Raw genomic sequence first — 144,179 nt, forward strand, 5'->3', positions numbered from 1 at the left:
TTGCCTTGCATCCAGCTTGTAAAAGAAAGGCAGGCTATATAAGTCTTAAATTGGAAAGTTAAAAGTTTGGACAAAACCTGCCCTGGTGGCACATTGGTTAAGTGCTAGTACTGCAGCTACAATATTGTGAGTTCAATCCTGAGGGACTCCAAGGTCCACTCAGCCTTCCATCTGTTCACAGATTGGTAAAATGCGTACCCAGTTTGTTGGGGGCAATTGGCTTGCACATTGTGAACTGCTTAGAGACTGCTTAGTTCAGAGTGAAGTGGTATAGAAATGTAAATGCTGTTACTATTCTTAAAGCTATTGCAGCTCTGGAATCAAGCCAGGTTTAAAAACATATTTTGAGGACAAAAGGAAATTTTTAGGCAAAGGGAAAGAGTAAAAACCAGAGCTTGAAACCTTTTACTTTCTGTTTGCTACAGCATTGTTGATTCCCTGCTGTCTTGAATGTTATGAAGATTTTCAGGAAGTTTGCTATTTATGTTGCTTGGTCTCTTTCATTTTTCAATCTCATATTATGTGTGCAATCCATTCATTGGATAGCTGACAGTTTGAGAGTAAATTACTCCAGTCAAGAGCTGCCCTTGTCCTGGAAGCAGCATTTTACATTGGGAGGGGGTAGTGAAGGGACAAACACTCTTGTCATTGTGATACAAGAGGGCCTGTTTGTGTTGTCATTCTCCTGAGGCCCAGAAGAGGCATACTGAAACTTGCTTTTTACCACATTAACAAAGACTGGAAACAGATTTCACTGATATTATTTATCCATCCATCCCCTCCAAGAGGTTCACCACAAAGTTCCAGAATAGCAGTAGGCAATATGAAGCCCCTGGGCTGCAGCCACCCTGTGACTTGTTCTGCTCACATATCAGCTCCATGTGGCCAAATCTGTGGCTTTTACGGTATCAAAAAAGAAAAAAACCTATGGTGGCCACAGGATACCTTAGATCCCCAGACACTACTGGCCTTAGCCTTCTGGGAGGAAGGGCCTACAGACAGGCCCAATGGCCGTCGCGTGAGCAGAGTTACGGTGCATGATGGATGCTGTAATCCCACCCCTAGGGTGCCATTTTGGTGCACATCAGTCTACATGGCATGCACCAAGATGACGCCCCCTGGTGCTGCATCCACATGATGCAGCACCGAAGGGGCGTCATAAAGCCGTGCTGCCATGACTATGTCACCTCTTGGAGGGCGCAAAAAGCAGCAGCTTTCTGTGGTTCCTTTTTGTGCTCTCTGGAGGTCGGATCAGGGCAGCAGCATGTGGTGGCCATGGCTGTGGCCCCGATCCAGCCAGTACAGGAGCAGCTGCATGCCACCCATCTCTACAGACTCTAAATCATCACTTGCTTCCTCCTATCTGTCCCGTTCTCATCAACTCGTCTTCATTTTAATCAAATGTGGCGAGAGGTATTTGTTGCTACAATTTTGTGTTTGTTTGTCTGTTTTAAATAGGCAGATGGAGTTTCTATTGTCCCAGAATCTTTTCTGGCGATTCTCAGCATGAGCTGCAACATTTCATTCCCACTCACAAGTGAGTTTCTTTTTAATTCTATTTTGGAGCAATATTTTCCCTTCTGTTCTCTTCCTGTCTTCTTTTCTTAGGGAGACATATAGTACTATAGTGTATTAGTGAAAGATCACTTTTCCACTATAACTCTTTGAATATATTTTTTAAAATAAATTAAAGAGGACAAAATTTGCCCTTCTTATCAAGGGAAGTCTCTTTGTCTCAACCTGTTGGATATGAATATGGCTCTTCCAAATGTTTTTGGTTTTTCTTTTAAAGAAAAACACTCAGGTGTGGTTTACACTAAACTGAGATTGTTGTGTTTTGGACATATCATGAACAGACATGCTATTGTTGTTAACTGCCGTCAAGTTGACTTTGACTTATGGGGACCCTATGAATGAGAGAACTCCAAGTCACCTTGTCATCAACAGCTCTGCTCAGGTCTTGCAGATTGGTTCTATGGACCAAGGAGTTTATCAGAAAAGGGAAATTGGAAGTATAATCCAATGGCAATCCGAGCGCAATCATGGGGTTTAACGTTATTGCGTGATAGACTATCACACACAAATTTGGGCAATGGCATACTATTTTCAGGCAATGGGAAGCCAGTTCGAATGCAATTTGCATTCACATAAATTCGCTGAACTAGTGAATTCATGTAAATGCGTTCTGGACCCACTTTCTTTTCATTTGAAATTAAGAGAAATTCCTCATGTGTGATAAAGTCCTATGTAGAGGCACATGCAAGAACAACTGGCAAACCCCAGGAAACTATATAGCAAGAAGAAATGTCATTTCTTGAGACCAGTCTAGAAGAGAGAAGAGTACTCCTAGACCATATGATTTGTGAAAACAAGTCATTTTCACAAAAACCAAATGAAAAAGTGAGTCGAAACATAAATACATATCCAGAAATATAACAAAGCAGATGGACATATTATAAAATGGCAAGTTACACATTCTGTGAGAAAGTTCTAAGCAATGTAAGAGTGAATGTACCAAGCTCTTTCATTTATTGTCAAAGGAAAAAAAAAACCTTGAAAAGTGTTAGGGTTAAAATAAATAAATGTCTGCCTCTAGCTTCTCAAATTAGAATCTTATTTCTTGCCTTGCATTTCTTGCTTACTTGTAGTTCATTTGCCTTGTGATGTGCAGACTTTGTACTTGCTTGCAATACATTAGTGATCACTTACAGTTTGACTCTAGCCAAGTTTTGGTGTTGAAATGAATTACTTATATTTGTATTTAAATTCAATTATTGTGAGAAATTTATTAAGAGAGACTCATAATTGGAAATGCTCAGTTTCATTTTGCTACATGAATAAATTCATTGCATTATTTATTTAATGAATTTGTTTATATTAGAATCAATAGTAGGACAGCTTAGAAGTGAAGGGAGTGACACTGAAATTGAGACATATTTGGTTTTGTGGAAGCATTACCTTTTAAAACAAATGTGGAGTGTGTTGCCCAAGGCCAATGTACCTAATAATATACGGTTCTGCACCGCATGAGGAAGTTGCAGGTAAAGAGAGAGGCTGTTCATTAACATGTCCTCAGTTTTTTGTTGCTCAAGGTTGAGGAAAAATACAACACAGGGGAGCTGTGGTTTGTTGTAACCACAGAACAGTTAAACTACTTTTCTACACATATGCTTGAGTAACTATAAGATAGCAATGGAATTATTTCCACAGTTTCCCATTTCTACACATTGTTACCCCAGACCACCAACACTCAAATATTGTCTTTTGGATGAGAAACCATTTTTTAATTGGCCATTTCAATTAACTGGTCAAAATCTGAACTGATGCCATTGCCTGGGATAATGTGGTCCAAAACACACTGCAGAAATAATCCAGTTTGAGATCCTTTAACTGCCTTGGCTCAGTACTAGGGAATATTTGGAATTGTGGTTTATTGTGGGACCAGAGCTCTCTGACAGAGAAAGCTAAATGTCTCACAAAATTACAGCTCCCAGAATTCCCTTGCATTGAGCAAGGGAAGTTAAAATGGTCTCAAACTGGATTATTTCTGCAGTGTGTTTTGAGATCTACCACAACATGTATTCATGAAATTTTGATGGTGCTCAGACAATAAAGATTATCAAATCAGCGCTTACAGTGGGGTGAGAGCTGGTAAATCGCCTGTCAAACATTGAGAAAGTGTGTGTGTGTGAAAGCCTGGAATGCTTCCTCAACGTCAGGGAATTGTCGGCTCCCTTCTAGTGTCACTGAATCATTCGGGGAGAGGGAATTTTTTGTGTTCAGAGGAAATTCCCTCTAATCGGAACAATTCAGTGATGCTAGAGGGGTGCCGATGATTCCATGACATGGAGGAAGCATGCGAGGCTTTCACACATGTGTGCTTTTTCAACGTTTGAGAGGCGATTTACCAGCATCAGAGCTCTTTGACAGAGAAGGCTAAATATCTCACAAAACTACAAATACCAGAATTCCATTGCACTGAGCCATAACAGTTAATGCTGTGACAAACTGCATTATTTCTGCATTTCAGATTTAGCTCTCTCTCTCAAAATTACTATATACTTGGTATCAACTGAGATAGTGGCACCTTTCTGATCTGCCAGAACTTTGAATAAACCCACAGTTTAGCAATTAGTTGAGTAACATTGGTATCTTTTCTATTGGCTAGCTCTGAGTTGAGTTCTGCCTGAGAGGCAGAAAACACCTCTTTTTTGGCACACAAAATGCTGTTTTCTAAACAAAAAGATTATACATGAATTTTGCACAGAATAAGTTGTGAACTATGAATAGTCTTCAAAACGTATACAGTTTTCAAATACCTTCTTGCAGCAGGAAAAACATTGCTAAAATTATTCATTGCTCTTTCAAGAATTAAAATAGCAAATATTTACTTCCTTACTAAGCACCCAATAAGCATCTGTGAAGATCAAACACTTTTATTCAAATGTCTCTACTCTTTCAGATGCATTTTTATTTTGTATTGGTAACTTGTTGTTTATTCTTCATGCCAAATATTTTTATCCAATTTCTACATGTCTCCTACTCTGTATTCATTACCTTAGTTGCTTAAATTCATGTTGCTTAAGTTTGCAATATCTCCACTTTTAATTCCTAACATTCTGATGCAGTGGGAAGGAGAAAATCTAAAGGTTTGTCTTCTTGGATCCCACCGGAAGCATCTAAAATTCAGCATCCATACATGTGTAATAATCCCAATCTCCTAATCATGTAAGGAATATTGGGAACACTGTGTATGGTCATGGAGTAGTCCTCTGCTCCTTCTTCCCCTTCCCATGTGAATTTCCTTCTACAGATTGGGAAGACTCAGCTTTGGATGTGGCTTCAGTCATGACCTTGCTTGGTGGCCTTAGATCTTTACACATGGCACTGACCTAAGCATTATGAGTGAAGATACAACCTTACACTATGATGAACTTCAAAGAGGACAATTTGTACTGAGTTGGAATGTGCATATCTATAAAGTCTGAATTCATGAATATCCTTTCTTTCTCATACAGTGTGCCCACATTATATGTGGGTGAGGCTTATGCAGCTTCCTGCATATGCTGGAAGCCTGCACAAGAAGAAGCCTCAGTGCACCAGGAAGAGGTAATGGGGCACGCATGCACAGTGTGCATCCCATGGCATGCCACTAGCACAAACCCCATTACTTCTAAAGGGGCTTGCGCATATGCATTTTTCCCTTACGTGGGGGGTGGGGTGGGGGTCCAGAACGGATCCTCACGTAAGGGAAGGGGGCATTGTATTTACATCCACTCTTCTCCTCACCTTTTTTATATAGGGCAAAATTCATGCCTTCTTAACTTTTTTTTAATATTACAAAATTAGTGTGTGTAGGTATGAGAACCAGCATGGTTTTAGTGGTCTGAATGCTGGATCTGGGAGATCAGGGATTAAATTCCTCTTCAGCCATGGAAACCCACTGGTTGATCTTGTCCAGTCACACTTTCTCAGCCACAGGAGTATACAGTGTCAAACCCCTTCTAAACAAATCTGGCCAAGACATTCCAAATAATTCCAAAATGTCCTCAGTATTGAGCATGACTAATATACATATTGAGTAACATTACTTTTGCTGTTCCCCTTAGATAAATGTTTCTACTTGGCAGCTTGTCTTTGGTGCAAATATGGGGAGAGGATGGTTTTTCTAGCATTCTTTTTTCTGAAGAATACCAGCAGACAAGACTTGCAACCAGAGCTCAAGAAACATTTATTTGTTGGAGGGGGAAAGGACAGCTAACGTGTTAGGCAATGGGCTGCTTGAGGACACAATACAAGACTGGCACTTTGTGCTGGCTTATAGGCACAGTGAGGGCTGAGCATCCAGACGCTCAGGCCATCTTGGCACATGCCCATCTACACGGCGCATGCCATGATGATGCACATCATGCACGGCGCCTAAATGGCACTGCACGGAAGGGTGTCATCATGGTGCCCCTTCCAGAAAGCTGCCTAGAGTGGATTGGTGCTGCTGCGTACGGCTGCTGTGGCACCGATCTGGCCAATACAGGAGCAGCTGCATGCCACCCATCTGTATAGGCCCATAAACACTTTTATTAATGCAGCAAGACCCTGTGGTCACTGCATTTATTGTGAGTACCCACTTCAGCACATGTAACAGCAGTTTTGTTGTCTATGCAGTTCAATATAAGTGCAAAAAATGTTTGTGAGTAAAATATTAAGACTCCTAAAAAGGCATTATAGGGGAACATTTGTCTAAAATAAACAGTTGAAGAGTGGGTGCACCACTGATAAGTCATTTTGGGGAATTTGACCACTCTGCCACTGATATTAAGTTCTAGACATTGGAAAAGATAGAAAATCATAATTAAAAAACATTGCTAAGAAAAGAAGCAGATTAGATCTGAAAACTGAATTCTTTGATGCCAGAAGATGAAGACCTAGATTTCCTCCCTTTATTATAGTAAAGTTACCCTGCATTACTAATGATTTTGCTTTCTAACTATATTACATCAGACATCCTTGATCGTTTTTTTAACCACAGTCTCTTTACCCTTCTTCCTCCTTTTTCGGATCATCTGTTGAAATGTTGAAATGTATAAAATGTATAAAAGCCTTGTCCCCCTTTTTATTGTTTAATAGTTCAGCTATATGGAGGAAGATTTTTAGCAAACTCCGGAAATTTCTGCGGTTGATAGATTGAGTGGTATGTATATGAGTTTTCTTTAAAAATATATTAAATAGAATTTATGTTGACTGTTGGGATTTTATATCTATTTAATTAGAAATATATGTTTTTCCTCTCTAAATTTTGAGATCTATTTTATTATTAATATTGATGTTTATTTGTAGTGTAGCCCTTGAAGAAGTCCACTCCATAATATAGGGGCCAAAATGCATTGGGCTTTTTATAAAACAGGATAATCATAAAACCTTTCTAAAGAATAAAATATAACCATCAATAGCACATGAAGGCTTGTTATTTGCGTGTGGATCCTAGACATGCCTTCCAGTACTGCAAAAGGATCTTGTAGCATCTTTGAGATTAACTGTGTCTCGAGTACAGGTTTTTACTGGTTTGTGATAAAGATTATATCATGCATGTATGCATGATATAATAGAGACCACAAGAGGATGCCCTAAGCTGGAACCTCTGGGCAGCATTCTGTTCCCTGGTTCTTTCTGAAGTTAAAATAGATCATATTGCCTCATTCCATTTGCAATCAGTAACAGCTTGCAACTTCCATGTTAAGTAAGATGGTAAGTTTACTCTGGATTTCAATTTGAACATTAAAGGAGCTCTGTCTCCCAGATAGGTTCAACAATTTACATAGCTCATTTGAAATTCATGCTAAAGCCCAGAGCAGAATCACCATTCTGCAGACATGCATTCAGGGAGCTGCCACTAGTTTTGAGTTTATACTGAGGTTTTATCACTTAGTAATAATAATAATAATTTGTTTTATTTATATACTGCTATTCCAAAGATCATAGCGGTGAACAGCAAGTAAGCTAATTAGCAAGTAAGCTAATTTGCCCCCAACAATCTGGGTACTCATTTTAGCGACCTCGGAAGGATGCAAGCCTGAGTCGAGCTTGGGCCCTTTTGCTGGTATTGAACTCGCAACCTTGTGGTTTTGAGTGAATGGCTGCAGTACAGGCATTTAACCACTGCGCCACCAGGTCCCCAAACCTTTTCCAACTACTGGACCCTTTCATCTTGGGTAACAACCTTCACACCCCTGCCCCATGTGTATTTCTTGGTATTAGGTCTACTGTTTACTGCAAATAACAACCCAATCTAGGTCGCTGCTCCCTTTGCATCCAATCACCTTGGGAGAAGAAACAGAGCAGCTGCCAAAGCAGTGACTGAAAAGCTTTTCGCCTGTGCTGGTCCTGTGGTAAAGGCCGGCTGGGCAAGAGGCTTCTTGGGTGTTGTTCAACTGGCTGATCAGTCTTTGCTCCCTTTGTACCCAGTTACCTTGAGTGTAGCATATGAGCAACTGGCAGATCAACAACTGAGAAGCTTCTTACCCATGCTGTTCTTCCAGCAAAGGCCAGAGCATGCAAGAGGTTTCTCAGATGCTGCTTAGTCAGTTGCTTGGTTGCTGCTCCCAAAGTGAACAGGTGCAAACAGAGAAGATTCTCTCTATTTAGCAAGCATGGGTGGTTTACAGACCGCCCTTTTGGGGTGGCCTGTTCCTGCCCCTTATCCCACCGGATTGGAGCCTCAGCTGCCATAGCGGCAGCCTCTGAGGCCCCGATCCGCTGCTTTCCAGGCCGCGGGGAAGCGGCAAAAGGCCGCTTCCCCGTGGCCTGGAAAGGAGTGTCCTTGGGACTTCATGCCCCAAGGACACCCGACAGTGGTGGGGACGAAGAGAAAGGCCCTTTTCTCATTTGTGTCGCTGGCGCAGTCGTGTAAAGGCTGCACCAGTGACACAAACCTGGAAGGAGCTCCGTTTCAGAGTTCCTTCTGGCGCTGTGAAAAGGGCGCCCCAGGCGCCCTCGCACGGCACCAGGACGTCACTTCTGTGCCGCTCTATTTGGAGGCGGCGCAGTTGTGACGTCCCAATGGCAGTGCCCATGTAGAATGGGTGCCACCATTTTGTACGTATTAGGTACATACTAGGGTTAGGGCATCCGGAAAGGATGCCCTTTCCTAACCCTAGGTACCTAGTATGTACTTTTTGCCCGTCTGTAATGGGCCATGCTTAATCTTTCTTTGTCAGTGTGTAAAGGGGAGCAGCCAGTGTGTCCATAGGTGGTTTACAGAAGCCACACGCTCTAAACTTGAGACTGGCGTGAACAGGGAAAGGGAGCTATTTTAACTACAGGAGTGCCTCCAAGACAAATGACTCTTTCCAAGAATTGACCCTAAATACTCCTTCCCCTTCTTCCCCAGAGACATGTCTTCCCCACAGAGCTTCGAGTGCCCTCCCCCACATACAGCAACATTGTTTCTTCTGTTATCTCTTCTCTCATGTTGTCTGATGAAACAAAGCTGGAACAGCAATGCCAGCTAAGTCCCATCAAAGCTCACAAAGCTTAAGCAAGCTCCCAAATTTGAAAGCTCATTTTTTTGCTGCCACTTCTTCTCTGCCACCACATGTTCTAAGTTCTTGCTCCAGTCCATCATTCTGTCCCAAAATGGGGCCACTTGGGGCCACAAAAACAATGTCCGTCTTCCAAGCCTTGCAAGTTTCCCAACTGCCACCACCAATACTAGTGAAAGATGTGGCTAAGGGAATGAGCTTGCACAGGTAGGTGAAGAGTGGAAGACATCACCCCACAAAGTGATCAATGAGGATGTGCTGTGGTTTTGAGGGACCCTGAAAAGAAGTTTCATGCAATCCTCAGCCCTACCATGGCCTTAAAGGCTGATGGTTCCCTTTGTCCTTCTTGTGCACCAATACTTTGGCTGAAGGTCCCCCTGCTGCCCTCCTTTCCCTCACTGCCTCCTTGGATCTCTCCACCAGCCCCTGTGGGAGGTGTACTGCCCACATTGGGATTCACTGGTTTAGTATAAAGCCCTAATTTCTTTACCCTTTCTTCACAGGAAAGAAATCGTACCTCTCCAGACACACCATTGATCTGGAATTCCTTTGATAAATCTGACAACTCAAGATCCCAATTAGACATGAACTGCAATTTGCTCTGGCTCCTGATGATTGCCTTGGTATTAGGATTAGGCAGCTTGGCAGATGCCCAGAAGCAAAGACCAAATTATCCACCAGGTAAATCCCCAGTTTTATTTTTAAATCCATTACACAGATCGTGATAGTTTATTCTTCATCTGTATTTGCTACAAATACAGATGCTGTGCACACCGGTGGGAAAGACTGGGTTGGGGATGGAGTCAGGGCATAGCGTCCATATGATGCATGCCCCAGCTCCATCCCCAGGGCAGTGTGATGCCCTGTGCTGCACCACATGGCACAAGGCTTCACGGCACTTCTCTGGCACTGCATCGACACAACACAGCACTGAAGGAGCACTGTAAAGCCAAGGTGCCATGGTGCCTAGGCTATCGTTCCCTATGCAGGACACAAAAAGGAGCCACTTTTTGTGCCCTGCAAGGGCCAGACTGCGGCTGTGGCATGTGGTTGCCACCAGGTAAATCCCCTATTTTATTTTTAAATCTATTACACAGCTTATTTTTCAGCTGTGCTTGCTATAAATATAGAGGCTGTGCACACCGGTGGGAAAGGCTGGGTTGGGGATGGACTCAGGGCATAGGGGCAGTCTGCATATCCCCATAATCTTCCTTCTACATTGCTGTGGGGAAAAGAAAAATAGCAGGGCAGTCCCACAACATGACCTATGATGGTGGCATTTTGTAATCCTGGAAGAGCCTCCATCAATTCAGTGTTTGGTCCACTGACCAACTTAGTTATGAATTAAAGATTTCAATGGTCACTACAGTTCTCTTTTCAGGTTTCGCTGGTGAAGGAACTGAGCATGTTGTTCAAGGCTGAGCATGTTAAACAGGCCACCCATTTAGCCCTCACCCCATGCTGCACAATTCCTTTTGCCATCCGTCCATTAACATGATTGTCTGAAGCAGGGTAGCTTTCAACACAGATCTCTATGTGCAGAGGCTGCTCATAGGTCCTCAAACCCTCATCTTGCATGGCAGGGAGTTGGTCTGGATGGTCCGTGCAGTCTCTTCCAACTCTATGATTCTATGATTCTATGATCAGGTAAGTTTCTAGGAGCCAAGGATACTTGCATACACAGAGGTCTCCCTCAGATGTCTCGACAAAGATCTGAATGATAAGGGTTTGTAGAGCCACATGATATAAAATGCAGGTCAAAGGTGCATTCCCTACAGTTACTATGTTCCCCTTTGTTATATATTGTGATTGTTGCTAATGCTATTATCTTATATTTGGTGCATTCTGCTTAGGATTCCCTTTGTGTTCTGGGTCTGAAAATGTTTCAAAGGTTTCTTATAGTTCAAGGCCAGAAGATTCTTTAGCTGGAAACTGGATATTTATATTAGTATTTTACAGTAATGTATTCAGGTCTTTTACTCCAAGTCTCAAGTATTTACCTTCAAGATGAGTATCAAGTCAAGCCTCAAGTCTCAAGTCAGGGAGCTAATTTTAACATGGAAAAAAGAGGAGGAGGTGGGGTGTGGAGGTGGAGTTTCAGTAACTAGAAAATCAATGATGTGCACAAAGTTAGATTAAAATAAAATAAAAATAAAATTATACTCAGACCTGATATATTAGATGTGTGGTCCACTCTCTTGACCATGTGTGAAATTAACAGTGTCCAATTATAATTTAAAATGGTCAAAAGAGCAGATGAATATTATATCTGTATTCTATGAGGTGATTTGGTGTTGGTCACACAAATGCTTGGAGGGATGGGTTTATTACCAGTGGCTGCTGAGGGGAGCAACATGGTCCAGAGAGCTGTTTGGATCTTGACAGCTGATCTCACCACTGCAAGCAAATTCTGTGACATCATTCACTTCAAGAACAACAGGCAAGATTTGCCCCTGAGAGTGCAGGACGTATTTCTCAGAGGGGAACAGCAAATGCATTAGGCATGAGCCCTGCACTCTGGGGGTGAGTCTTGTCTGTTGCTCCTAAGAAAAGCTTTAGAATGATCCTCCTACCTCAAGCCCATTGCTTAATGCATTTGCTGTTCCCATGCTATGGGGGCAGGTCATGCCTGCTAGTTTTAGGAAAAGTTTTTTTAAAATCCTCTAATGTACAGCAGGGAGAAGCTACTGAGCAAACCTCAACCCCTGCCTCAAGCTGATTGCCTAATGATGTTCCCCTCTAAAAAAAATGCACATTGCACTCTGGGTTTATGCTAGGGGTTGACATCTACTCAGCAGCTTGTTTCTGCTGCAAATCAGAGGAGCCTCCTAAAGCCTTTGAAAAGCTTTAGAAGGATCCTTCTGGCTCAAGCCGGTTGCCTAACACACTTGCTGTTCTCTGAAAAATGTTATGAATTTGTTATGTCACTGAACCAAGACCAGCAAGTCAGGACCCAAACAGACAGGCCAAAATAAAGCTGCTGCTTTGGGTTACTTTGGAGGTATGCTGTTTAAATGATACACACATCTTAAGATGCCAGAAGCTGCGCCAAAGCTGCACTCCAGTCCTTAGGACTGGAGCATGGCATTTGTGCAGCTTCCCAGCATACCACCAAAGTGACCCCAAGCAGCTTTATTTTGGCCTGTTTGTTCGGGCCCTCAGTTTCTAAAAATAACCTGCCAGTTAGAAACATAGACTTATAGAAATGGAAGAGACCTGAAGGGTCATCCAGTCCAACCCCCAGTTAAGTCAAGTCAGTGTATCATTTACTGAGGAACTGAGCTGTTAAAAATGCCTTCTGCTGTACTGCCTGGCATGTCCACCACTGTTAACTTGTTGTTCACTCTGAGATCAGAAAGATGTGCCCAGCCATGTGATTGTCACTGGGTGACAGGCAGCACAGTGGACTTATGTGCAAATAGCTGCCTGGCATTGGAATTGAGGGTCTGCAGTAACGGGAAAAGGCCAGGGTCCACAATGCTCCAGGCTGCCCCCAGAGTATCCTGGTCAGTGCAGAAAGGACCTCAGATATGCTTCCAAGAAACACAACATGTCATATGTGCAATCGTGCATCCCATACCATCCTCATAAACTCTCTGTGAGTGCAAAGTTTTCATAGAGAAATGAAACTGATATAGTGTCATCTTCATGGATGCCATTAAGCTGAGCACAAATGAAACATTTTTTTCATGAGTTCTGAATTCTGCTTTAATATTTTTTTTTAAAAAAAATAGACCAAAGACGTTCCTGTAATGTACCTCCAGCAAGGAGAACAGAGTGTGGATATGCAGGGATATCTAGAAGAACATGTGAACAGAGAAACTGCTGTTTTAGCAACAAGATCCGTCATGCAAAATGGTGTTTCCACCGTGGGTTAGTCCATATTTTCACTCACTTTTAAACATCAGACTTCTTTGTCTTCTCCGTTAGTGGGGACAAAAGGAAATTGCAAAAGCCAAGCAATTAGTAAGTAAGATGGAGTGTGTGTGTGTGTGTGTGTGTGTGTGTGTGTGTGTGTGTGTGTTTGTGTGTGTGTTTGTGTGTGTGTGTGTGTGTGTGTGTGTGAGAGAGAGAGAGAGAGAGAGAATAATGACATTAATTCACTAATGGATCATGGATTTGAACTACAGGAATATAGTGCTATTATTCCACTTTAACTGTCATGGTTTTATTCTATGGAATTCTGATATTTGCAGTTTAGGGTGAGATCTTCAGAATTCTCAGTCAGAGAGCTCTAGTGCCTTCCCAAACTACATGCTCCATGATTCCACAAGATGGAATCATAGCAGTTAAAGTAAAATAATAGCACTACAATTCTGTATTGTGAATAGATCATAATGTCAGTCACATAGTCAATGAAATTATTTCCAGGTCCCTTCCAAGTTCCTAATTTCTATCAGAAGTTGAAAAAGTAGCAGGATCATATCATACAACACTGTTACAGCACTATTATTTCATTTTAACTGCCATGGCAACATCCTATGGAATCCTGGGATTTGCAGTTTTTTGTTGTTAACTGTCTTTGAGTCAACTTCAATCTATGATGACCCTATGAATGAGAGACCACCAAGTCACTCTATCCTCAACCACACTGCTCAGCTCCTGCAGATTAATGGCTGTGGTTTCTTTGATTGAATATATCTACCTGAAATGCGGTCTTCCTCTTTTCCTATAGCACTCGTCTTTACCAAGCATTATAGTCTTTTCTAATGAGTCCTTTCTTCTCATGATATGGCTAAAATACAGCAACCTCAGTTTAGCCATCTTTGTTTCCAGAGTGAGTTTGGGCCTGGTCTGCTCTAGGATTCATCCATTGCTCACTTTAGTGGTCCATGGTATTCACAGAACTCTCTCCCAGCACCACATCTCAAATGAATTGATTTTCTTCCTATCAGTTTTCTTCACAGTTTGGCTCTCACAACCATACATCAAAATCGGAAATACGATGACATGGACAAGCCTAGCTTTGGTATTTAATGATCTTTACAGTTCAGGATCTTGTCTAGTTCCTTCATAGCTGCTCTGCCAAGTCCTAGGCTTTTTCTGATTTCTTGGCTGCTCTGGTTGATGACTGAGCCCAAATATTGAAAATCTTGGACTATTTCATTCTCTTCATTGCCTGTTTTAATTCCCAGTCAGGAAGCTCTTGGGCTTCATTAAACTACAAAACCCAGAATTCCACAGGATCTTGCCACAACAGTTCACGTACAATATAGTGCTATAACAAGTGTAGCGAGATAAGGACTATTGTTATCTGTTTGTTTATATCCCTCTTTTTCTCCAAAATTAAAACAAATCCAGATGCAAGTGCATAGAAAGTCATAAGTAAAAACATACAGAGTTATTGCTAGACAAGAATTGAAGTGGGAAAAACACAATGATGGAATGATATCAGGTAAAAGTCAAAGATTGATCAAACATTGATCAGAAGGGAGACAGCAGGCAAGAAATCAGAAGAAGACTAGGAATGGGAAGGGCAGCAATGAAAGATCCTAAAGTGTAATCCATCTTTGTCATTGGAGGCCCAGATGGGTTCTGTGTCTCAGAATGTTTTGGGCCAGCTTCAACTGGTCTATCAGCTACTCATACAGCCTTTCCTGGATAGGGATAATTTAACTACAGTAGTCCATGCACTGGTAACTACTGTAATGCACTCCACATGGGTCTGCCCTTGCAGACCACTCAGAAACTTAAGCAGGTCCCAAAATGCTACAACAAGCCTGCTGACTGGGCCTGGTTATAGGGAGCATATAACCCCCTGGTTAAAACAGCTTCATTGGTTGCCAGTCCATTTCCAGACACAATTCCAAGTGCTAGCTCTGACTTTAAAAGTCCTATACAGTTTAGGTCCAAACTATCTAAAACCCCATCTCTCTCCATTTGAGCCTGCACCAATATTACAGTCTTTGAGGGAGGTCTTTTTCTCCATCTCACCATCCTCCCAGATTTGTCTAATGAGGACACGGAAGAGATCTTTCATGGTGGTGGCCTCTCTAGGTTATGAAACTCCCTTCCAAGCTGCTTCTCCGTGGCCCCGAAAAGCACCAGGTTCGAGCCTCTAGGCTGCCATTGAGACTGCCCTGCCCCCAACCCAGCAAGAAAAGGGGCAGGTGCAGGTGACATAAACTGTGTCATAAACAACTAGCAAATTTAAAATTATACCTTCAAATTACAATATCAAAAGCACAACCTAAATGTATTTACATACACATAGTGGATATTTGGTTAAAAAGTGATGTTTTTAAATAAAATTTAAAAAGAATCAATTTTTTTAAAAAAATAAAATTTTGAAATTTGAAATTTTAATTTTAAAAAATTCTGGGCCCTCTCCTTTCTCCTCCTATTGAGCTTCACCCCACTTCCACCATCTCTTAAAGCATTTTAAAGGGAAGCAGATGAATGCCAGAGGCCATTTTTGCCAAAAGGCAGATGTTTGAAGAGCAGTGGTGTCACCTGGTGCGGTCCGTACCCCCTGCGCCCCCTAGTGATGCTGCTGACTAGGAGGTCCAATTGGCACCAATGCTGATATCATTTCTGCACCAAGTCAAAACTTGACTTTTTATTAAAGTCTTTGGGTCCAAGTGATTTCATGCAGGTTGTGCATGTGCTATGGTTGCACTGTTTTAAATTGTTTTAATTGCTTTTAGATTGTCTGATTTTTAATTGATAAATAGTATATATATTTAGTCTTCATAAATTATTGTTATTATTTATTATTTTAAAGTGATTTTACAGTAAGCTGACCTTAAATCTTTGAATATAGGGCAGAGTACAAATATTAAATAAATAAATAAATAAATAAATAAATAAATAAATAAATAAATAAATGCCATAGTGAGCTCAAAATAGCCCCGTAGCAAGAAATTATGTGGATCAAGGCCAAGCTTCCCACATACCTAACTAACTGGCAAGTCCATCTTCCCAAGTCCATCATCCTTTCAGGTTCCCTGTTCAGCCAGTTCTTCCCTGAAAAACCTGTTTTCATTTGTTTTCCTTTCAGATGATTTGAATGAAATGAAGACAGGAATCAAGAATTACAGTCAATGGCATCACTGAAAGAAAAATGATAAATGGCATGGCATCACTGTTGATTTAAACATTTCTTGTTCTCTTTTGCTACCTGACTCCTTGCTGCTTTCCTTGTGAGAAGTAAAACAGAGTAGACAACTCCATATCTGCCTGCGTGTCATTTCTGCAGATTTGAGTGCAGAAAATACTTTTAGAACACAATCTCTTCCCACCAAAGTTCTAAAAGCATCCAGTTAACTACCCTGCTAAGCTTTGCTATTGCTCTTTGGAATGTAGACATTTACTTCATTCCCCAGCTGTAAGACCTTTATGAAAATACTCCATTAAAGATAAAGCATAATTGAAATGTTGTGTGCTGTGTTTCTCTTTTTAAACCTGCTGATACGTCTAATAGTTCACTGCCAGCAAAGAATCATCCAGTTTCATTTCTGTAGCACCTTCAGTCTCATGTTGTGTGGGTCCAGCTACAGGAACAGGGCTGGAAACTTCTGACTGACACAAACACACAAATGCACACATATCTTTTCCACCAACCAGTAAATAGCAGTGCTTGGGAGGGGGGAGGTGTAGCAGCTAAAAGATGAGATTAGGGGCGAGGGAGAAGAGGAACTATACTTCTGCCTGATAGGATTTACAGTACATCTTCCTCATCCAGGCTCTGCTAACTATTATCACTGCAGGATCCCTGTCCTATATTCAGTCTGGCAACCCTGTTGTGTGTGGACCATTGTAATGTGGACCAACTCTTAAGAAAGGTTGGCTTTTGTCACAGTTTCCTCTTGAACCCTTCATGACGGGCATCACTACCATGAGTATTCCCATGGCACAGGGCTGTAACCCAGTCTTCCATATGTTTTTACTTAAGAAGGCACTGTGTTCTTAGTGACATACTTCTTGTGCTCTCTCTCTTTGTCTCCATGGTAAGCATGGGTGCATACTTACAATTCGGATATATTTCACAGTATATTCTGCAACTTGCAACAAAATATCCAGTTTATCCTCACCTCCTGATGGAAGGGTTGCTGTTCAAGATTCCACCTAGCCATTCCTTTCAAGGAGAACATTGAAGAGCATCCCCTATAAGTTTATGTTTCTCTTTCCTTTGTTGTTGTTGATAGATGCCTTCAAGTCATTTCCAACATATAGCCACCCTAAGGCTATTGCGGGGTTTTCTTGGCAAGTTTCTTCAGAGAGGGTTTGTCATCTGAGACTGAGAGAGTGTGACTTTCCCAAGGTCTTTTTTCTCTTTTCTATTGGACAGTAAATATTTTCAATGGCTATTGAATACACACAAGTTTCATCAGAAGATTTAGGAGTTCTTTTTGGCCCTTTTCTTCATTTTTTGAATGGAGATCTTCCTCTGCATTCTGCCGGCCTTCAAGGGATGATACGTTTCTTTTCTTTCTCAGATGCCCTGTTCAGTTACCACTTTGTTGGCAACGGACACCTGAGTTTACCATTCTGTAGAGATCTGTAGAGCACTAGAAGAAATCTAATGCAAATAACCTGAGCTCCCTCTAGTGGTTAAATGGGTTGAACTTAAGTTGATTATAGAAAGAAAAATGGGGAGGAATAGAGCCTGCATGGTATAGTGGTTTGATCATACGATTTGGACTTTGGGGATCGGGGTTTGATTCCCTGCTCAACCATGGAAACCCTCTGGGTAAGTCACACACACTCTCAGCCCAAGAAAACTCTATGGGTCACCAAAAGTCAGAAATGACTTAAAGGCACACAACGTTGAGAAGGAATATAGTAGCACCTAATTTATTATATAGTATATAGTATAGTATAGAATATAGTAGCACCTAATTTATTTATTTCTGCATGAGTTTTTGTAGATATCAATCCATTTTTAAGATGTATTGATAGAAGACCATTAAGTATTTAAACACAGTTGTACATAGTTGTAGGAGTGTGAATAGAATGGATGAACGATACAGAAAGAATACAGAAAAATGCAGATTGTTACCCTGACCATAAATTTTGAAAGAGTTGATATGCATTTTTTTTAAAACTAAGATAATTCAGAGACTTTATTGGAACAGAAATGAGAAAAGTAGAACTGCATGTCAATATTGTTTTGCTTTCTCTGTTTCTACTGCTTATCACTTGCTATCTCTTAATAACAACAACATGCCGGTGGGGGTGTCCATGCATCTGTGTTTCTGTGTATCCATCCCCCATCCAAATTATTATGTCCAATAGTATGTCTATAGCTTGGCAATATTACTCTTTTGGAATACAGCTTCCAGAATCTACCAGTTTCAGTGACCACAGAGATTATCACACATGTATTTTTGCCCAATCTAGCGTACTTTTTGAAGGATGGGAAAGTATCATTGATTCGAAAAGTAAGCCAGGAATCTGGATCGGGTACGCAATGCAGGTGAGTTGGGCAGAGGGGTGTGCAATAAGATCCATTTTCACCCATTCAAGCCCATGACGAGCCCATTCCCAGATTGGGCAAAAATACACATGCGATAATCTCCCATGCTGACTTGGGTATGCAGGAAGCTGCAGTCCTATCTCTCCTCCCAAAGTAACATCCCCAAGTTCTGACTATTTCAGTTTTTTATTTTATCAAACACTTTTCTGGATTTTCTCCCAGAAAGCTGTTGGGCCTGCAACTGATTCCAGGGTCAAACAACTGGCTATCCAGGAGGACAGGAGTGATTCACTAAGCAGTCTATGTTTTGAGCTTGTTGGAATGTCTCAGATACTTAATCTTGAGTTAGGGAGGATCCCTAGAGCACAGCTGAAGAAACACTGCTCTTGCCTTATCTGTGGAAAGCCTGACTCCAGAGACTTATCAGTAGATTAGCACATTTGTGCCACACTGCTGCTGAGTGATTTGGTGCTCCAATCACAGCCACTCATTCCCTCCTGCTACACCTTTGGTCAATGCATTACTCAGAGTACACATTTTATTTCCATTTATCATAATGAAAAGGAGAGAGACCCAGAGCACTGTGCACAGGCACCATCCTAACAAGAGAAGTAATAATGAAGGTATCCATGGAAAGCCTTAAAGGCCCGAAACTTCATTTTGATGCCAAATTAAAAAGGAATTTCTTTATTTATTGCTATTAAAGCCTTTTGGGAAGGGGCAGATCAAATAAATTTATACAATTTCACATTCCCATGCTTTTAAATGTCTTAATAACCCAATACTCATCACACTAGCTCTCGAGCATTCTGTTAGTCAGTTACAATATTGTAAGTTAGACGTATGACCTCATAACTGTTCCACATGCACTTTTATGATCATGATAGCAATGTCCCTGAAAAGCACCTGAAAATGCTACTAGCTGCACCAAGGGTCAGAGTTTAGAGAGCCAGCATGGCACAGTGGTTTGAGTGTTGGGCTGGTCTGAGACTATGGAGATCAGGGTTCATTTCTTGGCTTAGCCATGAAACCACTGTCTGACCTTGGACAAGTCACGCACTCTCAGCTTCAGCGGAAAGCAATGGCAAAACTTCCTGTGAACAAATCTTGCCGAGAAAATCCTGTGACAGGGTTGCCATAAGTCAGGATTAACTTAAACACAACAACAATGTTTATCTTTACACAGACTTTTCTAAGATCGCTCTAGAAATTTAGGGAGAGTGCTGGTTAGAACCAGTATAAGCATTCCAGGTGCTAGCTTGCTGCATGCCTAAGGCAGGGCCAGAAGAGAAGTGCTACTGCTCCCCATTTGTCTTGCCACTCCCACAGCCACTCATTATATTAATCTTCTCTTCCTGCAGTTGCAGTAACCCTAATCACTTCTGCATCACATACAAGAATGAGAGAGAGGGCAGAACTGCTCTGTGGAAAGCAACACTGAGGGTTTTGCTTTCTATAGAGTTGTGTTGTGTCCCAAATGCTGGTTCCTGGGACCCCTCAGAACCTGGGGCCAGGGAGAGCTGTCTTGAGAGCTTGGTGTGTCCCTTTGAAAATAGCTAGCTCTGGAGAACCACACAATGCCATTTAAGCAGTCCAAGATGGTGGGGTCCTCCCTACAGTGTGGAGGTGAGGAGAGGGACAGTTTCACACTGGTGGCAGCCTGCAGCCTGAGGCATCCATATATATTACCTAAAGTGAGAACTAGGGTTGCCAGAGAAAACAGGACACACTTCCTATCCCTTTAACGTCAGTATAGAAGCTGAAATTTCAGCAGGGGTTGTTTGTTACCTAGTTGTGTGATGAGCAGCACCAGTGAAATCCACTCTTGTACACAGCCATTATAGGGTCAGGCAGCTCTGATTTTCACTCTGGCAACCTTTGTGACAATTGTTTTTGTATGGGAGCAAAAACCTGGCCTAGACTGATTGGTCTAATTCAGGGAGGCATTTTTAAAAATATATATATTCATAAAGAAACTAACTTTTGCATAGCTTAGGAGCCACTGCTGTAGCTTGTTTATGAAACTGATCATAAACTTATCACTTATCAGCATTAGTGTATTTATTTATATCATGCTTTGTGCTTTAGTAATCAAAGCAACTGCTTTCTATCAGCTGCACCTTTTGTCAATGGATTACTCATAATGAGGTACTGATTGTACTCATTTGCACTAATGAAAACCTTAAGTTTTCTCCTTTCTCCGTACAATGGGAGAAAAATATAGACAGATGCACCACATATTATTCAAAGGGTGACAATGTGTGCACATATGTCCATGTGCACATGCTACCATTGAATATTATGGGGCATTGTAAACTGCAGATGCTTCAATCCATGAATTGCTAGTCTATTAATATAGTGGGCCCACTGTATTTGGTTCAATGTGAGAGGGGGAGTAAGGCCCTCCAGATTGTGTCAGACTGTAACTCCCATCAACCTTAACTTGCCTAGTCAGTGGTGATAAAGGCTGAGAACTGAAGTTCAGCTACGTATAGAGGCCCACTAATTGCCCACGCTCAAACCACTGGAGGCCTCTGACAAAACAACAGTGAACCACAAATAGAATTGATAAACATTATGATTTGTTGAAGAGCTATATTGACAGTACATGGATTAATTTAAGGGTGGTTTAGAATTATTCATGAGGAAAGAATCTGTGACTGATCTTTCTTTTCCACAGGATCCTCCCACTAGGTTTAACAGTCATGGCATCACTTCTTCTTCTTGATAGAGTATCTGGTGTGTGACTGTTGAAATTTTAATCAGTATCAACACAGGTGGAGTCATGAGGACACAGCAGTATGCCTCCAAGATAAAAATTATCTGAAATGACTGAACAAACAGTTTGGTATAAAAATTATTTTCTGCACATCTTTTGCTTAGATTTTATTTTACATTTTTGAGACCTGAAGATTCAGGACAGAGGAACCAACCACAAAGCTGCCATGGAACACAAGAAGTTCTTGTTAATGGTTATTGTCCTTATATTGGGACTCAGCAGCCTGACTAATGGATATGCCCTTCAACCATGTGAGTGGAATTATTTTGTTCCTTTTAGGGGATGGTGATTTGATTAAAATGAGGTTTCACATTTATGCAGCAGCCTTTTCTACCAGAGCATGGGAAAGTTACCCTTTTTTGGAGTACAGTTCTCAGAATCCTTCTGTGTATGTGGCCAAGGATTCTGGGTACTTCTTCAAGCTGTTCTTCAAAAAATAACTCTCCCAGTCTTTGTTATGCCATAGCTGTACCAGTGTACATAGGCTTTGAAGTGTAAAAGGATATTATATGTGTCTAAATCTACAAAGAGAGTGATTGTAATTTTTTCTAACATATGCCCCAGGCATGTCCCCTATATAGGATCTGAGATGCACATCTCTCTTTGATCTTTTATGGCCCTGCTTTGAAGCTGTGCATATGCAACCTCAGAGACTTGTGAGACTTGCTTATACACCTTCACATTGCCTACCCACTTATGGCAGCCCTATTAATTTCATAGGTTTTTTTTTTTAAAAAAAAGCAAAAAATAATCAGAAGCCGTTTTGCCAGTTTCTTTCTCTGAAATATAGCCTACAGCACCTGTTATTCATTCGTGGCCTCCCATCCAACAACTAACAAGGGCTAAACCTGCTTAGCTTCCAAGATCAGACAGGATGTAGTGTAATACTGGCCAACTGTTTATGGAAATGAGTGAGAATTTGATTTCAGCTCCTTTTTAAAAACAGAATATACTAAATTTTGCACTTAGAATGGAAGGAATATGATAGTTTTTTTTTTTTAAATCCCAATGAATATCAGAAAAACTAAACTAAAATTCATAGATTTGCCTGCCGAGTCCCAGGTCTTTCAGTGCTAAGCTCTTAAAAAATCTGTCTGTAAATTACAAAGTCACAGCATAGTAGCAAAGCATCAGGTAAGAACAGAACATATAGAAAAAACTGTGCTGCTTTGTTATTCACACTGGTATGCTCACATTCTTATAGATTCTTCAGCTCATCTGTTAAGCACAATGGACTTACACCTTTCTGTTGGTTTTTCACCATGCAAATTAGTCTGAAAGGAGAATGGAGACTGGTGTAGTGAGTGATGGATGTTACGAAGGATAAATGGCTCTGAAAGAGGTGAATACAGAGATACTGTATTAGCATCTGCAGTTCCTAGAAGAAGAGGACAGTCTCTTTTTCCTAGATGATTTTTTAGAAAGGTTTTCCAAATATAATTCAATCTCACTCCTTTTGTATAGGTACTTTTCTTGCTCATCACAGTCAAAATTGAAAGAGATAGCAAATATTCTAAGAAAGGTCTAGGATGCTGGCTTTCTATTAAATTATGCACATCCATATCATGCTAGTCTTTTTGCTGAGATTATTGCCTTCAAGTTACCTGTCAATTTATAGTAACCTCATGAATTTCATAGGGTTTTCTTAGGCAACAATTACTCAGAGGTGGTTTTGCTAGTTCCTTCCTTTGAAATATACCCTACAGCACCTGGTATTCATTGGCAGTATCCCATTCAAGTACTAACCAGGGTTCACCTTCTTAGCTTCCAAGATCAGGCAGGATATGGTGTCTTTTAGGTATTTAGGCAGTATTAAGGTGATGGTGGGGATTAAATAGTGTTTTCTGTCCTTCAAGACTTTATTCAGCCATGTGGAGCACCTCTGGAAGCAGGGATGGACCTGGGGCTGTTTTTGGGTGGCAAATTCAGTGGCAAAAACCTGATAAGATTAGGATGCCACCCGAATGCATGAAGATGTACTTGCTGTACAGCCTATTGTAATGCTTTGTTCATGCTTAGCTTCCTAAAGAGCTAGCAATCAACAACATTAGAGCAAATATTATGCATAAGAAGCCACAGTTAATGTGTTGTAGAAATCAATGGATTCAAAACATGTGCAACTTAAATCCCAAATTAACTCATGGAATATATTGCTTGGCTTTTAAAACTGGCTTACCACTATCTGGTTTAAAGCTTAATACAAGCGGCATCCTGATCTTACCAGATTTTTGCCACTGAATTTGCTGCCCAGATACAACCCAGATCCATCCCTGCTTCCAGGAGTGCTCCACGCGGCTCTTTTTGGATCCGGGAGTTTTCTGGCTTAAGAAAATGGCTGGCAGAGCACTCTTGGAAGTGGGGATGGACCCAGGCTGTATCTGGGCGGCAAATTCAGTGGCAAAAACCTTCTGATAAAATCAGGATGCTGCCTGAATTAAGATTTAAACCAGATAGAAGTAAACCAGTTTTAAGAGTCACGCAATAATCTCCTGTGATGCAAATTCTTGTGCAGAACATGTTTTATTCTGATTGGCAATTATTGTTGTGTGCCTTCAAGTCATTTCTGACTTAAGTTCATAAATGGTCAGACCCTAAGGTGAACCTATCACAGGGTGTTTTTGGCAGGAGTTTGCAGAGGGAATTTGCCCTTGCCCTCCCCTGAGACAGAGAGTGTGATTTGCCCAAGGTCACCCAGTAAGTTTCCATAGGTAAGAGCAGATTCAAACCCTGGTTTCTAGTGTCCTAGTCCAACACTCAAACCAATATATCATACCGGCTCTCTGACTGGAAATATAAAGTATTATATAAAGATGACACTGACTTAATAATTGTATATATGCAGAGGGGAAAAAATCAGGTTTGTAAATTAAGCAGGTAAATTGTAATATGCAGTATTTATCTTACTGCAACTAAAATTATACATTTCACATTGACTAATTAAAATAACATTTCACTACTCTTCAAAAAAATAAATAATTTGTGAATATACTTTATAAAGAAGGTATGATAAGATAGCAATAAACTAGCAAATTAAAGAGGGCACTGTGCCTATGGAATCATTTAGATTATACTTGGTATAATTCCAGCCATCCATTTTATCTGACTAATGCAATGAATCAATGCAAGCAAGTTAAATATATAATGTTGATATATGGTCATCATTCAGCACTCTAGATGTGCAAGGTAGATCTAAGCATAGAAGCAAGCTTCTACATAGAGATTACTTGCTTGGAAGAATGTGCAAGATATCCATAGTGTGGGAGGCACAGAGCAATGCACACTTGGATAACAAGTATTCTGTGCAATCCCATTCATCTAGTACATGGAAGGGAATGTACAATAATTTTATTACACAATGCTGTGGATGGAGGAAGACTACAAAGTTGGAAAACACCAGACGTCTGACTAGATTAACTGCTATCCAACATGCTCTTCCAGAAACCATCCTTCAACCATAGCCCATCCATACTGCAGTGTGCCGTAAGATAATATAGGGCCCATACAGATAGGCTAAATAAAATAAAGCTGCTTTGAGTCACTTTGGAGGTATGCTGTTTAAATGATGCATGCATCCTAAGAGATCAGAAGCCATGCCAAAGCCACAGCTTTGGCAGAGCCTCTGGCCTCTTAGGATGCATGCATCATTTAAATTGCATACCTCCAAAGTGACTCGAAGCAGCTTTATTTTGGCCTGTCTGTACAGGCCCATAAAATTGCTTCTCGGTCCAACAGGTTGAGCTTGAGGAAAACCTGTTCAGAGAGACTTTTGAAAAGAAAATCTCCCTAGTATGCCAATCAGCCCAAAAGATGGACCAGATTATAAATATTCAGTAAATAATGGACAGAGGCTCTCATAGGGAAACTATTTCTTCTCTGCAAGGCATTCACAGATTTAAAACATGAAAGCAAACCACAACTTGGTATGACCCTAAACCAAAGAAAGGGCCTACTCTCATTGAAATGAATAGCACAAATGCATGATAAGCTGAAGTCTTGTGGATTTGGGGTAAAAATGTGACTAACATCTTTTGGATCAGATCTGTGGGCTGCATCTGTAAAACAGATATGGCATGTAAAAGCTTTTAGTGGCTGTAAAAATAGCACAAGTTATGGCCCACAGCCTATAAGCAGAAAGGATCAAAATATGTCATGTCACAGAAATGTTCTGGGATGGGAAAAGATGGTGCACAATTTCAAGAAATTAAAGGATACAGTTGGCTCTCTGTATCCATGCATCCACAGATTCAATCAACCATGATTCAAAAATATTACACAATTTCCACCCAAAAAGCAAATTTTATATAAGTGATGCCATTTTACTATGCAATTGTATTGGAGTTGAGCATTCACATATTTTGGTATCCATGTAGGGTCCTGGAACCAAACCCAAGGCGACACTGAGGGCCCACTGTAATATCTTATCCACAGTCAGTTGCTGTTAGCCAATATCATGAGAAATGGGGAAGAGTATCCCTGTATTTGATAATGAAATATTCCAACATTGTAACTAGAACACAGAATCATGGTTATGCTCCTTTACAAAGTTCAGACAATAGATTAATTATGGTTTTTTAAAAAATTTGTTTAACAGCCCCAGGACAATGCAAATTGCAGCCCAAAGCCAGAGTGAATTGTGGATATCCATATATCAGTTCTCAGGAATGCAACCGGAGAGGATGCTGTTTTGACTCAAGTATTGTTGGAGTGATTTGGTGCTTCTTTCCTGAAGATACAAAAGGTGTGTTTGTGTGTGTCTGTCTATCTGTCTGTCTGTCAATCAATTTATCTATCCATCCTATCCATGCACACCAACATTTGGGCTGCTTGTTAGGACAAAGCTTTCTCAAGGTAGTATTATGCATACAGAGACAGACACATACACACAGGAGCATCACTAGGGGTGTGGGAAGGGATGCAGCCTGCACAAAGAGGCATCCTAAGGGAGGGTGATACTATTGCCCTTCAAACATTTTCTTTTGCCTGTGCCCCTTAAAATGCTGAAGAGGTGGTGTGAGTGGGGCAAGGTTTAGTGGGAAGAGAAAGGAGAGGCCCCAGGTTTTAATAAATAAATGTTCAATTTTTTAAATTAAAAAATATTTTTAATTTTTTTAATTCTTTAAAAATGTGATATCTTACCAAATATTCACTTTACCCACACAAAACTAAGTATATGTAAATGCATTTGGGCTCTGTGTATGATATTGTAATATAAAGATATCATTGTAATTTTGCTAGTTGTTTGTGTCATAACTATTACCATTACATTCAGTGATATGCAGGAATTATAATTTATGAATAAACATTAATACAAAAAATATTACTAAGGATTCTGTATTGTGTGGCATGGGAGGAAGTCAATGGGGTGGTGACACCATGAGTTACCACATCAGTTGACACCAACCCTAGTGATATCATTGCATACACATAAGGTGTATCTGCACTTCAGAGTTCATGCAGTCTGACCCTGCTTTAACTGTCATGGCTCCAACCTACAGACTCCTGGGATTTGTAATTTGGTGAGGCACTAGAACTTTTTGAATACAATTGCTCTCTATTATACTTTGTTTAACTACCGTTCTAATACGATACTTTTGGTGTTTCAATTTCTGTTTATCTTATCTTGATATGACTTGCTTTGAATTCTAGTTTGGAGGGAAAGGTGTAACAAAATTAAAATGAAATAAAGTAAATGATGGCAATACTCTCAATTTTATTTAGGTCATTGTTAAACTTGCCATTCTGCCTCTTCTGTCTGCCAAAAGGTAGTAGGATATGTTTTAATCAGACAGTAGATTTCAATCATTTCTTTTCATTTACAGGACTTGTCAAACCAGTTCAGCAACCTCAGGAACCTCAGCAACTTCCACCAGTTTAGAGGTACAAACAGTCCCACCATTGCCTGTGAATTAGAAGTTTTGTAATGCATTCCCTAGTGCATAGAAAGATACTTGCTAAGTCTTGAGCTTTCTGGTTTTATATCTATAGTAAGGCAAACATTTAGTTATGTTCATTTTCCCAAAATGTACACAGTTATTCTTAGCCAGTGGGAAGCACATGGAGTGACTGAAATTAATTGTGTTCTTATATACTCTGGTATGGCAAGCTAGAGTATATCCATCTTGAAGATACATGTTTCTTAGCTATCGAAAATATCATTTGAGACATCTTTATTTAGAATTATATGGAAATCCTGTTATGAGGGGAAATCAGTATTTCACAAAGGTTGCTAAGATCATAATTCTATACATGTCACCCCAGAAGTATGTCACATGAAGTTCAGTGGGACTTACTTCTAGGTGATCTCATATTAGGTACAAGTCTGAGTAAATTTGTTTAGGAGTGGTATGATAATCTTATTTAAGTACCTGGAAATGATCAGGGAACGAAATAAATTGTTTTCATATGACAGCTCAATCTTACATCTATATTTAGTAGGAAGTCCCATTAAGGTGAATAGGTGTTATAATGGGTCAAGTGCCATTGGAGTCTCAAACCATTTAAGTTACACCACTCATATTATTATTGTTATACCTTTTTGTTTTCAGAATGTTTTTACTAAAATAAATGTGACCCACAAATCTGTCTTTTTATTCTAGGGTTCTTCAGAAAGCTAGTTACTTTTTAAACTATACATCCACATATGCTTTCCTGCTGATGAAAATAAACATGGATTCCAACACTGTAACTTCCATGCACTACCATATTCCAAATAAAATAAAATAATAGCAAAATTAGCAATCAGAAATGTTGTGATTTCTGCAGTCTGTGAATGCTGATTATGTGTAAGTGTGTCTGCATAAATAGAGGGACTCTGAAAATAACACAAAACGTTTCTAAGTCTTATAAAGATATCATTTGGGGATCCAGATTTTGGTATATCGTATATAGGTGAATTACTTTTCTCTTTGTAATTTGGCAGGACAGTTAACACACTGGTTAATTATAGCAGTTTGACCACTTTAACTGCTATAATTCTGCAATTAGGATACATCACTGGAAAGCTCTGCAATAGTACTGTTCAGTACTGGTATCTGCTGGGGTTTGGGTCCAGTACCCCTTGTGGATACCAAAATCCATGGTTGTTCAAGTCTCATTAAATACAATGAGTAATAAAATGATGACCCTTATATAAAATGGCAAAATCAAGGTTTGCTTTTTTGGGGGAAAAAGTATTATTTTTTCAAGCCATGGATAGTTGAATCCATGGATAAAGAATCCATGGATAAAGGCCAACTGTAATTGCAAACCTAATGAAAAAGATCTTCCCTTTAGAAAACAGAATACAGAATAGAGTAATTATTACTAGATTAACTAGAGTTGATCTCGAGGAAAAGCGGTATAAAAATGAACAGTTTTTTATTTAAAAGCTGTGAAATTAACATTGCTAGCATTTCCGTTTTCTTCAACATGCTCAAAGCTAGCAACACATTGCTCTCACAGCCATCTTGTGTGGTAAGGCAGGATAAGAAATAAGGCCTCTAGGTTTAAATTGCTTCAATTAACACATGTTCCCCTAAGGCAGTGGTTCCCAACCTGTGGGTTGGGACCCCTTTGGGAGTCCAACGACGCTTTCACAGGGGTTGCCTAAAACTGTCGGAAACACATTTGCATGTAGCAATGAAAAGAATTTTATGGTTGGGGGGTCACGATCACCACAACATGAAAGTTATTAAAGTGTCGCGGCATTAGGAAAGTTGAAAACCACTGCCATAAGGAACCTCATAGATTTTAGTTTTATTTGGGGTTTAGAATGTCTGACAGTTTTTAAAATCATTCAGACATCAGAAGGGCTGCCAGGCCCAGGAAAACCCAGAGGAGTGAAGACAAGCAGCCACCCAAAGGGAAGGTATTTTTACCATACATCAAAGGAGTCACAGACAGAATAGGCAAAGTGGTGAGGAAGCACAACCTGCAAATGGTTTACAAACCAACGAAGAAAATCCAGCAAATGCTTCGCTCAGCCAAGGACCAGAGAGACCCTCTCACAGCCGCAGGAGTTTACCGCATACCATGCAGCTGTGGACAAGTCTACATAGGGACCACCAAACGCAGTGTGCAAACAAGAATCAAGGAACACGAGAGGCACTGCAGACTGGGCCAGCCAGAAAAATCAGCAGGAGCAGAACATGCCACAAACCGCCATAGGCAGGTTTACTCTTTTATATTTATTGTTTTTATGTATAGCGCTGTGCAAATCTACAGCGCTATAAATAAATAAATAATCAATCAATCAATCAATCAATCAATCCTGGGCATAAAATACTGTTTGAAAACACTGAGATTCTGCCAGCCTGTCCTGGTGCTTCATCAATCTACACATCCCAGGATGCTATTAAATAGAGTCAAGATAATTAAAGTAGTGTCAAATTGTGTTAATTCTGCAGTGTGGCTACACCCCTACTCCAGCATTCAGGCCACTACGGTACACTTGCTCTTGTGTTAAATGTACTCTTGCTTTTTCTAAAGAATATTTTTCAACAGATTCACAAGGGACCAAGAAGGTAATCTGAAAATAGCAATACTTTATTTTATTGTTTCATTCTTACATTCTCATAAATGTTCTCCATTTTCAGAAAACAAGAGCTCTAACCTGGAAAATAATGCACATACAAATATCCTATAGGAATCGACTATACAGAAATATACAAAGCTTTCAGTGTTAATTCATTTAAAATGCAGAGTTAGAATGTCCAACATTCTAAATCTTTTCATTAGGTACATGAACCAGGTATGTGTACTTCAATCAGTTGTAATCTCTGAACTACAAATAAATCAATCCACTTGGAAAGAATTGACAGTGTTTACATATATCTACAACAGTGCAAATGCACACAGCGTGCAAGTAGCAATAGTCTCTACGAAAGCAAGACAACAGAATCCAAAGTAATGCCAGGTGCATTACACATCCAAGAGAGAGGAGCTAGCTGATATATACAGTATATGCACGCACTAGTACGCTGAGTTTTTGACAGATTTCTTGCATTGACTCTTGCTTTTTGTTCAAAGGGCTTAAAAAAAAAACCCACATACACACAAATATTGTAGTTAACTAAATAAGATTTAAAGACACCAGCTCACCACAACCAAGAGCCAGTATTTCACAAATGATTTGAAATAAGGTTGTTGTTTCTTGTAATAAAACCCTGTCTGCAATACTGCCACACAACAACTCACATACAGAAGATTATTTCCTTGAAAAGAAAAGGAAAAGGAAACGAAGCTTGCCTCAATAATTATTCATGTCTCTTTTAAAGCTACCAGGATAAAATTATTGAGCTGTTTTCGTAAAAAAGGGGGGGGGGGGGTTAGATTTGTTAAAATTACAGTAAAACCTGAGGAAGAAAAGGATTTCAAATGACTGTTAGCTACTAGGTTTCTTAAAAAATGATAGCATGGGGAGGGGGTATTCTTAAAGAAAATATGCTTGCAGCACAGTCCTATGCAGAAGGTAAGTTTACTCAGAAGTAATTCCCTTGAGATGAATAGCTCTTATTCACCAGTAAGTGGATACAAGATAGCATCTAGGGTCACATATGATGATGTCTGTTTTCCTCAAATGCATTTCTTAAAAAGATTTCACTGGAGAACTTGCGAGGAATTCAGGATATGAAATAAGCATATTTCATGAACCTCACAATTTCTTTCTGTTGCTACCTTGTGGTGCTACTGGGCAGGATAAATTAGTAGGAAATGAATGCTTAATAATTGCTAACTTTGCATGTTGATCTATTTTCATTTTACATACAAGAAATTTCCTTCATTTATCAAGTTCAGGTGGCATATACTCATCTCCATAATCTAATGTTTGCCAAAAGGGTGGCATGGGCAGGTTGTGCCTGGAGATGTATTGGAGGTATGTGCCTGATCTATGTCTCCCAATGGAGTATCCTGCCCATTATTTCCCACTGGATCAAGTCCCAACATCATCTTTTTCCTGTAAGCAAAGCTCAATAACTCAATCCTGTCCGAGATAAGCAAGTTACAATTTGGTTTTAATAGTTAAACTCCTGCTCGTTTCAAGGAGTAAAGCAAAGTATGTCTTGAGATTAATGGCTCAAGGGTGCTTCATTTGATTGTCTGTTTTGAATAGAACAGTTGAAGTGCCAGAGATTTTTTTAACATGCCAGAATGATTTATAAAATTAGTTGCCATACACCATTGTTATAACAGACAGCTCAAGTTCTTAAGCAATTATCATCATGGGCAAGTGTTTCTACCACCATCAAAAAATTGTATAAAGTATTTTAACAGTGGGAGCCCAAAATAGCAACTATGTAGATTTGTAAACAAAAAAACAAAACATCCTCTAAAAATAAAAAAAACAGACCTTAAGTGCAATACTTAAACAAACATTGGTTTCATATAGAAGTACCTATATGATTTTTCAGTTTTGACTGTCCCAATGGGGCACAAGCACCAATGCAAACACATTTATTCCAACAAATATATTCCAATATTTAATCATAAATTTTGAAAGCCACCAGTCATGCCTGTGGTGGCATGTATAAATGACGAAAAAGCTGGTATATGCCAGCTCTATAAAGCACATACAGTCTCAAATCTATAGCCAAGAATCCAGATTGTCCATGCTACAAATTGTTTTAAATAAGCACTTACAATAGAATTTGACATTTCTCTAAATATTCTGTAAATATGTTAATACCTTCATAAAACAGCTAACTATATCTTTCTGAAAAGTAACAAAACATAAAATTACTGTTCAGAAAAGCCCATTTTTTCAAGCTTTTCCAGAAGCTGGAAAAATGACTTTGGGGGGGCACACTCCTGGACTCCACATCATCAATATGGCCCCTCTGTTACTAACTAAATAATGCTGTTTCCAGCATTTCCATTAAGTTTGTGATCAATGGAAACTTCAGTGTACATGGAAGGTAGTTTAAGATCTCATATTTGCAGTATTAAAGGAATATGTCCTTCCTTGCATTAAACAAAATTGTGACATGGAATCCTGCTTAAGAGATGTTATTAGATAAATTGTATTTTTTTCCCACCAGGAAACAAGTCCATCAAGAAATATATTCTGTAGCAGGTGTGGGCAATAAGTATTATATTATACAACATCAATTCCAAAATAACAAAGGTATTGGTCATAGGATAGGTCATCATGAAAATCATACTGAGGCCAGTTCTTCCCACCCATTCAAGGAGTCATTCCTTTACAATATATTAATGACAACTCATTCATTGCTGGGCTGCTTTAGAATGATCCTCATGGCTGTGTCCTATAATTATATAAGGACTGTTGCTTTGGGCAAGCAGATAGCTCCCAATTTTTTGCATGGGTGAACTGAATGACTTTAAAAGAATAAGGGCCCTAATTTACTATGATCTCTATTTTGGGAGAAAATATTTTAAAATGTCTTATCAGTGAATACCAAACATTTATGACTGAATTCTTTTCCTGCACACTTGTTAATGCTTGCTAGAAATAATAGCTGCAGAACAGATCAATGATTATGGTGAGTCAGTGTTATACATACTTCAACAGATACAAATCTTTTCACTTTGTTTCTGGAGGGAAAAATAAAAGTTAGCATTTGACCCTGATGGCTAATAGCTCCACAACAGTTGCACAAAAAGGAAGATACACACACATTCCAGTTTTGCTTAAAAAGATTATGCCGCTGACAAAGCATTTTCAGCTGAGAATACACAGGAAAAATAAGGACTGTTCTGCTGTACTTATGCTTGAGATGTCAAAAAATATTCTCTTAATCCCCTGATATTGTTGTGTCCCCTGCATATGCCATTGCATTGATGTCTTGAAAAGATTCAGTTCCATTTTCATTATACAAACAACATTTTTCTCTTTTTGAAAACATCTCTCAGAAGGAATGATTGGAAGAATTTACAGTAAATGTGATGACATATGGTTTAAATGAGAAAACATCAATATACATACAAATTCTATATATACCAAAACCTACAGTAAAAGACATAAATGTTATGCATTTCTTCTAGCTGCCACCTCTGAAAAATATGTGTTGTGTAATAGAACTTCTTTTTTAAAAAGTAAGAGACTGTTGCTCATCTCTTACAGTATCACATCCATTTCAATGTTTTCCTCTTTTAATGATGCTGGGTCTGCTCCAACAACAACAACAACTGCCACAAGAAAAGTGGAAGGTAGCCTTTGTGAGGCAATGTTAAAGCCACTGAAATCAAACTTAGAAATATGTAGGAATAGAATTGGTTCAAGATGGTGGGTGGTTAGTGAAGGAAAGAGAAGCAGGGGCATTTCCCTCTCTTTCTCCTTTCTACAAGTTTGTCACAAAGCCGCTAGGGGATGCTGGAGAAGCTAATGCTCTATCCCAAGAGCACCCAAGGTTCAACAAAGGCTTCTTCAAATTCGCAAATAGTCAAAGAACTGCACTGTTGTTTTGCTGAACAGAAGAAAGCTGGTGTCTGTTTCTCCTTGGCAAAGCCAAGCTGCTCCCTTTGTGAGCTCAGGGCTAGTTGCTTAAGCCTACGTGGGATTTTCCTCTACTGCATAGGATATTCCCTGGCAGCGTGAGATAAATTCAACACTCATTTGTCAGTGTTTATTCGAGGCTTGGGGAAGAAGGTTGTTTTGACTCCCTGCATCAAAAAGGTAGTCCTTTTCTTATTCTTCCTGGCCTCTTAATTTGTCATTTTCTGTATTAACACACAGAATCAAAAGGCAGCCAATAAATAACCTTTCATCAACAGAGTTATGAAAGGTAATAAAATTAAGAGGTAACAGTATCTTGTACTTATTTTATTGACAGGGACACTGAAGTATCACCTAAGTATTTTTGTCGGGATTGTCAGCAAATTTCTACAGTAGATTCTTAGGACAAGGCTCTACCAATAGACTCAAAGGGTCTCAAGTTTCAAAGCATTGTGGCAATACTAATACAGAACTATGGATCTGAAATACATAAAAAATTACAGTACCTGAGGCTATGTCATTGAAATAACAAATGGTGCCAAGCTGATTGACAAACATACATATATAGGCACAAGTGACTGTATAGTAAGTCTTAAGCTGAGCTGATACATTCCTAAAACAGGTCAAGAGGATGAAAAAGCTCGAAAATTTTGTTTTGCCTCTCTTAACAGCATCAAATACCAAGTGGAAGGTTATACATCATATTCTCTTTCCTTGTGGGATAACACATTTTTCAAAGTATAAGCATAAGACATCATATATTGAAATACCAAGTTCTACAATCATTCTTGGTGTGATCTGGATGGGATCCCACGCAATGCCAATGATAGAAACAGAAGAAACTCAGCAGCTGTAGCTGCTGAATTATGTCCCAGATCCTTTCTTTAATTAGGTGTTTGTAAAACGTTTCCATAAACAAGAAGCCTTTTCAGAAAAAACAAAAAATGAACAAAAACCCCATAGCCTCTTACATCACATTCTATTGCTGTAGGTAAATTTAGCCCTTTATGGCAATATATGAAGGGTGGGATCTATGAAAAACCTTGGAATATTTATTATAAGACATCATATCTGTTTAAACAGATGAACAAGCTGAAAAAATGGGACTGTCCTGCCACTAACCTTCTCCCGCAAAATCGATAAACTGGAAGAATGACATGAAGGGGAACTAGAACATTTGGGTGTCTATTTAGGGATGCAGTTCTTCATTAATTTGATTCTTGAAGAAACCGACACATAATTTTAGTAATACTCTTTTTTGCAGTTTTTGACATCTCTGCAGTTTGTTATTCTACACAAAATACTCATAGAAACAGTACTCCTCTTCAGGACCTTCTGCACAAAAACCATGTGTGACCTTTGTAAAAAATGTGCCCCAAACTGCAGATTCTCATCAGCCCAGGATTCTCTTCATCAGGATGTCTTGACACTGGAGAAACACAGGCCCCATACAGACAGGCCAAAATAAAGCTGCTTCGGGTCACTTTTGCAGGTACGTTGTTTAAATGATGCATACGTCCTAAGAGTCCAGAAGCTGCACAAAAGCTGCACTCCAGTCCTTAGGACTGGATAGTGGCTTTGGACGGCTTCCGGACTCTTAGGATTCATGCATCATTTAAATAGCATATCTTCAAAGTGACCTCAAGCAGCTTTATTTTGGCCTATCTGTATGGGGCTATAGATTATTATTATTATTATTATTATTATTATTATTATTATTTATTTATAAAGCGCTTGTAAATTTACACAGCGTTGTACATACAATCTTTTTAATTGGACGGTTCCCTGCCCTCGGGCTTACAATCTAAAAAGACATGACACAAAAGGAGAAGGGAAAGATGGTGGGGTTATTGTATTCTTCCTTCCCTATGTCTGTTTTATGTTTTTCTGTTAAAAAGTCTTCTAGAAGTTTCTACATTTTCACATTTTCTTCCAAAAACATACTGTTGTGTACCAGTTCTATTTTTCACCAGACCTATTGTTGAAGTTGGGTTTGGGTAAGAACAGTCTACAGTTTGAATACTCCTCTGTCCAAATCTAACAGATTTACATTTATACCAGTATTATTCTATACTCAAAGCACTTACAGCTTTGATAAATGATATACTACAGTACATCCAATATCAAAACTCTATTGCCATTGTTCTTCTAGTTCCTTCAATAATCTGGTCCATTTACAAAAATTTGAGGTGGATGATCAACTTATTGAAGTTTCTTTTAAAAAAAAACATTTATTTTTATTTATAAGATTAGATTTGAGGATATCCAACTCAACTGGATTTTTAAAAAGGCTAGTTGTTTAAAGTGTGCTCAGAATACATTGCCACCAGCGATAGCAAGTACATTTCTATACTGCTTATCAGTGAACTAGCACTTCCTTTGCGGTTTACAATGTGTAAGCCAACTGCTCCCCAACAAGCTGGGTACTCATTTTACCAACCCACAAAAGGATGGAAGACTGAGTAGACCCTGAAGCCCTGCAGGATTGAACTCACAACCTTGTGGCTGTGGGTGGTTGCAATACCAGCATTTAACCACTGTGCGGACTCCAAGAATATAAAAAGCATGTAACATTTCATTATTCCCAGCAATATAAAGGATTTCACAAAACAATTCAAGCTGAGTTAAGATATGTTATATGTCTATAAGAAAAGAGTGTGACTCACCTTCAATACTTTAGCTTCTTGGGGGGGGGGGGATCACCCCTGATTGAACTCTAACAGTTTGAGGTTAATAGTGATAAATTTTTGAATGCTAAAAATAGACTCTTTAATGATGTCTCTTGCTAGATTGCACACACAAAAAAGAGTATCTCAGCATCTACCACACTATGGTCCAATTTCCCCCTCCCCCACCTAAACATTTAATAATAAATGTGCAGCTATAACAAAGTTTCTGGTAATCAGAAAGAAAGCTTACATGAATTGGAAGTGAACTTAACATACTGTCCCAACCTGAAAATACTGGATTGAGCTAAACATCCAGGCCTTGAATGCTGTACTTCTTTTTACAAGGTTAGCTTTCAAGACAAAGATTTTAGTTAGACTGCTGTAGCAAGCCACAATGACAACACAAATTAATATGTAAGATCTTTGGATTTGCTGAAATGAGGACACAGTAACATTACAGTCCTTTAGGATCAATTTTACAAGTGTAGCTTAATTTGGAGGACAAATAAGATGTTAACTGGGTTACAAAAATGGTTAATTATTTGGAACAATTGGTTACAATCTGCCACAGAGAAAGGCAGAAGATATATGTACCTTCATTTGAATGGGCCAGTTAGTTATTCACAGGCTTGTGATATCAGTGCACCAAACAGTGTTTTGAGAAATGTATGTCAGGCAGACTGGTAAAAAACAGAAGTGACATGCTTTGGTATTTACGGTCCACACCAATTTTGCCAAGACTGGAAGAATTGCATATTCACCACTGAGACTTTTCAGAAGTATATATGCATTCAATAACATCAACTCATGGACAGCCCTATCATACTCTGTGTTATTTTAAAACATTCAAATAGGCTTTAAGATCTGATTCTATTTTGTTTTGGCTGTGTCTGACAACCAGCACTGAAGTTCTTAGCTTCTGCATTCATGGGAGGTAGTTAATATGGATAATAACTGAATTGAAAGGGTATCATAAAGGCAGAATTCTAATTATGACCAGTTTACAGATACATCTCTTACTCTTTAGAATTCTTTTAGAGCATCTACTGTACTTAGGAATTTGACATTTTATTCTAAGATTACAATTTGGGGATGTGAGACCAGCTCATGAGTATAAAGCACCAGAGTTCTGTATATAAAGGAAATCAACAAGTATCAAATTACTTCTAGCCATTTCCCAACCTCCAACTCCACCCCATGTATCTATTCACTTCAGATAGACGACATCGATAACTTGAAGACTTCTTCTTCCACAGGGTGTTTCTTGTGGGGAAAAAGACTTGCAAAGATGAAGTCTTGATGATCTAGGAAGAGATGATCCTGCATTCCACCACATTTCCAGGTCTTAGTCAATGAAACATAGACAAAAATTCTCTAGTTGTTTTTACAACAGCAAGCTTACAAGAATCAATTTCCATAAGAGAAAGTTTCTGTAATTGGTACCAGTATTTTTTAGATGTGAAATAACATTCCCATCTTCATTTTCTTCTCATATAAAGCTAGAAAGTATAACTCAAATATGACCTAACCCAACCAGAACTGTGCCTATGCATCTGCTAATCCAGTATGACATGGTTTTCTAGAGACTAGATCACAATATCATTTGCACCTGGGCACAGAAGATCTGTCTGTCACAATCAGACAAATAAAAACAGTCCACAACTGCATATTGTTGCATTAGCATTATCTCTACCTCTCTGCTCGAATTTTGTATCTGAGAACAAAGTAGGCAATGAGGCGTAAGGAGATGAAGAAAATTCCAAGCACAATAAAATCCAAATAAAGTTTAGCATTTTCTACATCCAGTTCTTTAAGAATAGCTTTTGATTTTTGGAAATGGCAAGTATCATCTTTGTCACAATGAAGATCCTCTCGATCCAAACCATAGATGGAAAGAATGACACCTTCAAATCCATACCTGAGAGGAAGAAGAGTTTACTGGATAAAGTACATATATTCTGTTCCAAAACTGCAAGTATTTTCAGCAAAAGTAAATGAACGAATTATTGCTTAAGGCAGGGGTGATCAACTCCATGGAAATAAAAGCCAATTTCCCCCTCCCAGTCCCTGTACGCTGCACCAACACACCCAGGCACACTGAAAGTGACATCATGGCACTTCTAGTCACAATTTTCACCCAATTTACAGGTGTATGAGGTGTTTAGGAGTTTGATGAGTGATGGGGATAAAAAAGATTAAATGTAAATTCTGGGAAGCTTCTGGGAGCTTTGGGGCCCACAAAAGTAGTGTTCAGGGGATACACTTTCCCTAGCCCTGGTTTAAGGAGTTGAGTATTTTGTAAATTATATTTATCAGGTTCCATAATAGTACCCAAAGTGAAGCCACAAGAGTGGTGGTGATGATACCAGTAGCATTAATTTCTATTTATGGCTGTTATCTTTTGTATAACAAGAACACAGTACCAGTTTTGAAACCTTGTTCCTTTATTAAATATCATATGGAACTTTGGGCAAATCATAACATCTGGCTAACCTACGGTAATTATGGACCCTTTATAAAAATAAATTGGGAAATAACTATGTGTTAGGGAGCATATTAGCAAACAGTCAAGAAGAGACAGCTAAGATGCTGCATTATGAGAACAAAAACCTGTATAATTATTAAATACCACAGTTCGATGAAAATGATCTACAATCTGCATACATATGCAGGCATCAATGAATTGATTGTTTTGCTAGGTGTACACAAGTACTGTGTGGTTCCATAAATGTTCATAGAAAATCAGCATGCTTGCTAAATCATGGCTATGTATGAATGCATCAAACAGATGGGCAATGTTTTCCACTTTGTCAATACCAACTACCTACTGGGGAGAAGAGTGACAGGACTAAATTCCAGGAAGATCTATACACTGTAGAAAGATCTACAAAATGGAATGTTGTTACTGATCTCTATAGAGCTTCAACAACTCTGTCAGCAGACTAATATACTTTGAAAACAAGCAAAGATAATGTCACTCTAGTAATCTGTGCTGAGTTACAGTATATTCAAGGATATTTGATCCTAGCCCAATAGATCATCTCCTTGATCAAACCAGTTCAGGTATAGGTGGTCTGTATAAACTAAATCTATAAATATTTTCCATCATTCCCTTTTGAAAATATATTTCCTATCTGCAAAGTACTAATACTTAAGAAAATCCAGAGGATCTACTGGCATCCTTCAAATTTACCTGACATAAGAGATGTAGGACATCCACTGGAGGTATGCTGGAATGGTATCAAAGCTCACAAAGAATCCTGAGAAGAGCAGAACTGGGATGGCTGTGACAGGACCTACAAATGTTGCCACCTTTTAAAAAAAAGGGAGGGGGGAGAAAAGGTGGAAAAGAAGAGTAAAAACATGGCCCAGATTTTTTGTCACAACTATCCTTATTCAGAGATTTTTCAGTGCTAGCTGTGTGTACTGGATAATATCTAGCATGATGAGACATGGCAAGCAGGGGCAATGCAAGCCAAATCATGTTGGGTATGGAATTCAGAAAAAGAAACATGACTCCTACATACTTCATGTGGGGCAGTCCCATATGCAACGTGTTGTAGGGCTGGCCAGCCCTGTCCTGATGTGCCAAGCTGGAGAGAAGGCAGTTGTATCTGCTGCTACATGTCCTCTCTTTTTGACATTAGAAAAGGAGGAGAAGGAAGGAGGGAGGGGGCAGGGACTGCGGACAGCCAATGCCACAATAGCAATGGTACCCCTACCTATACTTGACAAGGAAGTAGTAGCAGCTGTTCTACTGACAGAGCCACTTATTTAAATAATACCTAGCTCCAGTGCCAGCTTTGCTATCTGAGGTGACTGGTTCACCCATCCTTATGGAAGAGCCATGCCCAATAGCAAGTTACCTTAAAGGAAACCCAAAAGAAACAGAAGGTGTATAAAATCCCACAAAGCAAGAGTAAAAACCTGGAGAGAGTTTGATGCTGCCCCAATCAGAAGTCCCAACGACTGAGCTACAAGTGAAGTCATGGTCCCCAGTGCTGCAAACAGGACAAAGCGTAATGCATCGGAGGGCTGTGCTGTCATCCAATATACAATACTGCAATAAGCTACAGGAAACATAACCTGCAAGGCAGAATTAGGTTTTAATGAATGGGATGATATTTACATCAAAACTAAAATGTTACATTTTTTTTTCTGTTTCAGTGTGGGTTGTGGATATCAGTTATTTGGTATCTTAGCTAGATGCCATCTTTCCCTTTTCTATCCAGTGATAAATAAGAATAGAGATAGTATTATTATTTTTTTACACCTTAACAGCCAAGCCTGGTCTGCTGTTTTGGAAATATAACTTCTAACAAGGTTCAGAAACATCTTCCTGAGAATCAATGACTACCCTTTAATTTTGCTCCAAAATGCAACCATTTCATGGATGGCAGCACTTATATGGGCGGAATCAGAGCCTGGAGATGTTACTTTTAGGGGTCTGAGGGATTCTGAGAGTTGCCAAAATTAGCTTTTGAAGCTCAGGCAGATACCTTTGGATGTGCTCAGGGAATGCCTCTGAAATGGGGCTGTATATGTAGCTGGTGAATCAAAGTATTTGGAATTCTGCTCTGGTCAGATGTCACCTGGAATACTCCAAGAAGGACACTAAGTAGCTGGTATTTGTCCAGAGGAATATGACCAAGATGGTAAGAGGTCTGGAAACTAAGCCCTATGAGGAAGACCTTACAGAGCTGGATACATTTAGCTTGGAGAACTGAAGAATGAGAGGTGACATGGTAGCCATTTTTTTTAAAAAAAATTTTTTTAAGGGATGTCATGCATAAGGTGGAGCAAATTTGTTTTCTGCTGCTCCAGAGACTAGAATGAGAACCAATGAATTCAAACTGGAAGACCAAATTACTATAAGAGCTGTTCAAGAATGAAATAGAATGCCTCAGAGGGTGGAGAACTTGCTTTCTTTGCAGGTCTTTAAACAGAGGTTGTAGGGCCAACTATAGGAAGTACATGTCAGGGGAATCGAACTAAATGCCCTGCCAACTGTATGATTCTATAATGTATTTTATTCCCTCTTACTTATGTCCTGGATGTGGTTAAGTTTACTTTGCCTCACAAAATTAGTCAAGTGAAGTATCAGCATAACCCTACTCTTTTACAGAGAATATTGTGAAATAATTATTAAGCATATAGATATGCAGAAGGATTCATAGTACTGTGCTTCTCAATGATTTAAGATTCAAAATCCCCTTTTCAAAATCTCCAGTCTCCTACCCTAGAGAAACAGTTTCATGTTGTGGCATAAACTGTAGATGTGGCTTGTAATTTCTTCATGGTTGTGGTCATTATAAAGGAAAAAAAGAAATGAAGTTAGGGATTATAAAATATTATTCAATCTATGAAAATAATACATACATACATATATATATATATATATTGTTAAAATCTCTTAAATCAGCCAAAGAATACAATCATATATATATATATATATATATATATATATATATATTAAAAAAGAACCAAAGTCCCTAGAAATGCAACCATCTTCTTGAAGGCCAAAGGTGTAGCAGTTCCAAATGGTATAAGGGTCCTTCAGAAGACAAATGAATGTAGTAGGAAGCTTGATAGGAAGGAATAAAAGCCATTGGTTAATTACAGTCCACCACTACAGTCAAACGAGTTTCAACAACTGATCTTCATCAGTGGTTCAAATGTTGGTTTGAACTTCCACAAATGAGTCAATCTATATAAAGCGTAGTCCACAGTTATTGTCCTGCTTTTCTACAGGCTGAAAATAGTGATTTGGCTGTGTGAGGCTTATCAAAATATACAATATTCACAGTAAAAGAATCCATCATAAACTTATATACATATTACATTACACATTAGAAAAATGCATTTCAGAAGTACTAATATTTACTTTGTACTGCAACATACAGTGTGAAATACACAATTATATTTACCTGAAAAGGGACATCAGCCATGGTTTTAGCCAAGTAGTAAGCCTTCAGACTGTACCAGTAATTCAGATGCTCTCTAAGAAATACACCCATCTCAAGAGGAACTATGTTGAACAGTAAGGTAGAGAGGGGGATTAAGTACATTAGAACAGAGACAAGTTGATTGAAATTACACATTATATTACCTTAAAAGTGACAGATGGGGGTAAGGGGAGTGTTGACGTTTATTTCTGGCTGGCAGGAGGGTGCACTAAGAGAAAGTGCTCCCTGGGTCTTCTCATCAGACAGAAAAATTACCCAAATTTAGGTCTATCCAGAGGACGGTGGATATGTACAAGACATGTACATATATTCCTCTGCTCACTCAGGTCCCGAAATAAAGCTGCTTTGGGTCACTCTGGAGGTATGCTGTTTAAATGTCACACACATCTTAAGAGTCCAGAAGCTCCTCCAAAGCTGTGCTTTAGCATGGCTTCCGGCCTTTTAGGATGCATGCATCATGTAAACAGTATACCTCCAAAGGCATGGCCTATCTGTTTGGACCCTCAGTTACAGAGTATGGTACTCCTTCTCTTCCTATCCTAAAAGTGCTGCCCATATTTGCATCCAGGTATGGATAGGATGCTGCCCAGTCTGGTTACTGGTAGATCTGTCTGCTTCTACTGAAGCTTTGCATCTTTTGGGGTCTTCCACTTACTCTTGCAGAATCTTGCTTCTATTTAGCCAATCCACTGTAACACTCCTTTCCTTACTTTCCAACATCTAGCTACAGTGTCACCCAGTGTAAATAATTTTACATATATGTACTATTGTAACTGTGTTTTCCTTAACAGGAAAAACAAGACATATGTTTCCCCCAAAAGGTGGACCTATGTGTGTGAGAGAGAATAATCTGTTACTAGCCAAGCTTGTTAAAGTTATTTTCTTTTTATATTTTAAAAAAATAGAGGATTCTGTGAGTTAGTCCTAAATCTAACTCTTACAACCTCAGCATAAAACAGAATGCTAGGAATTGTGCACTATCAAGGTACTTTTTCCAAGGTCTGATCCTTCATCCTCCAGAACTATATAGATACCCTGTCAATCTATTACCAAATAGGTGGTGGAAACGTAGAATTGCAAAGTATGTAATATAGTTTAGCTTTGGGTTATAACAATTGGTGGGGCTTGAATTTAGACAATATTCTACCGGAGAATCTTGAAGGAGATGAGTTAAAGCAGTGCAGTAATAATCTTTAATTTTGAATGTGAAGTCGAAGGCTTTCATGGCCGGCATCCATAGTTTTTTTGGTGTTTTCAGGCTATGTGGCCATGTTCTATAAGAGTTTATTCCTGATGTTTTGCCAGCATCTGTGGCTGGCATATTCTCTTTCTCTGAAGATGCCAGCCACAGATGCTGGCGCAACATCAGGAATAAACTCTTATAGAACATGGTCACATAGCCCAAAAACCCCATAAAAAAACAATCTTTACTTTTGCTTGTCCTGTTTTAATTAATATAATAATATAATATAATATAAGTACTCCAAGGATGGCAGCCAAGTGTACTGAAGTCACTGGCAGAATTCTTACATATTTAACAGCATCAAACCCTGTGAGTTAATTATGTCCCAGAAATGTTGATGTCATTTAAGCTACCTTCTCTATAGATTGTAGACTAGCACCATCATTACTCACATGTAAGGACTGTTGGCATGAGAGCAGCAAACATAAGAAACAGCATGGAGAAAAAGAGGAAGCCAGAATTGCTGAGGACCTTCTTTGCTTCATTTCCAATTCCTAGATACAGCAGTCCGATGAGAAGTCCAATTCCAATGTGTGATGTAATCCGTAGATGTGTTAGGACCTGGTAGGAAGGCAAGATTGTGTTAGTGTTGCAACATGCATTTACAGTGGGCACTTGCTATCCACTGGGGTTTAAATACAATGGTGTTATCCTTTATATAAAATTGCAAAATTAAGGTTTGCTTTTTTGAATATACAGATGGCCATTTGGTGGTAGGTATGATAGAACATCTGTATACTGGATAACAAACTTTATAATAGCATATAAATGTTCACTACTTAAAAATGGAAGCCACAGTCCTAAGTTTACAAAACCAGAGCAGTGTTGCTAATATCAGGATCTTTTGGATACTTCTCATTCATATGATGGCACACAGCAGCAGCAGCAGCAGCAGCAACAACCACAACAACAACAACAACAACATTTTTTTTTAATTACTGGGGAGTTAATTGGGGGGGGGGGGTGTAATTTTTTATACCTGAACTTTCTAGACTTATTCGTGCTGTGTTTTAAAAGATCAATTAAAAAATTAAAACTATTTTCCTCTTCTATATTCGCAATATATGAAGAAACATCCAAAAAGCAAAGCTCAAAATGGAATTATGCAGATCTCACAAATATTGACCCAGGGACAGGATGCAGCCAAATGTGACTGAAGGGTTGTGGTGTGTCCTCCTGTAAAACTTGAAGGTTACTATTTGAGGCAACCTGGCAACCTCCCGAATCACCAAACCACCATAGTCAGTGGTCTTGCTGGCTGTGAAATTCTGGGAATTATATTTTTAAAAGTAACTTTCCCAAGCTCCATCTTTTCCAGAGAGTCTAAAGATACATTTGCATAATGGCCATTGCATTGTCAGATAAAAACCTTCATTATTCACACAGAGGTTTTAAGAGCCTTTAAGCAGGGCTGGGACCCCCTCCAGAATTTGCTGGATTGCAACTTGAAGCATTCCTTGCTGTTGGCTATCGCCACCCCTGGAGTTGCACTTTAACCACATCTAAAGGCCTGGGTGCAACCTGTCCCTCCTTTGAAGTCTGGTTTAAGATTGTCTTAAAGATCTTGTAGCATCACCAACATTTAATAATTTAATTTGCAAGCTCCTCCCTTCAGCCTGGGTTATATCTGAATAGGACTGAGGACAAGAACAAGATACATGAGCAGTAATGGACAGAGAAAGTAATGGGAAGAGGAAGCCCTCCAAGAGAGGAAAATGGAAATAAAACAGGAGCAGTGGCACTCAACAACCGCAATCCATCTTTCTGTTTATTTTCACAATATCTAATTGGCATTTTGCTCAAATTATGTGATGTTCAATAGATTTTCTCCTCTGGTTTATGTACATGGATGATATGGCTTTATGTTTGGAAAGTTCTCACATATAAAGCACTTTTGGATATTTTTAAGTATTAAGACACAACTTACTGAATCCCTCAATATGGTGAGAAATGTTCTTTTAAACAGAATGCAAAACTGTGTAAGGCAGCTCGCTGAGAAGCTATGACACCCTTCTGTGGATGAAGAATCCTGATGAAAAATACAAATGAAAATGAAATTAAATGCTACATGGTCTTTTGTTCTTCAAATTGCTGCAGAAGTACCAGTAAATGTAAGGTTGGACACATGTATTTCTCAGCACTGTATCAATGTCCCAGTTAAGCCCACAGATTCACAACATAGCACATTCACAAAATATTGGACTGAATCTACTTAGTTGTTTAGTTCCTACTGAATCTATCAGGCTTAAGACACAGTTGATTTGTCCCACTCATTTCAGTGACCAACATTACAATAACTTCATATGGATCCAACCCCTTATCTGGGAAGAAGAGCCATACTCAAAAGTTCTAAGAATATAAGAAGAGCCCTGTCCAGTGACATGAAAGGTCTATCTAGTCCGACATCCTGTTTCCAACAGAAGACCTTGAGAAAATTCCTTTTTTAGCCTGCAACTCCCAGAATTTCCCAAACAGCATGGTTAGTGGCCTTACTTGCCAGGGGATTCCATTCTGCTAGTAAACATCCCCAAAGGGGTCTTTTCCTATCTGTTACCAACAACAGCCATACAACACACAATAGCAGAATAGCAATACCTCCATCTGTCAGTTTAACTCTTTCCTAGGAAAGCAGCTCTCAGAGGTAGTCTTGCCTCTGAACCACTTAGCTATCATTGCTAACAATCACCGACAGACTTATCTATGGTGTAGTACAGACAGCACTAATGCGCCATGTTGGCGCCGTACTAGGGTTAAGGGACCGTGCAGCAACTGCATGGTCCCTAACCCTAGTTTGGTGCAGTGCCGTAACAATGGCGGCACCCTGTATACACGCCATTGTTACGTAAGCACTCTGTGGTGTTCGCACATTGCCGTGTGGCGCTTATGTAACCAGTGCACCAGTGGCGCACTTGTTACGCCACCCCTGTGGCTTTAAAAGAACCCACTTTTTGTGGGTTCTTTTTCCTCTGCATGGAAGCTGTGCGGTTTGGTGGCTGTGGCTTCCCTGCAGAGGGAAAAACGCCGCCGCCAGCCCGGACAACATGGAAGGTATGTACCAGGTCAATGAATCAATCTAATTAACCCTTTTACAACACTTAACACAAAGCCTACCATGATACCTTCTGGAATGAATTCCAGAAATTAATAGTTCCTTGTATGAAAGAGTACATATTTAGTCAGTCTGGGCCCTGTCTTAGATGAGAAGCATACATTTACAACCCTTTTGATTTTAAGAAAAAATATCAGATGATCTCAAAACTCAGAAGAATTTTAGATGTTAATTTTCATTTCCTCTAACTTTCATATTTCATTGTCAATTTGGACAGATTCTTTTAGAAATCTTCTCAAATCTTATGTCTTCTAGATTTCTTATAAGACACAAATACCAAACAATAAGTTGTCAAAGTGAATTCCTTTGCATTTTATTTAGGCTTTATACTCAACAAAAGTATGACCCCATTCAGACTGACAAAATGGCCAGGATCAGTTAAATTAAGAGAAAGCCATTTTGAATGTTTTCAGGCAAATTAATGTCAGGAGAATATGTTTAAGGCATTTCCTATTTCAATGTAGGCTATAACTCTCAAAATCCTGGTGTGCTTGTTTAACCTATTTTATTCTTATGATATTAAGCATTACACAAAATTATTTTTCCTGTTATTTTGGGTTAAAATCAGTGGACTGCAGAGGACAGTAGCTTAAGCAACTTTTCTGAACCAATCTCTCATTTCAGTAAAAGCTTTTAACTGAATTACCTCCTCAGATGGTCTGTGCCATAGGAAGGGGTTAAGTTCACTTTCTCCCCCAGAGTCTCTCTTGTAATCTGCATCACACTTTCCCTCTTGGACAGCTCTTACAAGTCGACTGTTTTGGTCTCCGTACTCCCCAGAGGCTACCTCCATCACTAAATAAAAAAAGAAAATTATTTAACACATCACTAAATAGACTATATTTATTAGTTACCTTTCTATCCTGCCTTCCCTCCAGTGATGTCAGAATGATGTACATGGATCTCCTCCTCTCTGTGAGGTTGGTCAGGCTGACAGAAGAATAGTGACTAATTTGAAGTTTACCCAGTGGATTTCATATATAAGTACCAACTTGAACCTGGAGCATTAATACTTAGCTCTCCGAGTCTGACACTCTGGCCACTATCCCACACATAGGCAGATAGAGGGAAAACATATATTAAACACATTGCCAAAATACAAAAGACAGCTTTAGCTTTCTTACTTCTCCATATTTTGAGGAAATGAGTTCTAGACTAGAAACACCAGAGAATTCATGTGACTATAGATAAGGCTTAAATTCCACTGCAATCTGGGAGTCGAGAAAATTTATTCTATATTAGAGATTAAAGTTATTATATAAACTGCATTGCGTAATTACAACATTTTGGGGCACATTCCAGTCAGTGCAGTCTAATAAATGAGACAACTCAGTGATCATCTCAGTGGATGGTCATCTGTCAGGGATGCTTTGATTGAGAGTTCCTGCATGGCAGGGGGTTGGACTGGATGGCCCTTGTGGTCTCTTCCAACTCTACGATTCTATGATTCTATGATCATGATAAAGGACTAGAAAACATTTGTAGTACCTGCCTTTACAGAAAAGCAAGCTATAGACTGCACACCTCATAAATAATCTGTAATTATTTTACAAATTCAGTAATAATGTTATATGGAAACATGCCCAGAGAGAGAGGGGCGAGGGTTAAGCGGATGGGGAAAAAGGAGTGGCCAGAGGCCGTTCTGGCCCCAATCACTCTGGGACCATGGCGACTGGACACTGCGATCCCAAAGCCAGTTGATGCCATGGTCCCAAACAGGCTGCTGTCAGGAGCAAATTGTTGCTGGTCCTTTTTGGGCTGGCTTTGAATTGCCTTAGGTGGCCTCGGAGCAACTCAACTTCCAGGTGGTTTGGGGGCATGCATCATTTGAACACCATGCCCCCAAACACCCAGAAGGAACTTTATTTGGCCTGTTTGTTTCAGACCAGAGAGAGAGAGAGAGAGAGAGAGAGAGAGAGAGAGAATGAATGAATGAATGAAAGAGAGAGAGAGAGAGAAAAAATCAAAGTAAAGTGTTTAGCAACTAAGGATGCAAGACTGAAATGAGATCAGCCTTCTCTGTTTTTAAGAGTGGCAGAAAATAAAGAATTTCAGCAAATACGATCTATTTCAATAGTGCAATTCTGTATGTGATGCGGAGGAGGAGTTTCACTTGCACAAATGCTTATGTCAATGAACTTTTATTAATAAAGCACAGGGTTTCAGTACTCTTGTGTACCACTAGAGGGTGAAAACAACCAAGAAATAATAATCTTATTTTACACACATACACACACTTCATGTTGAATTTGCAGGGAAAAACAAGTACTTCTGAGTGCAGAAACTCTTCCATTTTGCTCACCAAAATCTGCTGGATTGTGGTATGTTGGACAATTTAAACTCAAATCTCTCAAGTAGGGGACGAGATTTAACACCTTCCCACGGTAAATGCACTGCCCTTGGCTCAAAACATAGAGCTGAAATGAAGAAGAAGAAGAAAAAAACAATGAATACTGATTTCAGAATTATGCAGTGTAATCCAATCCAGAGAACTGCTTCTAAAGGGAACAGTACCATGATTGCTTGCTAAAATATATAACCAGAGAATACAGCAAAATGGATAAATCTGCCAGATTGTTGTTTTTGTTGTGTGCCTTCAAGTTGTTTCTGACTTATCTTGATCCTAAAGTGAACCTAACACAGGGGTTTCTTGGCAAGATTTGTTCAGACCATTCAAACCACTATACCGTGCTGGCTCTCAAAATGCTGTCAGAAAATTCAAAGCACTTTTTCAGGGATAAGTGTTGTCAGGCTTGAACATCTGAAAAATACTTGACAGCTGTTTGATCTCATGTCTTAGGCGCTTTACAGAGCGCCCAAAAAGGGTGCTCTGCCGGCGCCGCTCATTGCTGTGTCTGGGAACTGCAGCAGACAAACTGCGTGATTCCCAGACGTAGCAAAAAGAACCCGCAAAAAGCGGGTTCTTTTTGTGGCACGGAAATGATGCAGCAAGTCACCAATGGCGCACTCGCGGCGTCATTTCTGCTGTGCAACGTGCGGACGCTAAGCGTCCACAACGTCAAAATGGTGGCGCCCATGTAGAATGGGTGCTACCATTTTGTATGCGCTCGGCGCGTACTAGGGTTAGGGGCATCCGGAAAGGATGCCCCTTCCTAACCCTAGTACGTGCCGAGCACTTACTAGGGCAGGGGTAGGCAATCTTTTTGAGCCGGGGGCCGGGTTGCTGTCCCTCAGACAACTGGGGAGCCGAAGCCAAAAAATAAATAATTAAATAATTTTAATAAAAAATTAAATATATAAATAAACCAGGACAAATGTAGGACAAAATTTTCAAATGGAAGACACTTTTTTTTTAAATGGAGGACACGCGAAAAAATTTGCTGATTTTTTAAAAAATGTTAATATAAATGCATGTTTCTGAGGCTTCTATAGACAATTGCCCCCCAAAGGCCCCGGCGGCTGGGGCCGGTCCCAAGGCCTCGCCGGGCCGCATCCGGCCCGCGGGCCACAGGTTGCCTACCCCTGTACTAGGGTACCTGTGTGGAACGGGCCTTAGTTAAGTATTGTCCAAGTATCAAGACTAAACTTAGTTTAAACCTATCCTAACAACCTACAACCAACTATCTGTCTGTCTAACTAAGCATGCACAAATCAGTCTAAATCCAGTGTTAACATTGTTAAAGCAAAACAGTGCTTTTAAGTGTTTTTCCAATCATTCAGCCTGTTCTTCTGGCCCAAAACCCTGTTACTATTTATGCCACTGAATTGTGCTACTATTTGTGCAATTGGAAACTGGATTCTTCTTCTTGGGCAGAGTCCACAAGCTCAGTGTTATTTGTACTAGTGGAACAACACTGTCAGATACAAGCCCTACCTGCCACTGAACCTACTGTTCCTCTCACCAGTTTCTGGAACCCCATTATTGTTTCAATCCATCGTGATGTTGCTGAGTGCTCTGCAACTTCATAGCTCAGTTCTTCCCACCTGTTCACTGCTGACACATTTCATTTTTATTGGGAATGGTTTCTGTGAAACTATTCAGACATCAGAATATCTTTTCATATGGACAGGTGACACCCACGCTGATTGAGACATCTAAAATGTTTTCTGTAGAATAGAGTCCTTTTTGCTTAAGAGCTAATTAAATATTATATGTGGAATACATTTCACTAACCCCCTAATCATTGCTTTAAAAGGGGGTAACTTAATGAGGGATTGATTTAGGGTGAAATAGTGTAGGTGGGTAGGTGAGTGTTAATCCATTCCATGAGCATGCTGCTTTCCCCCCTGAATTGTTTCAAATGTGTTTATTCAGATAGAGGTGATGATGATGATGGGAGCAGAATTTGGCAGATAGGGATAGGTTAAACCCCATTCCTAGTACTCTGCTCTGAAGCATTCCCTCTTTCCTGGAGGACTTTAGTAATGATGGGATTTAACTGTGCACACAGATACCTGAAGATAAACTTGAATTAAATCATCATGGCAGGAGTACAAACTGCCCACTGTTTGGGATGTGTTCTTAGAAGCATTTTTGTGCTTGTGAAGGTGGAAGAATGTGCTGCCATAATCCCATAATCCTAGAAATCATCTCTGGGAGGCTGTGGCTAATGCATTAGATTCTTCCTTTGAATACATCACTAGGAACAGTCAGCGTGCACATCACAGAAGCAAATAGGTTAGCCCACTGCCCTCTTTTCCCTGACACATAAGGGTCAGAATCCTGTCAGTAGTGCATGTTGGAATAACTGGCACACACTAACCTATGTCATTTCTAGGATATTACAGAAGGAGATATTCACTACCTCCTCATACAATGACTTCAGGGAAGCCAACTTCTATGTGCTGGTGGAGTATGCCCCTATCGTCATTTAGGAGCTGGGAAGGTCATGGGTGTGCAAGAAGCATTGAGCTGCATTTCTGCTGCAAGAAAACACCAGCAATCATGGTTTCCAACCTCCAGCAAGTAATCATCTGGGGCTGGGGGGGCAGAGGGATAACCCTGTGGAACTGCACTGGTGGAGCATTACTCTACAAGGGTAATGTAGGATATCATTCATAGTTACCATATGAAAAGATTATTTGATAGGCAGATAATTTCAAACAAGAGCTAAGGTAGCAAAGTCCATGGAGAAGATTGTGGTTGAGTGCCTGAAGAGGTGAAGCAACATGTTCTGATAGCAATATTCTGTGACCACTCCTAAACTCTGGACTATACTACTGAAGACTGAAATGCCCCACATTTGTCATCTTAGTGAAAATGTTACAAGGCCTTTTGCAAAGCTTTTTTAAAATACATGTCTATGCTACTGTTTTCATTCATTCCCTCCCAAAGACATGTCCTTAGCATCTCACAGATATGGCTGCCAATATGGAAATTCTGCATTCAGATTTTGAAAAGAAGTTGTTTATAGAAAAAGAGGAGGACCAACACTTACTCTGAGTATGAAGTGAGACTTGAAAACATGTCATTTTGTGTGATAAAAAGAGGACATGCAGATTATAATATGACTTCAGATACAGTACATTGGCCCAGGAAAGATACTTGCAACCTATGCATGCAATATTTATCTACCAATGCATACTTAAAAACAAAATAGTACCTGGTCAAAGAGCTCAAAGAGTTTGGCACTGGGCTGGTGAATGGTGCAGATGATAGAGCGACCACCCTGTGCTAAAGCTTTCATCAGAGAGACAACTTGAAAGCAAGATGCACTGTCCAGGCCACTGAAAAAGAGTAATTTTGTCAGGTTTGCTTTTCTCACACTAATACTCCTTTGGAATCAAATTATGGGTCCTATGTAGTTAACCTGAGGCTTCAGCTGGCAACATGTCTGATAATACCATTGCCTCTCACTGTTTGCTGACATTTAGTTTGTCATTTACAATGTTGCTCTTACTATGCTCCATTACACTGACATGATTTCTATTCTCTAAAGCACTCTTCATTCGCTGGCTCTCTCCCTTTCAATCTTTCCACCTTACAGTTGTTTACCAAAGATATATGTTCTATTTTAAAAGGATCTGGTTTCCAAAGTACCTTACACATCTGAATAGATTTATGGCTGTACGCTCCCATTTCTGCCTGCTGCACTAAGAGCTGCTAAAAAGCATGGCATATATTCTAAAAGTTCCATACAAACCTTTCTAATTGCAAGGAATTTTGAATGTGTTGATGAAATGTATCAGACAATCCATGGGAGACACTTAGGAATAATTTGGGGTGTATGTGTATAGGTGTATGGCTGCCACTGGCCTCTACTGCCCTAAATCAACAATAAGTAGAATTCCATAGTACACATAGCTATCTGCACTGAACTGAATGAGAGAGACAAGACATGGATTAACACTTAGCCCGATGGCAAATCCAAATACATATTGACAACCATGATTGGCTCTAACATTTGGCAGAAAAAGGTGACTGCTTCAGGCAGCAGATGCTGACAGCAACAATGACTGGTTATCTGGAGCTGCTTTGGCCATTCTTCTCTATCAAGCACTGGGCATTGCATAGGTTGTTATAGTCTCTTAAACTGGTCTTCTGTATCTAGCTGTGTGAAGGATGTTATTGCATGGCAAGAATTCAGCTGGAAGTCCAGCCACCTCTTGTATGTGGAAATGGGATGGGCCACCATCTTGTCTGTCATCTCAGGCCATGAAATGTCTTGAGCCAGACCTCTTATAAAAACCTCAAACAAGATATGGAGTTGGTGGGAAAAACAGGCCTTTTTCTCAACTGACAAATGGCTACACTTTCATAGATCCAGTTCAGATTTTCAGGGGCCCTGCACAGCTTGTTCTATCTCTTAAATTTGTCTTCTGTTTTCAGCTGTGTAAAGGAGGTTATTCCATGGCAAAAATTCAACTGGAAGCCCAGCCAGGTCCTGTATGTGGAAATGGGAGGGCCACAATCTTGTCTGTCATCTCAGACCATGGAATATCTTGATCCATGTCTTTCATAAATACCCCAACCAAGATACCAGGGGATATGAGTGGGGAGAAGAGGAACCTTTTTCTCACCTGACAAATGGCTACACTTTCATACATCTAATTCAGACTTCAAAGTAAAGTTCACCCTTTTTGGTAAAAATATCCCATCATACACTGCCATGATAGTAATCTATCTTTATTTTTGAACACAAATTACCTGGTGGGTTCATCAAAAAACATAACAGGTGGATTGTTCACCAATTCCAAAGCAATAGCAAGACGCTTTCTCTGGCCTCCTGAAAGACTTCCAGTTCTTGTATTGGCACATGGCATCAAACCCAGAGCTGTCAAAATCTCCTTTACCTGTGGATAGGAAGAGTATGATAGGTATATGTATTTAAAACAACAACAACCTTACAGGTAGTGTCCATATTTGATTATGTACAACATAATATATGATATCTGAAACATAATAGACTTCCTGAGATCATAAACATTTGTTTTAATTCAACCTGCTAAGAAAAATTGGAAAATATGCAGGGAGGATCTCCAAATGCTATGGAATAAAATGGTATAAAAGACAAGACCATGGGTAGCTATCTTAGACTGAGTCAGACCATTGTTCTATCTAGTGCTGGGATTATCAGTACTGAATAGTAATGACTCTCCATGATTTCAGGCAGCTTTCCTTGCCCTTCCTAGACATGGTCACAGAATATAATCTGGGACTTTCTGTATGAAAGGAATGTATTTTGTCAATACAGCCCGCCCCTTTTATATCGTAAGAACTTCTGTCCCTACATGTATAGCCTAGCTTGACCATTATCATTTCCCTGAGTGCCTTTGTCTACCATAGAGAAGAACAGTGCTTTCTGTCTAGAATGAGAAGAGAAGATTAATACAGTATTTCAGGTTCTGTAATGTTACTTTTAAATTTTTGTTGAACTGGACTTTTGTCTTTCATTATGCTTTTTCTTCAAAATCCTTCATTTTGTAGACAGACCTATTCTTAAAGGGGGAAAAAATGAAATCACTGAATACTGCAGTTCCATCCTATATGTACTATCTTGAGAGCAAGTCAGGAGAGTTAGCTTAACTGGACTTATTTCCAAATAAATATACTTAAGATTGCACTGTTAAAACTGCAGTTTTGTCAAAACATATCTAGCTAATTGAAATGTTCTACTTTAAAAATCATTCCACACAACACAAGGGATCTATGACTGCATCATTGCTATGCTCTTAACCACGTTGTCTATAATTGTGTTATGACCTAATGTACTTTCGGCAGTATTCAATGTCTTTTTAACTACATATCCATAATATGCATTTATCATGCCACCTACTCAAGATCAAAACCTAACTAGAAATGTGATATGCAATTGTTCAACAAAAGGTCCTTGTCACTGTCTGAGCAATTCAGTGGACACCGTAATTAAACACATTTCCCCTTGGAATCCCCTTCATTTTGACATTCAGTGAACTTAATCCAGTAGCCATTGATTCTATAAATAACATGAAAACAAAAAAATGACATTCCTTTGAAATATGCATATCTTTAATCTGCCCCCTCCAAGACAGCATCAAAGTTCTATAATATTTTCTAACAGATATTTCCACCCCCACTTTACTTCTAAAATAATCAAGCTATGTCACATTCATCGCATGAACAAAATTATATACATACCATTTCCCTCCTGCCTTCATCTTTTTCTTGAAGTTTCAGATGAGCTGATACCTGAAATATTAGCACAAATAGGATGTTTCTTAGGAACAATCCTCTTGGTTATGCTATCAATCTACATATTTTCAGCTACCACAGCTGTTCTTTTCAAATAAAAATAAAGTCTAACTATTCTGATGCAGAAACCAGAAAACAGTACCTTGAAAAACAAACTATTAGCTACAAAGTATTGCATTGTTTGAGATAAATGTTTCTTTAACAGGAAACAAATGTTTCTTATTCATGTATGTTTCTTTGACAGGTCATCAGAACTGAAAATGTGAAGGTCCCCTTCTTAGACAACCATGGGACTCTCAAGGGCAGGGGGGGAGGGAAAAGATAGGGTTGCCAGAAATGACCTGAAGGCTTACAACACACACATATACAAATCACACTGTCTCAGCCTCAGAGGACACCAATGGCAAGTCCCTCTGAAAAACTCCAGGGTAAGGTCACCAGAAATGACCTAAAGGCTCGCAACACACACACACACACACAGAGTCTAACAGGAGGAGAAGGAAATGGCGTCCCCCAGGGTACTGATCTTCATGGGGGGCAGGACGTCTGGCCAGGATGGGGAGAACCAGCCCACAGCAAGGAGCCAAACCATCCATGCACACCTCCCCACCCATCCTTTCTGTGGCCCACTGTGTACCCTGTGACACAGCTCACGTGCCACAAATGGCACGTATGTGACAGGTTCGCCAACATGGCTCTAGACTTTCACCAGATTTTAGATGAAACATACACAAACACTCTTCATTGGTGGAAACATTTGTGGAATTCTGAGATTTGCAAAACCAATTTAAATAAGACTTCTAAGATATCTCTTAGCAATTTAAGTTTTCTCTAATTAAAAGTATTCTGCCTCTGGATGCTCTGGAAGTAACCTGTGTAACTAGAAAGTAGCTCAAAGAGAAGAACAGGTTACTATATAGTCTGTCCCTAAGAATTGAATACAAGGTAGATGTTTATAAAAGCAAAGTAAAGCCATAACCAAAATATCTTCTGTATTCCTCAGCTAGATGAGTTAAACTGGTGTAATGGTCAAGTGCTGGCCTCTTATGAACTCCACTAGTTCATCTCTCACTATACTTTCAACCTCAGTCAAAGAGATACAATATGACACCTAATCATTAAGTAGGTAGCATACAATCTTTCACTTCTTGACTTGATTTGACAATTGTTGATTTTATAGATGGAAGGCACACTTCTGTCAATTTCTTTTTTTCATAAATTGGAAACATAACAGCTTCAGTCCACAAACTGGTCAATTGGCCAGTCTTATTGATGTGAGTAAAGAAAGTGACCAATATGGGTACTCGAACCATCATAAAACATTCAAGAATTGAAATATTAATGAATCCAGTGCTGAGTTCATCCCAGATTATAACTGGGAAGTCTGTGAGTTCATTTCAATCTGAGTTACTGGAACTCACATAAGTAAATTCAATCAGAAATTGATCTCAGTTACCAGATTCCTAGAATTTTTTAATACATCGTTTCAGATCAGATTCTAAAAAATTAACAGGAATATTACATGCTGTTGAACCAGAGAGGCTACCATAAGCACAAGAAACTATTGATCTGAATCCTTTTGTGCCATTGCTTAAGAAAAGAGTAATCAAAATCCTCCATTATTTCAGCAAGGCTTTTCTCTTCTTTAAAACTATCATTGATTTGCACTGAGTTTCAGGTTGGCAATATGCCTGAGATAGCAGTAAGCAATTATCCTTCTTCTACACTACTGGTACACACACCACAACTGACATTTTTGGCCATAAGATTTTTCTTTTTTAATGAAACTGTGGCACAGTACAGACCACCCGAAAATGGTGGTCCGCAGGCGCCCATTTACCGGACCTGACTTCATTTATTTTCTATATAAATTGTGCTGCTTTTAGTTAATCTATCCTAAACTAGGGAGGGAAAACAAAAGCTCCCAGGGCTTTTGTGACCCGGGGGTTCCCAAACAATTTATTTTTGTGGGGAGAAGGCACTTCTGGCATGTTTTGATGACTCCCTGGACCATTTTTGGACTCAAGAGGAATGATTATTTTCTGGGCTATTTTTTTCCTTGGAAAAAAGCCTCTCCTGGGACTAGAATGACCCCAAAGAAGACATAATTGTGATGATACTGTTTCCTATATTCCTAGAGAGCATGAGGGCATTTGTGACCTCCCCCCCATTTTTTCCCCTAGAAGTATCATGGAGGTGGTCCCTTTGTGGTCAGTGCAGCCTCCTAATCCCTGACAGTTGCTTTGTCTTACAAAAAAAAAAAGATAGTCCTGAATTGTGGATGATTAAGATGTTTATAATTCATTATTTACAACTTCTAGGTTTGATTCTGTTGACCCACAACAAGACAAGAAACTCCAGAGCAACTGATCCTGCAATCATAACGTCAGCAGGTCTAAACAGAAATGCGAGGCTGATTTCACAGAAACCTAACAACCAGCATTTTTAGATTTATCTGTCAATGTTCAGCCTCTCTGGCACATTGACACAAGACAGCTGACTTTGCTTTCAAGTCCTGGTGCTTGTTTATAGAAAGTGTGCAACCTTTGTTGGAAGGAAGTGCAGGAAGAGACTACAACATTTTATTTTCGTGGCTTCCTAAGATAGATGTACTAGTAGGGGGTAAGGAAGGAGTCACACAGACCAGACTTCCAATTCCATTAAGACAGCAAGCCTGAAACAAACTTAAGATAATTTATTTTGGCATTTCTATGCATCAAGTTGCACTTTCCACACACATTAAATTGTTACATCCATGTGCTCTGATTAGATTTCTCAGTCCTGCATGTGTAATTGCTAGTAACACTCAGGTAATGAACAAATCAGCCTTTTGGCAATATAGATTTGGTAGCAAAAAGGACAAGTTATGTATGCTTTGTTACAAATGTTATGTACCTCTAAAACTGATGCTGATTTAGAGCAATCCTTTCATGGGATTTCTGGAGAAGATTTATCCAGAGGGGTTCATCCTTGCCTTCCTCTGAGTCTGAGAGAGTGTAACTTGCCGAGCATCATCCATTGGGTTTCCATGGCTGAGTGAGGATTCAAACCCTGGTCTCCCAGAGTCCTAGTTCAACAATCAAATCACTATATCATGCTGGCACATTTGTAATCCAAACAAGTAGCATTTTTGAACTCTGGATATAGACCACTTCATTTCATGGAAAAAAACTCAAAGGAGGATTTCCAAGCAGCATTAAATTGAAGTTTTTGGTTAAACTATAAACTCTAAATTAGTACTGCTTGGAAATTCTCCTTTGAAACATCCCAATGGCTGGACTATATCTAGAATTCAGAAATATTACCTCTTTGGACTACAGCTCCCCCAGCCATAATGATCAGTAGTCCACAAAAGAAATTATTTCAAAATCTGTTGGTGTCTCAGTTTTGGAGGGGTGTGTGTGCTCGCGTGTGTCTAGTCAATCTCTCACTGACTGATCCAAAGAAAGAATGGAGTGGTTCAGCCTACTGACCACTTCATACTCTTTGTTAGCAATTGTGTTTCTACTATCACCATGGTGTACAGCACACACAATTGTCCCATAAAATGTGAAGCAACCCTAAGATTCTGCAACTTCAGCAAGGAATAAGAGTTCAGATTGTATCAATATTTATCCATTTCTTGTTATTTACCATCATGGCTTCTTGGACAGTAAGATGTGGAAGTAGCATGTCATCTTGCATTATATAGCAGGAGACTTTGCGGAAAGAACGCAGATCACGAGGTTGTCCATTTATCAGAATCTCTCCTTTCATCCCTGTCTCTCTGAAGTTGGACAAAAAGAAAAAAAAAGTTAAAAAGTTGCATTTTTCCTTCACATTCTTTAATTCAGACAAAACTAAGGGTTGACTTAAGCATTAGAGTTTTAGCCTAATTCTTCATACATAAGCAAAAAAAAAAAAAAAAAAATGCCTGTAAAATTATTGTTGTTGCCATTGCATCTGACTAACTAAAAGTTCTAAGGTTGTTTTGGAAATCAAAAGAGTGTTAATATAATCCCAAGTATACAAAAATGCAATGTGGAAACTAGCCAGTGGCAATGTATTTCCCGTTATAACCCTGGAGTTTCCTCATTCAAGCACCATTTTGTATTATACTATATCATATTCAAGTAGATAGTTGTGTTAGTATGTTTTAGCATAAAAAGACATAAAGGAATTCAGTAGCATCTTTGAGATAAACTGGGAAGAAGAAATTTCTAACATAACCTTTTCTGGACTTAGTCTGTTTCATGCGTCGACCTCGCAAAGGGCCTTTTCCATCTCGGCCCCACAAAATTGGAACACCCTTCCCGATGAGCTCCGCTCCATCACCTCCCTGGATCTCTTTAAAAAGAGACTCAAGACCTTCTTGTTCCGTCAAGCCTTCCCCCATGTGCCTTGATATGTGTGGTTTCCCCCCTGATATGTATCTTGTACCATTGATTATCAACTCAGCTGGCTTTGATATGGTTTTTATGGTTTTAAATCACGATTGAATTTTTATTGTCAAGTTTTAATGTTACGTATATATCGCTATTTTTGATTATTGTATTTCATATTCTTTGTTGTGCACCTCTTTGATCAGTTTTGGAAAAGTGGTATATAAATAAATTTTATTATTTTTATTATTATTATTCATCAGATGCAATATACACAGTAAAAGAATTAAAACCAGCAAAAATAACAAATATTTAGTCTGCAGGAACAGGTTTGAGTGACAATGGTGCTGACACATAATGAAGCACTTTGGAAACACATATATATAATAAATAAAGTTGAATCACTTGGGCCCGTTACAGATGGGCTAGAAAGTACGCGCGGAGCGCGTACTAGGGTTAGAAAGGGGCGGTGCTTCCGCACCCCCCCTAACCCTAGTGCGCGCTCTGCATGCACAAAATGGCAGCGGCCGTTCCACACGGCCACCCCCATGAGGACGTCACGGCCGCGCTGCCTCTCTACGGGGTGGCGCGGACGTGACGTCCTCGCTCCACGCCAGGGTGGTTAGTGCGCCCTTAGCGCGGAGCAGGAAGGAGCTCCTTTTCGGAGCTCCTTCCTGGTTTGGTCCGCTGGGCGCAGCCTTCACACGGCTGCGCCCAGCGGACCAAAGGAGAAAGGGGCCAAGTGGCCCCTTTCTCCTCCTCCCCGCCGCCGCGGGGTGTCCTTGGGGCTTGAAGCCCCAGGGACACCCCTTTTAAGGCTGTGGGGAAGGGGCCTTTTGCCGCTTCCCCGCAGCCTGAAAAGCGGCGGATCGGGGCCTCAGCGGCTGCCACTCTGCACGCTGAGGCCCCGATACAGCAGGGAAAGGGGCGGGTGCAGCCCGCCCCAAACAGGCGGTTTGTAACTCGCCCATATTATGAAAAAAGCTTTTTCTATATATCTGAAGACAGAAATGTAGTTTTGACACAGTGTGAACCTGATATCAAGATCCATCTAATTTTGGCTTTGTAATGAGTATAGTTGTAGAACTCTTAGCCACATGCTTAGCATAACCATAGGTGTGTATTTAAAGCATTATGGGTGAGATGGTCTTTACGGTTACTGACCTGTATCCTGCCAGAAGGTTCATGAGTGTTGATTTTCCAGCTCCAGAAGGACCCATGATTGCCACAAGTTCTCCACTGCTGAACTTTCCTGAAATCCCTTTCAACAGAGTCTTGAAACCTGTTAAAATGGATGGGTGTTTAGAAATCCACTACACATTTTTGTCAATTCTAACACACCAGAATGTAGAGCAGCTCAAGCCCTCTCCCCCTCCCTCTATGCTCACAAGCTAGTCCTGGCCAGGCAGCAGTAAAAAAGATTTGTCTAAAGCCTCAGGTTGTTTCCAAATACTCCTCAATCATAGCAGTTTGATCCCACTTTAACTGTCATAGCTCCATTCTGTGGAAACCTAAGCTTTGTAACATGGTGAAGCACTTTCAATTATCTAACATAGAGCACAAATGCTGTAATGCATGAAAGCGAACTAGAGAATTTTTTCCCTCAGCAAATTACTGCTCCCAGGATTCCACATGGCAGTTAAAGTGGGATCAAACAGCTATAATTGTACAGTGTAAAAACTGCATCATTTTAGTACTCATTAGATAACAAATTATAATAAAAACATACTCTGCTTCATTGTCCAAGGTCCCTGAAGAATATTATAGGGAAAATACCTCTTAAACTGTAAACATATAATTGTTGTGGATAAACTTTCCACATCCTTTTATTACCCTGGATCTTTTTCCTGTTATGGCAGACTTATACAGCTCTCTTCAAACCACATTTTAGCACTGACATCTTTCCTGTTATTGTTTCCACATCTCTCTCTCTCTCTCAGCAATTAAAATGCTTCATTTAGCTTGTAGCACCATAGAGTATTTTAATGTTCATTTATTCCTGACTACGAAATCCAGGGAGAAGTTTATCTTCTTCTTTTTGTCCTTTTGCTTTTTAATTGTTGTTATTTTCATCATACAATTATGTGAAGGAGAGATGAGAACAGGGATGTAAAGAATACTCAGTTTCCCTCATCTTTGACATAAAAGGGGACGGCAACATATTGAGGCACACCATCAAGAAATTGTTGCAAGATTTTTTTACATTTTTGGCATTTTTGGCAAAAAGAATTATTTGCCCAAAAATATCCTCACATTTTTCATGGGAAACTATTGATTCAGCTCCACAGCAGTTTTGAATATTGTAGCCACACCAAATTTCAGTAAGCCTTGTCATAAGTGAATGAACGAAAACAAAATAAAATATCGCTCCCTATCCCAGTCTTTCAAAAATATATCAACTCGTCTGATCATAAGCCAAGTAATAAACAGTTTGGCCAATTTTATCCTGAAGCAAATTTCTCAGGCTGAAAAACATCAGTGTAAAAGGAAACTGTTAAAGATTTTTGCCTCTGAGCAAAAATTATATATACTGAGATATAAGAAAATATAATTGTTATCCAGAAAGATTACAAGTTTGATGAAAGGTTAAAGAATATATTTTGAATATATATATAAAGAATACTAGCTTGGTGGAAAGTTAGGTAAAATAATATGTTTTCAGTCATTTATCCTGGCATTGGTGCATTTAACAGGGATGCAAAACTAGATGATCAATAATGAATATCTTATACAATGTTTTTTTACTATGCATTTGGTCAGTCACTAAAAATTATCCCTGTGACAGCACAACTATGGCAGCATTATTTTTTGAGCAAAAACAGGAAGGGCAGATGATAAATAATAGAATGTTGTGTTCAGAGTTTTTGTTAATGGGCATTTCAGGCTTCTCCAAAGCCCCCCAAACTTCAGAACACAATGATCTACATTATTCTTTCTGGAAAGTAGTAAAAGGTCTTATTGCATATGAAGGTCAACCAAGCCGAAGTGAGTTGACTATGGAATACCAGCATTGTGCCCTTTATAATCCCTTATCAAGGATTAAAAATATTCAGATACATAAATAATTAGTCCTTCTATTGCAGAACATAGAGGCTAATCTTCCTCAGAATGTTTTGACCCATAAATTCCATATTGGCACCATATGCTTCCTGTGATTAAATTTTCACACACACACACACACACACACACATATATGGGGAAACACTAATGTTTCTGGAACACACATACGAAATCTCGGAGCATTTAACTCACAACTGTTTTCCACACTCAGCCATGAAACCATTTTTCTCTGCCACTCATACTTCAGCATTCTCACCTTCTTCACTGCCTCTTGCTTCTTCATTTACCAAGAATGAAACAAGGCTAAGGTACAAATGGCTGAGAAACTCAAGCTGAATTAACACAGCATAGAGCCTGTGTAAAGAACCACACTGTGAAGTTAACTAAAAATATTTTCTATAATATCACTACAACCACTCTGGATGGTGAATAGAATAGAAAAATGGTCATTAAGAGACCATCTAGGACAGAAGTGGGCAAAGTATAGCTCATGGTCCACATGAAGCCGTCCCCTGACACTCTTACAGACTGTTTTATTTTTGCATATTTTTTAAAGGCAAATTTGAGCTGAAATGAGAAATTAAATTCCAGAAGCTAACTCCTTCACTTTATTGTTTTGTTAAAGCTATGGATTAAGTTTCAGCTAGGCGTTAGATCTGACAGACAGCACAAAACAAACAGTTGTTTAAATAAGGTTTATTCTAAACCTATGCATGCCATGCTTTCTTTACAAAAAGGAGTCTGTTCATTGTATAAATTTAATAATGGGATAATTATTTTTTCTTCTTCAAAGGAACTAATGAGATGTGACAGCACACTAAACAGACCGACACTTAACCCTATAGTATTTGTGCCTGAAGTTTAGCAGATGGCATGACCTCATTCTTCCTGTCTAGCTTCATTGTCATTTGCATCAATTTATTGTAAATTCTGAATGCACTTTAATTCATATCCCAAGGAAACTATTTTTTTTTAAAAAACTGTCTAGATAGCATAGCAACAATCTTCCTGAAGTTATCTGTAATAATAAAAAGGAGGTCTGTCTATCAGAGCCATAGTGGCAAGTGATCACGACACCTGAAAGGTGATGCACATAGCAGGAGGACCCCAGGGGTGTGTATATGAAAGTTTCAAATATGTAAGAGCACTTTAAACTGCAAAACACCAACATCATCATTCACTGAAATGTAGGCTGCTATTTTCAGTTTTGGGAGGGAATCATATTGGGCCACTCTTGCAATGTATCATCCATCCTGTCTCTTAGTGAGTTTAGGACACAAGGTGGCTTGCAACAGTTAAAACAAACACAGTTTAAACATTGACAGCATACAAAAATTTAGAAGTAATTAAACTTCTAAAGATGAGCAGGCACAGCCATACTGCATGCTTGCATGGAGAAAGCCTCTTAAATGGGTCAATGAACGATAATAACCTTCTTCCCATCAGACTTCAGGCAAGTGATTCAGTGATGTACTCCAGAGAGAAATCCTCATGCTTACAGGTTTGAGGAATTAAGAGGCATAATGTGCTCTGCTCAAACATCAGGATCTTTTTCTTTGTTCCTAACCAAATAAAGGGATGTGATATTATTTTTGCATGACTCATGATTTGATTTTTTTTAAATCTATGAGTGCTTTCTTTTGAAGTCACTGAAGCCTTATGCAAATATTATGTTATTTTTTAAAAGAAATCCATTCTTTTATTTAAAATGTCTTGTATTTGCTTATGAATAGAGGTAGGTGTCTAACACATGGAGAGAATAGGGTTGCCATAATTGTCCACTTTTACCAGGGACAAAATGTGGAACAAATTCAAGACCAAACTGTAGGACAACTGCAGGACAAAACTCAGCCCAAAATGTAGGACATTGAAGAAAAATGGTGGACCTTAAATGTCCTACATTTTGAGCTGAGTTTTGTCCTGCAGTTGCCCTACAGTTTGGTCTTGCAGTTGCCCTACATTTTGTCCCTGGTAAAAGTGGACAATTATGGCAGCCCTAGGAGAGAAGAAACACACGTTTATGGGGGTAACACAAATACTCAACAAATGTGGTAAATGCACTGGATATGCTGCCAACCATTATACCATATTTTATATATTTAAACTGGTAAAGCTATAAATAATAGGCTGTGAATAGGTGTCACTGAACCAAACAGGATATACATTTCTACATGGATATACTTCTACATACATGTGATATAAAAACACTATTGCTTTTAAAATCAAGATTGGAATATCATGCAGCCCTCTAGAAGTTAATGGACTACAAATCCCAGTAGCTCTAGCCAGCATAGCAAGAAGTGAGGAACAATGGGAATTACAGCCTAAAGGCAAAAAGCTTAATATATAGGTTGATATATATTTACCTTGATACCTATAGATATATACTTTGATACCTAGATATACACCTTAATATATATGTTTGGCTTATAGTTCTGGTGGCAGGAGAAACTTTTAATGGGATTATGCTTTTAACTTTCTAAAATTATGTTTTAATTGTGCTTTAAACTTTTTAAACTTTGTGTTTTTGATAGAATTGTTAGTTTGTTTTTAAACTTTTGAACAAATAGTTTTTTAGCTGTACCTTGGTATAAATTGGATCTATACCATCTTGAGTCTTTTGCAAGGAAAAAGGTGGGATATAATTTATATATGCATGATTCCCAGCCCTGTTTTAAAGGTATAAAAGTGTTTACAGAAACATACAAAGAACAAAAAATACACCTTAAACAGCTCGGACCTTAAAACGCTAACATTACAAAATATTGCTAAGGGGCTGGAGAAGGTAGGTTTTCAGTTTTCCAAAAGTCAGTGTAATTGTTACATCTCTGTTTCTGCATACTAATATCAGTGCATGTGGAAACATACTATGGATCTTCTCCACTATTTCAGTTTATGTCTAGAACGTGTACAACTGTGTTTTACAGACTTTCTACATGAAATAGGTCTTGTGGTGGTAAGCAAATTGTTAAAATTACTTGCTCCTTTCTTTGTGGAGAAAAATAGCAATTTCAGTACTTTCCTAGAATGGATTAACTACTCACTGACATGGAAATCACAGCCTGCAATTACATATACAGTGGACCCTTTTTATATGCTGGGGTTTGGTTTCAAGATCCCCCGTGGATAACAAAATCCGTGGATGCTCAAGTCCCATCAAATACAATGGCATATCAAAATGGTGTCCCTTATAAAAAAAATGGAAAATCAAGGTTTGATATTTGAAATTTATACTTTTTTTTAACATTTTCAAACCGTAGATGCTTGAATCCATGTATAAAAAAAATCAGTGTATAAGAAGGGCTGACTGTACATGTGACTGCTTATATGAAAAATGTCCCATACATCACTCCACTGATTCTTGAAATAGCAGCTCCTCCTAGTATGGGCTGAGTCCCTGGAATCCCATAGCCTTCCCAGTTCAACTGATCAGAGATAACAATAGAAATTCCCTTTGTATGCTGCTTGCAATCCCATTTGAGGCATTGATCAGCACAAAACACAGGTATGCAACACAACCTGAGTGGCTCAGTTCCAGAAGATATCTTCATATTCTAGATAAGAACAAATAATCATGAAGGAAGCACAAGAACTCCAGGAAAGGATCAAGAAAACACACAAAACAGTATTTTCTTGTTGCACAGGTTACTGGAGTGCTTAGTTATTTCATTGCTTGAGTTAAAGGGGGAGGTCATCTGGAGGTGCATGATGAGACAGAGAAACAGAGCGCCAATATTTTGGAAACAGGTAAGAAAGAATAGTTGATGGGCTGGGCACAGATGTAGAAGGCTGCAATTCTCATCATACTGTCATTCTTACCAGCACTTGAATCCTATTTTGGGAGAAAAGTGGGATATAAATCCTTGAAATAAATAAATTAAATAAATAGTTTTTGTGATAATTATAATGCCTATACAATTTCATTACTGATATCAAAGCCATGTATTATAGTAATTCTCCAATATGGTCTATGACTTTAAAAAAAACCAAATACAGAAAAGCAAAACATTCTCCACAAGTATATAAATGTTCCTGTTTATACTCGGGGAAAAATAAATCACATTATACTAAAAAAACTTCACTACCATATATTTTTCATGGCTGTTATCTTTACAATATGAGCTGTTGAAATTTCACTTGTTAATGAGTTGCCAATTAACAAAGAGTATGGCAAGTCATAGTATGGTGAATGTCTTATTCAAGAAAAATCGTAACACAAGAGCCTGTTACAAAAATGGTACGGGCCGCCTTTCGCTTAAGGGAGGATCTGTTTCAGACCCCTTCCCCCCCCCCCCCACGTAAGGGAAATTCTGCAGATGCTCAAGCCCCATTTAAAACAATGGGGCTCGTGCACACAGCGCGGTGTGGTGCACATGGTGCGCGCACACGCACACTATTGCCTTTTATGGAGAACAGCTTTCAGTGTAAGCTGAAAGTTGCATAAAGCATGACCATACATGACAAAGGTGCACTGTATAGTATTTCTTTCTCCCCATCTTTTAAAGAAAGGTCACTTTAGTTTCCATTTTACACTTTTCATCCCCCTTTCTTTTCAAAGTATTACTCAGAGTAACTAAATACCTATGTCCAGAAAGATATCTAAGAACTGCAATTTTCAATACAAAGAAACATGTGCATCAAATTGTATGTATACATTTTAAATAAGACACTGATTACAAAATAGAAGTGCCTCTTCAACACTTATAAGCATATGTGACATCAGTGATGAATTTCCTGTCAGGGATGATGGGAGTTGTAGCTCTTCACCTCTGGCTCAAACTCACCACCTTGTTGCGCACCGACGCTGACCAGTTTTGGCCAGTGGATAAAGCTTTGCTTCAAAAGCAGTAGAGTTACAGAGAATAGGCTGAAGACCCTGACAAACTCTCCAAGCCTTCTCACTCTTGCTTCCACAGAAGTCTTCCCACTTCTTCAGGATCCAGCTGGCTCTTGTATCTTCACTCAAGACACCAGACAACTCAGTAGTCTTATATAAAAGATCTACTTTATTCTACTATATACAGCTCCAAACTATCCAACACAACAATACTATCCACTACTACCCAACTACTACCCACAAAACACACTGGGATTCATAGTCATTATTATAGTCCTTGGATCATACCACCCACTCTTGTCAGTTTCCACCCAGTGGGCGTGTACATCCACTCTCATTGGCTCTCTTGTTACTACCCAGAATTGGTGATTTCATCATTTCACCTTGTCCACTTAACAATTCTCAGGTGTGTTCAATTAACCACTTTGCATTTCTGTCCTTGGCATTTGGGACTTGTTAATTCCATTATCTTTTACACCTGTGTGGTTGCTACTTGCTTCTGCTGAGTCACCCTGACTCTCACATACATGTTTTATTTCAATCACTGTATATCCCATGTTGTTTTTTCCTTAACATTTCCCACATATTCAAGTATACAGCAGAAATTTTACTTCACTAGTTAGGTCTATATTCAGGTCGGGTTAGTCTAGGTTAAATCTCAGAGAATTCTCATTTCTGGCTTATCTCCAAATCACTCTGCCCTCTTAAACTGTCCTGGTAGATTATATTACAGGACTCTCATTTATAAAGCAGCTTCCTAGTTGCATGATGGACCTGACAATTAATTGCACTGAGCGATACCAGTGCAGTCTATTTATACCTATTCATAGTTAGAAAACACAAATGACTTCTCTTTTGAAAAGTAGGGCAGATTGATTTTTATGCAATGTTTTGGATCCTTAGGCACCAAAGTATCAAGGATAACAAGTATGGGGAACATTTCTGATGTAGTTGCTTCTTGCTCAAATTGTATCCAAGTCCAAATTTTATCAACGTGGGGACATGGTTCCCATGTGAATGTGGAGATCTAAACTTTACAAGATCTGTTTAAGGTGCTGAACCTGTTTTCAGGGTTCAGTTCAGCTCTATGGATAGCTCCTTTAGAGTTCATACTAAACTTCCGAGTGAATTAGGGATGAGAAGAATATTTGAAAATATTTGAAAAATGGTGGGGGGAAAAACATGCCTCTCAAGTGATGAGAAAGTGTGATGAGAAAAATCTTGGACTGACCAAAAAATACCCTTTGCAGTTCAGGGCTTATTCTATGCTAAATTTGCATGTGGCTGTTTGGGTCAAAAAATAGCATTTTCTGATCGGGAAATGCTATTTCCTGTGTTGAAAATGTTTCATGTGCAAAACAATCACATGCAAATTTTATGTAGAATAAGTCTCATATTGCAAATAATCTTCAAAAACTGCAAAGTTTTTGATGACTTTCTTGTAGTGGTCAGAAAATTGTTAAAATTACTTGCTCCTTTCTTTGTGGAGAAAAATAGCAAAGAATCACAGTACTTTCCTAGAATGGATTAACCACTCATTGATATGGAAACCACAGCTTGCCATTATATATGCATGTGACTGCTTATATGGAAGATGTCACATACCATTAGAAGAACAGTAATCATATATTGCTTTTGTTCAAAGGAATTAGGTCTTTCACAGCAAGGACAAGCTATTATCAACTTTCTTGTTGTGCAGTTCAAGAACCCAACAATTCCATTATGGCAAACAAAGGGATGGCCAGGATGTTGTTGCTGTTTGCCTTCAAGTCCTTTTCCTACTTATAGCGACCCTAAACTGAACCCATCAAGAGGTTTTCTTGGCAAGATCTATTCAGAATGTGGTGTGTCGTTGCCTTCCCCTGAAGATGAGAACATGTGACTTGCCGAAGGTCACCCACTGGGTTTCATGGTTGAATGGGAAATCGAACCCTGGTCTCCTGAGTCATAGTCCAATACTACTATGCAATGCTGGTAGAGCCACATAAAGAACTAACTGTCTTGCGGTAGAAGAAATTGTGTGTATGCTAGAGTGTATCTGTTATGAGAAATGCTATGAAACTTGTCTTCCTTGTGTGTGTGTGTGTGTGTGTGTGTGTGTTCACTTACCATGGCTCTGAATGTACTCTGACTGCAAGCAGCCATGAGGCTTATCCCATCTGGACAAGTAGCCAAGCTGCCATGAACCCAAAAGTGAGCTTTGAAATAGAGATCAATGAAATAGTTTGGGAGCTGCAATAGTGAAAAAGTCACACTTCCAGAAGACAGGAAGAGAGAACTGATTTACAGCAGGATGTTTCCTGAACCAAGCCGGAGAGGGCTAATTTACAGCTCTATTCCCCATTTTTGAAACCATATCTTAGTGATCCTTTACTATGCAGATTTGGCCTTTCACGTATGATAGACAATCTTTGCCTGAAACTAGTTTTAGCTTATAAAAGATCCTAAATTTTCTTTGTTAGAAGAAGGAGGGAGCTAGCTTGGAGTTTCAAGGGAAATCTCATGTCCCCTGTATCTCAAATTGGTTCCAACTCATGCTGCCCTTCATGAAGCAGCTGAGTTCTACAATCATCATGAGATCACATCTTCAGAGTGCTGAAGGTAATTATCACATGTGTGTGAATGTGTGTGTGCTTGCATGTGTGCAAATGTGTGTGTGTGTTTTCCTTTAATAAAATACAATTCTCAGATCTGAAGAGTTCTGCCTGCATTCCTCTATTCCAGAAACCTCTGTATAAATGTGGGAAACGATTCCAAAAGAGTTGTTTGTTGCATAACCCATTAAATAATTGAGCTAATTAAAATTCCCCCTAGAAATACCCATTGCTACGTATCCTTATGTGGGTTTATAGGTATATCCACACATAATAAATGAAGCACCAAGTACCAATATGGCATCCAATGAGATTAATTAATAATCTTCATTATGCATTCATAGACCCAAATAACCTAGCTAGGTTATTATGCCTTGGAGACTAGGTTTAGCAATCTTAGTGGAAATACAAGTCACAAATGAATTCAGTATCATTATATTCTAAATTAATTTTCACCAACTTGGCACACCCTACTTTCATCAAATCCATCTGGATTATCTGGACCCATTTCAAACCGGCTTCAGGGCGGGATATGGAGTTGAGTCTGCCATGGTCACCTTAGTCGATGATCTCCATCTGGGCACCGACAGGGGACATGTGACCCTGTTGGTGCTCGTGGACATCTCAGCGGCACTCAATACCATTGACCATGGTATCCTTCTGGAACGCCTGAGTGAGTTAGGAATTGTAGGCACTGCGCTCCAGTGGTTCTGTTCCTACCTCTAGGGCAGATTCCAGATTCTGGATTCTGGGGGGCAGTTGCTCTTCTAAAAGAGAGCTGACATCTGGCATCCCTTAGGGTGCCATTCTGTCATGCTGTTTATCATTTACATGAACCCACTGGGCGAGATCATCCGGAGACATGGGGCACGGTGTTATCAGTACGCTGATGACACCCAAATATGGTTCTCTATGCCTCCGATTCTTGCAGTAATTAAGGATGGCATCTCTCCTCTGAATGCCTACCTTGAGTCGATAATAGGCTGGATGAGGGAAAACAAACTCAAGATGAATCCAGAGAAAACGGAGGTACTTGCGATAGGTACTTTAAGTCCAGGAAAGGAAATTTGTCAACCTGTCCTGGATAGGGTCACACTTCCCCTAAAGGACGAAATTCGCAGTTTGGGAGTACTCCTGGACATGTCCTTGCAGTTGTCATCTCAAGTAGATGCGACAGCCAGGAGTGCTTGGTATCAATTTCGATTGATACGCCAACTGCGTCCCTACCTGGACTGAAAGGAACTTGAAGCAGTGATACATGCTCTGGTAATCTCTCATCTTGATTTCTGTAATGTGCTCTACATGGAGCTACCTCTGTACCAAGTTAGGAAGCTTCAATTAGTTCAAAATATGGCAGCCAGACTGGTCACTGGCTCTTCAAGGTTCTAAAAGCTCTTCACTGGCTACAGATTAGCTTCCGGGCACAATACAAGGTGTTGGTTATTACCTTTAAAGCCCTACATGGCTTGGGCCTGAGTTACTTACGGGACTGCATCTCCCTATATAATCTGCCCCGCACACTCAGAACATCCAGGAAGAACTTGCTAGAATTACAAATGACTAGATTAGTAGTTTTTTGTGGGTTTTTTGGGCTATGTGGTCATGTTCTAGAAGAGTTTCTTTCTGATGTTCGCCAGCATCTGTGGCTGGGATCTTCAGAGAATGCTGTGGCATATAATGGCAATACAATATAATGGCATAACAAAATAGTGTCCCTTATAAAAAATGGAAAAATCAAGGTTTGATATTTGAAATTTATAGTTTTTTTTGAACATTTTCAAACTGTGGATGCTTGAATCCGTGTATAAAAAATCGGCACATAAGAAGGGTCAACTGTATTTGTAATTTGTATATTTTATCAGGTTGTAATCCCACCTCGATCCATCTGGGAGAGGAGGGAAAATATAAATAAATTTTGTTTTCTTATTTATTTATTATTATTATTATCTAGTATGCCTATCAGCCAAAGTAACTAGAGAAGATGGGATTTGGAACACAACAAATCTGGAGAACAACAGGTTAGGAAATGCTATTTTAAGCTGTGAATATGTGCTACTACAACCAGTATACAAGTAACAATATATTCAGTCATGTAAGAATACAGTGCACCCGCGTCATATGCGGGCATACCTTACACGGCTTTCAGCATACACTGAAAGCCACGCTGGGAAAAGGGGTGGCGTCCCCCATAAGAGTTAATGGGGCTCAAGCATAGGCGCAATTCCCTTTATGCAAGGGGGGGGGTCCATAGCAGATCCCCCGTGTAAAGGAAAGGCGGACTGTACAAATAATAACACACCTCAGTTGCCCTTTTATTTTACTTGTTTTAATTGTGCAATATTATCACATTTAGATGTTCCCCCATGAGCTCATCAGATAGCCCCTTAAAAAGCAAATGCTCCAGAAGAAGAGAAAATGCTACTTTGTTTCTCTCTATTGCTAGGCAGTTCCTGTTTGTGTTTTTTGTATCAGAAAAAAAACCTTGAATACATAGGATAATCCCCTAGAAACTCTTATAGGACAGGAAAAATTGTGGCAATTTTGTTGACTTTTTTTAGTTATGCCTAAATTTTGAATGGTTTTGAAGTGTTAGAAAATGAAAGAATGTGGAATGAAAGAACAGCTAATCAAATTATGCAGCAATTATGAACATTTGCAAGTTAATTTCACATAAAGGCTTGGTTTGGAGAGAAAAACAGAAAATGATTATTTAGTACAATAACATACATTACATAATTGTTTTATCCTTTGTGATTATGTAATTAATGAGGTCAAATCTGCAGTTTAATGTGTCGTTACAGGGATGATGCCATGTCTGAACTGTATGACAAAATTTTATCCCACAAAGAATGGGAGAAGAATGATTTCTTACTATACACCAGGAGTGGGTGGGTTTAGGTTTTGTTAGGCTCTGTTCAGGCTTTGCAGCTAGTTTCTACATGAGCATTATAGATTGACTCCAATACCATAATTTTATTATAGAACACAGACCGGAAGACCCTTCAGAAATAAACATACATCTTTAAGGTATTCCTGGCCATTCAATAAACATCTGTGTATTCAGGGAGCACTGATCACCACACTACCCTGAACACATGTAATCCTGCCTGATTTTGGAAGCTTATAAGGGTCAGTAACTGGATAGGAAACCACCAGGAATCTTCAGGTAAGAGTAATAATAATAATAATAAAATAATTTTTTTTATTTATATACCGCCCTTCCAACAGAGTAAGAAGGATTCCTGCATAAAACTCTGGGGAGGTGTTTCCAATTAGAACTGAATGTGTTAGACTAGATAAATGGTCTGATTTCTATAAGTTACCATCCCGTGTTTCTAATTATGGAGACATTCCTGGTAAACAATTTTCTGTGTTTTGATTTAAATGAGATTGACCAGACTATACCTATTATAATTTTTTCCTATATGTTCAGGCTCCATCTACCATTTTTATTAAAGTGTCACCACCAGCACACAAAGAGGAAGTATCAGCAGACTAGGGGAAATAACAAAGTTTGCAGAAGTGCACAGATTATTAAAAAGGAGATTTTTGAAAGATGTTTTGCAAATGCTTTAAAAAAGATTTACACCCTGTATCAAGATAGGAAGATTCAGGCTGTGCTACTCACATATAGACTATAACAGTGGTGAAGTACTGAGCTGCTTTAACAGTTGCCCAGCTGACCTCTCTACACTCTGGGCACTCCAATAAGTGTTTGAAAGGGCAGGCTGGGCCAGACATTAATCAGTCCATTCCATGTCTTCAAAGCTCATTGGAAGAAGGATGTCTTGAAAAACACCCATCAGGTCAGATAGCCCAATCTACCCCTTTAAAGGTCTTCCAGCCACCGAGGAATGCCTCTGAAAGCATGGAACAGGTTGACTGCCACCAGCTCAGTATGGATGGGACTTTCAAAGCTCTTTCGCTTCCTTGTGCTGGGTGGCTTTTTCGTGCTGGACAGCCTACCCAAGCTAGATACAGTTTCTGTGCATTGCTAGGTATGTGGGGGATCATTCAACTGAATCTGACACTATTTGGGGCAGAGAGCTATTTGATGACAATTTTACCAGCCAACAAGTCCAAACTCCACCATTTTCCCTTGCCGGCCATATACTGTATGATTCAGATTTCCTTTTAACTTGCAATTGCAAATGGCTATAATCTAACAAAATAAATTGAAGCCACACCCTATTGCAGTACACAGTTAATATGATCAGAGCCTAGGTAGAATGGAGGAGGTAATATGCAGACCCCCTAAGCAAATAGGAGCTTAAACTAGAGAGTTTAGGATTGTGCCATCAAGTGCACATTTCTCCATTTGTACATTTCTATACAACACAGGGCACGTGCTTCCATTCAGCTCATGGCCCAGTTTACAAGTTCAACAAAGAAAAAAGTAAAATTGTCTCCACAGCTAAGAAATAGAAACTACCAGGGACAACAATAGTTTATTCATTATCCCAATAAATATTCCCAAAGACAAATCTTGACTTTCCTCTATAAAACACAAAGGCTATCACCACTCACCCCTAGAAAATGCAAAACACTATACATTGAAAAACTAGTCTAGTGTGATATGGAGGAGAGAAATACACTTATTTTGACCAACAGAGGAGCTGATGGACCTGGAGCTGCAGGCATAGAAGCAAGAAGTGGGATATAATCCAGTTAAGAGTGATTGGTGAAAAGAGGCCTCCTGTGTTGAAATAGTCATTCCTGTCTGTGACCCATGTCATAGAGGCAGGCTAGGCATGAGATATGCCCTTTAACAAATAGTGGTTATTAGTATAATTTATTTATTTATTTATTTATTTATTTATTTATTTATTTATATAGCACTGTAGATTTGCACAGCGGTGTACATAAAGACAATAAATATATGAGTAAACCTGTCTATGGTGTACAATCTAAGAAATAATAGGATAATACATATAAAATACATAGCAATATAGGAAATGGTTCAATAAAACAGGCAACAAAAGAACATCAAATAGCAAATGCTAATCACGCAATGCCTGGGAATGCTTCTCTGTACAGGATGGTCTTCAACTCCGTTTTGAAGCTGGTTAAAGAAGTGATGGCTCTTGCTTGCGGGGGAAGAAGGTTCCAGGAGTGAGGGGCAGCAAGTGAAAAGGGGTGAATCCGAGATGGGGCAGAGGAAATCCTGGGCTGGGACAGCAGACCTTGACTACCAGAACGGAGGGCCCAAGTGGGAAGGTGAGGAGAAAGAAGGTCTGATAAATAAGGAGGGGCCAGCCCATGGAGGGTTGTATTCGTGAGTACACACACATACACACTCTACAGTGCTACAAAACTGCCTTAAGTGGGTAGAGCAAAGTACTCAGTGTGTGTGAGATGCCTGACAGATCATCCCAAAGCTGTTTCACCATATACCCCATACTAAACCTAAAGTTTTGTTGTTTAAAATGGACATTTTGGGGTTTTTTTAAACCACAAAAGCTCTCTTTATTAAGCACAGGGGACAACAGAAATGAAAGAGGAGCTAGTTTTCCCCCATTCGAATATGGCATATAGCAGTGCTCGGTGTCACCCAGTGTGATAACTCATGGTGCCACCCCCACACACAAACACACACAATGACCTCCTCCTGTTTCACACCATACAGAATCCTTAGCAGTGCTTTTTTGCACTAATGTTACTTATAAATCAGAATTCTCATTTAGCACTGAGTGTAATGCTAATAGTTGTGACAAAAACAACTAACAAAATTAAAATTAAAATTAAAATATACAATATCATATGCACAACTTAAATGTATATACACATGCACAGTGATTATTTGGTTAAAATGTGATGTTTAAAAAAATTAATATTAAATATTTCAAAAAAATTAAAAATTAAAATTTTGAAATTTTAAATTTTAAAAATTCTGGGGCCTCTCTTTTCTCTTCCCACTGAGCTTCACCCCACTCCCACCATCTTTTAAAGCATTTTAAAAGGAAACAGATGAATGTCACAGCCCATGTCTGCCAAGAAGTAGGTATTTGAGAAGCAATGGTGTCATCCCCCTTAAGGTGTCAGCTGGTGCGGTCTGCACCCTCCTAGTGATACCACTGGCATATAGTAGCTTTCAGTCTGTTTTCCTGGACATTATAAAATTATGCTGTTCACAAAAATGACACAAGAACAAGTCTTGGGTATTATTGCCCCTGCCAACTTTGTTTGGTTTATGTAATGAGAAATGGTAAAGATTAGAAAGTACCTTTCAGTGACATCATATTCTGATTAAATCATTAGTGCAACTCCTGCTTATACAGATCAAAAGCTAAAATGCAGTGTATAGTTTCTAGCGTGCATGTGTGTGTGTGTGTGTGTGTGTATATAAAAACAGTTGGTCTGTGCTGTAGACAGAATAATAAAGCTACAAAAATTATGAAAAATTCCAGAAAGGACTGCCTTCAAAGTGTACCTCTGTGATACACTTTATATTTCCTGCACTTAGTTCAGACTAGCTGATTATTCCCTTTTCTCAAAATGTAATTATTTTGTTGACCAGTATGTAAAATGCATTTGCTCTGTTAGAAAAATGCAGCTTCTAATGTGACAGCAAGCGATTAAATCCAAAGTCTTTGCCGAACAGGGATATATATCTTTCCCTAGCAATGATTTTGGTCCTTGCTATTCTTCATTCTTTCCCTTTCTCATCTTAGCAACAGTCAAAGTGCAACCAATCAACAGCTGCTTCGTCACTGCTTGAGCATCACAGTCTGAGGTTACTATCGTGCATTGACCGACAGTAACCGAGCAGGAATGGGAGAAAGCTGCTTCATGCGGCACCTCTACTGCAGTGCACCTGCTATGATAAGGACGGGCTTTTCTTAACTCCTCTAACCAGGATTAGCAAATAATATAGAGCAAATCCTATTTTTGATCATTTGCATTATTGAAGGGCTCAGAATGTACAGTTTTGTAGGAACCGAGAACAAAATACGTGCTTGCTTAAATGAATGTGTCAGAACGATTTTGTAACATTACCTCAACAATTGCTTTACACAGAAACCTAGCATATTCATATTCATCCCAAGATTTGACAACAATGATAGTAGTCTGTTGTGAATTCTACTTTCCCCACCAAATATTTTAGTATGCAGGGCAGGGAGGGGGGCAGAAATACATTGTGTGTATGTACCTTCAAGTGGCCTTATGGCAACCCCATGAATTTCATAGGGTTTTGTTTGGCAAGGAATATTCAGAAGTAGATTTGCCAGTTCTTTTACCTAGAGAAATGTATCTTGAGCATTTGTTTTTGAAAGTGAAAGTAAGGGAGACAAACAACTACAGTATATCTGTTCCTCCTATCAGACATAGAACCAATACTGACAGGTAGATAGATGTTTACTTCCACTGGGGACATAGTACTAGTTAACTTAAAGCAGCTAAAGAAATAAAAACATGTTCCATATTACTGTTTTCTAAAATGCTGAAGGTAGCTAAACCTGATCTACAAAACTCATTTTTAGTCAGAGAGACAGAGCATGTGTGTATTGAGGTTCAAATTCTTGCTTGTACTTGTTGTGTGCCTCCAAGCCATTTCCAACTTATTTTCTTGGCAAGATTTATTCAGAGGGGGCTTGCCTTTGACTTTCTCAGAGGCTGGGAGTGTGTGCCATTTCCAGAGTCACCCAATGGGTTTCTATGGCCAAGCAGAGATTTGAACCCTGGTCTTCAGAATTGTAGTCCAACACTCAAAACCACTATACCTTGAATTCTTACAGACTCACAGTTCAGATGTTGGACTGCAACTCCCATCACTTTCATCATGGCATCACCAATTGTGAGGAATGATGGAAGTTGCTGCCTGGTACACATGTAAGGAAGCTAATGCTCATCTTCTGCCTTTAATGCTGAGAAGCACACCGCATATGCAACAGGCACAATATTTTCATAATATTTCCATTAATAAGCAGGACAACATCTACTCTTACAAGTTACATGTGCTCATATGGAGTTTCATATTCATCAGTCTTCCATGGAACTTTGGCTCACATTTTTCACTTTGCTTACTGTTCAGTGAGAGGAGGAAACAATACTTTCAATGACTTCTGAATAAGACTTCTGAATGTCTTGTCTATTTGCGACAAACTTATCAAATGAGGCAAATAGTAGAGGATGCATTCCCCCTCTTTCCCACCCCTCATGTTACTCTGGTGCTGAAACAGCAAAAGAGGCTGTGAGAGGATATGAAGACTCTACAGATCCAGAATTCAATCCTATTTACACTTACATGGGAGTAATTGTGACTTCTGAACAAACTTCATTCTCAGTTTGTAAGCATTCATATTGTCAAGCAAACAATAAACAAACAAACAAACAAGCAAAATGTAAATTACATGTTTAAATTAAAATATCATACACACAGCCTAAATGGAATTACATGTACATGGTTAAATGTGGTTAAAGTGAAAATTTGGTAAGATGTGGATTTTTAAAAGTTTTTTAAAAAATTAAAAACATTCAAGAAATGTTATAAATTTTATATTTAATTTAAAAGAAAACTGGGCCTCCCCTTTCTCGTTCCACCGAGCCTTGCCGCACTCACCACCATTTCTTCAGTGTTTTAAAGGGAAGCTGGTGAACACTACAGCCCTTTTTGTTAAAAGGCAGATATTTGGGTAACAGTGGTGTCACCACCACCCCTTAGGCTATCACCTGGTGTAGCCTGAACTCTCTGTACCACCTGGTGACATGGCTGCTCAGATGCACAATGTCTTTGGCACAGTTAGTCTCAAACATGCTACAAGATCCCTTTGCATCGTTCATTAAAGTATGACACTAGACTCATTTTCTCTAGGGTCATTTTCTCTGTAGAACAATTTCCTACTGGGAATTTCAATAGACATCCTCTTTTTCTTCCACAGAGGACAGGTATCGTTTGAGAATAACATAGCTACAACTGAATATTCTCCTCCAGTTTGTAATCCAGAACATTAGCTGTCAGACATTACCATTCTGTTCCTATTTTCTGCTCAGTGTTGTGAATTCATATCTACACACACACACTTGATCTTAGCCAAAAGGCCGAGAAGCAAATTCATATCTTATGCCTTTTTCTTTAAATCAACAGTGCAGTCTTTTTTTAGACCTTAGATTTGGGATCAGAAAGAAACTCTCTTCCTATCCTTTTGTTTGTCCAGGACCTAAACCCCAAGACAGATTTGTCCATTGCTAGAGGATCTAGATCAAAGGACAGTCTTAAAATGGTTCTTTATCCAATTTGCATGTGTAAGAAACATGTTAGATCAGCACTTGAGGCTAGAACAATGGATTTTTCAGCATGGAGTGGAGAATATAAGTCTCAAAGGCATAGAACATACCACCCAAAAAGGGCGGCCTGCCAGTGCCTGTTTTCCCTCCGCAGGGAAGCCGCAGCTGCCAAACCACATGGCTTCCCTGCGAAGTAAAAAGAACCTGCTTTTTGTGGGTTCTTTCTATGCTGCAGCTGTGGCATAACAAGTGCGCCACAGTGCGCCACTGGCGCACTCATTACACAAGCACCACATGGTTCCGTGTGGTTCTGTGTGAATGCCGCATGGCGCTTGCGTAACAATGGCCGCGCCCATGTGTACAGGGCACCGCCACTGTGACACCGTCATCTAGTGCTAGGGTTGAGGGGCGTGTGGAAACCCTAGCATGTCACCATGACACTGGTATGTACCAGGCCAAAGTCATCTTAAGATGTTTTTAACAGTCAACCCTTTTTTTATCTTAACCATACAGATGTCAATGACAGAAGTATAGTCCTCTGTGGTTTCACAGCATTTCCAATTTTAAACACAACTGTACAAACTGTTTCAACATAACAGATTAACTACATCCAAGACTTCGCTAATTTACCAATTCCCAGTCTTTAACCCTTATTTCTACAATTTGTAGTTAAACAAAACTGTAATCAAGCATAGCAACCCCCAACCCAAAAGATCAAAAAAGATGTGTTTCCAGGCCTTTCTGGTTTTCTGTCCACCCTACTATGATCTGGCCCTACTTACGAATAGTGGAAATTACTTTCAAAAATAATTAATAATAGGTGTAGTGTCAACCTAAACAATAGCTATTACACTTACACTTTTTAAAGTAATAACTTTTTATTTTCTTGTTTCTCCAAAGTAATTAGTCATCTTTTAAAAAAACTGAATGCTACATGCCTCTGCTTTGTGATAGAAAGCACACTTTCTTTCTGTCCTTATTATTGCTTCTCATTGTTGCTCAATTAAACTGTTGCATAAAAGCACCCTTGGGGGGTTTAAAACTGCTTTTGAGTAACATTTTTTTAAAATGCAAGATACCTGTTTTTCCAGTACTGTTTTCAGCTCTTAAATAAAGTATTTAGCCATAATTTTAAAACCAAGCAATAAAATAAAATAAAATAAATCCAATACATGATCATAAAATGGTGCCTATAAATTAAAAGGAGGTTAGAATGAATTCAAGCGTACTTCAAATTATCCTGTATGGGAGCAACCTTAATATTAGCAATTTTGTAGTTTCCCAGCTGCACTATTAACAAATACTGTTGTGTTTTTTTTTACTTTAAATATTTGGAAGTGTGGACCATTTTAAATAAGTTCATAAGTATCTGACGTGTGTGTGTTTAGTGCCTTCCGATTTTTCCGATTTATGGCAACCCTATCATGGGGTTTTCTTAACAAAATTTGTTCAGAAGAAGTTTGCCAATGCCTTCCCCTGTGGTTGAAAGCATGTGATTTGCTCAGGTCACCCAGTAGATTTCACTGCTGAGCGGGAATTGAAACCTGATCTCCAGAGTCATACTCGAACGCTCAAACCGCTACACCACACTGGCTCTATATCTTCAGGTCTATTCTCAATTTATCCTTAACAATCCTTAACTATCCTCAAATCCCAATCTATGATATTCCCAATTTATGAATATCAATAGTCAAAGTTTTCCTTCTATTTTCCCCTACTATTTCAACCACATATTCACTAAGAATCAAAAGAACCTAATATATAAAGTTTTCTTTCTATTGCCAAACTAGACCATTTGAAGCTTGACTGTGTCCCAGACTGTCCTAGGAATTGAGCCTAATGGGCCACTGATTGAAAAGGGGGGGTACAATATCTACATTGGCTCTTCCTTTGAAACACTCATTTATATTTAATATGACTATTAAATATAAATGAGTGTTTCAAATATGTTTATTTCTTTACTATATATACAATGGTAAGGAATGGAAGCATTATGACAGCAGGCAGCCACTGCAGTGCAATAACTCAACTAAACAAAAGCTGAAATATTACAGCAGAAAGCTATTTGTGTTGTTTTTACTTCATAACATCTTGTTTCCTCCCTTTGCTACCATTTAGTTTCTAGCTTTCTACTTTCACCTGAAAGTACTGTCTTAGGTGCAAGATGAAATAATATTTTTGTTGGCTTACCCTTCCTTTTCCACCATGGTCCTTCCTGGATAGAGTAGGAGAGATCTTTAAACTCAATGTTCACAGCTGGTCTTCGGGGAAGGTAGGAGAAGCGATGGGCTTCTGTCAAAGCATTGTCCACCTTTTTCAAATGGCCACTGAGCAAATGGACATCCTGTGTGTCTGTCCCAGTAGAGACCACTTCATCCACAGAAACACATACTGACTTTGGCTCAGGCATAGCAGGTGCAGAATTGTTGGCATTCTAGAAGAGAAGACATAAAAATCAATACACATTTCCACACACCTGTCCCTAAGAAATGGTATTCACTAAACATTTGTACTAATGCATTACCTTGTAGCAAAACAAAACAGAAGAGGAAAAATAAAGACTAATCCAGGTTGTGTAAAATCTCTTGATTTTATGCCTACATAATTACTTGACAAGAGACCATGACTGTTCATACAGGAAGGTACATTCCAATTCTAATATTCATCTATGTCAATCACAAAATTATTGCATTAACCAAGATCTGACTCACACAATGGGCTAAATTCTCTTTTAGTCCCAACTAAAGCAGACCCATTGAATCCATGGAATTATCTACATGTTGACTCACCATTCAAGAATTGGCTGAGACTCACTAAGCGTATGCTAGACATTGCTTTTCCTTTTATTCCTGTCGCCTAAGTTCTGTGAAGAAACAATATTCTAGTCTACACACAGTGCTAAACCATACTTCAGCTGTTTTAGAAGGATGAGCCACTTTTCCAGGGTAAATCAAGGCACTTTTTAAGTAATAGTTGTGTATCCAAATGGATACTCAGTTGTGGTTTTAGGACACCCAGTAAAGACAAATGGACACATACAATTTAATCAGTAATGCACATGTTTTCCATCCCTGTTTCAATACTTTTGACAAGTTATTGCAAATAAAAAAAATAATCTCCAAATAGCTCTGTTTTGTAGTCCCAGGTATTTTTATATAATTTTTTCTAGGCTTTGATAAGAGGTTTTTCTTTTTCTTTAAAATCCAGATTTCTTATGGCAGTGGGCAGGATAACAACATTTGCTAGAATACTGATATGTGTAAATGTATTTGCAGTTCGCATTGATTTTCTTTAAAAAAAAACCCCTTTCAACACAATCTAAATGTCAGGATTACATATAGTAGAGAATTTTCCACTAATGGATGTTTGAATGAGAGAATAGACACCCCAGTAACAACTCCTTTAAAAATGCCCTGGAGTAAGCTGAGACCTAATCATTACTTTTGTCAGCCTGGCTCCCTCCATATATGAAATAAAAACAGATGTCAGACTTCTTTTTTTTATGAATTAGAAACTGCATTTCATAATAAGTAAGGAATGGCAAAGCAGGGGGATCAAAGAACCAGTGAATACCTAGCACTGCAAATAGCTCACTGCATTATGTCCTGGCACCTACTTGATTAGGTTTATGAAACAGATCCATTCCATCAACTCTATACTGAGCAGAAAGTAGTGAGATGTTCCAGGAGAGCTACAACTCGGTCCCTTTTGGTCAGGCTGTGGCACATGGGCCCCCAGTCTAACCTTAACAGCCCCCTAGAAACTTTGCTCATTCACCAAGCTTGGTCAGGTACGCTGTGTGAGTTTTGTTCCATAAGATATCAAATGCATTCTGCTTGTTTTTCATATGGCAGTAAGTACGTGGAGAACAACATTCTGCATGTTTTTTTGAAAAATAAGCATCACCCCATTATAACACATGTTGTTAAGAATAAAAAACAGTTTTCTAACTGGATTCAATGTTTCCCATAGGTGGAAGAATGACAATCCCAGCCTCAAGATAACTACCACCATTATGCACCATTGTCTGGTCAAAAGCCTACCTGAGAAATCAAGATGAATTAACATATGCTGCTAGCATCTCTATTTGTCTGGGGTCCCTAGGTCTCCAGGGCCCAAGATGATACAGTAACAAATGCAATGACAGCCAATCTTAAAGACTTAAAACACATCAGAGAAATCACTTGAAGATTGTTGACTTTACCCCCACATAATTCTGGACACCATACTGTCCATAAGAGAAGCCTTGCTGGATCAGATAAGGGAGAAATCAGTCCAGTAGCTTGTTCTATACAATGGCTAACAGCCTCATCGTATCCCCAGACAGTTATGGGTGGTTTCAATATAACTATTCTTAAAAATATTTTTTCAGGTAACTAGCCAGATAATTTTAGAAAGCCTCAAAGCAAAGCATTAAAAGCAGTACTGCTCACTTGGTTCTTAATCCCACTCCAAGTATTCTATGTCTCTACATATGTGTGTTCCAGTTGCATTTACCAATAAACCTACTTTCTAGCAATACGCTACCTTTAATGCCATCCAAGCCAGTGGCCATTACCATTCAAAGATTAAACTGAGCACTGCCAGGTAACTGCCAAAAGAATTCTGAGTTCACATGTACTCTTAGGCCAAGATCTAATGCTGAACCTTGGTCTCACCCAATAAGATACTTTAATTCAGAAGCAAAAAATGCACACTCAAAAGCACTAATAAACTATATTTTTACTGCTCAGAAATATTGAGCATACACTGCTGCTTTCTGTGTGTGATGCACCATGGTAGACCACAAGGACTGTGGGAAAGAGCTAGATTACAGAGGCCAAAGTCACCCCACTAGCTGAAACCATGCACCATAAGCTACAGACCATTCACTCAAACCTAGCAAAGATGCACCAGGGATGAATATGGCAACATGTAGACATATAGCAGGAATATTGTAATCTCCTTGGCCATCCTGGAGCAAACTTTAAAGTAGATATACTTCAATAACAACAACAAACACCATCAATGGGAGATTCTAGATTGAAGTTAACAAACTGGAATTTATTGGGTTTCATGCAATGGTGGCTTTTTGCTCACATAAAGCACTTTCCCTCATGCAAGGTAGGGCACCAGACTTTTGCCAATCTCCTTATATACAGCAGTTCTTCACACCATACTCCACTATGTTCCACAATGACTTCTTCATGAGCAGCTTTTCCAAGAGTCTTGAAGAAGCTTAAAGGCTTAAATACCCTGAAGGCACAAGATCCCATCTGATCTTGGAAGCTACGATCTGGGAGAGACCTGATTAATACTTGGATGAGGAACTACTATGGAATACCAGGGGCTGTAAGCTGTATTTCAGAAGAAGGCAACAGCAAACCACATCTGAGTATTCCTTCCCAAGAAAACTCTTTGAAATGCATGTGATTTGAAGGCACATACACAAAAACACAGAGATTTGGAAAAGGAATGGGTAAAAGTCAATTGTGTATATGTGCCATGTGTGCCACCATGATGGAGTCTATGTTGTTGTTGTTTTTCTCATACTTCTGTTTGTTCTTGTTGTGAGTCTTCAAGTAGTTTTCAACTTATGGTAACCCTAAGGTGAACCTATCATGGGATTTTCCTGGCAGGTTTTTTCAGAGAAGGTCTGCCACTACCTTCCCCTGAGGCTGAGAAAGTATGACTTGCCCATTACTTCTGTAGATTTAAATAATATCAGGCCCGATAAATAGCCATTCAGTGGTTCACCCTGCAATTGAGGGTGCATTTGAGCCACTAATATACATCTCTAAGATACAGTATAAAGAAGCTGCCTTTTTGGCTGAAATGCCTTGCTAAATAAAAGTACCAGTAAAGAAAAGTGTACATTTTACAACATATTTTAACTATATTTGAAAGTAATACACACAGAATACATGCAACTCAAGAGCTGAAGCGTAGCTCAGTTTGCAAAACAAGAATCTAAATGTATATGCAGAATATGCGCGTCAGATACCCAACAAGGCATGCCAGAGGTTTGACCATTTTGGCAGTACTTATGCAAATAATTCATGAAGTGTTTTAAATGATTAAATGTTTTTGCCCACTTTTTAAAAAGAGAGAAACTGTCTGGAACATTTTGCTTTCTCCCTTTTCTTCCCCACTTTGGTTGAACTAAACAATCAAATGGACCTCATACTGATCAGGCCTGATATAATCAAACTCAACCAAGCACTGCTTCGTTCTAATTACTTCTTTAAAGTACATTTCTTTCCAAAACTGTTCAAAAATTCAAGAGCCACACTTTTGAATTTTCCGCATTATGTAGCTTCTAAATACTTTATTTTAAGTATGAAGAATTCCCCTCCTCACTCTCTTCTTTCTGGGTTAATCATCATTCATTCTAAAAATATAACACTGCCAGAGCACAAGAGCAGACACATTTGATGTTTATTTTTGTCCTTACTTGGGGCAGACTGAGTCATGAAACCCACTGGGTGGCCTTGGCCAAGTCACACTCTCTCAGCCTCAGTCCCACTGAAATCAGTGAAACATTTATTCCAATGGGTTTACTCTACCTATGACTCAGGATGGATCCAACCCATTATTCTGAAAAGTAAGGTCTGTCTCAGCTCAAATGTTGCTGTAGACATGAGCTACGGAAACTGGGGTTTGCAACTGGTCTTCACCTCAAACCCACTTCCTAATGGGATAAGGTAGATCTTTCAACCTAGTTTAGCTTTTTGAGGAATTTTAATACGTTCCATGTTACAGAGCAAGACGCAGGCTGGGCAAGAAAGACATCCGTTCCCACAATGACAAGAGTTATGAAAAACCTTCAGTTCAGAACAGTTCTTTTTAAAGGAACCCTTACTCTCCGGTACCTTTCTGACAAGTTTATCACCAAATCCATTATGTAAGGAGCTGGAAAGGTTAGCAAGTGCCTGGCTAAATCTATTTTCAAATCACAGAGGATGTGGTGGGGAGAAAGTGAGCATGCGCAGAGCTCCATCTAAGTCCCCCCTCCCTCCTATTGCTCTCTCTTTTCTCATGAACAGCCAGGCAGAGGTAACTCTCGGTCAAACCCTGCTCTGTGCAGCTGACTTTAAACCCAAGATGATGTAAAGGACAAAAAAGCAAAGCAAAACCAACCCCCCCCCCCCCAAAATAAACCCCGCAGTTCTCACCAGCCTACACCTGCAAGATGACAACACGGTTTAGTGCCACAATACACAACTTTGGAAGGTGAACAAAGCGAAAGGAGGGAGAAAATTTGTCTCTGGAGGCAAGAGGATGATACACACACACACACACACACACACATATATGTGTGTGTAATGATCATAGAATCACACAGTTGGAAGAGGCCACAAGGGGCATCTAGAATACACACACACAATAATTTCGCATTCATTATTGCAAAGAAATGAAGTAGAACCCTTAAGAGCATATACATATATATAACCCAATGAAGTAGAACCCCTAACAGCATATATTTGTGTGTGTGTGTGTAACCCAATGAAGTAGAACCTTTGACTGCACACACACACACACGCACATGTGTGTATGTATGTATGTATGTATATATATATATATATATAGAGAGAGAGAGAGAGAGAGAGAGCCCAAGAGATGTTTCCTCACCAACAGCAAGTTCAGTGCTGATGCTCCAGGGCAAGGTTTATGAATGAATGCCAAAGAGAAAGAGAGAGGCTTCCTCTTGCCTTCGGTAGACAAACACCCACAGCCCCTGTTCAAGTGAAGGCTGATCCATCACAGCAGAGCTCGGATTAAGGACGCAACCACCCCCGGCTACATCCACATTGCAGAAATAATCCGGTCTGACACCACTTTAACTGCCATGGCTCAGTGCTATGGGATCCTGGGAACTGCAGCTTGTTGTGGCACCAGAGGTAGTGGATAGGTTGTCTTTGCTTATGAACACACACACACACACACACACTGTACATCCCTCCATTGGGGCCCCTTGCTTTTTTCTTTCTCACCCCCCCCCCCCCCGCCAAAGGGAACCCATTTCTCGTGGGGTAATGGATCGAGTGCTGGACTCGGACTCTGGAGACCTGAGTTCGAATGCCAGCTCAGACACTAAAACCCATTGGCTGACCTTGGAAGAGTCACACTCTCTCGGCCTCGGGGGGAAGGCTGGAGTGGAGGACACGTCCGGGAAAAGGAGGACCTCTGGTCAGCCCTGTCCTTTCCTTCCCCATTTGGAATCACACACACAAACCTCCAAAGGAGAAGCTGTAGCCAAAGGGGTTGGGATTGCCCCCATTCAGCAATGCTGGGATCCAAGCTCCCCCTTCCCCAAAACAAAGCCCTGCCTGAAGGGAGCTGGGGAGGGAATGGGGCCCCCACTCACCAGAGCAGCGCCCCCGGAGAAAGCGGCCATCAGGCAGGCCATGAGCCCCTCCAGGCTGCAGCCCCTACAAGGAGAAGCCCAGCCAGAAGAGCCAGGGAAGCCCCAGCAGCACCAGCAGCCTCCTCCTCCTCAAGGCAGAGCAGCAGCAGCAGCCAGGATGGAGGACCAGAAACAACTGCACTTCCTCGCAGTAGCCAGGATGGAGGAGTTGCTTTTATCTTTACACCGGCTGCTCTTTCTCGGCCTCCCATTGGCTCTCCCCCGACTTACCCTCGCTCAGGATTGGCTGAGGCGCATCATAGGCTCTCGCAGGTAAACGTGCTCTTGTTTTTCTTCCCACCTGCCCTTCTTCTCAGGTTGCCTCCACACTGCAGAAGTTATCCGCTTTGGTCCCGCTTGAACTGCTTTGGGAATGGTCGTTTGGTTGGGGCACTCCAGTTCTACTTTGCCTACATTTTCTCTTTCTTTTTTTTTTTTGGGGGGGGGGGGGAGGGAGGAGTTACAAAAATAAAAAAGGAAAACAAGAGATAAAGATAAAAAGTAAACAATAAATAAATCAGGTCACTATCTTTGAACAAGTAGACTAATAAGGCCTGATTTCCAATACCTTTTAAACCAGATCACAAATCAGTTTGAACCAGTTCAAATGATTCTCACTTAGATCGATTCACCAACACAATTCGGAGAGGGGGGCCACGCGCAAGACCCATTTAACCCATGTCTTTTTGACGCTGATGTTTTCTGCATCTTTTTGGATACATCGATTCTGCGCAAGTGTGAACCAGATACAGATCAGAGTTGGTTTAAATTTGCCCTTTGGCCGGTTGGAGTGGGTCCGTTTTGAACCAATTCATTTGTCAGTGCGAACCACAAGTGGGTTATTTTACAGGGGAAAGATGTGATTGGGGCAAACATGGTGGGAACCATGCTCCGCTGTCAAATCAATCCATCGATTCAGATCGCAAAACGCTTTTTTTGTAAATTGGAATGAGGCCTAAGGGCCAAAACATACTGCAGGAATGATGCATCTTGAGACCACTTTAACCACCCTGGCTCAGTGTTAGGGAATTTTGGGAACTGTAGTTGGTTGTGGCACCAGAGCTCTCTGACAGAGAAAGCTCAATACGTCACAAAGCTACGCTTCCCAGAATTCCCCTACCAATGAGCAAGGGCAGTTAAAGTGGTCTCAAGATGGATCATTCCTGCAGTATGTTTTGGCCTAGACTCTCAGAAATGCAGACGGAGTGGTTTCCCATCCCAATAGTTTCTTCTTCACACACACACACACACAAGCAAAATACAAAAGGATACACTAACAATATTACATATGCAATAATAATCTTGTATATTCTTTTCCATCTCTCTCTTCTCCTACTACAGTATGCTTCTTATATGTTCTTTCCACTTTTTATTTCCTAATCTTTGATAATTCTGTGGCCATCTCTCCTGGTCTTAAAAATTAATCTCATATCAAATGCAATGTTTGGGTAGATCCACTTTGCCTACATTTTCTCCTCTGTGTGTGTGTGTGTGTGTGTGACCCAAAATGGGGAGGGAAGGGGCAGAGTAACCTGCCTGTCCTCCTTTTCCCAGACATGTTCTCCATTTCAGCCTTTTGCTCAGGAAGAATTCCAAAATGCCCTCCATTTGGAGCATGAATTAGAGTGCCTTTAGTTTTTATTTGGTCATTTCTTACATTTTTCCCCCTTGAATATCCTCAATTTTTCAGCACCTTCTCCTTCTTTGCATTTGTGACATCTGGTCACCACTTTGCTCTGGTGCCACAACACAGGACAAGTCCTAGGATTCCCTTGCCTTTAGCCATGGCAGTGAAAGTGGTGTCAAAACCAGATTATTTCTGCAGTCTGAATGCAACCACAGACACCATCAAAAGGGCTCTCAGACCTACTCTTCTGGGACCCTTTTCACAACCAGAGAGGAGGGACTGAGATTGGGTGGGGAGAGGAAGTGATGAACTGGCTAAAAGAGACCCCAGGCATTACATCCCAATATGTAATATGTTTATCTAACCAGAGGAAAAATCCTGTGTTTCTTTCTGAATGAAAAAAATCTTGACTTCTCTTTTGCAGTCCTATTTTAAAGCCAAGATAAGCATCCTTAGCTCCAGCAGAATCTTCTCACTTCCTTCCTATCCCAGTGTTCATTTCTAATGTGATCTTGAAACTCCCTTTGAGTTTCAAAGGGCTTTTCTTCATTAGGGAGTTTGGGTTTCCTATGACATCACTCACTCACCCTCAGAACCTCTAACAAATCAATATGTGATTCATCTCCATATAAGCTGCCATGAAGTGTCAAGGATACTAACTGCTACCAAACTGCACTTAGGGATATTGGAAAACAATGAAATTAGATAACACACATTCTAAAAATAGCAAAGACTCTCCCGTCTTGTAACTCTTACATTAACTTTGTAAATGGCACAGAGAACAGTTATATACATTATCATAATAACAAATTAAACAACTACATGCTTCTCTAATAATATTGGTCTGGCAGTGAATAGATGCAAAATTTGAATTGAGTTCTGTATACACTAACTGTGGTATTGTTGGCAAGGACCATGCTATTTGTTGTTGTGTGCCTGTAAGTAGGAAAGTCATTTCCTACTTACAGCAACCCTAAGGAGAGACGATTTGTTCAGAGCGGTTTTTGCCTTTGCTTTCCTCTAAGGCTGAGAGAATGTGACTCATCCAAGGTCACCCAGGCTGCTTCTGCAGTTTGGCACCATTTTAATTGCCGTGGCTCAGTGCTATAGAAATCTGGGATTTGAAGTTTTGTGAGACATTTTAGCTTTCTCTGCCAGAGAGCTCTGGTGACACAACAAACTATATTTCCCAGAATTCCACACCATTGAGCCATGGCAGTTAAAGTGGGGGCAAACTGGATTATTTCTGTAGTGCTGATGCAGCCCCATTAGGTTTCCATGGCTGAGCAGGGATTTCAACCCTGGTCTCCAAAGCTGTGTTACAATGTTCAAACCATTATAACACACTGGCTATCGTGCTATTTGTACCACTACAATTATTATTTAATATTTAGCACAGCATGTTCATATGCTCTATATTTGATTCAAGCAGCCCTCTATCCTGAACTTGAGAAGTAGAAAAGCTTAGAAAAGTTGCCTTTTGGGATGACAATCTTCATTTTGGCTGGGGGATTCTGGGAGTTGCCATCCAAAAGAGTGTTAAAATGTAAAAAAGCTTTGAAAGGAAGCTACACAAAGCAGTTTCAAGCTATTTCTTTCTATGTCATTCTGTAATGTAAACTTAGGTGGATGTCAGATGCTGAGTCAGAAGAGTGATGTATCTAGATCAGCATCTCCATTTCAACTGGGAGAAGCACTTCAGAGTCTCATTTACTGCTCAAGGTATGGCTAAGTGGGGGTGCAGAAGACTAAACCTGAACGCTTTCACAAGAAGAGCACTCAGAAACACAATTTCTCCTCTGAAGTACAAAAATAGAGCACACTATAAGGAGCTGTGGCAGAGAGGATGCCACACATGGGAATCTCTGGGACTACTTTGTAGACCTTTCTTGTTCCATTCTTTTGCAGGTTTCTTAGTAGGCCTAGTATATGCTCACCAAAAGCTTTTTTGTAAAGTTATCCTTGTGAGTTTGGATCTGGTTTTAATCCCTGCTGCTTTAGAACTTTATCACGCAAGGCAGTAAACTGAAATTGTAGCAAAATATTGGCGTATTTGACCAATACTTATCACATCATGTTGTGTCTATCCTGTTGCTACTTTGCATTCCATTTGTTTCTGTAGTGCACCTTTCCATCAATGGGGAAAACCCATCAATGGTTCTTAATGTCACTGCTGTGCCATTAGTCCCTCAAGTGCAATAGGTCCTTTCCGTGGCAGTAAAGATATGGTGGCAGTCATGTGGTATAAGGGGGCATGTGTTTCCTCTCTCTCCCCTTTCTGTTCCCAAGCAGGAAAGCAGTGTTTTTATTTCCTTCCTCTCCTCCTCCTCCTCCTCCTCCTCCTCCTCTTGTTTTTGTTGTGATTGCATAAATGCAGCAAATGCTAAAATAAAAATTTATTTATTCCAATAATTATGAAATCACAGCAAAAGTAAAAGTTTAAAAATTGAAAGGCATGCATATACTGAGTAGGGCATACATAGGTTGGAAGGTGTAGTTATGGAGCCATTATGGAAAGACCCATGGATTACAAAACAGTACACTCGTGTGATTGCAGAGAAGTGTAATGATAAATATTTTCAAACCAGTCTGTGCCCATTTGCTCCACTAATGCGTTTGTTGTAAGAAAACAAGCTGGTGTGATAAATTTCTCAGGTTCTCATGGTATGTTATCTTAGAGGTCTGTATTTTATTGACTGAATCTGGGTATGACCTAAAAACCAGTACAAACATGTCAGAAAATGTGGTCAAGATGCTGAAGGTGGAGTTTTTGACAAGCAGAGAAGAGTCTGTTGCTTCTATAATCAAAGTTTGTTTTACCTGTGGGTTATCTTTGCTCAAGAGTGACTGACATAATTCTTACAACAGAAAGCAAAAGGTTTTCATGAATCTTAAGAGTCCAAACTGATAAAAAATAGGTTTGGGAATCAAGAACATAAAACTGGAATTTGCAACCTTGGTAATTTTCATTATTTTACTTTTTTATTTTTATGAAAGCTATTGGGCATTTCAAAATATCATCATCTTCTGATCAATTTCTCACAGCACAAAAAGGAAACCAATAATTAATCCCCTCTTCCACTTTTTAAGAAGCTAATTAAAAGCCAGTTGAGGAATGGAAAGCAACCATGCGAGTAAACAGGAAGAAACAGGGCAGAGATTTCTTTATATTACTAATTACAGGAACAGTGGCAAGTCCAAGCAGGACCTTTGCTATAATGAGACTTGCTTTTGACTAAAGACATAGCTTTTATTTTAGGTTTGCAAATTAATTAGTGAATTAATGCTGGTCATTAGCACTGTTGTTATCAACATTTATCATTGGAGTTATTTAATTCTCTGAATTACATTGATTACAGTAATTTGCTAGTTTTCTAGCATGGGGGTTGGCATTATTTTTTGGCTCCCTCAAAAGTGTTCTTTTTGTTGTTTTAAATGTGTTATCCCAACCTGTCTTTCTCTCTAGAATGGCTGCAAATTCTACAGTAACATTGTTGGCTGGAAATGGTGGAGGTCTGACATGTCTGGAAGCCATCAGGTTGGGAATGTTTGTCCTAGAGTATGGAATTTCATTTTACAACCTGTTTGATTGAGTTTTTGGCACAATATGGCATTTCTGAGAGCCAATGTGGTTTAGTGATTTGAGCACTGAACTAAAACTCTAGAGACCAGGATTTGAATTCCCACTAAGCAATGGAAACTCATTAGGTTATCTTGGGCAAGTCACACCTTCTCAGCCTCAGAGGAAGGCAAGGGAAGCCCCTTCTAAATAATCTTGTCCAGAAAACCCTATGATAGATTTCCCTTAGGGTCACTATAAATCAGAAATGACTTGAAGGCACACAACAACAACAAAAAGAGAAACAGAAACAATAACAATGGCATTTCTGCTAGCAGAAAAATAGCCTCAAATAGCTACAGTAATAACTCTTTGACATAGGACTGCACTGCAATTTATTAGGATAATTGTATTTTGAGTCTTCTCTATTATTTCTCAGAGTCCAGAATACTGTTTGGATCCTGACCAGAAATGTAACGGCCCAGTGAGAAAAACAGAAAAATTTGAACAACAACAAAAAATGTTCCTGTTTTTCCCCCAAAGTGTTTTTCCCCCAGAAAAACTGGAAGAATTAAAAAGTTTTAACAATAGAATTGTTATACAGTATTTTATTCTAAAGGTAAAGGTAGTCTCTTGATATGAATGCCTAGTCATAACCAACTGTGGGGGGCGGTGCTAATCTCCGTTTCTAAGCCAAAGAGCCAGCATTGTCTGAGGATTGCTCTGGTGGTCATGTGGCCAACATGACTCCATCGAACGCTGTTACCTCCCCACTGAGAAGTGGTACCTATTTATCTACTTGCATTTGCATGCTTTTGAACTGCTAGGTTGGCAGAATCCGGGACTAGTGACAGGAGCTCACCCCATCATGCAGCACTCGGGCCTCAAACTGCCAACCTGCTGATCTTGCAATCCACAGAGTCAGCGTCTTAAAATACTTGAACCACTGCATCCCTATTTTTATTTCAGAATGATAAATATAATCTTTCAGACAAGATTTTCATATATTTTCTCCCCAAAAACTATTTCTAAAAACCATGTAACAGGAAAGCTGTTATGCAGGACAATATACAGTATCTGATCATTGCAATTCCTGGCCCTGGTACCCATTTTTATTGTTTTTGTGGAAGTGAATGCTTTCTGTCTGCTTGACTCTGTGGAAAACAACAGAAGAAAAAATATTTTTTTCCATTTTGCTGATGTTGATTGTTTCATTTTTTTAAAAAAAATAATTGGGGTGTTTTTTTTTAATTTGCTTGTTCCCAATAAAGCATCAAAATCAAAGTAGTTCCTAACAGTTCAAAACCTTGTAGTTCAGTTTGTAACAAAAAAATTAAAATGGGAATTCAGTTTGTAACTATTGTGTGATTGAACTTTACTTTTAATACCAGACACACTATCACTAATACAATTTTATAATTTTATCATATCTGTCAAGGAAATGCAACATGGGACATGCAGTTATAGAAATAAAATATGTATGTGAAAGTCAGAATGACTAAGCATGAACAATTAAGAAATCGCACAGGTGTAAAGGATGATATAATTTAGAAGTCTTGGGAGCCAAGGACAAAATTAAGGAATGTACATTGGTAACACCTGAGACTTGTTACATGTACAAGGTGATCAGATGATGTTCATGGGTTGGACTTGAGTATGGGATGAACAAAAGTCAACCAATCATTGTGAATGTACACACCCACTGGGTGGTAATTGTCTAGTGGGTGGTAACAAACATTTACTATAATAATTGCCAGTTTTGCTAATATAACTTGTGGGTAGTTGTGGAGTATTGGTAGAGTGTAGAGATATTGTGGATTGTTGGGCATATAGAGATAGTAACTGTATATAGTAGAATAAAGTAGATCTTTTATCTAAGACTACTGAGTTGTGTTGGTGTCTTGAGTGAAGATACAAGAACCAGCAGAATCCTGATGGTGTTTGGAGACATCTGAAGAAGAAGAGTGAGAAGACTTGGAGAAGATTGTCAGGGTCTTCAGCCTAGTCTCAGAAAACTCTGCTGCTTTGGGAGAAAGCAATAACCACTGACCAAAGCTGGTCAGCTCAGCTTCAATAACAAGCTGGTGAGTTACAGCCTGAGGTGTAGAGCAACAACTCCCATCATCCCTGACAATATCATGTCTATGAGTCATTTTATGTTCCTAAAGTAATAAAATGATTGTAAATGGTACTAATACCACATTTGTCAATTTAAAAAGAAATCATTTTCTCCCAAAATAAAATGAAAATAATCTGTCCCCAGATGGCTTCAGAATTTCTGGAAATTCTACATAGAATCATTAGAGTTGGAAGAGACCACAAGGGCCATCCAGTCCCATACGTTACATGTCTGATTCAAACACAAATGACACAAAACACTAGTTGTTTGTTATCAAGAGAAGCACAAGTAAGACTGATTTCTTTTATTATTTTATTTATTTGGTTTACATCTCACCTTCATCTAAAAACTGATCTGGAAAGGGGCAAGAATAATTAAAATAATATTTTCCTACTTGTTGCTTTTATTTTCCCACTTGTTGCAGTTATAAACATTGCTGTTTTCACCAGATTATGAGAATTTGTACTGCAAACATCTTGTGGGCCTGTCTGATCCCCAAACAGCTGCCTAAAGCTAAAATAAACAGGAATGTAGGTGGGTAAGTAGCTAGGAACATATGTCTCTTCCTGCTAGTAACTGAATGACAGTTTGGGTTTCTGAAAGCAGAGATGTTCCCATCTTATATCACATCCTTCCTGCTTTTACAATTAGTGAACACTAAAGATTTTTTACAAATAAAAGTTCAAGGAAAGTAAAATTTAAAAGTCATTAAGAAACCATTATAGGAGGCATTGTGTGTTGTCAAAAGTGGGAAATAATAATAATAATAATATGTTTTATTTATAGACCGCTATTCCGCGATGATCATAGCGGTGTACAGTAAAATCGTAATACAATACAAAATACAGTTAAAGGAGGGAGAAGTCTCGTCCTTCAGGCAGCCCCCGATGTTGCTGGGTCTGCCTGATGGCTCCCTCTGAGGCCGAGATGACAGTTGAGGAGGGAGGGGCCTCTTCCCTCAGGCAGTCCCTGATGTTGCTGGGTCTGCCCGATGGCTCCCTCTGAGGCCGAGATGACAGTTGAGGAGGGAGGGGCCTCTTCCTTCAGGCAGTCCCCGATGTTGCTGGGTCTGCCTGATGGCTCCCTCTGAGGCTGAGCTGACAGTTGAGGAGGGAGGGGCCTCTTCCCTCAGGCAGTCCCTGATGTTGCTGGGTCTGCCCGATGGCTCCCTCCGAGGCCGAGATGACAGTTAAAGAGGGAGGAGCCTCTTCCTTCAGGCAGTCCAAGATGTTGCTGGGTCTGCCTGATGGCTCCCTCTGAGGCCGAGATGACAGTTGAGGAGGGAGGGGCCTCTTCCTTCAGGCAGTCCAAGATGTTGCTGGGTCTGCCTGATGGCTCCCTCATCAAAGGAAAGGAGCAACCCTTGTGGAAATAATACCAATAAATTAAATACCATGGCAACACAGTTCTGGAAAGCAAGAAAGGAATATTTGTGGCTTTTCATTGGCCCTTATCAGATGAGTCTGGAACTGGGGGTCTTCAGCACTGGGCGGTTCGAATTCACGTTATTTCGCACAATACCATCATACCAGCATTCGAATGGCCCAATCCGAACTCACGTGAATGCGCGAGATGCCGAACTGAATGCGTACTGGCTCCTCTTTTTGGAGCGTGTTGGCCAGTGCGCTGATAAGGGGATTGGCAATATCCTGGATTGGGGCTCTGTTCGATCTCAGTGCGAATGGCTCTGGTGTGACTACCCAATCCTGAATTCCATCGCAAGACCCCCAGATTCCAATTTTAACTTCCGGTGGGTCTTTCCTCTTGCCGGTTCCAGGGAAGCGGGGGGGGGGGGGCGGTTCCAGCGGCCTCCTCCTCCTCCTCCCGGCTTGGGAGCCAGCATAAGCTGCATCCCAAGAAGGGAAGAGGCGCGGGGGGCCGCTGGAATCGTGGTTCCGGCAGCCTCCTCCTCCTCCTCCCGGCTTGGGAGCCAGCATAGGCTGCATCCCAAGAAGGGAAGAGGCGCGGAAGCCGCTGGAACGGCGGCGATCGCCGCGATTCTAGCGGCCCCGCGCCTGTTCCCTTCTTGGGATGCAGCTTATGCTGGCTCCCAAGCCGGGAGGAGGAGGAGGAAAAAAGCATCCCCATTTACTTAGATGGCCATCCAGCCTCTTTGACAGCCGCTGGAACTGGTCCTCCCCCCCCCCCCTCAGAATACATATTCACACACTCACACACACACACGTACAACCGGGCATTGCTAATTTGTTGCAAGGGAAGGTCATGGTAACGTTAAAACCAAGCAGGAATGTAGAGAGGAAACAGAGAGGAATGTAGAGAGGGCACGTTGTATCGCGATTGTTAATGTGCATGAGCTGGCTCTCCAGCTGTTTACCGGGCTGTCATGACGTGACCTCCCCTTTCACCCCGGAAGCGTTTAAGGTCGCAACCCATGCAGGGCACCACTGAGCATGTGCGAGGGGGCCGATACGAATCGGCCAATCCTTATGTTGAGCACCGGTGTGACAAAACATTCTGCACTGAATGCACTTCGCGCGAATGCGTATTGGCCAATTTGAATCATGCCAATTCGGAGGGGCTCCCAGGTATGATGGTATTGTGCGAAATAACGTGAATTCGAACCGCCCAGTGCTGAAGACCCCCAGTTCCAGACTCATCTGATAAGGGCTATTGTCAAGTCTTTGTTTAGAAGAAGGAATGAGTTTAACATCCTTTTTAAAAAGGCACATAAATATAAATACAAGGTACTGTCAAAACAGAATACAGCCTTTTTAGATCATACTGATTTCAGTGGGAGAGGTATTAAAATATACTTAATGTATCAGCTGAAATCAAAAGCACATTTAGGAGAATGAAGTGTCAAATAATGGTAGAATATATGCTCTGCTTTCAGAAGGTCAAGGTGCAGCTATGGAAAGGGGAGGAAAATAAGGGTTTTGTCCACTCCATTAAGAATTCTGCCCACACAAATTAAATTTTCTTTCAGTCCCCAAATTTCTATCACAGTATTCAGAAACTTAAGTTGAGCATTTAGATGTATAGTTTAGTCATCCAAAGAAAGGGGGCAGGCAGAGTTACCAAGGGAATGCAGACACAGAACGTGCAACAGTTCTAGATGTGAATGGTTTTCAGTGTCTCTCTTTGGGGAATGAATTTGCAGGCTGAAGAAAATTTTCTTTTTTTATCTGGAGGAGCAGTACTCTCATTTCTACACATGCCATGTGTTACACCACTGGTTTTGGTCTCTGGCATCTCACAAAGGGCAAGAATCTTGCTTGAAACCCACAGCCATTCAATATCAATAATATTAGACAGGATGTACCAGTAGTATTACTCAGTATAAAGTAGTTCCCTATGTTTCTGTGTAATAGATGTAACAGGGAATCATGCAGTCTTCCAGATGTTGGATGGAATTCAGTTCCCAGTTTTCCTTACTACTGGTTGTGATGTAGAGCTGCTGGGACTTGCAGTCCATTAACACGTGGAGATCTATTTGATTCCTGTTTCTGTTAACTACAGCTGGAATCCTATACATACTTGTCTGGAAGTAAGGCTCATTTATTTACTTAATAAGATATTTATATCCTGTCCTATACCTGAAGATCTCAGAGCAGCTTACAGTAAAATGAATTTAATATAAATAGATGCTCCCTCAAGTATCGAAGTCTCAACGTGTTTAAGTCTCTAAATGACATCAACAGTAGCTTGAATTCAAACTGAAAGCATATTGGCAGCCAGTGCAATTCTTTCAGAATTGGTGCTATATGGCATCTGAATGGAATTCCAGTGAGCACTCTCGTTGCTGCATTTTGCACTAGCTGTAATTTCCAAGTTGTCATCAAGGGCAGCCCCATGAAGAATTCACTGTGTAGTCTGATTGGAAAGTTATGAGTGCATGGACTGCTATGGCTAAAGAGATCAGTGCACTGGCTTTTATTCCCGCGCTAAATGCAGGATGTAAACACACAGGGATAGAGTCTATTGCACAGCTCCATCCTCAGGCCGTACTCCCATAACCAACCTCTGCTTCTCCCAGACCTTTTAAAGAATGGGATTTTCCTGTCCTTTAAAAGGCCCAGGGTTGGGTACGGAATGAATACTGCCCTGGGATGGAGCTGTACAAAAGAATCTGTCCCTATTCATTTACATCCCACATCTAATGTAGGAATAAAAGCCAGTGTGCTAATCTCGTAAGTCCAGCAAAGGCTATAACTGGCAGACCAGTCAAAATTTGCCCCAAGCTCTCCAAGCCATAGAGTCTATCTGGGCGTCCAATGACAAAGATGGATATAGGAGTATGTCCAGACTATACATCTGCTCCATCAGGGAGAATATGTCCATTTCCTTGACATGAGAACCACTAGTCTGCGTGAGCCTCTGTCTTATCAGGATTCACTTTCAGTGTTTTGGCCCTCATCTAGTCAACTGCAGCTCCTATGCACTGCTCCGGCACCTTCATCACCCCAGCCTACTCAGATGACAAAGAGAAGTAAAGCTGAGTGTCATCGGCATGTTGATGGCATCCAAGCCTCATTGAACTCAGTGGACATCCCTCTAAGACATGAATAGCCTGCGTAGCATAACTCTATGAGTGTTGGACTACAACTCTGGTGACCAGGGTTCAGTTCCCTGCTCAGCCATGAAGCCCACTTGGGCAAACCACACACTTTCAGGAGAAGGCAATGGCAAACATCCTCTGAAGAAATCTTGCCAAGAAAACCCCTTGATAGGGTCACCATAAGTTGGAAACCATTTGAAGGCAAAACAACAATGGATTAGATCTGTAAGTCTGCTGCAGTGCAGGCCTATACATGAGTACTGAACATAGGAGTAACTTCTAGGAGCTTATTGCATGGATATTTAAATCAGCTTATCTCAGTTTGGTTTAACCCTTAATTCAGGTGGCATCCTAATATTATTGCAGGTTTTGGGCTCCAATTTTGCCACCCGAATACATCCCGGGTGCATCCCTGCTTCCAGGAGGATCCCGACGGCCATTTTTTCAAGCTAGAAAACACCTGGATCCGAAAAGAACTGCGAAGAGTGACTCTGGAAGCGGAGATGGACCCAGGATGTATTTAAGTGGCAAAATTGGAGCCAAAAACCTTGTGATAATACCAGGATGCCACCCATATTAAACCAGATTGAGGTAAAATGATTTACATGTACATGCAATAAGCTCCCTACTCTTGCTCCCTACAAAGTTAATACCCTTTATGACATTTCTGTGTATGACATCCTACTGGCAGAATGAAGTCACTGGATGACCTACAAAGAGAACCTATCACTTTTCCTATATTTTTTTTTACTCAATCTTGGCACTATTGTTCACCCCCGCCCCCAGTGTGGTCATAGTTGGCATTGCTCCCCCTTATGTAAATGTGCCTTAAGTTGTTTAAAGAATATCAAGTGAAGCCAAACCACAGTGTACATACTCTGGACAATCAGTAAGGTTTGTTTGCATTAATAAGGCTATATTCCTATTAACAGTGGACTCATTCCCACTGGCAGAATTGTGAATCGGCTCTGCTCCGTGTCTGCAACCGATTTCAAAAGACCCCTCGTTCTCACTATAAAAGGGGATTTTTTAATGCCAGTTGGATTGGGTTTTATTTTTTTACCCTATTTAGTTTGCGCCGCTTCAAGCCGGCAATGTGGAAAGCCAGCGATGGTGCTACGAGCCGGGGGGGGGGGGGGAGCCAAGGCCGGCAAGGACAGCAAGAAGGCTGGCAGGGAGAGAGAACTACAGCCGGTGGGCCAGCAAGGAGGCTGCTGGGGGGAAAGAGCCACGGCTGGCGGGGACATCAAGAAGGCCGGCAGGGGGAAATCCAACATGGTGGGGATAGAGGCAAGGTCACAGGACTCAAGAGGAGGAGGACACGAGCCACATTTTTTTTAAAAAAAAAATTAAACTAATTGAAAAATCGATAGATTGGTCAAGCAACTACCTGCCTTGTGAAGCTTGACCAATCTATTGATTTTTCGATTAGTTTTATTAAAAAAAAAAACAAAAACAAAAAGGCAGCATCTCTCTGCCATTTGTCCTTCCACACAGAATGAATCTTTTCTGATCTGGCATTCCCACTTAATGGGCACGCATCAGATTTGATTCATTCGAAAAAACCCTTCAAAAATGTGCTATTAGGAAAAACCATTTTCCCCCTTTTGCCCCGCTTTATCGCAACAGAATTCGATCACATAAGGATCAAAATCGATTCTCAGTGGAAATGACAGTCATATACCGCGATTTGCGATTCATATTAAACTGTAGTGGGAATGACTCCCATATTACTCTTGCAGGATTCCTTGTACTTTTTATCTTCTTTTAATATTTACTTAAGATAATAATTTCTTAATGTTTCTTAATTATATAATATATAATAAATGTTTATTTATAAACCGCTTTTCCAATGATCAAAGCGGTGTACATTAACAAAGCATTAATCAAACAGTAAAAACAGTAAAAAGAGTCTACATCATAAAATACATATTAAAATAGAATTAAATTCAAACGACAGTAAAAACATCAGATAAAAAACTATTAAAAACATAGCAATCTATTAAAACCAAACTGCAAAAACAATAGAGGAGGTAGAATCTTAGATGGAATTGGGAGGGTAGGCTTGTTGAAAGAGATAAGTCTTTAAAGCCTTCTTGAAGGCTTCCACCGTTCCACTGTGGCGGATATCTTCAGGGAGGGCATTCCATAAAGAGAGCACTACAGCTGAAAATGCCCGTTGCTGTGTTGTTACCAATCTCACCTTAGGGTGGTCGAGTAAACATTTTCCTGTAGTTCTGAGCGTGCGGGGAGGATTATGTAGGGAGAGGTGTTCCCTCAAGTAACCCGGGCCCAAGCCATTTAGGGCTTTAAAGGTAATAACCAACACTTTGTATTGGGACCGGAAACGTATAGGCAGCCAGTGTAAGGATTTTAAAACAGGTGTTATATGGTCGGACCTTGGTGTCCCCGTAATTAACCTGGCTGCAGCATTTTGAATCAGCTGTAGTTTCCGAACCTGATACAAAGGTAGCCCCATGTAGAGCGCATTGCAGAAATCCAAACGAGAGGTTACCAGCGCATGTACTACCTTTTCTAGGTCCCTCCGGTCCAGACAGGGACGTAGTTGGCGAATCAGCCGGAGCTGATACCAAGCACCTCTGGCCATCGCATCTATTTGAGATGATAAATGTAGGGATGGATCCAGGAGTACTCCCAAACTACGTACTTTATCCTTCAGGGGAAGTTTAATCCCATCAAGGACAGGATGACAAATTTCCCTGCCCGGGCTAGGGGAACCTATCAAGAGTACCTCTGTTTTCTCTGGATTCAATCTGAGTTTGTTTTTCCTCATCCAGCCCATTACTGCCCCCAGGCAGGCATCCAGAGGAGAGATGCCATCCTTAGTCACTGTTTCAGTCGGAGACATGGAGAGATAGATCTGGGTGTCATCAGCATACTGATAACACCGAGCTCCATGGCTCCGGATGATCTCTCCCAGCGGCTTCATGTAAATATTAAATAGCATGGGGGACAGAATGGCTCCCTGAGGGACGCCTGATGTAAGCTCTCTTTTACGAGAGCAACTGTCCCCCAGCCTCACCATCTGGAACCTACCCGAGAGATAGGATCGAAACCACTGGAGCGCAGTGCCTCCGATACCTAATTCTCCCGAGCGTTCCAGAAGGATACCATGGTCGATGGTATCGAAGGCCGCTGAGATGTCCAAGAGCACCAACAGAGTAGTATCTCCTCTGTCAGTGGCCAGACGGAGATCATCGACTAAGGCGACCATGGCAGTCTCAACTCCGTAACCCACTCTGAAGCCAGTTTGAAATGGGTCAAGATAATCGGTTTCATCCAAGACTGCCTGGAGTTGAGAAGCAACTGCCCTCTCGATCACCTTGCCCAGAAATGGTACAACGGAGACCGGTCTATAGTTACTCATAGATAGGGGATCAAGGGAAGGTTTCTTCAATAGAGGCTTTACCGCAGCCTGTTTCAAAGATGGTGGAACAGAACCTTCCCGAAGAGATGTATTTATAATTAGATGGAGAGCGAATTTTATAACATCTCCTCCCTGCACGGTCAACCAAGATGGGCAAGGGTCAAGGGGGCAAGTTGTCTTTCTCAAACCTCCAAGGAGCTTGTCTACGTCCTCGGTACTCACAAACTCGAATTGATCCAGAATAACCTTGTTACCAGAGGCGCTGGATACCTCTACTGATGGTTCTGCTTGAAAACTGACGTCCAGATCAGCCCTTATCTGAGAGACTTTGTCAGCAAAGAAGTTGTTAAAAGTGTCACAGCAGGCAATAGTTGGTTCAAGCAAAGGGTTCTGGGTGGCAGGGGCTTGGGTTAATTCCCTGACCACCCTGAACAGCTCTGCCGGACGAGACTCTGCTGACACAATCCGTGCAGCACAGAAAGCATCCCTAGCTGCACCGACTGCCACTCCGTAGGAACGCAACATGTTCTCATGGAGTGTTCTGTCAGATAATTTCTGATGTTTCCGCCAGCGGCGCTCTAGCTGTTGCACAGCCCGCTTCATCTGGCGAAGATCTTCTGTATACCAGGGTCTTTTCGTAGGAGCGGGCCGGCAAGGACGCTCGGGAGCGATACTGTCTATAGTCCCGGTGAGATTCCTATCCCAGTTATCCACCAGGGTTTCGACAGCGTCACCATCATTCCCAAACATAAGACCCTCTAGGACGTCTTGGAACCTTTTGGGTTCCATCAACCTTCGAGGGCGGACCATTCTAATAGGTCCACCACCCCCGAGGGGTTTTTGGATAGTGGCATCCAGTCCTATCTTGACCAGGAAATGGTCCGTCCATGACAGGGGGGAAATAGCATTAATTCCCACCCACGGACATTCTCGGACCGTACTGAAGACTACATCGAGTGTGTTACCTGCACAGTGTGTTGGCCCTGAAACCAATTGGGACAGGCCCATAGCTGTCATGGATTCCATGAACAACCGAGCTGCGCCTGTTGGATCTGCTGAGCCGGCCTCGAAGGGGATATTGAGGTCCCCCAAGACTATAAGCCTAGGGGACTCCAATACCAGCTCCGAGACCAGCTGTGTCAGCTCGGCCAGGGAGTCTGTGAGGTTACGGGGTGGTCGATAAACCAACAGAATCCCTGTACTGTCCTTGGCTTTCAGAGTCAGGTAAATACACTCGATGTGCCTCTGTTTTGGTACCGAGTTCCTAGTCAAGATGATGTGACTTTTATGGACTACAGCCACTCCTCCCCCTCGCCCACAATCTCTAACCTGTTCTTTCAACGTATACCCAGCTGGGAGGGCCTTGGCCCAAGTTACAGAACTATCCTCCCCCAGCCAAGTTTCCGTGATACATGCCAGGTCGGGAGCTTGCTCATCTAAAAGGTCGTATATAATATGAGATTTATTCTTCACCGACCTGGCATTACAAAGAAACAAGGTAAGGGATTGTGGTATGTTTGGGACGATCCTAGGTTCTTTTGAGCTAACAGAGGGACAGGAAGACGGGATAGGTATTACATATCGATCCCGACGTCCTTTAACAACTTTTGTCTGTCTGTTAACGCCATACCCCCCCATCCCCCGCACAACTCTTATTGGAGCACCACAGATATTATTAGCTCCTGCATTAATGCAATTCGGCTCCATACTCATACTGGTAGTCTCTTCCATAAGATCTTCCAGTGACTGATTTTGGTGTAATAGTGACTCAAAGGGGTCAGATGACCGGGTGCATCCAAGTGTAAGATAAAAGAGAAATAGGAAACCAGATGTTATGGTTCCTGAGGATGCCATAGGTGACAAGATGTCATAAACACCACCAAATAAACGTATAAAACAGCCCAAGAGTGCTGAAATCTCAAGCTTTCAGCTAATGAGACACAATCTCTCTTCCTCCTTCCTTCAGCTCCCCTATTGCTGTCCTGAAAGCCAATATCAGCATAGATGTTAATGCTGTATCCCAGTCAGGGGAGGGGAGGGGAAAAAAAAAGCTTCCCCGGTGGCTTGGGGTGGCGCAGGCGTCAGTGGTGGGCCGGGAAGCCGGCTTTAAGGAGGAGGGCCGCTCTCACCGGACTCCTCCCTCCCTCCAAAACACCAAGCTGGGCAGCAAGGGCAAGTCCTCCTCGGCGCTGGGTCGCTCCCCTCCCCGGTGGCTTGGGGTGGCGCAGGCGTCAGTGGTGGGCCGGGAAGCCGGCTTTAAGGAGGAGGGCCGCTCTCACCGGACTCCTCCCTCCCTCCAAAACGCCAAGCTGGGTAGCAAGGGCAAGTCCTCCTCGGCGCTGGGTCGCTCCCCTCCCCGGTGGCTTGGGGTGGCGCAGGCGTCAGTGGTGGGCCGGGAAGCCGGCTTTAAGGAGGAGGGCCGCTCTCACCAGACTCCTCCCTCCCTCCAAACGCCAAGCTGGGCAGCAAGGGCAAGTCCTCCTCAGCGCTGGGTTGCTCCCCTCCCCGGTGGCTTGGGGTGGCGCAGAGTTTATAAAAAGCAGCTTTATGAGCTAGATTCTAACACTGAAATGAGAGCTTGTTATCACAGTGAAGATGAATAATCTCATAGGATCTGACAAAACCGACACCATTAAACAATAGTAAGATCAGTTTAAGAGACTAGCACAAGCGTTGTCATATCAAAAAGAAACATCAAATAATATTCTAATTAATATACTCATTTATCTTGATTATGAGATACTATTGTGTTCCCTATAAAACAAAGTCCAAAGTCCATATTATGGTGATAACTATATTAGGCCAGCTAGAAAGAGACAAGATTCACCATGCTAGATTCAGAATGAGATTTGAAAACTTGCTCGATGAACGTTTTCATGTGCTCACATCCTATTTGTCTTCAAAACAAAAATCATTCTTTTTTTTAAAATATTTTATTTAATTTATTTATTCAAAAATACAAAAACACAGACCAACAAACGTATAAAACTAACACACAATCATTAAACATATATTACTGTTAGTGTAGAGCAGTAACAACATATAACGCTTCTTATAATATATTACTTGAAATATCTTTGAATCTTCCTTAACAATTTCTCTAACCTTACAGTACCTTAATTATTCATTTCCCATATAGAGTAGTTAATTCTTAATCTAAATATACTTCCTATATACCTTCCTTTCTTTCCACGCTTTATGTTCATTATATTAAGTTGAGTAAAGACTGATTCCATATTATCTAACAATAATAGTCAATGATGCAGTAGAGCAAGAGTCATTGATATTAATCTTCCAATATCTATTCTGTAGTTTCATTTTCTAGTATCTCTATATTTTATAACACACAGCCAGTCTTCTTCTGTTTTTTCTTTTGTTCTTCCTTTCATCAAAGTTGTTAATATATCCATTTCCATAGCTTCATATAAGCTCGATAACCAATCTTCTAATTCGGGTATTGCTGAGTTCTTCCATGATTTGGCAAATGTAATTCTAGCCAACGTGACCATATACAATATGATGCATTTGTGTTTTTTCTCAACTTCTTTTTCCAGTTCCGAGGTCATATTCAATAAAAACAATAGTGGGTCAAATGGAAGTTTCTGGTCCAGTATCTCAGACATTGTTAGATGGATTTTTTTCCAGTATCTTTCAGCTTCTTTACAGATCCACCATAAATGAAAGAAGTTTGCGTCCACTTTCTTGCACTTCCAACAAGCTGCATCGTGTTTTTTGTAAACCAGGTTGATCTTATGAGGAGATAAGTACCAGCGGTGTAACATTTTAATAAAGTTCTCTTTATAATTTTGACAAAGTGTGAAGTTCTTGGAGTTCAAACAAGCCTTTTCCCATTTCTCCAGTTCTATAACTTTACCCACGTCTCTTGACCACTTTATCATTGTGTGTTTGACTGTTTCGGTTTCTAGGTCTCTTTTTTGCAGTATCTTATAGTACTTAGAGATATGTTTTGTTTTTCTATCAAATATGACTTTGTCTATTTCATTATTGGTTGCGTCAATTCCAACACTTCTACTGTCCTGGTTGAATCTTGCTGATATTTGTTTATATGCAAACCAGTCATTAATAATTTTTTCTGCTTTCATTTGTTCAAATGACTTTATCTTAATGTTTCCCTTTTCTAATAAAGTTTTGTATGTGGGGTAGTTGGTTTCTTGATTAACTTTTGTTCGTGGGAAAAAGGCTTCTTGTGGAGAAACCCATGTTGGCATTTTGATATAGAATAATTTTTTAATTTTCATCCATGAATTTAACAAAGAGTTTCTTACAAAATGATGTGTAAAATCGATATTTTCTTTATAAAACAAAAATTATTCTTCCCTGAAGTACCGCTCTTCTCTTTTTTGTGTTTCCACCAAACTAACCTTGATAGCTCACAGTACATATTTCCTCCCCTCATATCTGCTCATTAGCCAGCTCCAAAGAAGATAAATAAGATGCCAGCACAGATGCTGACGAAACGTCAGGAAGAAAATCTTCTAGAACATGGCCACATAGCCTGAAAAACCCACAAAAAACCAAGATAAATAAAGAAAACCCATCATCACCAATTGTGTAAAATATTCCATTATCCAGTATTACACAGCATATACAGAAGATATGGCTAGGAAGCAAGGCAGGACCTATGAACCTAACAAGATCTGGGTAGACCACATGTAGTTTTGGACTGTAACCTGAATAAGCCCCCAGCCAGTATGGCCAGTGGTCAGACATGAAAGGAAGCTGAAGTCCAAAATATTTGGAGGACATCAGGTTTATTTTCCCTGACCATGTAGATCAGGGTGAGCAACCCTTCAGATGATTTTGGATTCCCATAGTCCCTCACTATTTGACATAGGCAGAAACATCTGGAGGTTCATCATGCCTATCCTGTTCTAGATTCATCAAGCTCAAGAGATCTATTGCAGGGCCATAACATGGGAAGAATGCAGCCTTCTCCTAAGACAGGTGAATGAGAACTCTCTATAAATGACAACATGGTTAACTGTTTTTCTGTCCAAGTTAGATTTAAACAAATGTGATCCTTCCTGCCTATTCCAAGTGACTTCTAATTTAAAAGTTAAAAGCCTGGGTTAAGAGGTGGATGATTGATTTAAAAAAGAAAAGACACGTCTGACTTTACACACTTTGAAAGCCTCTTTCTGGGGATTATTGACTTTTCTGAACTTAACTGATGTCATTGGAGCCCTTTGCAGTGTGAGTATTTTGTCAAGTATTGTAGTTCTTCTTCAGAAGATGTCAGAATTGAAAGCTTAATGAAGAGTAATTAAGCAGTGCTATTTAAGATTCAAGAGCAAAGCTTTCATTTCTTCGCTCTTCATAAGGGCATCAAAGAGGAAGTTCTCAGTCAGTTTAACACCCCCAGTAATTCCCACTAAAATCAGGAGAGATAATAGCAAGTAGAGATGCGTAACACTGAAACAATTAAACATAGGTTTCCTTGAATGATAACAGGAAACGACAAAAATCAAACATTCTAATTCAGCAAGGGCTTTGCTTTTTAAAAAATGTAAAAATGTGCTTTCCCTTTTTAAAATACACCCTATGACAGTGGTTCTCAAACTGGGGGTGGGGGGGGGGGGGGCAGAACCCCTAGGGTGGGGGGCACAAAAGTTGCTCAAGAGGGACATAAGACTTTGAGACTCTGATCCTTCCTCCTCCTCTTCACTTTTCCCAAACCTTTTTATGTGTAAAACTTACACATGTGTTGAGTTAAATATTTAATTTGCTTAAATAAAACTGTTCTAATTTGAATGATGTTACTTCCTTAAATAATGTTAAAATATGAATATACATGAATGTGTGGATGAAAATACACACACTAAATAAACAAAATATTTTTATTCATATACTAGGTCAAGGGGGAAAGGCGATATCTGCATATAGATGTAAAGGGGGGGTCCCAAGGGTAAAATGTTGGAATACCGGTGCTCTATATATAAAATATTATTTTGTCCCCACTGTATCAGCCAAACACATTGGTGTAGAATTCTTTACATATGGCCTCTTACCTTCATCAGCCTTTTGCGAGTCAGATCTTGTCTTTCGTGTTTTTCCCTTCTCTTATGGATCCTGGAAATTGCCATAAAAAACAAAGCAAAAGCAAAACTTTCCCAACCTCTGTCCTTTTGTATAATATTAGCCTTCCAGTGCTGCTATTCCTTGAAGTGAACTAGATAAAAGTTTGTGATAACCACCATGCAGTCCAGATGGCCTGGCTTTTGATTGGAGAGACTGCAAAATAAGTGGGTTTGATGATGCATGCTTTTGTCTGACTCAGTCTAAGAACAACACTTGATCACAATGCTGACTTCTTTGCGAAGTGCTGTTTTTGTTTTCCACAGGAGCCATGAAAACGAGGTCCTTGCAGAGGAACAATGTGCAGAAAGGTTCAGATTCTATTTCCATAGCAGCCTGCTTCTCTCCTAATGCTGCAGTTTGCTAGAGAAAAATTACAAAGAAAACAACACTGATAACATCCCTCACTCTAGACTCCTCGAAAGCTTGAATGCAGTATCTTAAGCAAAGTTAGGAGAACACTTCTGTCTCTTCAGGGGACACCATGTTATTTAAAACAATGCTTTTCAGGATATATGATGTGGAAGACCAGCAGTTATTGTTTTCTAGTGTGCCAGGGACCAGCACTATATTTGATCCTCTTTGGGTACAACTGTTTCTTTCATTTGTGGAAACTTACCAGAGATTAGCAGCCAATAGTTTAGGGATCAACACTAACTCAGGGACAACTACCTGACCTTGTGGTGGTAGTGGTGTGCCTTCAAGTAGTTTCTGACTATGATGACCCTAAGGCGATGAACCTATCATGGGGTTTTCTTTCTTCAGAGCGGTTTGCCATTGCAATCCTCTGAGGCTGAGAGAGTGTGACTTGCCCAAGGTCACCTAGTGGGTTTCCATGGCTAAGCTGGGATTTGAGTCATAGTCCAACACTCAAACCAGTACATCATGCTGGTTCCTTTGAGTAGCACTAAGCAGGAACAGAGCAATTAAGAGTGCTGGAGAAATTTGCCACAAAACTTATTGATATCAGATTGTCCCTCATCCAAAGAAACAGCATTTTCACAAAGTTGGACTGCTTTGTCTCTGTGCAGCTGGGCAGGAAGTATATATTGCTTTCAAGCTTCACAGAGATATTTACATATATGTTTGTGTAAAATATTGCATTCCTTTTTTATATATAAGGATTGATGATGATGATGATGATGATGATGATGACAGTGATGGAAACAAAAGAGAGGAGCACATTTCTGCATATACAAATGAACCTTCTTGGGAGCAGAGCAGCAGTTATAGGCTCAGGAGAGACACCCTCCCCCCAATTTAGGCCCTATTCAGACAATGAAAATAATCCAGGATGAATCTGGGTTGAATCTTTGTTGTTCAGGTGCATCCTGAATGCTGCCCAAAACCCCATTTAAACCAGGATAATCAGAACCGGGTTTTCCCCCAAGTTTTTTTAAAAGATTTGCATAGTTAGCAGTATGAATAACCATGCAAATAGACCCAGGATTGAACCCTTCATGTCCGGCTGTGTGTTTCCCCTCAGATGCGGAAAGAGGAGGACACTCTTCTTTTCTCTTTCCCCCATGCTCCTATTGTCTCTTGGCAGCCAGCGGCTCCAGGGATCAGCAAGAGATGTTGCTGCCACTGCCACTGCTTTCAGACATCCAGCTAGGGACAGTTTGTCCCAGGGACTGCCACACTCTTTGTGGGGAGGCACAGGGCTGGTGAGCATGCCTGAGCAACAGAACATGGAAGGATGTGAGAGATGTGGTTCCGATGACAAAATTGTGCGAATAACAAACTTGAAATTCGTGAGTTGGCTTATTTGCATCATCGCACTAAAACAACACCATGGTCCAAATTTTAAAGGAGCTGTCCAAGATACCGAACCTATTGGGTGCAACACCTCAGATATCTCCCCAGACAATATTTGTTATCTACAAATTCATTTGTAAATACTATTTGCATAGACTATTTACATATTTACAGATCTCAGTATTCTGTAGGATGGAGTGATGGAGTTCAAGTGGAGTCAAACTGCATTATTTCTACACTGCAAATGCACACACAGTCTAATGAATAAGAAAAGATCTCTGTGATTGGAAAGTCAAGCTCTGCACTGAGCAGAAAAAACAACCTATCACTTTCTTTGGTTTTAACACTTTTCCAAGCACTGCTTTTAACAACATATGACACCTCCTGTGCACTGCTTTTAACACCTCCTGTGCACTGCTTAAACTGTATCCAACCAGAGAAAGTTTTCCAAGCCAAAGATTTTTTTTCCTAAATTCAGCTTTGAAGGGATTGCTGCCATTAACTTGCCCACCACTGGACATGTTTTTGTCTTGTTTTGCCTTTTTTATAATCAGATTGTGGAATCCTCCCTCACCCCACTTATCTATCATCACAGTAACAGCTGGTGGCTTCTGTGTCAGTGAGTCAGTGAATCTGCTCTAGAGTTTAGTCTGGACTGTAAATGAATCCAAGGTATTCCCAAAATACCCAAAATGCTGGATCTACTCCTCAAAATAGGTTCAGAATCCTTAGCTTAAAAAGTGGATTAATATGTGGAGTGGCTTCACTGCCCCACTAACATGGAAGCCACCAGCTACTAGTAATTCAGATAAGGGAGATGATGATGATGATGATGATGATGATGATGATGATGATGATGGCAATAACGAGGACTATAACTATTATTATCATGATGAACTAGCAGGATAACAGAGACTACCAAGGTATATATTCATATATGTGTGTGTATATTCAGAAGCATGCCCAATTGAGTTTAATGGGACTTGCAACTTTAAAATGCTGAACATCTAACATGTCTTGAGCTGCTGCTAAACTACATAATTAATACAGTTTGACATGGATGTCATAGCTCCATCTTATGGAATCCTGGAATTTTAGTTTGTCATGGCTCCAGAGCTCTCTGATAGAAGGCTAAATATCTCACAAAACTACAAATCCCAGAATTTCATAGCTTTGAGCCACAACAGTTAAAGTGGTGTCAAACTACCTTCATTCTGCAGTGCAGATGCAGCCCCAGTCAAGGTTTTCCTTTTAGGAGTGGACAAAATTTAGGCATGCCCCTGACAGAAGAGAGTATTAAAGTGAGATCTGAAGCAGAAGGCAATAGCTACAGGTTGTTCACAACCTTATTCAAAATTGTTCCTACATAAATAAATAGAAGAGAGCTGCGTCACATTTCATTTAGAGTTCTTAATGATGTGTGTTCATCTCCTCAAACCTATTTGGATTTGAATGTCTGTCTTTGCTTGCCCTAGAACCATAGAATAATAGAGTTCAAAGAGACCACAAGGGCCATCCAGTCCAACCCCTGCCATGTGGGAGCGCACAATCAAAGCATCCCTGACAGATGGCCATCCAGCCTCTTTTAAAAAACCTCCAAAGAAGGAGATTCCGCCACACTCTGAGGGAGTGTGTTCCACTATCAAACAGCTCTTACTGTCAGGAAGTTCCTCCTATTGTTTAAGTGGAATCTCTTTTCCTGTAGTTTGAATCCATTGCTTCATGTGCTTCATGTCCTAGCTTCTGAAGTGGCAGAAAACAAAATCCTCAGTATGACATCCCTTCAAATATTTAAACATGGCTATCATGTCACCCCTTAACCTTGACTCCTATTCAGTTTGTGGTCTACTAGGACTCCTAGATTTCACATGTACTATTGTCAAGCCAAGTGTTCTCCATGCTATCTGTGCATGTCTTTTTTACATGTTGAAATTCATTTTGTTAGTTTTGGCCCAGCTTTTTAATCTGTTAAGGTTATTTGGAATTTTGATCCAATCCTCTGGGGTATTAGCTACCCCTCTTACTTTGGTGTCATCTGCAAATCTGATAAGCATGCCCTGAACTCTCTGTAAACTTCATTTGAACCACATGCTCCACACTTTTCCCTCTCCCCTTCTGGGCTTGTCCACTGGCCTCTTTGCTGTTGTGCTTGTAGTTCTGAATCTGAATTATGTTTCAGGGTGATCCTTTGTGATCTCCCTTGCTGGCTGTTATCCCATCTGTTCATGCCCTGACTTGCTCAGACAAAAAATAAACACCACTCTATATACTCTAGCATATGAAAATTAAATTTGTCAGATACCTTTGTTTTAAGTATGCCTCTTTTAAGGAACATTGCCTTTTCTTCTTCTTTTCTTTGCTGCCCCGTTATATTTCCACAGAACATAGTAGTTACCCTTTTTTTCAGAGTGCTGCAAACAACAAGCATTTTTAAGCCATGGGATCTGATCAATTAAATTTGATCCTCCATGTGTTCTTGCATTTATTTCTTGAAAAATAGTTTTAGATGGGAACTTCAACTGCAAGATGGTTCATTCTAGAAACAGATTTTTTTTTTAAAAAAAAAATATGGCTGAATTCCCACTTTTTGCTAATTGGAAATTAGCCTCTTATTCCTAATTTACTTTTCAACATGAGGTAATGTTTGTTTTACAGCCAGTGTGATACAATGGTTTGAGCATTCTAGAGACCTGGGTTTGAATACCCACTCAGCTGTGGAAACCCATGGGCGACTTTAGGCAAGTCATAGGAAGGCAAAGGCAAAACCCTCTCTGAATAAATAAATATTGTGATAGAACCTAGCCTTGGGGTTAACATAATTTGAAGGAATGCAACAAGAACAACGAAGCTTGTGTTGGTACAGGGTTTACTGTTACAACAGCAGCACAGATTTTGGCGTTTCTTTCCTAGGTGTTGTTCGTCATCACAGCAAACTGTACTTTGGCACTGGTACCACCTTCTCCAATGACTTAGTTGTAATTTGAACATCACTTGTGCTATCAGAGATGAAATTAATGCAGCTAGCAACATCTAGTGGTAGATGTTTATATTACTGCTTCCAAAGTGTTGTAAGTGCTGTTTGGTAGAATCAGAACAATGAACCACGTTGGCAATAGGAGTGTCTTTCCCCCAATTTAATCTCCATAGTGGCACTGGGGAGGGTATTTTCTTTGGGATTTTGTTGGGAAAAGGCTAAATGTACTCTCCCTGTGTGCACTGACTTAATAAACATTGGCTCCTCAACAGTTCTAAGGAAGACACAGTTCAATTCCCAACTTTGGATACTATCACATGGGGTGGCCGGGGGGGGGGGGGTGTCAGGGGATTGAAAAGGCATTTTCCCAGGAAAGTTGCAGTGAAGATTTTCACACACATCACAATCTGAGAGAACGTATCCTGGGAAGAACCAAGAATGCTCCAGTAACAAACTCTTCACTGGGAAATCCCATTAATGGTTTGTTGCTGGAGCATTCATGGTTCTTTCTAGGGTAAGTCCTCTTAGATCACCACTTTGTCTGAAAATCTTCGTCGCAATCGCAAAACTTTCCTGGGAAAATGCCTTTTAATTACCTGATTTTCCCTCCATAGTCCCCAGGATGCATTAAGCCTCATACATGGTTTGGCTCTATGGTTGTTGTCATTATAAGTAGCTTTACACTGGAAAGGTCCATGGCAAATATTTCTGGAGTCTTATATTATGTGCCTAAAGCCAGCATGATGAAGTGGCTTGAGGGTGGGACTAGGATGCTGGAAATCAGAGTTCAATTCCTAGCTTGCCCATGGAAACCTACTAGGCAAACTTGGGTGAGTCACACATTCTCAGCCCTAGAAAACCCCATGATAGGCTCTCCCTAGGATCACCATAAGTCAGAAATGACTTGAAGGCACACAGCAACAAAATGTTGTGTGACACAAAAAAGTGTGCACCAGTACAGTGAATGAATGCTGTACTTGGTTGTAGATTTTGTGTGTGTGATCTAGAAAATGAACTGTTTAACAAACAACATTTTGGTCATAATTAAAGTTAATATTAGTCACGTCCTGTAAGTAACATGTTTATCACTGATTAATCACACTTTGGTTCCCTACATTTCCCCCCTGAATCATGGAAGTGGACATATTTGAACATATGTAGCTGTGTTACACAGAGTCAGGATGGTATTGTCCATTGTGACTGTTGGTACCTTTGGAGGGCCTCTCACAACACCTGGTATCTGAACCTTTTAGTTGAAGATGCCAGGGACTGAACCCAAGCTCTTCTGAATACAAGATATGTACTATTTTTCTGAACTACCCAGTCATGTAGGCTTGACTCAATCGATTCAGACTCAGCCTAGATTCAGACTCAACCTGGACTCAAGTTCCTTCAGTGATTTAATTTGATTTGACTTGACTTGGCAATAAATGAAACACCAACCTGACTTGACTCATGTCTTGTATATTTTTAGTGATTGACTTGTTGGCCTAACTTCATCCACAAGCATTGCAGAATGGAAGACAGTTTCCTCTTTTGAACAACACTTCCATCAAACTGCTTTTTGCCTACCAGTCACATGATGGAAGAGGTATTTTATGTTTGTGAAGTCAAAGGCTTTCGTGGCCAGCACCCATAGATTTTTGTGGGTTTTTTGGGCTATGAGGCCGTGTTCTAGAAGATTTTACTCCTGATGTTTTGCCAGCAGCTGTGGCTGGCATCTTCAGACACTCTTCTCTGAAGATACCAGCCACAGCTGCTGACAAAACATCAGGAATAAACTCTTCTAGAATATGGCCTTATAGCCCAAAAAAACCCACAAAAAATATTTTATGTTTGCTGTACAGGAAGCCCCTAAGCCCCTGCTTCCTGTAGATTCTTCCCTCAAGCCCATTGCCTAACATGTTTGCTCTTCCCTTCCAAGAAATGTGTCCTGTGTTATGGAGGTGAAGTTTGCCTGCTAATCCTAGGAAAAACTTTGAAAGGCTCTTTCGATGTGCTGTAGGGACAGGCTGCTGAGTAGACCTCTTTTTCCTAAGATGCAACCTTGATAAATTGCGTCTGATAATTTATTTTTTAACTAAACTTTGTGCACATTTTCTTGATTTTCTAATGATTGAAGCTCCACCCTCTCTTATACACCTCACTACCTCTTCATTTCTTTTCCTGTTAAAGTTGGCTCCATGATTTAAGACTTGACTTGAAAGTATCTTGCAAAGACTTGAGACTTGGACATAGAGATTTCAGATTTGACTTGAGACTTGGAGTCATTGACTTGAATACATCACTGGAGCTACCATAGGCCTTTCCAGGTACCCCTTGACATTTATTTGTTTATTTGTGCAAGTTTGGTCCTAGTCACTGCCAAAACCTTAACATCCAGGTTCAGAACTGAATACAGAAGTACACCAAATTGCAAAGTTGTGTCTTCAGCAGGAGTGTAACCCATTCAGCACAGATTGAATCTAAAGGTACCAGATCCTGCCTGATCTTGGAGGCTAAGCAGGATGGAAGACTACCAATAAATACCAGGTACTGTAGGCTATATTTCAGAAGGAGGAATTGGTAAAACTACCTCTGAGTAATTCTTGCTCAAGAAAATGCTATGAAATTCATGAGGTTGTCATAGGTCAACAGGTGATTTGAAGACACACACACATCAATTTTCCTCCAGTAAGCAAAGATTAGTATACCTGACTCTCCTCCTCATATTATCCTCACAACTGTGAACTAGCTGTGAGGTAGGTGACAGAAAGTGGTTAGAGCTTGGTAAGCATTCCTGTTATACATGATAGCTCCCAGAATCCCCTGGAAACCTTTCTGAGTAACTTTCCCAGGTTCTGACAGGCAATGGCCAAAGACCACACGGTGACCCATAGCTAAGTAAAGGCTAGAACATAGATCTCCAAAGCCCATAATCATTACACCAAAAACGGAATCACAGATTCTGTTATCTGTACAATGAATATTTTCTAACTAGATTTTTTTTAAAAAAATAGTTGCTCAAATTGAGTAAGATTCTTTGATCTTTGTATACTTGAAATTTTCACCTGCTGATCACAAAAGTTAACCTAGCAGGCCAAAGAAGACATGATTATTTTCATGGTTTGACATCTCTTAGATGACTAGGAACAACTATGTGATTCATGACTCAGGACTCGGGGGGGGGGGGGCTTTCACTGTTTCTTCATGGTGCAGTCCCACCCAAAATGGCCTCTCATGCTTGCTATTTGTGGTGGGAAGCAAGTTCCTGTTAGTGTACTTTACTTATCCTATGACTGGCGGGATTCCAACTAGAATCATGGGGAGAAAGTGTTAATGTCTTCCATGCCATGGTCCTGATCCAGCTTGCCTCCTTACCCATGTGAGCCAGTTATTAAAACAAGAAAACATAGCTATCAAATAATAAACTATATGATAAAATACATGTCTAGTTTGGTCCTGACTCAGTCATTGTCATTTTTTGAATAAAACTAACTATTTGTATTGCAATTATAAATGAACAGAGCCCTCACAAAGATGATATAGTAAAAATAATTAATTTATTTGAAACTCTTTTGAATATCATGTAATAATATGCATCTTAAAGGGATTTAAAATAAATATACAAATTGAGGTTTGATATGTACATTACTGTACTTCTAAATTTATACCAATATGGTTTTATTTAAACAGGAGTAAAAAGAATCAGCCATATAAATTACTATCAGTATTACATTTTAATAATCTTTTATATTTATACATATTGCACAATATTTGTCAACTTATATTTGCTGATCTGATTGAACTATGTACAATTTTTCAAATGATTAAGCCACAATTTTCCTGGCTTGTGCAATGCATAAAAATAATGCAATAATATAAATATCAAAAGACCATCAGTACTCATCCCATTTACCATGGAATAATCAATTTTGTTTTAAGATTGAAGTATTATTTATTATCCTGACAAGAAAGCCCCTTTTCTGGGTTAAAGCTGTACATGAATTCACCAAGTTGATAGTTGTTCAAGAGAGCAGTCATAAAGTTTGAAATACGGCACTCAGAATGACATTTATAGTCACACATTCAAGAATTAAAAAATGCAAGCAGCTATCTTGATCCATATCAACTAATCAGTTCTAGCTGTTTTCATCTCTACCAGGAACAGGCATTTAAAAAAATCTAATGGGTAGTTATTCATTTAATTAATTGCTTATTAATTATTATTCATTTGATTTCTAGCCTTGCTTCCTCCCAAAAGGTGGGTTTCAAGGTAACTCACAACTTTAAAAGTTTCAAATAGAAGCACAACATTTAAACAAATAATAATATTAAAACAAAATTGAATTGAAAGAAAATAAAAGCACAGAGATCAGGCAAGTAGATTACCCGTTACAGCAAGGATAACTCTTAACAGTGTATTCCTGCTGGGCAAATTCATCTCCCATATTTCTGAAAAGACTCCAGTGAAGCTCACAGGGAAATAGAAAAGCCTGATAACATCATCTTCCCTATTAACTGAGAAGTTCCAGTGCTTTGACTTTGTAAACCTTGGTTCTATTACCTTACTAGGAATGTCTACATTGACAGCACAAATCATATTAGTGTGGTAGATGGAGAGAACTAATTCCAGTTGTTCCCTCTGATAGGTGAGCCATACTGTCAAAGCTGATATTATTTATCATCTGACCCTGATGGGGAGCCTTACACTCAAGGCATGCACCTAACTCACTGCTGAACCTAAAGAGAGCTCAGAGGAATGAGTTTTTCAAACTGTGGGGATTGTAATCAAAACTTTTTAAGCAGGAGCAAAACAGGAGAACTGAATAGCTTTGTAAAGGAAAGTACACTTGTCCCTCCCGATATTGTGGGGCATCCCCCCCACCACCCAGCAAATTAAAAATATCACAGATATTCAAGACCCATTGGTTGTAATGGGGGCACACTCCCGTGCACACCCCATTTTGTCCCTCCCTGCTTGCAGTCCATACCAAAGCCATAGATCCCAAGTGCGCAAACGGGACTATATGTAACTCTCCCTTTGTTGTCACTCTGCAAATTTTCTTTATGCTCAAAGCTTAATCAATAAGTGCAAGGATTTGTATCAACAGGCATCACAGTAACTGCTACTGCTGTGTAGAACAAGAAAGAAGAACAGGACTACAGTGCATTCTTTTATACACATTAAAATATGACTTATGATTTCAGACTGTTTTTCAGATCTTCAATTATATGCAAAAAGAGTCTGAGTCTGACACTGTGATATGTTTGAAAATAATTAATCAGGACTCTGATTAATTTCTTTTGATGAAATGCTGTTTTGATGCAAAATCAGGCTCTGCTTCTTCGAGTTTTATAATGTTCCCTTGAACAATCAGGGGGATTCCAGGAAATCACATCCATTTTCTTCCCAAATGAACTATTATAATCTACAGTTTTATTGATGTTCACCTTCAATGCTTTGTCTGTCTTCTAATAACTATATAATGTTTAGTGAAAAATAGTGCAGGCTTAGAAAGCAGTGGGAATGTTTATAGGTTTCTTCGCGAATATGCAAAATTTCCCATGATTCCTTGTAGTTCAGTCCTATATTTGCCAGTCTTATTCTTCATATAAAGCCACACTGAGATTATCACCAGGATAGATATTAATGCAATGCAAAAGAAGACAGCAAGGACAATTACTCCAGTTTTCCAGGTTGACTCTTCTTCCACTGGTTTTGATGTTGGAATTTCTGAAAGTATATTTTGAAAAAATTAGCTAAGTACCAAATAAATGCAGAAATGTTTAGGGACATAAAGTTAAAGTGGAACAAATAAGGAGATGTTGATCCCTTCCTTGACCCCCAGCTTCATGGAGAATTTGCCGAAAAACATTGAATCAATCAAATAATAACAATGGATATGGGCTTTAGAATATTGAAATTAATAATAATAATAATAATGTATTTACATTCCACTTTTTCCACAGGGATCAAAGTGGATCACAACAGTAAAATGACACAGCATGCAATTAAAATTATAATTAAAAAGACAGATCCCAAAAACCCAGCTCTCCCCCAATCGTAAAACCATAAGTCCAAGCCATAAAATAGGATTAAAGAGCAGATAGTATAAAGCATGCCAATGCAAGCATAATAAAAAAGAAAAGAAAAAACTTTTGGGTGAATTGTGCAGGAGAAGTTATCCTATAGGAGAGAGGGGGCAGGGATGGTGATATTGGTACCAATGTCAATATCAATGTTAGGAGCAGTAGAAATAACAGCAACAGTAATAGTCGTAGCAGGGGGAAGCATGTCAAAGAGGCTGATCTGGGAAGGCCTGCTGGAAGAGATCCGTATTGATTGCTTTTTAAAAAGGCTTCCAAGGTGGTAAAATGACGGATCTCGTCTGGCAGGTCATTCCAGCGCCTGGGAATACAGTGCACCCTCGGCTTATGCGGGGGATTCATTCCGGACCTCCCACATAAGCCAAATTCAGCGCATGCTCAAGCCTCATTGGAATGAATGGGGCTCGTGCATGCGGCGGTGCGGTGGGCGCACGCCCCATTCATTCCAATGGGATGCGCCACCCCTTGTGCCCTGCGTGGCTTACCACATGTGGTTAAAGCCATGTATAGCACGCCCACGTATGACGCAGGCGCACTGTACAATGCATCCTTATCTAGAGCCTGGGAATACAATGCATCCAGAGCCTGGGAAATACAATGCATTCTTACCTAGAAGCAGGCCCTATTCCATTCAGTTGAGCTTTCTACTGAGTAAGGAATTGGGCTGCACTTCAGCAGATATCATATGCATCCTCTGTTGGAGGAAAGCTATTTAACTCAGTGGGACATGGATCCACGTATATAGAAATTCAGTTGGCTTGCGCAGAGGCAACTTATGTCAACTGTTGTTGATGTGTGCCTTCAACTCATTTTTAATTATTATTTAAGGAGATCCTAAGGTGAATCTATCACAGGATTTTCTGGGACTGAATTTGTGTGATTTACCCAAGGTCACCCAGTAGGTTTCCATGGCCAAGAGGAGAATCAAACCCTGGTCCCCAGAGTCATAGTCCAGTGCTCAAACCACTACATATCAACTGTACCACATTTAAAGCAATGCATGCATTTATCTTTCTTACACCTTAATTAATATTTCATTGTACACTGTTTGTTCTCCCTAGTAACACATAATGAAGGCATTACTCACATATGTCTTTCTTTATTTAAGTTATGGGGCTTTTGAAACAGATAGATATGTGTGTGTATGCATGTGTGTGTGTGTGCATGCTTGCTTATTTTTCCGGGAAAGTTGCCTTAGTAATAATGCCACTCAATTATCTGGACTTTATGAATGCATAATACAGTGGGCCCTCGGTATCTGTGGACTTGTCATCCATGGATTTAAGCATCTGTGGATGGCAAGCCACACGTTGTCTCCAACGGTGGTGCGTGCACATGGCCATGCCACCAGTAGGGACAGCCTCTGTTGTCCCTAATGGCGGTGTGGCCATGTACACACATTGCCACTGGGGACAACAGGACTTAAGGTATGTACTGGATTTGGGTATCTACTGGGAGAGGTCTGGAATGGATCCCCCCCATGGATACCAAAGTCCCACTGTATTCCTAGATACCTCTAGTGTAGGACATGGTTTGTTGATGTGATGTGAAAATGTAATCCATGTTGTTACTTATGCCATTATAAAGAGTTGAGTGTAAATGGAGTACACAAAAAAATCTATATGCGTGTTTTCCCAAACAGCTCAGAAGGTCTGGCTAAAAACATTCTTGAGGAGAATAGAACTCATCTGTTTTTTTAAAATACAGCCCACCTGCCCCAATTGTGGGCTTGCCAATCGTGGATTACAGCTTTCACAGATGGCATGCCACATTGGCCCTAATAGCAGTGTGTGCCACATGCATATACACCACCATTAGAAATGATGGTACTTGAGGTTTTTGGCATTCATGGGGGATGGGTCCAGAAAGGAATCCTCACAGATACTAAAGGCCGACTGTATTACAGGTATGCGTAAACAATATCTTTATGAAAAAGACATTGATTATAGGGATAGTTTTTAAATATTACAGCCATTCAGGAGGCACATACAAGGCATCAGTACTGTACAAAGAACTTTGAGATTTATTTGAATTTTATAATATTCATATTAAAACATAAATTATATTTAATTGATTAATACAGCCACTGGATTGCTGGAGGCATTGTGATTTTTTTTTTAAAAAAAATACAATTTAAGTGGGACACATGAAGGAAACAGTTAATTGCTAGGAATTATTTGTTGCTGTTGCTTATGTTTGTGTAAAGGGGAGATGCTAATGCAGCCATGGGTGGGGGATCCACCAATGTTTCATCTGAATGAACCCTGCCTGACTATTTAGTGAATAGTGGGTTACAAAAAGGTCCATCATAACACTATAGAGTGGTTCTTCCACATTCACTGGGGTTAAATGAGAAAGACCCCCATGAATGTGGTAAAACCACAAATAAAAAAAAAACACTATTCTTTTTATATAGGAGAACACCTCTCTAGGAATCTCCAGGTCCTCCAATGCAACTCCATGGTTAACATCTGTCAGAGGTTGATCATAGAATCATGCTGGAGGACCTACAAATGCCTAGAGATGTGTTTTCTCTAGGAACATCTAGGTTCTCCAGCACAACTCTATGGTCAACATCATGCAGAGCTGTGCTGGAGGACCTAGAGATTCCTAGAGAGAACATATTAATCAAAACCGCAAATATTCAACTCCACAAAAGTCAAAGCCACAAATGAGGAGGGGCAACTGTAATTGTATAGTGTGAAATGGTCCCTGGAAGATGTGTGATGATTAAAGTGTATGTGAATGGGATAAGAAAGGAGAGAGAACAATCTGTTCCTATTTACTGGAAGACAGAAATGTGTGTGCCAGACACTGTCCTCTGTGCCTACTTAAAGTAGCCTACTTTCATGGTGAAGTATGCTATCACATTGACAGTGTTTAAAAAAAGATTCAACTACTATTCCATTGTTCCTGTATGTGGAATGGAGGGAGGGGGAAATCGACGCAGCAGCTAGTGAGAACCCTTCTTCCATCTTCCAACTGCTACTGTGCTGGGCTCTGAGGGAGAGAATAGCAGCCAGGCACAGCACCATTGTGTCCTGGCCCAGAGGCTCATGAGAGCCTCTCTCGTCGGCCATTATGTATTGTATATTCCTGCATGGCAGGATGGTTGGACTGGATGGCCCTTGTGGTCTCTACAAACTCTATGGCTCTATTATTGCTCTGGCCTCTGAGGGATAGAACAGCAGCTAGCCTCTGATGGACTTAATCTTCTCCCCCACTGGCATCTCTTTTTCCTTGTATCATGTCTTATTTAGATTGTAAGCCTGAGGGCAGGGAACTGTCAGATTAACGATCTGTAAACCATCCTGAGAGACCCTTTGGCTGGAGAGTGGGATATAAATGGACTAAATAAATAAATAATCGCTTTTAATTCCGACAGCAAAACTCCATGATATGTGGTCTTCTTACTGAATGGTGTCTGCTCTGGAAGGAGAAAGGACATGTCCTAAGGAAACAATTTGACCCCAGTGTTTCCAGATCTCATGCTCAGAATAAAAAATATTGTGAATAATGTTCCAGCCTTATGACTAGGATGACTATCAGTTAAGGCAGCCATGGCAATAAAGACTGGAGATGGTGAGATTTGTACTCCAACATAACCAGAGGGTGCCATTTTAGAAAAGTTGTATTTGGGTCCCTTGTAGCTATAAAGAGATACCAGAAGGTGCCTGTTTAACTACATTTCCAAACAGTTCAGCAGATTGCACATATGCAGTTCTATGTGTCACAGACAGAAAAAGAAAAGAAAAGGTTTTCTACCACTCACCTTTGACTGTTACTTTTGTTTGATTATTAAGCATATCTTTCACAACTTCTGTTAAATTTGCTGTAAATGTTCTTTCATCAATGAAGTGTTGTCCTTGCCACAGAAATGTAAAATATGCAACTACACTTCCAGGTCGGAATCCAGCCATCATGACATCAAAGCTGTCTTCTTCAAGCTTCATTTTCATTCCTTCCATGATCTGAAAACATTTAAATTTGAAGCTATCAGTAAAGAGAGACACACAATGAATAGTTTAAATTATAAAATTCAGTTTTCACAAAGTGTAATACGATAGCCATGATTAACCATGTTATACCAAACGAGTACCATCCCAAGGCCCACCAGCGAGAACAAGGAAAATCAGAGAAAGACTACTAAGAAGAAATTGTTGATGGCAGGCAAAATCACCTAGCAAGACAGTTCCTTCCCCATCTTTCCCCTGGGACAGAGAATATTATCACATGGGAGAGACAGAGTCACTGCTTCTCCCGTCCTTAAACTTAGCTAATTGCGTGATCAGGGATCACACCTCTGTGTGCTTCTGCCGCCCTTCTCTCATGGGTAAAGTATCATGGAGCCATCCCCATGCACTTCTCCCGTTGGCAAGGTGTCATGGAGCAGTCATTTGGTATTAATGGGAACTCTCGTTAATACCAAATGATGGCTCCATGACACTTTACTCATGGGAGAAGGATAATCTTTGGCCTCGATCAAGCAATTAGCCGAGTTTAAGGAGGGCAGAAGGACACTGTCCCTCCCATGTGATAACCTCCAAAGTGACTACAACCATTCTGTGGGAAGGATTACATGACTGAGAAAGAAGAGAGCAAGCATAATCAGCACTACAGCTCCAACTGGACCATCCCCTTCTATATCAGGGCTTTTGAGAGAAATGAATGTTTTGGATTTAACACACGAATAAATATATGTTCGTGTGTGTGTGTGTGTGTGTGTGTGTGTGAAGCTAACAGAGATAAAATTATATGAAATACAGGAATGGTTTATAAAATACAAACCACACACACATTCAGGCTCCAGAATGTAATTAATAAATTGGAAATTGCTGCTTCACTTGTTTTGTCCTGATTAATTTGATTTGGTATTTTGGTACTTAGAAAAACCTATATCTCACACCTTTTACCACCAATTGCCTTGCAAGAAGAACCTTGGTAGGTAGGTCACTTATGTTTCTGGCTTTTTAAAATTCATGCAAAGGGTGGTATACTGCAGGTTCAGTGCTAAAGTGGCCATATGTTGTCTGGACAGTTCAACCAGAATCAGGGATTAGACCCTACATTGTCTGGAATCATTGTTGTGAGGATGGAGGGAAGGATGTATTATTTGGCCTGTGCAGACATGGCCTCTGTTTATATAGTGACCAGCTGGCTCTACATGGGAAGCCCTTGGGCAGGATGTGACAGCAACAACACCTCTCTCCCTTGCTCATATGCCCTCCAAACTGATACAGAAGGCATTCAACCTTTGGATGCTGGCAGTAGTCTATGCCTATTATGACTAGAAGCCATTGATGACCCCATCCTCCAAGAATGTGCACAGTGTGGGGGGTATATTTATTAAAAAGATAATTAATACACTGTCTTCATAACAAGTAAAACAAATGCTAATGTTTTCATAGTCTTTTACATAACCTTTTGGGATATAAAACAACTCACAGTGTTTCTGATACTGTCAGTCAGATTCTTATAGATGTCACTTTCAGGGTCATAAAGTTCAGGAGATATAAATTTCCAGGTTTTGAATAAAATGTTGCAAGCAAATGCCTGTTTGCCTGAAAAGAAATACAGCATAGTTGACATTTCAATTGATCCCTTCTCAGAAGTAATTTCCCACATCTCACTATTATTTCCCTCCATTTAAGTATCTCAAACATAATGGTCATCTAATCTAGGCTCTGACTACTATCTGTTATTACTATAACCCTCAAAAACATGCAGGTTGTCCCAAATTCCACCATGTACAAACACACATTGAATTGGCTCTTATTTCTGCTGTCTTTTATTTTAAAAGTTTTCATTTTAACCACATTATTGGGGTCACCATAAGGATTCACTCAACACAGTGTTCAGAAAGAATTTCTCTCTTGCAGCCCATCATAAAGGGTTAGTAGTTTTTGTTTCCCATGTTACTATCTGGTGCTTGGTGCTAGGATGGATATGCATCTCATTTTACAATTGACAATCATGCACTTGAAGAGGTGTGAAATGATAGCTCTCCATTAGAATGTATGTCAGTCTTTGGTAAATTTCTTCTGAGAAGAATTAATCTGGTGTTTTCTATTTGTAGGGCTGTGAAGTTCAGCACTTGTTAAAAGATTGTCTGAGGAACAGCAGGGACCTTGCGGTTACCAATCAACATGTTATATCCAGACAGCAGACTAAGCTGGCACATAGGTCATCTGGTCACAATCTTTCCATTATGGTGAAGGTACTTCTATTTAAATTATTTCTAAGGTGCCAGTGTGATGTAGTGAGCTTGAGTGTTGGACTAGGCCTTTGGGAGACAAGGGTTCAAATCTCCACTCTGCCATGGAACCCCACTGGGTGGCCTTGGGATTTCTCAGCCTTAGGAGGAAGGCAGTGGCAAACCTCCTCTGAGTAAATCTTGCCAAGAAAACCCTATGGTAGAAACATCATAAGTCAGAGTCAACTTGAAAGACCACAGCATAATTATTACTAAATTAATGTGTATCTATATGTATTCATTAGCATGTCCACATTTCATGCAAACCTGTATCCTCAGTTTTTAGCAACAAATTTCCTTTTTTGACTACATACTGTATAGCCTTCCTTGATCCTGTGTGACATGATTGTATGAATACCTCAGACACCAGTCTTGCTTGATTCATGAATACCTCACAGACACCAGTTACTTCCTTTAAAAACTCTCTGGCCTGTTACAGACAGCCAAAATAAAGCTGCTTCGAGTCACAGTGGAGGTATGGTGTTTCAATGATGCATGCATCCTAAGAATCCAGAAGTCGCACCAAAGCCATGCTCCAGACTCCAGTCTGGAGCATGGCTTTGGTGCGACTTCTGGATTCTTAGGATGCATGCATCATTGAAACACCATACCTCCACTGTGACTCGAAGCAGCTTTATTTTGGCTGTCTGTAACAGGCCTAACTCTCTCTCTCTCTCTCTCTCTCTCTCTCTCTCTCTCTCTCTCTCTCTCACACACACACACACACACACACACACACACACTAAGTTACACAGTTATCAGCAATGATTTGATAACTGTAGCTTAATGTTACACAGTTATCAGCAATGACTTGATGTTCCTTTATTTTTTCCTCCTCGCTTCCAGTGTGAGGTAGGCATACGTTTTCAAAAAATCTTTTATTTATATATTTTGACTTCCCTTACTTACTCATGCTGCCTTTCAGATCACAATGTGCTATGCTAAAGCATTCTACATTTGTACAAAGCAAAATAACAGGTTCTATTGTTTATATAAAATAAATAAAAGTATCTAGGTGCTGTGAGAATGATTTATTTTGAGATGTGAATTTTCTTGGTGCAGCATTTGACTGATTTGTCTAGTACTAATTATTAAGATTAGAGCCGAGCTCAGAGCATTTGATGTCTTATTTGTTGTATCACTTCAGAGAGTTATAAAACTATTTTCAAATCTTTATTAGTACATACTATTATGTACTTTACTTCTGTTCTAAGATTTTGCTTATTATTTATTATTTATAATATTATTTATATCCTGCTTTGATTGTCTTGTCACAGTTTTATTTTATTATTTATTATATTTTTACGGAAGTAAAATTCCTACATTCTTATATTTTTAAATGACCAAAACTTGACAGAAAAATTATGGAATAAAATGTTTTAACTGAAACAAATCTGTGTAGATTACTTTTCAGCACCTTATTCACAGTTGTGTGCTTAAAAATACTCAGGTGCTCAACGAAACATGAGTTTTTAACATATGTTTAGAAGTACATTTTCTTACATTTCACATGTAAGAGCATCCAGTCATTAGAGAAAGTCGTTTTAAATTACTTGTTTGGCCAACCTTTAACCATTTTCCATTCTGATCTTACAGTGTCTATGAAGTTCATAATAAATATTTATAACATACTTGAACAGATGTAATAGTGTTGTGACCGGAAACATTTTGTGGGTTGTGAGCACAAGTTGGTCTTGTTAAAACACATGACGGGATCTGCAAAACAAACACAAAACTAAATTAACCAGTAGATGTGCAAAAGAAAAAGATCCACCTTTAGGTGAAAAAGTAAGATTTGTAGTCTTTAAACTCTATATTTTAAATCACACACATTTATCTTATATTCTAATTCTGGTACCAGATTTATGACATTTTAATATAGGAATGATTCATACAACCTTCTGGCCCATTGCATCCAATGGAAAACCTTCTGAAATTGCTGCATGCATTGACTTTCTGAAGATATTCATAAGCATTACCACTGATAATATTGTGCTGTTAGCTTAAAATCCAAACTGACAGGTTGCAGCAAAATCTGGCTTTGCCAAACTTAAATTATTGCACTATCAACATAGCTGTATACTTTTGATTTCCAAATCAATTGGCATATCAGATGTATTTACCTTGACACTCTCGCCCAGGATTTGTTGGATTCAAATCTGTTATACCAGAATAACACTGACATTTATAACTACCAATGGTGTTATTGCAAGAAGCCAAATAGGAACAGGAGTTATTTCCCATGCATTCATTAATATCTATAAGAGAGGAAACAGTAATTGTAATAATCTGTAATAGTAGTCAGTGGTAGTGTGAGACAGATGAAGCACCACACTCACCTTGAGAAAGCAAAGGGGGGGAAAGCCTTTCTTTTTGCATTTAGAGCATAGGGAAACTTCCAGAGCCCTCTTTTCTTTCTTACACCAGAGCACCTTAAAATACCTAATACAGAATACTTTATTTGAGTTAGAACTTCAAAATAAGTGAGTGGGGTATCAGAGCTTTGACGTATACACTGAAAACATGGAAGGGTTTTTAGGATTCTTAGATGATGCTCATTCAAATAAGCAAAAGCCACATAAAGGCAGGGTTTTTCTAGCCTAATAAGCCCACACAACTATAAAACACACACACACACACACAGGGTGCTGGGTAAACTTTAGTTGTGACCTCAGCACAACAGTAGGACAATTGTACTTCCCAAATAATTTCTCCACTGAAGTGGTGAAGGTTAAGAATACTGCCGCTTTCCTCACATTTTGCCATTATATTTATCTCAATATTTACTTTAAATTTATTCTTACCATCACATTGTATTCCTGGCACAAGAGGACTTAGATCACAAAATCCTGCCCCACATTGACATGTATAAGTGTCACCTTTTGCAATGCAAGTAGCATATTTAGAACAGCCATTGAGGCCTGGCTGACAGACGGGGGCAACTGTAATGAGTGAAAACAAACAAGAAAATTAGTATGCAAATGTAAAAAACAAAGCAAACACTGAGTATGCTTGCACTACAGACCAAATGCTCAGTTTTAGCAAGAAAGCACTAACATCAGTAAGACACTGTGTGATCCTACAAATGATATATCTGCATATATACAAAACAGATTCAACGTGATTTATTTTTCAGGGGGCTGCTTTCCACTTGCAGGTTCCCAGTCATTGGCTGATTTTGTGTGACATCCTGTGCAATATACACAAGCATTCTAATTCCTCACTGGAATTGTGGCAGCAGAATTAGGGCAGGTTCTGTAAAGGAAGTGGAAGAAATTTTGCCCAGAGAAAAGAGCACGCAAAAAATAAATGGAAAGCTGAATGGCACAAAATACCAGGAAACAGAACAGGAGATAGATTAAGAAACAGGTACATGATGGTAGGATAAATTTTAGTGGCCCAGAAACAAATGACTAAGATAATAAGGAATTACTGTAGATACTCATGTATAAGCCTAGAAATTGTAGTCAAAAATGGACTCCCAAAAAACTGAGTTGACTTATGCATTTGTCAATGTAAGTACTGTACTTTAACTCAGAAAAAAGAAACCATCCCCTGCTGAAAGGCAAAAGTCCTGGAAGTACTGACTCACCCACTCCTATTCTCTCATCCATCCAACCTTTAAGGTGAGCACAAATATTTATGACTGCTGGAATTTTGTAAGCTCTTTGATGTTATTTTCCTTTGCTTCATACTTTAAATCCTTTTGTTACATGCCCCTAAGTTTTACCCCTGACTTATTCACACAGGTCAATATAAAAATCCATAATTTTGATCCGCAAAACCTGCCTTTATACATGAGTTCGACTGATAGTTAAGTATATACACTAAACAGGAGACATTAACTAACAGCTATAAACTGCAGTGGTTTAGCCTGCGAAATAAAGCTGTCCAAACATCATCTCTCAATAGGCTCAGCACCTTGAATAATAGTTAATTTTGTAGTCTTCTTTTTCTTTTATATATTGTAACAGATTATGGCTATGAAAAATAAGTTTTACATGACAAGACAGCTTGCATAGCTCTTTTAAAGTTAAAACTAAAGCACACAACAGATTCAACATTGCAGCAATAGCAAGCTAACACTTCCAGGAATGCAATACACCTATTAGGATAAACTACAATGCCACTATGGCCACACAATGAGTAAATTAAGGTGAGCTGATCATAAAGCTAAGGGCAATTCTGTACTGTTTGTAAACAAAAGTAACAGGAGACAGAGACAGAGTCTGAAGGATGAGAAGTTGATTAATAAGAAAATTATGATGAAAAAAAATCTAGGAAATTGAATTAGCTCTTGGAAAGTCTACAGTAGAATGAAAAGCAAGAACCTAGATGAATGTTGGGTGAAGCATAAAAATGCTTCAAGAAGAGAGAACTGCATATACACACACATGCATGTGTGTGCATATTGAATGCATTTTATGCATCATCTAGTTTGGCCCATAGAAGTGGCCTTAAGAATTTCAGGAGAGGATCTAAAACGCACAGCAGAAATAATCCAGTTTGAGACTGCTTTAACTGCCCTGCCTCAGTACTAGGGAATCCTGAGAATTGTCGTTTATTGTGGCACCAGAGCTGTCTGACAGAGAAGGCTAAATGTCTCACAAAATTACAGTTCCCACAATTCCCTAGCACTGAGCCAGGGCAGTTAAAGCGGTCTCAGACTGGATTATTTTTTGCAGTGTCTTTTGGACTTCACACTAGTAACCAAAACTGTGGCTATTACATTGGTCCAGTTGTCTTCTCTAATACATTAACTTTGCCACCTGCTGGAGCTGACAGCCACTAAAATACTACATGTGACTGCTACAGGGATGAATCCAGTGCTAGAGGTGGTGAAGTGAGACCACTCAGCTAATATAGATGTTTAAATACTTCTTGTCTGTGGTGGAATACTGTGGAATACTTCTTCCTTTTCTGTTGGCTTGTGCTGCAGCTTTGGACTGCCTACCTTACAGCAGGATGTTCAAGTGGATGGATGTTGTGAAGATGTGTGGGCAGACTTTGGCATGTTCACAGATCACCTGTAAAACAGGCAGGGACTGGAAAGGCAATGCAGCCGTGGTCCCATGTCACAGAAATACCATACCTTTTATGGAAGTTCTGGTGAGGTCTACATCCAGAGTTCTGCTTTTGTTTAAGGCTTCAATTACAGCATGTTCAACCTCTTCATGTGTTACATTGATGTCCAGAACCATTTCAGTGAGGAAATTCACAATCAAACTGCCTTCTTGAATCCCAGTGATTATTATATGCATTTTTCCAGATTGTAATAATTCTCTGAATACAGGTGGTAAATATTTGTTTAGCTGTAAAATTAGCAAGATGATGGTTATATCCTTTGTTTTCATTCTCTATAAGCTAACTTTATAAGACATACAGAATAATTTATTGATCACCTCATAAATGTTGGATCCCTACATGCACAACTTTTCACACAGCTGTTAATCTCCGTAACAAAGAGCACAAATTACATGAAATTTAGCCTTGTTTGTGCCTGAAAAAAGATAATTATATCCTTGCCTATTCTAACTGATCCTTAATTTATTAAAATACTCTTCATATTCTGCTGGAACTTCTCAGGGCAGGATCCTTGACTGAGAAGTTGTTTTTATTCTCCCACACCTCAACAGTCCATGTGATTTCCCCATCCTTCCTGTCCTAAGACTTATTTGTCATTCAGTCACATATGTATTAACACAGTAAGCTGTTCAAAATGATACTACATTTTATGAAGTAAATGAACCTGACACCAGTAATGGCAGCCATGCATTAAGTTCTTCCTCTTAATAATTATCCCATTTCATGACATGGTGTTATGGGTATTCCTTTCCCCTCACAGCAGCATTCCATGGTGTGCAGCAGTATTGGAGAAGCACACACCTTAAGAGTGATGTCATGACACACGGTATCTTAAACTACATACCTTAGTGAAACCAAGGGGTTGTCATTCAGTGGTGTCACTAAGGTTGGTTTCACCCAGTATGGTAACTCATGGAATCACCCCACATTGACCTCCTCCCATCCCACACAATATAGAGTCCTTGTTAATATTTTTGTACTAATGTAACCTATAAATTATAATTCCTGGATATCACAGAATGTAATGCCAATGTATATCACAGAATGTAATGTTCTGACATAAATAACCAGCAAAATTTAAAATTATATGTTTAATATATTAAATCTAATATAATATCATACATGTCTTTACATGTACATAATTCCATGTGGTTAAAGCAAGAATTTGATAAGATGTGGTGTTCTTAAAGAAAAAAAATAAAAAGAATATTTTTTAAATTAAAAAATTGCAATGTAAAAATGTTTAATTTTAATGTAAAGGGGGGAAAAAACGCGAGGCCTCTCCTTTTTCCTCCCACTGTGCCTGGCTGCACTCACACCATCTCTTGCACTGAGACACGGCCTTTTAAAAGGATGCAAACAAGTGCCACAGCCTGTTTCTGTCAAAAGGAAAATATTTGGGGAGCACTGGTATCACACACACACACACATCCCTTGTGTGTCACCTCATGTGGCCAACACCTTCCACATACCCTGTGATGCCCTGATGCCATTTACATCAATAAATTCATATCCTGTGTACAATATAGCCCTATCCAGTTTGTTTGAATGATACTTGTCCTTAGCTAATTGATAGTACAGACCATTTTGAGGGCATTGTTCTCTATGCAACTGTAACCAGGTGGAGCAGGAAAAGGAAGGCAATGTTTTCTGGATGCATTCCTGCAATCATGTCCCCTGCTTCTTTTACCCACCCACCACTGCCTTTCCATGCCAATGCCTGTGGAGGGGAGCCTGCTGTATGCATGATTTCGAACATAGAAGATTGTTGTTGGCCTCACATTCCCTCCATACTCCAGATGAAAACAAATTGTTTGTGCGTATTTGATTCAGGGATGCAAAGATTGATAGCTGTGCCATGTGAAATGGTTTCTATCATTCTGCTTTAAAAAGGGAAGAGGAGGAACCAAGTTCTGGTGGCAGATAATACAGCCAAGACCTAGCCAAATGTCAATATTTTAGACACTGGTTTATAAAGGTGCATGAAGCTCATGTGCATTATCCATTTGATCAAATTCAATAGAACTCAAGAGTATCTAGCTTCAGTTAGGTCTTGACAAGAGATTTTAATTAAACTGTGTTTCATTTTAAAATGTTGTAGAAGGTACCTCTGCTGTAAAGTTTTTCTGAAAATCTTGGAACTCAGTACTTGATTTGTTGCTATATTGGGGTATGTATTTCTCATTTGTAATCCTGGCTGTTCCAATATATTCTGTAGCTTCTGTAAAGGAATCAGAGAATTGTTTAGCCCAATAGTACATGTAATTAATTACAGTAAATAATGGTGTGATTGCTGTTACTGAAAACAGATAATGGCACAATTTGCAGATAGACTGACCAACAGTCAAGCTGTGTGTTTATACAAATTAGTGGATCCTAAACATTAGAAAGAACTTCCTGATAGTAAAAACTGTTGAACAGTTTCATGTGGCTGAGGCATGAGATTAGAAGGGGTAGTGAGTTGCACATAGAGATACTGGTAGTGTAGTTTTAAACCCTCAGTGTATTGAATGGCTTCATAGATGATTATTACATGGTGTCTTACCATCCCTGAAATGACGCTAAATTGTCCGTAAAGCTTGCCGATGTGATAGTGCTTGCTTCCTGTGATTTAATCATCATTGAATCGATTCGAAGCTCTTTCCCTTATCAAGGAGGATGAAGAAGAGCAGCATGGATAGACTTCAGGGACAGAACAGGGGAGCCTGAGAGTCCCACCCGAGGGAACAGTTGCTGCTAAGCCTCGGAGGAGGCGTGTGGTCGTAGTGGGGGACTCCTTGCTGAGGGGTACAGAAGCAGTGATTTGTAGGCCTGACAAGATGTCTCGAGAGGTGTGTTGTCTTCCAGGTGCAAAGATCCGTGATGTGACAGAGAGACTGACAAGACTGGTCAAGCCTACTGACCAATACCCCTTCCTTTTGGTCCATGTGGGAACTAATGATACTGCAAGACACAGCCTTCAGGACATCAAAAGGGATTACGAGGCGCTTGGTAGGAAGCTGAAAGGAATGGATGTACATGTTGTCATCTTGTCTCTTCTGCCAGTTGAAGGGCATGGTCCAGGAAGGGAGAGGAAAATAGCAGATGTGAACAACTGGCTTCGCAGATGGTGCCGCCAAGAACAATTTGGATTCTTTGATCATGGGCTGCGGTTCCATGAGGAGGGACTTCTTGCAACGGACGGGTTGCATCTCACACCAGTTGGAAGAAATGTTTTTGCCAACAGTCTCAAGAACTTGATCAGGAGGGCTTTAAACTGAGTTCCGTGGGGAAGGGAGACAATATTAAGGAAGGCAAAAGGGATGGCGAAAATAGTCAAACTGACATAGAGGAAACAAGGCAAACAGTGCAAGGACCCAACAGTGGGAGGCAAAAAACCTTGCACAGGCAGCAAGTAAAAGGGAACCATGGTCTGCGATGTCTCTACACTAATGCACAGAGCATGGGAAATAAGCAAGATGAACTCGAACTCCTAGTACAGCAAAGCAAATATGATATAATAGGCATCACTGAAACCTGGTGGGACGAGTCTCATGATTGGAATGTGGAAATAGAGGGGTATAACCTTTTTAAGAGAAATAGGCCAAACAGGAAAGGAGGAGGAATAGCACTATATGTCAGAGATATTTACACCAGTGAAGAGATCCAGGACATCAATCATGGAAGCCAGGTGGAGAGCATCTGGATAAGAATCAAAGGGGAGGGAAAAAACAAGGATGTTATGGTGGGAATCTACTACAGACCCCCAAGTCAGACAGAGGAATTGGATGATGTCTTTCTAGAACAGATGACCACACAGTCAGAAAAGAGAGATGTAGTAGTGATGGGCGACTTCAACTACCCTGATATTTGTTGGAAGTCAAACTCAGCCAGATCCTCAAGGTCTAGCAAATTCCTCACTTGCCTGGAAGACTATTTCATGGTCCAAAAGGTGGAAGAGGCAACAAGGGGGTCAGCTATTTTGGATCTGATCCTAACCAACAAGGATGACTTGGTTAATGGGGTGCAAGTGGTGGGATCCTTAGGTGGAAGTGACCATGTTCTCCTGGAGTTTGTTATACAATGGAAAGGAGAAGCCAGGCATAGTCAAACACACATCCTAGACTTTAGGAGAGCGGATTTCAGTAAACTTAGAGAAGTATTGAGGGTGATCCCATGGTCAGAAATACTAAAAGAGAAGGGAGTTCAGACCGGATGGGAGTTTCTCAAAAGAGAGATACTGAAGTCACAATTTCAAACAGTTCCAGTGAGAAAGAAAAATGGGAGGTGTCTCAAGAAACCAGGATGGATGACTAAGGAACTTTCAACCGAGCTAAGTTTGAAACAGAACATGTATAAGAAATGGAAAAAGGGGGAAATCACAAAAAAGGAATCCAAAGAAATAGCAGGAATGTGCAGGGGTAAAGTCAGAAAAGCTAAAGCGCAGAATGAACTCAGGCTTGCTAGAGAGATTAAGAACAACAAAAAGGGCTTTTTTGGATATGTCCGCAGCAAAAGGAAGAAGAAGGAAACGATAGGGCCACTGCGTGGAGAAGATGGCAAAATGCTAACAGAAGACAGAGAAAAGGCAGAATTACTCAACACCTTCTTTGCCTCAGTCTTCTCAGAAAAGGCAAAGGGTGCTCAACCTAAAGATAATGGAGCAGAGGACAGAACAGGGGAATTTCAGCACAGAATAAGTAAAGAGATAGTAGAGGAATACCTTCTTAATCTAAATGAATATAAGTCTCCAGGACCAGATGAACTACATCCAAGAGTATTAAAAGAACTGGCAAATGTAATATCGGAGCCATTGGCAATAATCTTTGAGAACTCCTGGAGAACAGGAGAAGTCCCAGCAGACTGGAGGAGGGCAAACGTTGTCCCCATCTTCAAAAAGGGGAAAAAAGAGGATCCCAACAATTATCGTCCAGTCAGTCTGACATCAATACCAGGAAAGATTCTAGAGCAGATCATTAAACAGAGAGTCTGTGAACATCTAGAAAGCAATGCCATAATCACAAAAAGTCAACATGGGTTTCAGAGAAACAAGTCATGCCAGACAAATCTGATCTCTTTCTTTGATAAAATTACCAGCTTGTTAGATGAAGAGAATGCTGTGGATATAGTATATCTTGATTTCAGTAAGGCCTTTGACAAGGTTTCCCATGATATTCTTTCAAACAAGCTTGTAAAATGTGGGCTAGACAAAGTAACTGTTACATGGATTTGTAACTGGTTGACTGGCCGAACGCAAAGGGTGCTCAACAATGACTCTTTTTCCTCCTGGAGAGAAGTGACCAGTGGGGTCCCACAGGGCTCTGTCCTGGGCCCAGTGTTATTCAACATCTTTATCAATGACCTGGATGACAGAATTGGGAGCACACTTATCAAATTTGCAGATGACACCAAATTAGGAGGAATAGTTAATACTCCAGAGGACAGGACCAACATTCAAAATGATCTGAATAGACTAGAAAGCTGGGCCAAAGCTAACAAAATGAAATTCAACACAGAGAAATGTAAGGTACTGCACTTAGGGCAGAAAAATGAAATGCACAGATATAGGATGGGAGACACATTGCTGAATGAAAGTACATGTGAAAGAGATCTAGGAGTCCAAGTAGACCACAAGTTGAACATGAGTCAACAGTGTGATGCAGCAGCTAAAAAGGCCAATGCAATTCTAGGCTGCATCAATAAAAGTTTAGTGTCTAGATCAAGAGAAGTAATAGTGCCACTGTATTCTGCTCTGGTCAGGCCCCACCTAGAATATTGTATCCAGTTCTGGGCACCACAATTCAAAAAGGACATTGAGAAACTGGAGCGTGTCCAGAGGAGGGCGACTAAAATGGTGAAAGGTCTGGAAACCTTGCCCTATGAGGAACGACTCAGGGAGCTGGGGATGTTTAGCCTGGAGAAGAGAAGGTTAAGAGGTGATATGATAGCTCTGTTTAAATATTTGAAAGGATGTCACATTGAGGAGGGAGCAAGCTTGTTTTCTGCTGCTCCAGAGAACAGGACCCGGAACAATGGATGCAAGCTACAGGAAAAGAGATTCCACCTGAACATTAGGAAGAACTTCCTGACAGTAAGGGCTGTTCGACAGTGGAACAAACTCCCCCGGAGTGTAGTGGAGTCTCCTTCCTTGGAGGTCTTTAAGCAGAGGCTAGATGGCCATCTGTTGGGGATGCTTTGATTTGGATTTCCTGCATGGCAGGGGGTTGGACTGGATGGCCCTTGTGGTCTCTTCCAACTCTATGATTCTATTATTCTATGATTCTATGATTGAGGCATCCCACTCCTCATCAAAGCGTTCATGGAACAGCCATTTTTCAACAATGGGAACTTCGGTTATTGGAGAAATGGATGCTCCATGAACGCATTGTTGAAGGGAGAGGAGTGGGATGCCTCAATGACTATTAAATCATGGGAGGCAAGCGCAATTGGCTATGACACCCATGCACTTTTTGGATGATTTAGCCACATTTCAGGGATAGTAAGGCTCAGTGTGATAATCACCATAGACATCTGAAATCTTACTTTCTGTAATGACCTTTGAATATGGAAGGGCATACATAATAAGCCCAATTTTATGGGTGAGTTGTGCCCGTGTATATCTGCAAGAATTATATCTGTGAAAGTAATTAATAGAATTTAGTCAAGCTCCCCAACACTGGACAGGAACACACTCGAGGATGACCAAAATGGTAAAGGGTCTGGAAACAATGCCCTAGGAGGAGAGACTTAGGGAGTTGGGTATGTTTAGCCTGGAGAAGAGATGGTTAAGATGGGTGATATGATAGCCCTGTTTAAGTATTTGAAGGGATGTCACATTGAGGATGGAGCATGCCTGTTTTCTGCTGCTTCAGAGACTAGAACATGGAACAATGGATGCAAGCTACAGGAAAAGAGATTCCACCTCAACATTAGGAGGAACGTTTTGACAGTAAGAACTGTTTGACAATGGAACACACTCCCTCAAAGTGTGGGAGAGTCTTCTTCTTTGGAGGTCTTTAAACAGAGGCTGAATGACCGCCTGTTGGGGGATGCTTTGATTATGATTTCCTGCATGGCAGGGAGTTGGACTAGATGGCCTTTATGGTCTCTTCCAGATATGATTCTATGATTCTAAGTCAGATCATCAGGTCTTTGTTTAATAAAGGCCCAGAACAGACGAGCTTTTGCGGCGCCCTCGTCACGTGAAAGGGCTGCCTGGTGGGCGGAACGCCCACACGTCCAGCAACCCTTGCATGTGACGAGGGCGCCACAGCTGCGGCGCACCCACCAGATGGGGCATGTAATGGTAATGGCGCAGCTGCACCATTTCCAGACGGGGCAGCGCAGCTGCGACATCACCACACCGCTTTGCGGTGCCGCAAAAAGGAGCCGCTTCTGGGCGCTCCTTTTTTGCTCCACAGCAGCGCCGCACAATTTGGTTGCTGTGGCACTCCTGCGGAGCAAAGAGAGGCGCCTCTTTCTGGTGGTCTGTACCCTGCCATAGTCACACTGGCATTAATAGGTCTTATGGGGATCATCTTACTGCTTGAAGTTTCCAATGAAAGAAGGGGGAGGGATGGGAAGGATAGTGAGTTGGCCTTGCCCTGTGACATGAGATTGCTGTCACTCTCCTTTCCACCACCTTCTCCTTCAGGTTGGCAGAGAAGGTGGTTAAGGATGAAATCATCCTAACCTTGGACATAGCTTTGAATGAAGCAAAGACTGAGTAAAATATGTCAGCATAAAATTTGGCATGCATTATTTTGAGAAAGCAAATATAAATAGAAAACAGAGACAATACCTGTCCGAACTGTCACGGAAGAACTAATCTTCTTACCAGAGCTCCACACCTCCACTGATACTGTGTACCAATCACCTGGAGATAGATTTTCAAATACCATCTTTGTGCTATTTGTGCTTGTTTCATTCTGAACAGTGTTATCTGCCACGAGAGAAACAGTATAAGGACTGTCCCTTTTCCCAGTTGGAGCAAGCCAATGGAACTGTATCACTTGACTGCTGATTTTATCAAGCTGAATGTAGAAAGGACCTGTACCTACAATAAAAAAGGACATTTAATGTCAGCAATGCAGTTGATTCCTAAAACTCTGAAAACAAATAGATGTAAAAACAATGTGAGGAATGTGGAGCTGAAGGTGTATCCAAGCTTACTGAAAAGACCAGAAAGTCACAGATTTTGTTCTTGTTCTTTCCAATTTTATATTGGAAATCCACAGATGTTTTGTTTATCCTAGAATATTTTCTGTCATCTCCCTATATGATAAGTGAATTTTTATCCCAACTCCCCAAGTCAGTTAATTTTAAACCAATAAAATTGAAAGGAACAGGAACAAAATCTGGGGACTTTTCAGTCAATCTGGATATGCCTTAGACAGACACACACACCTTAGAGTCCATATGCAAAGTCAAGGATGACTAAAATGGTGAAGAGTCTTGAAACCATGCCCTATGAGGAATGGCTTAGGGAGCCGAGGATGTTTAGCCTGGACAAGAAAGAGTTAAGAGGTGATTTGATAGCCCTGTTTAAATATTTGAAGGGATGTCATATTGAGGATGGAGCAAGCTTGTTTTCTGCTGCTCCAGAGACTAGGACCCAGAACAATGGATGCAAGCTACAGGAAAAGAGATTCCACCTCAACATTAGGAGGAACTTCCTGACAGTAAGGGCTGTTCAACAGTGGAACACACTTCCTTGGAGAGTGGAGTCTCCCTCCTTGGAGGTCTTTAAACAGGCTGGATGGCTATCTGTCGGGGATGCTTTGATTGAGAGTTCCTGCATGGCAGGGGTTGGACTGGATGGCCCTTGTGGTCTCTTCCAATTGTATAATTCTATGATTCTATAATTCTGTGAACAGCTACACCTTCCCAATACACATAGTTTGGACCAGAATGTGAAGAGCTCCTGTCAGTACACTGATGTATGTGTATAGAAATCCTCCATGCAAGGTGGTCATCTCCTAATCCACGTTTTGCCTCAAACTGAGGAGTCCTATGTATGTACGTCAGTATGCATACAGTGCCTTTTCATGCACTGGCCAACATGAACAAATGCCATGTAGGCACTGCTATGGATAGGAAGGCATAGCTACTGGATGCAGTACTGGTGAGGGACATGGTAGCAGCTTTCACCCCTTAATACATTCTGAATCCACCTCCCTACTATATCTGCCACTTGGAGGTGGTCTGAATATTCCAACAATCAACATTTCTTGATCTCTCACTGCCTAGTCTATTGGGAGTGGGGAAAATGTCCTTCATTTGGGTTTGTTTTCCCCTAAACAAATACTTATGGTAAACCTCTGTATTCCAACAATCAACATGAAGCTTCTGAATCCAAATGAGTATTTGCATTGGCTTGGGAGAAGGACTGTGACTGCAGTTTAGGTATATTGATGTGCAACCTCAGAGTGTGGTGGATTTTTACTATCTTAGAAGTACAATATCAAAAGTAGATTACACCACAGTCATGCTGTGAACAGATTGCTGTCATGGTTCCTCCAGTCTCTTTGTTTGCTTGTTCTTCAAAATTAATGAAAACAGTTTCCCTTTATTAAATGTTCAAAAACACCAGAATACTACAAACACTAAGTACATACAAAAGGAGTGAGGCCGCACAGATCGTACACTGAAAAAATTAACTGAAACCGCTCCATTTATACAAAAAAGGGAGTGGCGTTCTGCTGCATTATATTTGAATGGCAGTGTAAATTGGTTAACATTTAATTGCTGCAAAAAGTAATTTGTTACACATAACTTGTGATTTGTAACTAGCTACTTCAATGTTTTCTATGCTCTCTGTATAGACTCCACAAAGCTTCAGTGGAAGAATATCTCCAGCATCTGATTTTCTGTTCCAGAGGACTCAATATTTGGAGACAATGAAACAAATGTAATAATCACGCAGCTGTATCTGCATGGTTGCCTCCTTAGGACAAAAATTAAATATACATTCATACCATGTACAGTTTTTCATAGTTCAGTAATATCAATATATATTGCATAACTAACACCACTAAAAAAAATTCCTCTCCAAACCAGATATACAATGTAAAACAAAGTCAAAAACAAAGACAGTCTAAACATAAAATTTTGACTAAAGTATATTTAAATATAAAAGCATCAGTTGGAAAAAAATACACAATTAATTTGAATTTGAAAAGAGGATCAAAGGCATAACTAGAAAGAACTGAAATTAATATCATTTTTGGTTTGTTTGGAAAAAGACTTAATATACTCACCACATTTCGCAGGACTTTGTGTATTAGCCGTTACAGTGGAAAAAAATACAGAGTGCATAATGTGCCTTGAAAAAGAAGTCAACAGTGTCTCTGTATGTGAACTATTCACAAAATTAGACACAGATGTCGGAGCCTGATGAATTATGGCTGATGTAGCTAAATGATTTTGATCTCCACTGGTAAGAAGAGAAAGAAGCTGTGTGCTTGCAAAAGAGGTGCTTTCCGGGGGAACTGGGGAAGCTGGAGCCTCAGGGGACGAGATTCCCTCAGATTGTTCTCCCAACATGGTGGCCTCTGTCACCCCTGTCTCAGCAAGGAAACTTGAGACAGCTCCCGTTTTTGTCCTAAGACCCCCACTGGTGTGTTGGGATATTATTGAGTGGGTGGGGTTAAGAAATGTCTCCTTCCAGAGATAGGTCGTGGTGGTTGAAGCCCTCCAACCAAGGGTGCTTGCTCTTGCAGAGGAGGCTGTCTGTCCAGTTAGCTTGGCTTCCTTTGGAGAGGTCATCCAAAGGGAAAGAGAAGGACTCCCTGTAAATGAGGGAGCAGTAGATGAAACCGTTGGCCTTGCTGACCTGCGGCCACTGACGGAAGAAGCGCTCTGGATCATTGAAGTTCTGGACTCCAGGCCTACGGTTGCATAGGAGGACGGGACCTCGCTGGAGGCCTGCGGTTCCAAGCTGGGAGGGAGAGCAGCAGTTGCTCTTAGGTGGGGGAATGGCAGTTTCGTTGCAGCTCCTGCTGATGTGGCTAAAGATTCTTGCTCCCTTCTGGTTAGGCGAGAAAGAAGATGTGTGCTCGCAAAAGAGGTGCTTGGAGAGAGAACCGGGGAAGCTGGCCCTGCAGTTGATGAGCCTCCCTCAGATTGTTCTGTCAATGTCGCGGTTTCCATCACGCCTGTCTGAGCGAGTGAACTTGGGACAGCTCCCGTTTTCGTACTGAGAGGCCCACTGGAGTGTGGGGATATTGTAGAGCTCTCCGTCTGCAGAGGCGTTGGGTTGGAGGAAATGGATGCAGCTGGCGAGTCTGTGACCTCAGGAAATGTTGGATTTGTTGCTCCCGAACTACTGGGGCTCAGGGTGGCTGGGCTTTGAGAAGAGGCGCTCTCCAAAGTCCTAACTTCATTCGACGGGCTGGTCTCAGAAGGCAAAGAGGAAAGCACTGTTGCAGATGGTGGGGAGAAAATACCGGAAGGGGAGGCTGTAGCGGATTCAGATTCTGACGTGGAGGCATAGCGAGAGCTTTGGCCTCTTTCTGAAGGTGTGCTGAAGGTCACGGAGGTGCTGGACCCCAGGCCTGAGGGCGGAGAGGCGGAGGGGCTGCCGGATGTAGGGCTGGGAGTCCCAGAGAGATTTGCCGTTGCCTTGGAGAGGGGACTCGTAGGAGAGGCTCCTGCCGATGTTGCTGAAGATCTTTGCTCTCTGCTGGTGAGTCCTGATGGAAGCTGGCTGCCTTCAAAGGTCGTGCCACCGGATGTTGGCGAAGAAGTAGGGGTCGGAGTAGAGAGCCCCTCGGGTGGTTCTCTTGAGCCAGTCCTTTGGTCCGCAGCTGTACTGGTATGTGCCCTTGGGCCACCTTCCCCTGCTGTGCTGGGAGCAGCGCTAAAGTGGGTGGGGTTTACAGAGGTTTCCTTTGGTAGATGGGTCGGGGCGGTGGATGCAGGGCCTGCAGTGACTTCAGGCATTCTGGTGGACAAAGCCGTCCCAGCAAGTTTGCTTGCACTTTCAGAGGAGGCTGTCTCTCCAGATAGCTTGGCTTCCTTTGGAGAGGTCGTCCAAAGGGAGGCCGAAGGGCTCCCTGTCTGTGAGGGTTCTGACAAAACACCAGGAGCGGAGGCTCGGCTAGGTGGAGCAGTTGTTGAACCCGTTGGCCTTGCTGAGCTGCGGCCGCTGACCGAAGAAGCGCTCTGGGTCATTGAAGTTCTGGACTCCAGGCCTGCGGTTGCATGGGAGGACGGGACCTCGCTGGGGGCCTGCGGTTCCGAGCTGGGAGGGAGAGAGGCAGTTGCTGTTAGGTGGGGGAATGGCGGTTTCGTTGCAGCTCCTGCTGATGTGGCTAAAGATTCTTGCTCCCTTCTGGTTAGGCGAGAAAGAAGCTGTGTGCTCGCAAAAGAGGTGCTTTGAGAGAGAACCGGGGAAGCTGGCCCTGCAGTTGATGAGCCTCCCTCAGATTGTTCTGTCAATGTCGCGGTTTCCATCACGCCTGTCTGAGCGAGTGAACTTGGGACAGCTCCCGTTTTCGTACTGAGAGGCCCACTGGAGTGTGGGGATATTCTAGAGCTCTCCGTCTGCAGAGGCGTTGGGTTGGAGGAAATGGATGCAGCTGGCGAGTCTGTGACCTCAGGAAATGTTGGATTTGTTGCTCCCGAACTACTGGGGCTCAGGGTGGCTGGGCTTTGAGAAGAGGCGCTCTCCAAAGTCCTAACTTCATTCGACGGGCTGGTCTCAGAAGGCAAAGAGGAAAGCACTGTTGCAGATGGTGGGGAGAAAATACCGGAAGGGGAGGCTGTAGCGGATTCAGATTCTGACGTGGAGGCATAGCGAGAGCTTTGGCCTCTTTCTGAAGGTGTGCTGAAGGTCACGGAGGTGCTGGACCCCAGGCCTGAGGGCGGAGAGGCGGAGGGGCTGCCGGATGTAGGGCTGGGAGTCCCAGAGAGATTTGCCGTTGCCTTGGAGAGGGGACTCGTAGGAGAGGCTCCTGCCGATGTTGCTGAAGATCTTTGCTCT

At 40.2% G+C, this 144,179-nt stretch overlaps 2 protein-coding genes and 2 long non-coding RNA genes across 4 annotated transcripts; 2 read left to right on the plus strand and 2 right to left on the minus strand.

Annotated features, from left to right (window-relative positions):
• Positions 1–9,650: 9,650 nt before the first annotated feature.
• Positions 9,651–16,103, plus strand: LOC149319554 (uncharacterized). The gene is made up of 3 exons (XR_016279877.1): positions 9,651–9,716; positions 12,770–12,908; positions 16,036–16,103. It is a non-coding gene; the product is annotated as an uncharacterized LOC149319554 (long non-coding RNA).
• A 5,125-nt stretch (positions 16,104–21,228) lies between these two features.
• LOC149319555 (uncharacterized) lies at positions 21,229–27,947 on the plus strand. The gene is made up of 4 exons (XR_016279878.1): positions 21,229–21,483; positions 25,824–25,970; positions 27,052–27,109; positions 27,829–27,947. It is a non-coding gene; the product is annotated as an uncharacterized LOC149319555 (long non-coding RNA).
• A 7,459-nt stretch (positions 27,948–35,406) lies between these two features.
• LOC149319556 (ATP-binding cassette sub-family G member 1) lies at positions 35,407–87,832 on the minus strand. Its single transcript, XM_089511965.1, has 15 exons — positions 87,709–87,832; positions 81,552–81,795; positions 60,810–60,927; positions 58,918–59,050; positions 55,231–55,281; positions 53,761–53,906; positions 52,217–52,340; positions 48,955–49,069; positions 47,299–47,447; positions 45,471–45,572; positions 43,936–44,104; positions 42,262–42,362; positions 40,262–40,420; positions 39,528–39,646; positions 35,407–38,252 (listed from the first exon to the last, which is right to left on the minus strand). Exons 1-15 carry the CDS (start codon positions 87,748–87,750, stop codon positions 38,024–38,026), a joined length of 2,001 nt encoding a protein of 666 aa, XP_089368091.1. The 5' UTR covers positions 87,751–87,832; the 3' UTR covers positions 35,407–38,023.
• Positions 87,833–117,497: 29,665 nt separating this feature from the next.
• Positions 117,498–139,162, minus strand: LOC149319557 (uncharacterized). Its single transcript, XM_089508098.1, has 9 exons — positions 138,996–139,162; positions 133,324–133,436; positions 131,223–131,442; positions 128,935–129,072; positions 128,254–128,388; positions 127,763–127,846; positions 125,323–125,438; positions 123,650–123,848; positions 117,498–119,503 (listed from the first exon to the last, which is right to left on the minus strand). The coding sequence occupies exons 1-9, from the start codon at positions 139,093–139,095 to the stop codon at positions 119,301–119,303; spliced, it is 1,308 nt and encodes a 435-aa protein (XP_089364224.1). The 5' UTR covers positions 139,096–139,162; the 3' UTR covers positions 117,498–119,300.
• Positions 139,163–144,179: the final 5,017 nt, after the last annotated feature.

This window comes from Sceloporus occidentalis, unplaced genomic scaffold (assembly GCF_023333645.1).
Source record: "Sceloporus occidentalis isolate IW3139 unplaced genomic scaffold, rSceOcc1.0.p SCAF_2, whole genome shotgun sequence".
Classification (NCBI taxonomy): Eukaryota; Metazoa; Chordata; class Lepidosauria; order Squamata; family Phrynosomatidae; genus Sceloporus; species Sceloporus occidentalis.

What these genes read in the sequence shown, in the direction of transcription:
- LOC149319556 (XM_089511965.1), bottom strand. Translation starts at nt 87,750, where the DNA reads ATGGCCTGCCTGATGGCCGCTTTCTCCGGGGGCGCTGCTCTG. An exon ending in TCTTTGAGCTCTTTGACCAG is followed by an intron (nt 49,070 to 52,216) that starts GTACTATTTTGT and finishes TCTTCATTTCAG; the next exon opens with CTCTATGTTTTGAGCCAAGG. An exon ending in TCCTACATCTCTTATGTCAG is followed by an intron (nt 38,253 to 39,527) that starts GTAAATTTGAAG and finishes TCTTCCTCTCAG; the next exon opens with GTATGGATTTGAAGGTGTCA.
- LOC149319557 (XM_089508098.1), bottom strand. Translation starts at nt 139,095, where the DNA reads ATGGTATTTGAAAATCTATCTCCAGGTGATTGGTACACAGTATCAGTG. An exon ending in CACCAGAACTTCCATAAAAG is followed by an intron (nt 129,073 to 131,222) that starts GTATGGTATTTC and finishes CACTCATTACAG; the next exon opens with TTGCCCCCGTCTGTCAGCCA. An exon ending in AACAAAAGTAACAGTCAAAG is followed by an intron (nt 119,504 to 123,649) that starts GTGAGTGGTAGA and finishes ATATACTTTCAG; the next exon opens with AAATTCCAACATCAAAACCA.